This window comes from Phaseolus vulgaris, chromosome 1, assembly GCF_051622355.1.
Source record: "Phaseolus vulgaris cultivar YP4 chromosome 1, ASM5162235v1, whole genome shotgun sequence".
In the NCBI taxonomy this organism is placed as follows: Eukaryota; Viridiplantae; Streptophyta; class Magnoliopsida; order Fabales; family Fabaceae; genus Phaseolus; species Phaseolus vulgaris.
This window is the reverse complement of record NC_143498.1, coordinates 29,377,771-29,521,949: the sequence shown is the minus strand read 5'-3', so window position 1 is coordinate 29,521,949 and position 144,179 is coordinate 29,377,771. Positions and strand designations below refer to the sequence as shown.

The following is a 144,179-nucleotide window of genomic DNA, read 5'->3' as shown; positions in this document are numbered from 1 at the left end:
CAAAATTGAACTTCAACTAGATGAGTGATCTTATCACTATCATTTTTATTGAAAAATTTATAGTTAACTATTTTTATAAAACTTAATTTCTATATTCATTCCAATGTCAATTATTTTTTACTTGAGTTCAAAGCAAATATAAATAATTTGATGTATTAGTTTTTAAATGAGTAGTAAAAATTCTTAAAGTTGTGTTTTAATTGGTGGTATGTGGGGGTGGGGCTTAGTGAGAAGGAAAATGGCATGGGTGTCCCGGGATAAGATATGTGAGTCTAGAGAGAATGGTGGATTAGGAGTAATAGATATAAGATCATTTAATATTGTCCTATTAAGTAAATGGATATGGTGACTCAAAACAGATAATAGTGGTATGTGGAAAGAAATATTGGAATCCAAGTATGGACACAAGATATAAAGGAATCTCTTTGGTGGAGAAACTTGAAAAGGGTATGAAACTCAAAAGATTGGGGAAATGATTTTGAAGATAAAGTTGGGTGGGCGATATGAGATTGGAAGGAAATCAGATTCTAGGAAGATAAATGGATTGGTAGTGAATCACTAATGCATAAATACCCAAGATTGTACTTCATTGCTATAGATCGGAGTAGTAATCTAGCACAAGAAGGCAAGAAGAATAATAGTAGGTGGGAGTGAAACCTGGGTGGAGGAGAAATTTGTTTGTGTGAAAAGAGAATCAATTGATGCTACTCTTGGAAAACAAGAACATAGTTGAGGAGGGGGAGATTGTAGTGGATAAATAGGTTTGGAGGGATGATGAGCAGTTGAGCTTTACATTGAAATATGCATATAACTCTCTAAAGAAAGAGGTTTGAGGTGGAGACAAAACTCTTTTTGAGAGATTCTAGAAGGTAAAGACTCTCCCATTTAAGTTACAATCTGGAGGGTATTGCAAAATAGTATAGTAACAAAGGATAATCTGATGAAGCAAGAAGTAACTCTGGTAAGCAATAATTGTGGAATATTGATGACTTTTCTACGGCAAGTGCGCATTGTCAGAAGTAATAATTAGTCTCTAAGGAAGGGTATCAAACCCACAATGAACAATTGAATAATCAAGTAAAAGATTCACTAAATAGGAAACAGAATAATAAAGTTTGTGGAATTTTTTATGATTGCAATTATTAAAAAGAAAACATGTCCAAGAGTTTGTTGCTGCAATCGGAAAAATAGGGATTGGGGTTCATTTTTCTCTCTCTTTTATATTTTGATTAGAATGAAAATATTGTGTCATTTGATTGATATTGATACTCGTATAAAAATCATTTATATCGATTTCTCGCATATAAAATTATTAAGATGCTTCCTAAATATTGATTTCTCGCATGTTTTAAAAACTTCTTATCATTAGGATTAGATGTTGATAGAAATTTACATTTCAAATATATTCCTAACATTTAAATATGTTAAGCATTATCGTTTGGATCAGAAACATAGAAGTACTTTCTAGTCAAATCTAAATTTTGAGATCATGGTAAACCAAGCATTACAAACAAAAACAATAATATCAATCATCAATCAAGAACATAATATTATGTTTACATATCACCTCAATACATAAGAGTTTGAACAAATTACTCTCAATCCCCAATGGTAGAATTAACCACACATGATGGCTGTTACAAGCAGGGAGAGTAAGAAAAGAAGATTCAGGATGTTTCTCCTTGACGTTGCCTCCTCTAGGGTTTCTAACATCTCTTATTCTCCCAATTGGATTACAATTCACTCAATGATGTTTTCCTCTCAATCTTGCACGTCTAGGATTGTGCCTCAAGCCTCCTATTTAACCTAATTGACTAGGACTAAGTGACTTTTCGCTTGGACGTTATTGGGCTCGCTTGGGCGAGCTGCACAAAAGAAGGCCCAATGCTTCTGGAGCAATCTCGCTTGGACGAGATAGGGATTGCTTGGGCAAGATCCCATGGGGCGTCTAGCTTAGGCGAGTTTGGGCGAGCTTTAGTGAGTGCAAGTGCGTTTCAACTTTCCCTTTAGCTTTGTATATTCTTCTTTTGCCCAATCATCTCCATTTTTCCATAGAATCATGAAATTAACACAAATTTGGGAATAAAACATTCTTATTCAGATAAAAAATCACAAAATATGTAAAAAGGTATAAATTCATAAATTAGGGGTTATTTTATGTCTACTTTATCAATTAATACTCATAAGTGCCTTTATTTTAACATGAAATATTACTTAAATCTAGCACTTATCAAATATGTGGTGAGGAAAAGGAGATTGTAAGCCATATTTTCTTTAAGTATAAGGTAGCGTGGAGAATTTGGGGACTGTGTTTGTCATGGTTTAGTTGTTTATCGGTGAACCACTACGATGCTAAGAAACACTTCATGATATTTAGACCTTCAAATGTGAATGAACCATTTTCTAGAATTTAGGGGGGTGTGGATTGCAATTGTATGTGAGATTTGGAAACATAGGAATATGTGTGTTTTTAAGAATCGAAGAGTTGATCACATAGAGGTGTTTTTGGTGGCACAAAGAAAAGTTTGGGCATGGATTACTTCAAAGGAAAAATACGCTGAGTTCACCTATTCTGAATGGTGCAAGGAACCTATGATTTGTATGAAACATGTCAAAAAGTAGTACTTTATTGATGGTGATTATGTAAAGCTATTTTCTTTTGCCAAGTATTAAGTAGGAAGAAGTTGTGTTTTGTGCAAGAAAGGGATGGATGCAGAGTGACAAGAATACATGCATGGGTGTAGGCTGGTGGTGTAGGCTTTAGCAACGATTACACAGTAGATTGACTGATTGTTCTGGAGTACGTGATTAGAGATATTAGATTAGAGCACAGTGTCTTTCTGCACCAACAGTTGCATGTTTTTTCCACAAGACCAAAAAGCATCAAATGAGGAGTAACCTTCAAGGCTTGGCTTGGTTTTAACATTTGGTAAGGTTTAAGTGTTTAAAACCATGCTTAGATGTGTGTGTGGTGAATTCAAGTGTAGAGATGAGCCTAAAGGAGGCAAGCAAAATCCTTTTTTAAATCTGGTGTATTGCTTGTTTTTATTGGTGTTTTTTGCATACATCTCACCGATTTTATGTCAAGGGTGAGATAGATTTGCTACTCTGTTTTAGCTACTACTGTGGATTATAGCTCTTTAGGTGTTGTTTTAGAATTTATGGAATATAGCATGGCTTTGTTGTTTAGGTGATTTTTTTTTCTGTCATGTAAAAAGGTTAACTCACTTCGTGATTCATATTTTTTAATTATTTATTGTTGATAAAAAATGATAATAAAGAATGAAGATAGATGATGTGGAAACTTTTTTTGTTGTTGTAAAAATAAGAATAAATTAAATGGAAGATGATGAATTTGAATAAAATTTAGAAACAATATTTAAAATATTGTTCTTCCATCAGAATTACTATTGAAATAAGGTTTGCATTAAAAGATTTGCCCTTAGAATTACTGAGATTAGCCTTCAATTTGAATTAAATAAGAACAAGAAACAATAAAGCTTAGAAACAATATTTTTAGTGTTATTTGGATTGATTTACAAATTTGGGATAAACGTAATAGAACAAAACTTTTAAATTAAAAAATGACCATTTTATAATCACAAATTTTACTAATCATCAACGTACTAAAATCTATATCTAAAATAAAGACAATACGAGGATTAAAAAATACAACTAATTCTACATTGCTTTTTTTTTTTCAAATAAGGGAATGGCATTTGTATTCTTTCCATTTCAATCTATCTCATTTTATTATATTTTAATCCATTTTCTACAATTAATAAAAAAAAAGACTAAATAACTATATCAATATCATTTTAAAACTTTTCTTTACACACCACCCGTTACGTTTTAAATACATTACACTTATATCCGTGATAAAAAGGAAAATTGCAATAATGAAGAAAAAAAATACAAATATAATTTTCTTAAAAAATGGGAGTAATTACATGGAAAACAACTTTGATGGGAGTTTAATATTGAGGAATTTGTCCATAAGCTTCTTTTAAGAATGAATAGTAAGAATAAAAGGTAAAATTAGTTCTATTTATGAGTTAATTTATAGTAAAATTTCATATAATTATTTTTTTTGCATAAACTAACTTTAGCTTATAAAAAATTATTAGAATGTAATATTGAGTTTAAGAGGGAAAATGAATTAAACTTTTAATAAAGTTCATTATATTTCTTTAAGCATGAAAGAAAAGATTATCACAAAAACAATGTGTAAAGAATGATAAAAGAAAAAAAAATCAATTATATTAATTTATTCTCTCAAAAGAGTTACATTTAATAACTCTAATTAAACTAATAAAACTTTTAAATTTTACACAAAAAAAACACTACAAAATATTAAAATTACAATAGAAAGTTAATATCTTGAACTCTACATGATCCCAATAAAATACCTTATAACACTCTATCACATGAACATCTTCATTACTCTAATCAAGAGCAAACTACACAAAAGAATTTACAAAAGAAATAAGATCACTTGAAAATTTTGGAGTTAAAAATGAAAAAAAAAAAGATATATACAAAGGTGATTCTCAACATCAAATGGTTAAATTAATATCTTCAATCCATTGGTTTTTTAGTACTACTCCAAAAAGTGTTTTTTTTCCCTTATAGCATCTATCTAGTTTCTAAAACGATTTGAAATATTTACCAAATTGATTCATTGAAAACATAATGAGATAGCTCTTACATATAGCTTTCATATTTAGTATATGAAAAACTATTTTTGAATCCATTAAAACAATAACATGTGTGCTTGATTCAACTTTTTAACCAATTAAATATCTTTTTAATGGGTTAAAATTAATTAAGTAAGCACTTTAAGCAATTTTAATAAATTAAAAACTCGATTTAATAGATTAAATAATAAGACTTGTTGTTGAAGAAGGTTTTAAGTATTTATAATCAATTAGAAAACTTGTTTTAATTAATTAACACAATGAGGTAGGCATCATATGAAATGTTTAAGTATTTTTATCGGATTAAAATGAACTTTTTATAAGACCTGGATGACATGTTTAGAAGTATTGGAACATCTATTGGTGAAAAGTTTTGATGTTTACAAAATTAATTAAATAACTAAATTAATAATTTCAATCTCTATATTAGTTATGAACCTTCTAATGTATGTTTTATTTAGTAGAGTTATTATATTACTATTACATACATCACAATCATTATTATAATCATAATCATAAAACAATCTATATTTATTTATAAATGAATAAATGTAATTAACACACCAAATTGATTTTCATATTTAAAATCAATAATATTTGATAAGATGAAACTGCTCAAATTAATATAAATCCAGATAAAACAATGTCAATTTACAGTAAAAAACTTATAATAAATTTTGATCTTCCATGTAAAGACTATGATCACACGAGCAATATCGATCAAGGATATATTTATGCAAAGATTTAAAACAATGAATTATCAAGCTCACAAGATCATATCTCATAAAGATTACACATAGAGATCATATCTTTGAAAACCTATTAAATACAAAGTTGGTAAGTGCTCAAACATAAAAAAAAACTACAAATCATATACAATTTGATACAACTTTTTATTCTAAGCTTTGTGTGTAAACTTATTCTCTAGGCAAAACTTTTGTGTTCTTTCATTATGAATATTTAAAGCAAGGGCGTGAAAACCAAGTAACTCATGCTTTGTCAAGAGTGAAAGAGGTTGAATGTTAGGTTTTTGCTATCTATTCTTTCAAATATGATTTGGTGGCCTGAATAAAGCAATCTTGGGGATGAACATGGATTTTCAAAAGATAATCATGGAACTACATAATCATATTGGGTCTTATAGATACCGTACTTGAAAGAATGATGAATTACATAAGGAAAGGTTGGTCATTGGCAAAGATGTTCATCTTTGGGAGGATATCATGAAATAGTTTCATTCTTGGAATTTGATCAATAATGTTGAATTGGGCAACAATGTAAATATGATACAGTTGTTTCCTTGGTTTACTTTAACCTTTACTTATTCTAAATCATATTTGGCAGCATATAATTATGGCTTTTATCAAAAAGTTACTTACTTCTTATAACCTAGTTATCTTTGTTGTGGTGGATTGGTAAAACAAGGTTTCTCATTTCTTGACACTATCTCATCCTTACACAATAATCATGTGGCTCAATCTTTTCATGGATCATGTCTTCAAACTTCATGATTTTCCTACAACTTCTAGAAATATGGCATTTCGGAAAGTTTAGCTGCAACTTTCTTCAACTAATAACCCACAAACAATGAAAAATCATAAAGTGATTAATTATTGCTTAAAGACTTACCTCATATGCATGATTGCCGACGTTCCATAACAATGGTCTAAGTGGCTATTGTTAGCTTAATGGTAGTACAGCACCACCTACCATACTTCTATTCTTGTGACTTTCTATGAAATAGTTTATGGTCAACCAACCTTGTCCTACTTACCTTATCTTCCAAGAAATTTCAATATTAAATTGGTTGATAAAAGTTTAAGAAAACATGAAGACATGTAAAAACTACTAAAATTTCATATACAAAGTGTTGAAAATAGAATGGGCATGACATGACATAGAAGTAATAGACAATTTCATATACGAGATTTTATTTAGATTAAGCTTCATATGTACCATCAAGTTTTTGTTTTTCATCGAGTTAAAACTATAAATTTTGACACCTCAGTTTTAAGGGTCTTTCAAAGTCTTTGATCACCTAAGTGTTGTGGTTTATGGAATTGATCTTCCTCTCTAAAAAAATTGTATATTTTATGTCTCTCAGTTACATTATATGTGTTTATTGTTAGTCATATTTATATCAATATTAATGCAAGTTTTACTTTACATAAATCTGTAAGTCTATTTTAATTTTTTTATCAATAAAATAAGAAAAAATAAATTAAAAAAAGCCTAATTTAAATAGGATGACTATTAAGGGAGAGAATCACATTTTTAATAAAGTTTTGATTAGATGGAAACATCAACTTTGAAAGAAGGATATCTGATGGAAGTTTTAGTAGGATATTTGGTAGAGACTTCCTTCATTCTTAAGGAGAAACATGTTTTTCGGGAATGGGTAATAATAGAAAAAATAATAAATAACAAATTGTAATAATTTATGGTTCCATCCAATATTATTGTCACTATTTCTCTCTCCATTTCTTTAACTGTCACTTTTTTATTTGAGAAAAGAAAAACACCTCTTCTTATAATTTAACGTAAGACTTTCGTAAAGATGAATGCATAGCAAAACATAGAAAAAAAGTAGTGGACTTGAAACTATTACTCTCTATATGTCAAATGTGAATATTTAATGATTTTTACTTGGAATATTGCACATAAGATTTTTAAATTTGCTTACTTCAAAGATGGTTGGGTACGCTAAAATGACAACGTACCAAATGTTTCAAAGCTTTTTTAATTAATAATAATTTGATGGTAGGGCTCCTTGCAAACCCTGTTGTGCAATGATTAATTGGACCATACCTCAATATTAAAAAAAACAACTTCATTGAAAATAACCAGCAAAATCTTTCACTATTAACAAAATCCATAAATATGGTGTGATAAAACAATATAAATTACTAGATTTCTTTATCAATAACTATGACCAATTGAGCTAGAATTATATTATACTTTTTTTAAAACTTGAGCACATATATAATAAATATTCATTCTCTCAATATGTTTTATTGCATACTCAAAAACTAGATAAAAAAAGTAGGGCAATTACTTCTTGCACTGTATGACTGCACCTAATTTTACCATGATAAAATGAAAATGTCGAGGTATATGTACATTCCGGATTTTTTTGGAATATATTTTGGATTTTTTTTTTGGAACAAATTTTTTTAATTACAGATTTTTTATTTAAAATGAGATTTTGATTTTTGTTTTCAAATTTTTATTTTTGGAATACAATAATCTATTCTGATCTATTTTTTCGAAATGTATTATTTTTAATTTTTATTTTTAAAATAAAAAGTATTTTTAAAAATTTAAAATTATACAGTCTAAAATAATTGGGGGTAGGAAAATAATTGGGTGTAGGAAGAATTTGTCAAAAATAACTTCAAATTCTTAATCACTTTTGGTTAATGGCACAAATCGTTGCCATGTTCAGCATTGAATGATATATCAATTTAAATTTTTTATAACTATGAAATTTTTACGTTTTGAAACCTAGAGCATATGAAATAAATATTCATTTTCTAAATATGTTTTATTGCATAGCCAAAATTAGATAATAAAAAAAGCTTCAAAATCCTAATCACTAAAAGGCAGAAATGGTTACCAATTATGCCCATCATTGAATGATATCAATTTAAATGTGGGAGGAGAAGGAAATCAATAAAATAAAAGCCAATTCATAGAATCCTCTTTTTACTTGCTTTTACTTGCCACCAAAAAAAGATTTGATTCCCATTAAATAAAGCTTACGTTTCTTCTCTACTAAAAAAAGTTAGAATATAACTACCCAATTGTCCTTTCCTTTTGAAAGAGACAGATACATTAAAACTAAACATAAAGTATCCTTGTTCATTGAAAATATAAATAAAACTTAATTTTTTTTTCAACTAGAAACAGTACAAAGGTCAGTGATCAAATATTGATATCAATTCATTAACATATGTTAAACTTATTACATAGTAATTAATACACTTTTCTTTATCTAAACGGAATGATAATCTGTAAATTACTGAGGTTGTTGAGCATGGTGATCAACTTTACTTTGGGTTCTTAACACATTTTTTTGTAGTCATAAGTAATTTAAGAGTTTTTTTTAATAAAATTTGGTTTGAGTTTTTAAAACGGTTCCATGATATTTAACTCACCTCTCTCCAATGCAAAAATTAACTAAAAGCTATATTCTTATTTCAAGAACATCTTTTTTTTCAAGAAGATTTTTAGGCTCTAACATCTTTACATGACAACGAAAATTGGTAAAGTAAGGGCGATTTCCTGTTCAAGGAACTATTTCTTTATTATAAAATATTATTTCTAAAGAAAGGAAATAAAACTTGTGAGAAGAATGAACAATCTCAATATGTTGAATATATTGAGATTATGGAATCAAATCTTTAAAATATTTTATGGATGATTGTTCCTGCCGGTTGACTCCCTTCGCCGGTTGACTTTAACAGCAGCTTTGACCCTTCAAATCTTGCTTGAGAATCGTGTCTACTTGATCAAGAAACCTCTCTCCTACAAAGACAAAGGGGCGTCCTAGCGACCGTTTGCACTCCGACGCTCAAGTCAGTATTAGAGTAAAGAAACACCAAGAGTGTGTATTAGCTTCAGTCTTAGAAATTGCATACCTTATGATGGAAGAGGCCCCAACACCAATCCTTTGAGAGGTCACTAAAATGCTACATTGAGGCAACCACTAGAGTCATGATCAAAGAGGGGTAAAGAGGACACATTTTTACATGTCATAGACTCTAGTGTGTGATAGTTCTTTTTTACTTTTCTAGTCAAAGTAGCATAGTTTAAGTCATTTTGTAAATATGATGAAACATGCAAAGTGGTACTTAAAAGGTTAAACCTAAGTTTAATTAGAAATACCCATTTCTAAGTAAACTTAGGACCGACCCAATTAGCTAGACCTAATGGGCGTAAGTTCTAGACCAACCACACAAGGACGAATTCTAGAACCTACCTCCATTTAGGCGCCACTTCTCCCATGTGTTCATGTCTCCCATGTGCTTCCATGTGCTCACACTTACATGTAATTTAGCTAGCATTTCTCTTTCATTTACATGTGCATTTACGGTCCTCCTAGGCTATTTAAGGAGGAGCCTGCCTCATGTAATTCCAAGATTATTTTGAGTATTGAAATGCTGCCAAATTTGTGTCATTCATACTCCCTTGCCTAAATTTCTCTAGATTTAGGGCTTTAATCTTCAACCCTTTCACCAACCAAAGGGAGCTGGTCGAACCTCTCCTATTTTCCCTACTTATCATGAACCTCCAAGGCTACCACACCTTCTAGGAGAGCCTTGATCCACCTACAACCTATTAAGCTTCCGCAAACCACCCAAAAACCGTAAAAGAGAAGAGCTCAATGCCATCACCTTACTAGGGTTCTTGACACCCTTTATATAGGCTGAAACTAGGGTTTACCTTTGCGTCGTTGCCCTTGACTAGGGTTCCTTGGAGAATGTCCTTGCGCCGCTATTCATAGAATCTTAGCGTATCTGACACATGAACTTCCCTTAACTGGAGTGCAACGAATGACAAAGTGGCCGCTTGGGTACCATCTTGTGCACCTAGCCTCTAACGCCATCTGCTTCGTGGGTGCCCTAAGTATTCACGTGCCATGCATGCAGCTTTCCCCGGAAACCCTAATCCTGATGGGCCTTAATGCTTCCTAGGATTATCCACACGTGTTGCGCCTTCATGCGTCATGCACACCACGTGCATGGATCCCTCGTGACTTAGGCTTCCCACATATCTCTTGTATTTAACTGTTTATCTTAACAAAACTCTAGGGCCCACCTTACGTGGCCCTATGCAACGTTCTGACGACCGATGTTCGATCTCCTCCTTCTGTCGGTGAGGTTCGATATCGATCTCCAGCATCGTGCTTAGAATACCATTTTCCAAAGACTAACCAATCCCTTGGTGAGTACGTCTGGGGTTCACCTCGTGGCCCCCCTTCCATCACCAAGCATCGGTGTGCGATATCTGAGGTCAGTCTCTAGGTCAATGACCGAGGACTGGTCTGAACACAAGCCCCCAGTCTTGAACTGTAACTTGTTTCAGTGAAGAGACTAAGTGATTGCGCTGGGCGACCTACGTGGCACTGGGTAACAGGTGTGAACAGTACACCGAAGTGACATCTCATGATTCTTCATTAATCAAACGTACACGTGTCAAGATCGATGGCTAGGACTTGTTGGCGCTTGAACTTCTTCGTGCACTGTTCAAACACTTTAACCCTTACGCTCCCACCACTGTTTTATTACTTTCACTTACTCGAAGCTTCACTTGGCATTCTGCAAAAAACTGCTCTCTTCTCTATCTTCCCAGACTCAAACCCTCGAACCTCAATACTCTAAAGGTATGATTTTTATTCACCGACTGCTTTGCAATTCATGATTTTGTTGCTCGTAATATGCCTTTAACTGCCTGAGACTGCTTCTGATTGCTGCATTTCTCTACGCATTCATTTCTATTGTTCATGCTTTGAGTCTCAGTTTTCTGGGTTTCTCTGGTTCTTGTGAGTTAAGCCACTTTCTTCCTCTAAAGTTTCTCTTTTTCTTCTCCTTTTTAGCTTTCTTATCCAAGATGACCAAACAAGCCAAACGAGTTCCTGAACCGGCTTCTCCTTCAAACTCCAATTCTACCTCGACTTCATCCCCTGTTCCAACCTCTTCACCGGTTCCCCCTCCTCCAGCCTCATTCTACAAGTCCCTATATCACTGGGCACCGATGGACCTTCTAGAGGAAACGTCCACCTTCACATCCCTTGAAAGCATAGCAACCTATAGGAAAAAGCAAACCTGCCACCCTTCGTGCATTTTTGGCAAAGACCATGACAAGTTCGTGCGGATCGTGGCTTGTCGTGAGGGCGAACTGGTATGTTCCGATGAAGCTTCCGATCCTTAGGGCCCCTTATGCTTCATTTATTCCACCATTTTTCGAAGACTGGGGCTCCGTTTACCCCTTACTCCCTTCGAACGCACACTCCTGAGCGAGGTGAACGTAGCCCCTGCCCAACTACATCCCAATAGTTGGGACTTCGTAAGGGCTTTCGCCATCCTTTGCTACAGCCTCGACCTTACGCCGTCTGTAGACACCTTTCTTTTCTTCTTCGAAGTTAAGGACCCTGGGAAGAAATTGTGGGTCAACTTTAATGGGGTGGCTGGGAGGGTGCTCTTAACGCTCTTCCAACAATCATATAAGGGGTTCAAGAAGAACTTCTTCAAAATCAGGAGCAACCGGAGGGACCCCACTCTCCTCGATGGGTTTCCCTTGTATTGGACGGACAAACCCATCCTTCAGAGACCCGAAGTCTTGAGGACCTAGCCCCTCAAGAGCGGGGGGTATGCGAGTTAATCTCTGGACTCCCTACACCTTTCAGCACTTTGGAGCTGCTCAAACATGAGTTTAGCCAAAAAAGTCTTAAGACATATATTGGTATTTCCTAGTTCCCATACTTCTTGTTTCATTTCAATTTTCGCTGGGGCCTCATTTGTCTTCGTGATTCTCCGTGTTAACTAGTTGTTTATGTGTAGACATGGGCTTTAACGAAGATAAAAAGAAAAAGTTGGTCGACCTGCTGGCCATAGCCCCCTCAACCTCGGCTACACCTGCTCCCCAACCCATCAATCCAGCCCCTGTCACCGTCGAGCTAAGAGGGGTGGTGGCTATCGATTCTAATGACGAAGACACGTGCACCAGTCTCGTCTTTAAATGACCAAGGGTGGGTGAGACCGTGGCACCTTCTGCCTCTGCCTCCGGTGGGACCCCGGCCTTCATAGACCACCCTCCAAGCGCCTCTTCCCCCTCCACCCCGTTGTTCATGAGGGCGGAAGGGAGAGTGCTCCGGAGGGCCAAGAGATGCCCTCCACCTCCTAGCTTCCCATGCTGCTCCAACGATTATTCAATTGCGTTCAAGACAATGAGATGGTGGAAGGCTTGAGCAGCAACCTCTCCCACGATTGCATTGTTAATGGCCTTGGGTACTTCCTGATTGCCTCTGACTTGGCGCTGAATAGGGCCCAAGAGGTAGGGGAACTTAAGGCCAAGATGGCGAAGTTGGAGGAGGAAATGTCCCTTAACGGCAAGACCTTCGTCAACCACGATACCACGATGCTTGTGGAGATGGTAAGCCTTCGCAAAACTGAGAAGGACGCCAAGAAAGCTCTTCAAGATAAGGGCCAAGATGCAGTCCAAGTATAAGCGAGGATCTTGCCCCTTCGCACCAACGTGATCAAGCTGGAAGGGTTGGTCGAGGAAATAAAAGAGAAGATGGCCAGGGTGGAGGAAAGAGGGACTCAGCGCGAGGTCCTGCTGGGGTAGGTTGAGGGGGAGCTGGCTAAGAAGGTTGAATCCTTCTGGAAGAGAGAGGAAGAGCTCACAAACGACGCCGATGACGCCTACGATGAGGGGTTTCAAGATGCCATTGCTCAGTTTGCCTGCGTGCACCCTGAGGTGGATCTTACCCCCTTTGGTGAGGCAAAGTGCGTTGTTGATGTGCAACTTGTACTGAAAGAGTAATATCTATAACTTCGTCTTTCTGAGGAACAATCTGACTTTTATTCCTATATCTCTGCAAATATTTAACTTTTGTCTAACTGCTTGCCTTATTCGCTTTGCTCTGTCTAACTTTTGTCTAACAGCGCTTTCTACCTAGGTTCGCCCTTTAGGTAGCACGTTTAACTTTGTATGTTGTGTGCGTGAATCCCTTAACTGGCTCGGCCTTGGCTCGAGGATAACCCCCCTTTGATGTTCTTGATCTTCCTCTTGCGAAGTAGGGTGATTCGTTCGTCTCGCCCCTGCCCTCCTTGGATCGTCAGGGATAACCTGCTAGTAATACGAGCGGACAACATCGTTCTTGACTTTGGCTTACTAACATAGGAGAGGTGTGTCCTCCTGATCTCGACCTTGCATCATAAAGGCAATGGTGAACTTAATTGGTGAGCCATACTGTTCGACCCTATAGTAATTACGCATGAGGGGGGTCCCCTAAGGAGCCATACTTCTCCCCTCTTGGTGTGTATAACTCGAGTGAATGACCCTTTTTAACTGGTGAGCCATGTTGTTCGACCCTGGAGTTAATACGCAAGAGGGAGGTTCCCTACGGAATCACACTTCTCCCATCTTGGTGTTTCTAACTCGGCTGAACGACTCTTACCGACCTCATCCTTGCTGTATAAAGTCAAAGGGCAGGCCTGTATAACTGGTCGCGACCCTGCTGGCACAAAGTCAAGGGGAAAGCTTTCAACATTTGAACCACGCTATTCCTGGCCTTGGTAAACTTGCGTAAGAGGGAGGTTCACCATTGAATCGTACTATTCCCATCCTAGACGCATTACTTCAAGGGGAAGGTTCGTTTTGTTGGCGAACCATACCGTTCTTCGCCTTGGTGAACTTACACGAGAAGGGTTTATTAGGAGAACCAAACTTCCTCTACTCTCTGCGTATCACTTCAAGGGAGAGGTTCATTTAACTGCCAAACCAGACTATTCTCGGCCTTGGTGAAGTCACCCAAGAGGGAGGTTCACTAAGGAACCATACTACTTTCGCTCTTGACTTAATCACTGCAAGGGAGAGGTTCATTTAACTGCAATGCACATTTCTTAACTTTATAACTGGAATTTTATTCGGGTGACCTCGTTAAAAAACCTTTATGAGGGAAAAAGAATACCCCCTTAAACATGTACAATGCAAAAATTAACTAAAATAGAACTTCAGGTTGGTCGCGTTCCAAGTACGAGGGATCGCGCCACCCTCCAATGTTTCGAGCCTGTACGCTCCATTCCCAAGGGCCTTCGTTATTCTGAAAGGACTGGTCCACTTGGGAGATAGCTTGTTTTCTAACTAGTACGGGTGGACCTTCCGCATCATCAGGTCGGCGACCTGGAATTGCCGAGGTCTCAGCTTGGAATTGTACTTGTACTCCACCCTCCTTTTCAAGGCTTCCGCCTTAATTCTTGCTTCTTCCCTCACTTCATCCAGTAGGTCCAGGTTTACTTTCCTTTCTTCATTGGACTCTTCGACCACGAAATTCTGGAAACGAGGTGAATTCTCCCGAATTTCCACTGGAATCATTGCGTCTGAACCATACACCAAGCTGAAAGGTGTCTCCCTGGTTGTGGATTGGGGAGTAGTGTGGTAGGCCCACACGGTTCTAGGAACTTCTTTCGCCCAGGCCCCTTTGGCTTTGTCAAGCCTTCTCTTCAGACCTCTGAGCAGAACTCGGTTGGCCGACTTGACCTGTCTATTCGTCTGGGGGTGTTCTACTGATGCGAACACCTGTTTCACTCCCAATTTTGTACATAGTTTTCCCAATTGTTGGCTTGCAAACTGGGCACCATTATCAGATACCAACCTCTTCGGGATTCCGAAGCGGCACACTATGTTTTTCCACACGAAGTGTTGGATTTTATGGGTTGTGATCTGTGCCACTGGCTCAACCTCGATCCACTTCGTAAAATACTCTATGGCAACCACAAGGTACTTCGTCTGCCGTATTGCCAAAGGGAAAGGCCCCAGAATATCGATTCCCTAGGTATGAAATGGCCATGGGCTATAGATCGATCTCAACTCCTTTGGGGGCGCCTTGTGCCAACCAGCATGTTGTTGGCACTGCTTGCACCACTAGGTGTATCTCCTGCAATCTTCCCTCATGGTTGGCCAGTAGTACCCTGCACGAATGGCCTTTGACGAGATAGATCGGCCACCGATGTGGCTACCGCATATCCCTTCGTGTAGTTCTGCCATGATGCGCGTGCATTGTTCACCGTCTACGCATACCAGTATAGGATAGGTGAATCCGTGCCTGAACAGTTTTCCATCGATCAGGGTGTACTTGCTCGAATTTTTCTTGATTTTTCGAGCTTTTGCGGGTTCTAACAGGAGTACTTCATCGGCTAAGTAGCACTGGTAGGCCGTCATCTAGGTTTCTCCTTATTCAACCTGGTAAACTTGCAGCGCTATTTCCCCAACAACTGGGTACCTGCTTATTCTGGGTGTTTTCACCATATCTTGTGTTAGCGACTCCTCCTCGTCCTTCCGATGTGCTAACATGTTGATTTTCTGCCACATTGTCCGTGGTGGTTCGAGGTGTCTTCAGGGTCTCTCCTGAATCACCGTCCTCTGCCTGCCCCCCTTTCCCGAACTGGCGAGCTTTGCAAGCAAGTCAGCTCAAACATTTTGTTCTCTGGACACATGGACTAACTCGAGCACTTCGAACGACTCCTTCATGACCTGGACATATTCCAGGTATGCGGCCATCTGAGGGTCTTTAGCTTGGTACTCCCCCGTGACTTAGCCTTTAACTAGCAAAGAGTCACTTTTTGCCAACAACCCTTTCGCTCCCATCTCCTTAGCCAATAGCATTCCAACGATCAGGGCCTCATACTCTGCTTGGTTGTTGTTGGCCTTGAAAGCGAACCGTAGGGCCTGCTCAATCAGCAACCCATCTGGTCCCTCCAAGTTAACACCAATTCCACTACCTTGTTGGTTTGAGGAACCATCTACAGAGAGCACCCACCTGAAATCTGCCCCTTCTTGGTGTGTGGCTGTCGAGGAGAGTTCCACTACGAAGTCGGCATAGATCTGGCCCTTGATGGGGCCTCTAGGTTCGTAGTGTTGAACCAAGTGGTGTTCAAGCTTTGAAGGATCCAAACCCTTTGAAGGATGTTGAAGTCTTGGTTGTGCTTGTTGTTGTTGTGCTGTTTTAGTTTAGTTCTGGGGTAGTTTGAATGTTGTAATCCACCCCTTGATCGAATCTAAAGCATAGGCATTCTCAATCTTTGTGAAAGTAAAATGTTTTTCAAACTAAGTTAAAACAACCGATTGTTTTGTCGAAACAACCGATTGTTTATACTTAGATGTTTTGAGAAAAGATTGAAAACTATTTTTCAAATGGTTGAGTTGTTAAAACCAAAACAACCGATTGATTCGAGGAAACAACTGATTGATTCGAGGAAACAACCGATTGTTTGTTTTGGGACCATAACAAAAAAAACTATTTTATCTTTGACTGAGCTTTAAATGATTTAACTGCTTACGCTCCAGTCATTAAATGCTTTGACCAATCTTTAAATGCAATTTAAGAGTTTGTTAAGATTTGATAACAAACAACATCTTTGAATAAATTCGGAAAAACAGATTTGAGTAACAATCTTTTACAAGATTATGAATAAGAGTTTTTTAGTTTTTCAAAGAGCTGAGATTGCTAAGAGTTTGTGATTGATCAAAGTGTGTGGAATAGGATTTTGCTTGTATTGATTTCAGATTATCTTCTGTAACAAGTGTAATCCTTGTACGCTGCTGAACAAGTTTCGTTTCTGTGTTTGCTGAGATTGGCTGTGTGTTCTTAAGGGGATCAAGATCAGCAATCTTAGTGTTGGTGTGTTGGCCAAGAAGAGTGTGTGTCTTGAGGTGTTCAAGGTCACTTTCTTGGTTGTGGTGTAAGTGATCAAGGTGTGATTGCTTAGTGGATTTCCTCAGAGGTTTTCTGAGAAGACTGGATGTAGCTCTGGATTTGGAGTGAACCAGTATAAACATCTGTGTGCAATCTCTCTATCCCTAACTTTTTAAATTCAGTTTTGTTTGTTGTTTGCTGGTATAAACAACTGATTGTTTATGTGAAACAACCGATTGTTTCTGTGAAACAACCGATTGTTTTTCTGGTACTGCTGTTTTTTATTGTTGTTTTGGCAAACTGAATTTCTTATCAATTGTTTCTTGAGATAATTTCATTCTTGTTTTAAAAGTTTGCGAAAACCCTCTTTAAACAATTCAGCCCCCCTCTAGTTTAAAGTCATCCATTCTAACAATTGGCATCAAGAGCTTGGTTCTTGAAAGTTATTCAAGTTGATCCTAAAACTGTTTTTAAAATGGCTGATAGACTACCTTTTGGGGAAGGTGCTTCAATTAACAGACCACCTATGTTTTGTGGTTTGAACTACCAATTTTGGAAAGTGAGAATGAAAATATTTATGGAATCACTTGACAAAGGAATTTGGGATGCAATTGAAAATGGTCCTTTTGTCCCAAAGTTTGAAAAAGATGGATCTTTCATTGAGAAGCCATGGTCTCAATGGACTGATGCTGAAAGCAAAAAGGCCAAATTCGATTGCATTGCCAAAAATATTATAACCTCTGCGTTAAATTCTGATGAGTTTTGCAGGGTCTCTCAATACAAATCATCAAAAGAAATGTGGGACACCTTGGAAGTCACTTGATCTCGCAGGTGATTCGAACGCCGAAGGATTCGCCACGTCAAACTCTGTCTTCCGCAAGAACGCTCCAAGCACTCCACAAGAACTCCAAGCAAACCTGCGAAACATAACAAACGGCGCCTCTAGCGGCCGATAGCACTCCGACGCTCAAGTCAGCCTTGCAAAACCACCAAAGAACTAAGAACTAAGAATCTCAGCGAGACTCGTGTGCACTCTGTGATTCTCTCTCTCTCTGTGTAAACTAGTAACTTGCAAGAATGAATCTTACCTCCGTCTGCATGAGCGCGAAATGCCTTTATATACTCTGTTGCGCGCCTAAGTTATTCGTGTACGAAGTAACTTAGCGCGTTTCTTTTACTAGGTGTCTCGTGCAACCTCAGCGTGAATACCAAGTGTGGCTTGGCTAAGCGCACGTACTGGGCATCACCTACCGTGTGAACGATCACCTCTGCTTGGCACCATGCACGTTATGGGTTAAGAGAACATCAATCACCGATTGGCTTACTAGCTCTCTTGGGCCACTCTCGTGCATGATACTACTAAACACTTAACTTCTCCTTTCTCTGATACTCTGCCACATAGGGCTCGTATACAACGCTCTCGCTGGGAATCACCCCTTGTTTCCAGCTTATCTGCGCGTAACACGAAGGCCCGACGGTCATCACTCACCGAAGACGATCGATCGGTGCATAATAGCGCCACGCTTCTGCCTCATGGCGCTTATCTAGGCGCTGATCACGCATCCTCTCGGACCACCGATCACCCCCCTGATCACCGATCACCCCCTGGGTGGCCCTCCCAACGGCACATCTGCTTCCCTGGCCCACATGTCCCACTAAGAATGGTCCACGTGGCTATCTGTTGCTGACGTCACCGACTACCGACGACTGCCCGAATCACAAGCCCCCCAGTATCGAGCTGCATACTTGTTTTCAGTGAAGAGACTAAGTGATCGTCCTCAGTGGCCACGCGGTAAGTGATGCCACGTCACATGCCACATCACGTGCTGCATTTTTAAGTGACGTTACGCCTTCCTTCCTTAATCTTGCGACACGTGTACGCATCAACGGCTAGCATGAAACGTCGTTTGCGTTTCTCATATTCAAAACTTACGCGCCTCCACTGTTCCATCACCTTCTCCAACACTTCTTTTCTGAAACTCTCGAACTTCCTCTCTGCGATTCGTCTTACCCAACCTCAGGCTTCCAAAAACCGTTTGCGATCAACAAAAGGTACCCATTTTCTTTATCTATGGCATATTTCAATACCTTCTACCGATTGCATCATCCAGTAACTGCATTGTGCATACGTTGGGGGTTGTTTTTTCTTTCCCTGCACTGTACCAGGGTTTCTTCTGGTTTTTCCGCGTTTTCACTTCTTCTTCTTCTTCGTCGCTTTCGTTTCTCTACTCCCTTCAAACCGTATTATTTTCGCTTCCTTCGCCTTCCTCTTGTTTTTCATTGATCCCTCATTTCTTCTTTCTTTCTCCATTGTAGCTACTGAACAATGGCTCGCACCAAAACCACCGCACGTCTTGCTTCATCTTCTGGTGCACAGCCTTCCGCGAGTGCACCGCCATCGCCTTCGACGAGTGCGCACCCCCGAGCGACGCTTTCTCAACAGGACTACGCGCGGGTGTACCAGTGGGCTCCCCTCCACTTGCTCGCCGAGACATCTAGCCAACTCCCCGACGACCATCTCACCAACCTGTTGAGCAGCGACACCGACGAGCCCACGTGCGCCCTTGACAGGGAGGACGACTCACACCTGGGCGTGTGCATCCCCCCCGAGGCATGCCAATATGCGTGGATGATAGGGCCACCAACGGGGTGCCCTTCACCTTCATCTACTCAGCCATCTTCAAGAGGTTGCGCCTCCGACTTCCTTTCACCTTCTTCGAGAAGGACCTCCTCACCGAGCTGAACGTGGCTCCCTGTCAACTCCATCCGAACGCTTAGGCCTTCATCCGAGCGTTCGAAATTATTTGCAACCACTTTGGACACCCCCCTTCAACCGACGTCTTCCTCCACTTCTTCGAGGCCAAGAACCCAGGCGATCGATCGTGGATAAGTCTGAATGACGTGTCTGGGAGGGTGATCTTGGGCCTATACCAGCAATCCATCAAGGACTGGAAGGGTAGGTTTTACATGATCACCTCCAACGAGTACAGCCCGACCCTACTTGAGGGCTTCCCACTCTACTGGGTTCCCAAAGTAGGGTTCAAAAAACCCAGAGGCTTGGAGGCCATGGCACCCTACGAGCGCAAGCTGTGCGGCCTGCTCTCGAGCTTGGGCGCTAAGTTCGGCTCCTCCACCCTCATCAAGCATGAGTTCGACGCGGAGATGCTCAAGAAATACACTGGTTTGCATTCTCTTCTTTCCTTTAACTTGTTATTTCTCTGAGCATGCATCCTCACGCTTAACTGCCTGCGTTGTTTTTACTCTTTTTGCACCTTGTTTGCTTGTACTAACCCTTTGCTATGTTCAACTGGTGCAGATATGACTTCCAACAAGGAACGACGACAGAAGCTGATCGCGCTTGCCAAGAGCCGACGAGCTGTCGGGTCGTCCACTGGAACTGAGGCCATCTCGGCCTCCCCCATCTCGGTCACGCCAGCTGAAGGCCCCGAGACCAGGGGTGATAAGAAAAGAAAACGGCTGGTGAAAGCTCCCACCACCGTCATATCAATCGAAGAGGAGAGCTCGGGGTCTCCTTTAGTCCAACGGAGAAAAAGGGGAACCGAGGGCGCTGAGGGAGATGCTACTCTGATCCCTCAATCACATGTTTCTCCCGTACGCTCTCCTTCTCCAGCCCCCCTTCCCTCCCCGCCCCCAGCCAGGCCACCCCCTACCTTACCACCTCAAACAGCTGGGAGCGGGGCTACTCGTTCGGAGGGAACCTCTCGCCCCCCAACCTCACCATGCCCTCAGGACTCCACTACCACAACCGAAGGTGGTGGTGAGAGTTCCCTTCGAGCATCAGGCTCCAGCACTGAAGGGCTCACTAGGGACATCCACCTGACTAGACAACTGCTCCAGAACCGCGAGCTAGTCAAGTGGAGCGAGAGCGAGGTGGACCTTCATCTGACCCGCCAAATGGTGCTCTCTCTTGAGTTCTCCACCCAGTATCGCCGCCTCGAGAAGCTGGAAGGTAAGATGAGCGAACTGCTCAACCAAAAGGAGTCGCTTCAAAGCGACTATGAGGCCCTGCAGGGTACCAACGACATGCTGAAGGGCATGGTGGAGGAAGCCAAGAGAGGGCGCGCCCTGCAAGTCCAAGAAACCATCAAGACGGAGATGTTGATGGGGGATGCCAGAGCGTACGGGAGAAGCATGTGCTTGAGGGATCAGAGTAGCATCTCCCTCAGCGCCCTCGGTTCCCCTTTTTCTCCGTTGGACTAAAGGAGACCCCGAGCTCTCCTCTTCTATTGATATGACGGTGGTGGGAGCTTTCACCAGCTGTTTTCTTTTCTTATCACCCCTGGTCTCGGGGCCTTCAGCTAGCGCGACCGAGATGGGGGAGGTCATCGCCGCTCTTGACGCCGATCTGGTGGAGACCACGGGTAGGGCCATCCAACTTGAGGCTGGGAATGCCTTCTTGCGCCAATAGATCGCAAACCTGGCGGAGGCTCTCGCAGCGAACGAAAGGCGTGCCAATGATCAAGGGTCCAAGCTTAAAGAGGCCGAGTCCACCATCGCCACCCTTGTCACTGAGAAGGTCGTGCTCGAGACCGACAAGGCTAAGCTCGAGGCTGAGAAGACCAAGCTTTCGGAAGGAGCTGCTGACACCTTCGCTGAGGGTTTCGACTTGGCCCTTGAGCAGGTTAAGTGCGTCTTTCCGGAGGCTGACTATTCTCAATTCGCCATGGACTTCGAGGTGGTGGATGGCGAGATCGTTCACCCTTTATCATTGCTGTTTTGATTTTATCTCTTTGTACATAACTTGGAATGTAAAAACTTTTGCTGTATATATAAATGCCACTTTCTTCTTACTGTTTCTTCTGCTGTGTATCTTTTAGTTTTCATCTCTTGCCATGCGCGATTAACTGCTAACCTGCTCGAACTTGGCACAAATCTTTACTGTGTTTGGCTTCTCTTACTTCTGACTTTGATCACAACTAGCAACACTTGATAACTGATCTGGCGTGGCCTTGCTAGCTCATGCCCATCGCGTAAGAACTTGTCCAAAACTTCTTAAACAACGCTCTTAACCACCGATAACCGATCAGAATGCCACAACCACCCACTCATTAGTCATCGTGCCTCTGCTTCTACCTTATATCTCCCTATATTGCTTGTCGCTCCAGCGCTAAGTGCATAGAGGACTCCCACACCGATCGGTCAAGGGTGATGCCCTGTTTTGGGGAGAAAAGTGTTTCTCGATAACCCCTCTTGCCTGCCCCAAGGTCATCGACCCTTAACACATCGGGTCGTGCTTCCACCTTCTCACTCCTGGGGTGAGAAGGGTTTCGACTAAGAGTTCTGTTGTGCCAATATTGATGCTATGCCACTTGGGTAAAGGCGTTTCTCGAAATCCTTCCTTTCCCTACTTGGGCTTACTAGCACCCCTGGCTTTTTGAACCTTAGCTGCTTGCACTCACACCTGGGGTGAGGAGGACTTTAAACCGGTTGCCGTGCTCGCGCCTGGGGTGAGGAAGGCCTAACCGATTACCTGCACTCGCACCTGAGGCGAAGAGGATTTTAACTTTAAAACTTTGCAAACTTTTATACTGATAACTTCTTTTTTATTGGGTGGCCTCATTAAAACCCCTCTTCTAGGAAAAAGAGTGCCCCTGAACTGTTCAAACTGTTTATACTAGCGCGAAAGCGCGACTACTTTACATTTTCAACTAAAATAAAACTTCAAGCGCGTGGCGTTCCACGTTCTGGGGATCGCCGATCTCCTCCCAGCACAACGACCTCCGATCGCTTCTCGTCCACACCCAGCGGTGGTGTCGAGGTAACATGGCACACACTTCTTTGCTGCTTGAGGCTGTTCTCGTATAAGCGTCTAGCTTCCTTCTGGTCCGACTTGATGGTGATTACTGCCCCCTCCGTCGACGACAACTTCAACTTCATGTGCCTCGTCGACGGTACAGCTCCCAATCTGTTGAGCGTCGGCCTTCCCAACAGTATGTTGTAGGCGGATGACCATTAGGTACTTAATTTTTTCAGTGCGGGCCACGGTCCCATCCGTGAACGTGGTCCTCAGCTCTATGTAGCCTCGTACCTCCACCTGGTCCCTTGCGAAGTCATACAAGCACCCCGGGTATGGCCTAAGATGATCAAGGGACAGCTGCAGCTTGTTGAACGTCGGCCAGAACATCACGTCCTTCGAGCTTCCCTGGTCCACGAGGACCCTGTGTACCTTTCTCCCTGTCGTGACGAGGGAGATGACTATAGGATCGTTGTCGTGGAGCACAACGTCCCGGAGATCCGCCTTTGTAAACGTAATGTCAGCATCGGGGGAATGATCTTCCACCGAGTCGACAGTCATCACCGACCGAGCGTACCTCTTCCTGTGAGAGGCTGTACACCCTCCTCCGGAGAAGCCCCCGGCGATCGTGTGCACCTCCCCATGCACAGGTACCTCGTGCTGCGGATCTTCTGCTGGTGGCCCCGACGTCCGATCACCTTGCGTCTCCCGCAAGTAATCGCTCAAAAAGCCACTTTTTACCAACTCCGCGAGTTGGTGTCCCAACGCCAAACAAGTGTGGAGTGAGTGGCCATAAGCCTGGTGAAACTCACACCACACGTTCTTCTTCCTTCCGAGTACCTTGTCAGTCTTCTCTGGTGCTCGCAACCTTGCCGCTATGGCTGGAATGGCAATCAGCTCCGCCAATTCCACCACAAAGTCAAACCTGGGGGGCGCATTGCTCTCCCTCGCGCGCCCCCTGCCTTGGTCCTTCCTAGGCTCGTAAGGGCGAGGCTTCCCCTGAGCCTTCTTTCCTTCTTTGGCCTCATGCATCCCCATTGGCTGCTGAGACCTGCTCGGTCCTCCGCGCGACTTGGTCGGGGCCGCGCTTCCCCTCTTCTCAGAAACCTCTGTTTCTGCCACAATGTGCGCCACAACACGACGCCTAATCTCTGCGAAGGTGCTGGGGGGATTTCTGATCAAAGATTCACTGAAAGGGCCCGGCAGAACCCCTTTCTTGAACGCATGCACCAGCATATCTTCATCTTTACTGGGCAGCCTCACTACCTGAGCTCCAAAACGACTAAGGTAATCCCTGAGGGACTCACATTGGTTTTTTCGCACGTCGAACAAATCATACGACACCACTGGGGTGCCCTGTTCACGATACACTGCTCCATGAACAACTTGGAGAACTGCTGAAACGAAGTGATGTGGCCATCTGGTAGGCTCACGAACCACTCCAGAGTAATCCCGCTCAGGGTGCTCATGAACAGCTTGCAATACACAGCATCTGAGCCCCCTAGAGAGCATCATCTGGGTGTGAAACGCTGTCAGATGCGTCTCTGGGTCCTCCACCCCTGTAAACGTGGCTTTCACCCCCACCAAGCCTGGTGGCACCACTACACTCATAATCTCATATGAGAAAGGCATGGGGAAAGTCCTGGGGGGAGACGGTGGCGGTGCCACCCTTTCCTCTGCTGCACATTCCTTCTACGCTTGCAGCGCCTTGCGCAACTCTTCATTTACTCTGTCCAACTCCTCATTTTTGCCCTGTGATGCAGCCAAGTCCGCCTGCATCCTTTCTTGTTCCATTCTTGACGCTGCTACATCATCTTGTAGCGCTCGCATCATTTCCAAGACCTGCGCCATTGTCACAGCTCCTTCTTCAGCTGATGGCGCGGGTGAAGTTTGCCTTGTCTTCCTCATTTTCTCAGCAAAGAATCTCAAGAACAAGCGAAATCTAACAGCAAAGCATGGATGGGATCACAAATTCACACGGGCCCCACGATGGGCGCCAAATGATCTCACAGGTGATTCGAACGCCGAAGGATTCGCCACGTCAAACTCTGTCTTCCGCAAGAACGCTCCAAGCACTCCACAAGAACTCCAAGCAAACCTGCGAAACATAACAAACGGCGCCTCTAGCGGCCGATTGCACTCCGACGCTCAAGTCAGCCTTGCTAAACCACCAAAGAACTAAGAACTAAGAATCTCAGCGAGATCGTGTGCACTCTGTGATTCTCTCTCTCTCTGTGTAAACTAGTAACTTGCAAGAATGAATCTTACCTCCCTCTGCATGAGCGCGAAATGCCTTTATATACTCTGTTGCGCGCCTAAGTTATTCGTGTACGAAGTAACTTAGTGCGTTTCTTTTACTAGGTGTCTCGTGTAACCTCAGCGTGAATACCAAGTGTGGCTTGGCTAAGCGCACGTACTGGGCATCACCTACCGTGTGAACGATCACCTCTGCTTGGCACCATGCACGTTATGGGTTAAGAGAACATCAATCACTGACTGGCTTACTAGCTCTCTTGGGCCACTCTCGTGCACAATACTACTAAACACTTAACTTCTCCTTTCTCTGATACTCTGCCACACAAGGCTCGTATACAACGCTCTCGCTGGGAATCACCCCTTGTTTCCAGCTTATCTGCGCGTAACACGAAGGCCCGACGGTCATCACTCACTGAAGACGACCGATCGGTGCATAATAGCGCCACGCTTCTGCCTCATGGCGCTTATCTAGGCACTGATCGCGCATCCTCTCGGACCACCGATCACCCCCCTGATTACCGATCACCCCCTGGGTGACCCTCCCAACGGCACATCTGCTTCCCTGGCCCACATGTCCCACTAAGAACGGTCCACGTGGCTATCTGTTGCTGACGTCACCGACTACCAACGACCGACCGGATCATCACTCATGAAGGAACAAATGAGGTGAAGAGAGCTAGGAAGCATGCTCTAATCCAATAGTATGAGATGTTCAAAATGCTTAAAGGAGAAACAATTGTTGAGGTGCAGAAAAGTTTCACGCATATCATCAATCATCTCATGAGTCTTGACAAGACCTTTGATAAGGAAAAGCTGAACATCAAGATCTTGAAATGTCTTGATAGAGCATGACAACCCAAGGTAACTGCTATTTCCGAATCTAAAGATCTAACATCATTAAGTGTTGCTTCTTTGTTTGGAAAGCTTAGGGAACATGAGTTAGAGATGAATAGACTCAATGTTCAAGAGAGTGAAGACAAGCACACAAGGAGCATAGCCTTGAAAGCATCCAAACACAAGGGAAAGCAAGATTCCAGTAATGATAGTGATGAGGAAAACCTTAGCTTGCTATCAAGAAAATTCAGCAAATTCCTAAAGAGAAACCGCAACAAAGACAACAACAAGGATAGGTATGGAAACAAGAAACCCAATGAATTCAATTCAAATAACTATACTTGTTTTGGTTGTGGTGAGCAAGGTCATATAAAGGCAGATTGTCGAAACAAGAGCAAGGAGAAAAAGCCTAGCTACAAAGAAAAGAAAGGCAAGACAAAGAGAGCCTACATAGCTTGGGATGAAAATAAGGTGTCATCATCAAGTTCTTCAAGTGAAGATGAGAAAGCAAACATCTGCTTAATTGCTGAAGATGATGATGAATCTTGCAGCTCAAGTGAGGTAAGTTCATCTGCTTCCTAGAATGAACAAATTTACAGTGAATTACTTGAAGCTTTTCAAGAAACTCATGATGAAGCTTGTACCGCCCTGGTAGTCGGAAGTGATGACGTGGCATCAAGCTATGGTATAGGCGTGTTGATAAGACGCTAGGCTGGCAGAAGGGAAGGAAGTAGGGGGATTCGTGAAGTTGCCAGTTATTAAGTTGGCGTGCTCCGATCTCCAGCATACCAGAACCGGCGATCACCGGGTTAAAGATGAAGTCGCCAGATGTAAACTCAGGCGACCAAGTGATTGGAGATCGCCGGAGCAAGCACATCGCCGAAGATGAAGGTGGTGCAGATTATGAAGGCGGCCGGCGAGACCACAGGGAAGGTGTACGAAGGCACCCTAACTCGCCAATTCTAGTAGAGATCGCGCTCCCAAGTTAGCTATGCACTGGGCAGTACCATGCATAAGTAACTTAGCCAAAAGAGAGTCAGAAGCAGCGCCCAAGTCAAGGAGGCTCCAGATGATGGCACGTGTACGACTGGATGCGAGCCACGTGTCCAGGTGTGTAACTTCCAGGAGAGAGAAAGTGACCAGGTATAAAAGGGTTTCCCAACGAACTTCTGAGGTACGCACGTTCAGATTGTCTTCTTTACGCTTGCGAGTTTTTGAGCATACTGTGAGAGAGAACATTGCACGGTTCCTTGAGAGTTCTTGAGTGTTTGCTCTTGAAGTATTTGGTGGTTCAGTCACTGACTTGGACGTTGGAGTGCGATCGGCCGCAGCGGCGCCGCTCTGTTCTTTTGCAGGTTCTTGAGGTGGATCGTGACGAAGGACGGAGGTTGAAGCGGTGCGCACGTCGATCCAAGTTTGACGAGGCAAGTTCCAACGTTCTGGTCAACAGGAAGGATCATCAGGCGCCCACCGTGGGGCCGTGTAAAACCTGTTCCCATCCACAACGTGAGTTCTCGGAGGTTTTCGTAGTTTTCTGCGTGGTTGTGTGCTGGTGCAACCATTGTTCGCTGTTCGTTTGAGATTTGTTTGGTGATTTCGCATTTTCCACCGATCATTTGGGTTTTTGTTCGGTGAAGTGAAGTTTTCTGCTGTTTACGCGAGATATGTTCGGTGAAGTTTGAGTTCTTTGGCTCGTTTCGTTATTCGTGGGAGAAGCGGTGGTTTCTGGTGGAGTTGCAGGTTTCTGTGGAGGTTCGCTGTGTTCTTGAGTTTTCTTGCGGAGTTTCGCGCAGTTTTGACCGATTGATCGCTGAGTCGATCGTCGCTGAAGGAAGTGTTGTTCATTACTCTCTGTGATTTGCTGAGTTTTCATGAGAAAAATGAGAAGTAACCGTTCAAGTCCAGTTGCGCCCGTTGCTGCTGAAGGCGCCGCCGCCATGACCATGGCGCAGATGGTAGAGATTATGCGCTCGTTGCAGGCAACTGTGGAAGCCTCGCGCATAGAGCAGGCGAGAATGCATGAGGACTTGGCCGCCTCTCGGGCCAGGAATGATGAGCTTAGCAAAGTGACTGAAGAGCTGCGTCAAGCTCTTCAGGAGCAGCAAGGGCGTCCTATTGCTGAAGAGGTCGCGCCGTCAACGCCGCCTCGTGTTTTTCCTATGCCTTTTGCTCAGGCGATTACTGACACGCCTATTCCTGCGAGTGTGGTACCTGTTAAGGCTGTTTTTACCGGCGTGGAGGATCCTGAGGCTCATCTCACCACGTTCCATACGCAGATGATGCTGTCAGGAGGATCAGACGCCGTATACTGCAAGATGTTCGTGAGCACACTCCAAGGAACGGCGTTGGAATGGTTCGTGAGCCTGCCTAACGGTCACATAACCAACTTCCAACAGTTTTCAAAGATTTTCGTCGAGCAGTACATCGTGAATAAGGCACCGCCCAGGGTGTCTTATGATTTGTTTGATATAAGGCAATATCAGGGAGAGTCCCTCAGGGACTACCTGAATCGCTTTGGGGCGCAGATGGTCAGATCTCCGGCTAAAGATGAAGAAATGCTGGTCTATGCATTTAAGAAGGGCGTGCTGCCGGGACCATTCTGCGAGGCATTGATCAGGGCTCACCCCACCACGTTTGCTGAGGTTAGGCGACTTGCGGTGGCTCACATCGCCGATGAGAGTGAAGTCGCCGAGAAGAGGGGAAGCGTGGCTCCCGCTAGGCCACGCGCCCAGACCAGGATCCAGCCACAGAGGGTTCTGGAGACAGCGGCGGCCAGAAGGGATCAGAGGACTCGCCATCCTTATGATCCAAGGAAAAACAAGGGCAGGGGCCAAGGTCGCCAGCAACCAGCACGCCGGGAATATAATCGCCCGCCTAAGCACAAGTTTGTCATGGGATTGGCGGACCTGATCGCCATTCCCAACATATCCGCTAGGTTGAAAGCGCCAGAGAAGGTGGGCGACAAGGTGCTGGGACCAAAGTCAGACGCCTGGTGTGAGTTTCACCAGGGCTTTGGCCATACAGTGGATTCGTGCTTGGCTTTAGGATACCAGCTCGACGATCTGGTTAAGAGCGGGTTCCTAAATGACTATTTGCTGGATAGAAGGACGGGGGGCGCGTCGAGCTCCCAACCAGCAGGTGGAGAAGCTCAGCAGCATGAGATGCCTACGCACGGGGAAATCCACACCATTGCAGGGGGTTTCTCAGGGGGTGGATGCACCGCATCACAGAGAAAGAGGTACGCGAGGTCTGTGATGACGGTGGATATGTTTGAAGACCACTCGCCGGAAGTGGACATTACATTCACCAAGCAGGATCTTCGGGACGTTGTGCCTCATGACAACGATCCCATAGTAATCTCATTGATCACAGCAGGAAGAAAGGTCCACAGGGTTCTGGTGGACCAAGGAAGCTCGGCAGACGTGATGTTCTGGCCGACCTTCACGCAGTTGGAGCTGCCCCTTGACCAGCTGAGGCCCTATGGAGGGTGTTTGTATGGTTTCGCTGGTGACCAGGTGGAGGTCAGGGGGTACATAGAGTTGAGGACTACGTTTACAGATGAGGCGGGTTCGAGAACGGAGAAAATCAAATACCTTGTTGTAAACGCTCCTTCAGCATACAACATCCTGTTGGGAAGACCTACGCTCAACAGGATAGGCGCTATACCGTTGACCCGGCACATGAAGGTGAAGTTGCCGTCTATGGAGGGAGTGGTGATCACCATCAAATCCGATCAGAAAGAAGCGAAGAAGTGCTATGAGAATAGCCTGAAAAACAAAAGATCGGTGAGTTACGTAACAACCACCCCGCCTCCCGGTGTGAAGCCCAGGTCGACGGTGATAGAGGAGACCGCCGGAAGAGACGTGGAGATGGTGGATGCTGATCTGGGGGAGGGGAACGCCGGTCTGGAGGAAGAAGAGGCAAGGAATCGCCCTGAGGAAGCGAGAGAACTGGGAATCGCCAGGGCGGTGATCGCTAGAGAGACCAGACCAAAACCCGTCGAGCAGTGGCTCGAGAGAGAGATCGGGGGAAAAATCTTCAAGCTGGGAAGATCCCTGGAGGTCGAGCTTCAGGACCAGATTGCTAAGGTGATAGAACGGCATCTGGATGCCTTTGCATGGTCCGCTTCGGACATGCCCGGGATCGATTTCGACTTCTTGTGCCATCATCTGGCGATGGACAACTTGGTGAGACCAGTGCGACAAAGAAGAAGAAAGTTCAATGAAGAAAGGAGGCAGGCGATTAGGGACGAAACACAGAAACTCCTCGCTGCAAGCCACATCAGGGAAGTTCAGTACCCTGAATAGCTGGCAAATGTCGTGCTGGTGAAGAAGAGTAATGGGAAATGGCGCATGTGCGTCGATTTCACTGATCTGAACAAGGCTTGCCCAAAGGATTCATATCCTTTACCGAGCATAGACGCCCTGGTGGATAGTGCTGCAGGGTGTAAGTTGTTGAGCTTCCTGGATGCCTTCTCGGGATATAATCAGATCAAGATGCATCCCATGGATGAAGAGAAGACTGCCTTCATGACCGAGAGATCGTGCTACTGCTACAAGGTGATGCCATTTGGGCTGAAGAACGCGGGGGCCACGTACCAAAGGTTGATGGATCGAGTACTTGCACCGATGCTGGGAAGGAATGTGCAAGCGTACGTCGATGACATGGTCGTGACCTCGCCAGAAAAAAGCAAGCACGTTGCAGACTTGGAGGAATTGTTCACGACGATCGCCAAGTTCAAGTTGAAGCTGAATCCAGAGAAATGCATCTTTGGCGTGGAGGCTGGAAAGTTTTTGGGTTTCCTCTTGACTGAAAGAGGCATAGAGGCCAACCCGGATAAGTGTGCCGCCATCTTGGCGATGAGGAGCCCAGCTACCGTGAAGGAAGTACAACAACTAACAGGTCGGATGGCCGCCCTGTCTCGCTTCGTGTCAGCTAGTGGAGAGAAGGGACATCCCTACTTTCAGTGCTTAAGGCGCAATAACAAGTTTACTTGGACGAAGGAGTGCGAGGAAGCCTTCGTCAAGCTGAAGGAGTATCTGGCGAGCCCGCCGGTTTTGTGCAAACCGCTGGTGGGAACCCCTCTCAGGTTGTATTTTGCTGTAACTGAGAGGGCGGTAAGTGCGGTGCTCGCCCAGGACCAAGATCAGGCTCAGAAGCCTATTTATTTTGTTAGTAAGGTGTTGCAGGGCCCCGAAACGAGATATCAGGCTCTGGAGAAGGCTGCGCTGGCTGTGGTATTTTCGGTGAGGAGGTTGCGCCACTATTTCCATAGCTTCACAATACTGGTGATGACTGACCTGCCCATCCAGAAAGTTTTGAAGAAGCCCGATGTTGCGGGAAGGATGGTGAAGTGGGCAGTAGAGCTGTCGGAGTTTGACATTAAGTATGAGCCCCGAGGCCCAATCAAGGGGCAAATCTTCGCAGATTTCGTGGTCGAGCTCTCGTCTGAGGCAACACGAGTTGAAGGGGACGATTTCCGTTGGGTGCTTTCAGTGGATGGATCGTTGAACCAGCAGGGTAGCGGTGCTGGAGTCATTTTGGAAGGACCCAACGGCGTGCTGATCGAACAATCTTTGAGGTTTGCCTTCAAAGCCAGCAACAATCAAGCAGAATATGAGGCGCTGATCGCCGGGATCTTGCTGGCAAAAGAGATGGGAGCGAGGGTGTTGATGGCTAAGAGTGACTCGCTGCTAGTCACAGGGCAAGTAACAGGCGAGTTCCAGGCTAAAGATCCACAAATGGCGGCTTACTTGGAGTATGTGCAGGAATTGAAGAGTTCCTTTGCCTCCTTTGAAGTGGTGCATGTGCCCAGAGAGCAGAATGCCCGAGCTGACTTGCTAGCTAAGCTCGCCAGTTCAGGCAAGGGGGGTAGACAGAGGACAGTGATTCAAGAAACTCTAAAGACGTCGAGAGCATTTGTAGCAGATCACCTGGTTCTTCAGATAAGCAGGTCGACGGAAAAAGCGGCAAGAAGTCACAGGTCTTTGACGCAAGAAACATTGAGATCGCCGAGAATTAGAGCATGTCGAGGAGAGAAGGTGAACATGACGCAGGTCTGCGCTACCCATGAGCTAGACACCTGGATAACACAGTACAAGCGGTGCCTGACAGATGGCCTTCTCCCACTGGATCCGACAGAGGCTAGGAAGACAAAGAAGAATTCTAGCAAGTTCACATTGATTGATGGCGAGTTGTACAGGTTTGGGTTCACTCACCCACTCCTGGAATGTGTGCATGGCGAGAAGTGCACGAGAATCATGGCAGAGCTCCACGAAGGGATATGCGGAAGCCACGTCGGGGGTCGAGCTCTGGCCGCAAGGACTCTCCGAGCAGGATACTACTGGCCAACGATGAGAGAAGATTGCAAGAGGTATGCACAGTGTTGCAAACAATGCCAACAGCACGCCGATTGGCACAAGGCGCCTCCCGAGGAGTTGAAGTCGATTTACAGCCCTTGGCTGTTTCATACTTGGGGAATCGACATCCTGGGACCATTCCCGCTGGCGATCAGGCAGATGAAGTACTTGGTGGTGGCGATTGAGTATTTCACCAAGTGGATCGAAGCAGAACCAGTGGCCCAGATCACCGCACACAAGATCGAAGGTTTCGTGTGGAAGAACATTGTGTGCCGGTTTGGTGTGCTCAAGCGCCTGGTGTCGGACAATGGGACTCAGTTTGCAAGCCACCTGTTGAAGAAGCTGTGCGAAGGGGTGGGAATTCAGTAAGTGTTTGCATCCGTCGAGCACCCTCAGACAAATGGCCAAGTAGAGTCAGCTAATCGGGTGTTGCTGAGAGGTTTGAAGAGAAGGCTAGAGAAAGCCAGAGGAAGCTGGGCTGAGGAGGTACCCCGTATAGTCTGGGCGTACCACACCACCGAGCAGTCAGGAACCCATGAGACCCCATTCAGCTTGGTCTATGGGTGTGACGCGATGATTCCAGTAGAGATCCAGGAGAGCTCGCCGAGATTCCAGAACTTCGTAGAGGAAGACTCGAATGAGGAGAGAAGGTTGAACCTGGATCTACTGGACGAGGTCAGGGAAGAGGCGAGATTGAAAGCTGAGGCGGTGAAGAGAAGGATTGAACGAAGATATAACTCGAAGGTGATGCCGAGACAGTTTAGAGAAGGCGACCTGGTGATGAGAAAAGCCCACCAGTACGAGATGGAGAATAAACTGTCGCCCAAGTGGACGGGACCGTTCAGAATAACCGAGGCGCTCGGGAACGGCGCCTACCGCTTAGAGACATTGGAAGGAGGGGCGATTCCTCGCACTTGGAACGCCACGCACCTCAAGTTGTATTACAGTTAAGAAGCTTTGTAAGTAAAGACAAACACGAAGTTATATTACAATGTCTCTGTCAAACAGTTTGAAGGGGGCACTCTTTTTTCCCTAAGGAGGGTTTTTAATGAGGCCACCCAATAAAGAAGAGTTTTCGAAGCTCAAAGTTGTTTTAGATTGCATGCTTATTGTTTTCAGAAAGTTTTGAAGAAAGACCTTGTCGCTTATATGTGATTTAAGGCAAGTAAAGATATATTGCATGTTTTCTAAAAAGTTTTAAGTCCTCATCGTCTTTCGGCGATCGGAGGCATCAGTTAAAGTTTTAAGTCCTCATCATCTTTCGGCGATCGGAGGCACCAGCTAATGTTAAAGTCCTCATCGTCTTTCGGCGATCGGAGGCACCAGTTAAAATACCTCAACGCCCTCGCGCGTTCTGAGGCAAGATAAAGACCTCCTCGCCGTCGAGCGAGTGCAGGCGAGGAAGAGCGAAAAGTCCTCAGTGTTTCTGGGGGCGAGAAGATGTAACCCTTGGGGCAATGTGGAGGCACCAGTGAAAAGTCCTCAGTGTTTCTGGGGGCGAGAAGATGTAACCCCTGGGGCAATGTAGAGGCACCAGCGAAAGTCCTCAGTGTTTCTGGGGGGGGAGGAGATGCAACCCCTGGGGCAATGTAGAGGCACGATTTAAAGACCTTCTCGCCTATGAGCGAGTTCAGGCGAGTTAAAGACCTTCTCGCCTATGAGCGAGTTCAGGCGAGTTAAAGACCTTCTCGCCGATGAGCGAGTTCAGGCAAGATAAAATCCTTCTCGTCTCGAACGAGTTCAGGTATGGTGTAGAGGGCGGAAGAAGTTTGGAAGGTGGCTAAGGTAGGTTCGAAGAGAGCGCCTAGCCACCCGGTCTCTTGTTCTGAAGCTCAAGGAGGTAGAGAAGGATCCAAAAGGCGCCTCTACCCCCAGATAAAGGAACAATGGCCAAGGTATGAAGCCAGAAAGAAGCTGATATCGCCAAGAGTCTTTGGCGACTAGGAAAGGTTCAAGCAGTGGCAAGAAAGTTGAAGACCCGTTTTGATGAAGCAGATCGGGTGAAGCGAATTCTTAAGCCATTAGTTGAGTTAAAGTTCGTTGTTTGAAGAGTGATTTTACGCTAAGGTTCATTATCTTGAGATTACAAGTTGTTTGAGTGATTGTTATTCGAAATCGAAGTGGTTCGAAGCAGTTAAGTATAAGATCATGCCTACGAAATCGCTAAGTTAATTTCTTGAAGCAAATTGTGCAAGAAAAGTTAAAGCAGCCAAAGAAGTTATAAGAGGAAATACAAAGATTTTATCATTAAAGTAAGTATCAAATTCAAGGCACATGTACAGGAAAATATAAAGTTTATTACAATTATATGCAAAGAGAAAGCATAAAGGTAGTGGATGGAGGGAATTGATCAGTCTTCAGCGGGAACAACTTTCCCATCCACCGCCTCGTTGTTGAGGGACACCATGCTAAGATCCAGATCGGGGAATAAGCAGGCAAACTGTTCCCGTGCGGCCTCGAATCCAGCAGCAAGAATTTGGGCAGAACTCAGATTAAGTTCTTCAATCTGTTTCTTGAGTTCTTCAGTTTGTTTCTTCAGCCTCTCGTTCTGCTGCTCCAGCTCTTCAGCTTGCTTCTTAAGTTTTTCGATGGATTCCTGAGATTGAAGAAGGTCTTCAGCAACCTTCTTGGATTCTGCCTGCACCTGGCCCAATTCAGCGGCGATCTTCCCCTTTTCTTTGTTGGCTTCAGCAAGCTTCGCCATGGTGTCGTCCCTTTCTTTTTCCACCGTCCCCAGGAAGACCTCCCGATCGGCTGACCTTTGTTCGAGTTTCTTCACCTTGGCGGCACCAGTTTTGATCAAGGCCTCCAGGTCAGCCACTTTCACGCGATAAGGCACCAGCTTGCTCTCTAGCTCAATCTTCTCTTGAGCCAAGAGCTGTACCTTATGGCGGAGATCGGTGGCCTCCTTGCGCGCCACCCGGAGCTCGGTGCTCATTGCATCTTCTACTCGGGAGTGTTCAATCTCGGCGAGTGTCAGATTGCAGGATAACTTCTCCGCCTCGATCCTTATAGTGCTATTCTCAGTTCGGAGGGCGTAGAGGTCATCCTGGAGCTTCCTGGTGGAGCTCTCCACAGCTCTAGAGATAATGGTGGGGAAGTCCTCCGCCATCATCTTCAGTTTGGCCGAGAAAGGCTCCCACATCCTCGTGACCTCGAGAGAGAGGCTTGCTGGTGGAGGCACCGGGTGGGTTTGTTGTTGGTTTTCGCCGCCACCTTCTTGAGTTGGTTGCTCAGCAGGTGCTTCTTGGCGTGGTGGCGACGTCGGGGATTCAGTAATCAGAATCGGAGAGTTGTGGGCAACCTCATCCCCGATTGGAGCAACGTTTGCGGTTGAGGCATTTGAAGGAGGACCCCCTCCAGCTGATACATAAGGCGTGGAGGCGCTCGGGGGGTCCTCCAAGAAGTTTGGCTCGGGGGCCTCAACCACAGGTGGCGCAGACGCCAATGGAATTGCTTGGACTGGTGAGGCAGGAGCTGGTGGGGGTGGCAATGTTGGAGGCGGAGCAGGTGTAGATGGTGGTGTTGATGTTGGAAGAGGGGGTGGAGCAGATGGTGAAGAAGGTGCCACCCTCTTCCTCTTCGTGACGAGGCCATCTTCAGTTGCCTCGTCGTCTTCCTCTTCCTCCTCGTGGACTACTTGGGGGGCTTTCCTCTTGGGTTTCCTGAGGACAAGCTTTTTGCGTTGGTTGGCGGGTTGGACATCGGGAGGAGTTGGGCCTTTGGGTGGCGATCGGCCCTGTGCGGCGGCGATCTCCACCACTGAGTTTGGCACGGTTTGGGAACCCGATGCCAACCCGTGGGTTCGGGCGAGCGCCCTCAGTTCAGCGAGCTTGCCCTGGCCCAACATATGATCTGCATAGAGCAAAAATGCATGGGTTAGCTCAGAGAGAAAATAAATGCATAAGGCAGTATGCAGCAAAGCAGATAAATGGTGCAGAAAAATAAAACCAAAGTCTTGCGCACAACACACAAGACGCCCAGAAATAGTTAACAGAGGTAATGTTAGAATAAAGACTTAGACGTTCTAACCTATGCGAATTTCGAGTTGGTCCTCGAAGAACTCGAAGCAGATGAGCGTGGTGGTGAGGAAGGTGATGTTGGCATCTGCCACGCTCTTCCAGAAGAAGCAGAGGTCTCTGTCCAAGGCACCCATGCTATCAGGACTTCTTGGCCTCCTGAAGCTACTCTTGGACTCTTTGTTCCCCTTGTTTACCCAATACAAGGGGAAACCGTCGAGCAACAAAGCGTCCTTGTCATTAGGGCGCACCTGGACGAACTTGCCTTTCCAGTCTTTGTAGGATTGCTGGAAGATAGAGAGGATCGACCTCCCAGCAATCCCGTTCAAGCTTACCCACAGGCGATCTCCTAGGTGCTTGGCTTCAAAAAGAAATAAGAAAACGTCCACTGACGCTGGCAGCCCCAAGTGGTCGCACATTATTTGAAAAGCCCGTACGAACGCCCAGCTGTTGGGATGGAGCTGGGCGGCGGCGATATTGAGCTCGGTGAGAAGCTCCCTTTCAAAATGGGTGAAGGGAAACCTAAGTTTCACCTTCTTGAACAGGGTGGTGTATATGAGACAGAACAACCCGCCGGTGTTACCCTTATCGTCAACGCACACCGGCATGTCGGGAGGGCAAGGTAGCACCGTCATCTTTTCGTCGTGCTCCTTATGGAATGATTGGTGAGGCTCGTCCCCTTTTTTCAATCGCATAACTGCCCCAGCAGAGTTTACAGAAGACGTTTCCTTCAACAGAGTCGAGGTGGCCCAGGGGTACAGGTTTTTGAAGTCTGGGGAGGGAACAAAGGCTCCTCCGGTGACGGGTGGAGTGGCCTGAGCCAAGTTGGGGCGGGAAGGTGCAGGCCTCTCAGCCTGAGAAGAAGAAGCACCGCGTGCTCGCGGTGGGTTGTGTGCTTGTGAGGAGGGGTTTCGTGACGAAGGAGGAGGATTTGGGGTGATCTTTGAGCGAGTCATTGCGGAAGCTGCAAAGGAAGAAGAAAAGAAAAGGTGATCAGGACTCGCAGAGGCTGACTCGATCATAAACGAAGGGTGAAAAAACGAACGAACGAAGGTTCGTTGTAGCGAAGACGAAGCCCTAAGTTACGAAGAAGGAGAAATAGCAAAAACAACCCACAACGTATGCACCAAACAGTTAAAGGATGATGCGAATCGGTTAAAATGCAGGAAAAACCAGCAGAAGAAGGAAAGGAAGTACCTTTTTATGATCGGAAGAGTGATGAAGGAAGTTGGTGATTAGGAAGTTGAAGAACGTTGAGAGCTTTTTGCAGAAGAGAGTTGGAGCGTTTGAGAATACGAAGAAAGTGATGGAACAGTGGAGCGAAATGGGTTTAAGGGTTTTTCGAAATGGGTTTGGGAAGCGCAAACGTTAACTGAAGGTAACCGTTGATGAAGCCACGTGTCAAACGATGGGTGAGGTGTTTGGTGGAGCGTCAGAAAAGCAGAAAGTACAACCGCTTGGGATTCTGCACCAGTGCCAAGTAGATCGGTATTGACGTGACTCCTTTAGTCTTTTCGCTGGACAAGTCTTCGCTTAAGACTGGGGGGCTTGTGTACCGCCCTGGTAGTCGGAAGTGATGACGTGGCATCAAGCTATGGTATAGGCGTGTTGATAAGACGCCAGGCTGGCAGAAGGGAAGGAAGTCGGGGGATTCGTGAAGTCGCCAGTTATTAAGTTGGCGTGCTCCGATCTCCAGCATACCAGAACCGGCGATCACCGGGTTAAAGATGAAGTCGCCAGATGTAAACTCAGGCGACCAAGTGATTGGAGATCGCCGGAGCAAGCACATCGCTGAAGATGAAGGTGGTGCAGATTATGAAGGCGGCCGGCGAGACCACAGGGAAGGTGTACAAAGGCACCCTAACTCGCCAATTCTAGTAGAGATCGCGCTCCCAAGTTAGCTATGCACTGGGCAGTACCATGCATAAGTAACTTAGCCAAAGTAGAGTCAGAAGCAGCGCCCAAGTCAAGGAGGCTCCAGATGATGGCACGTGTACGACTGGATGCGAGCCACGTGTCCAGGTGTGTAACTGCCAGGAGAGAGAAAGTGACCAGGTATAAAAGGGTTTCCCAACGAACTTTTGAGGTACGCACGTTCAGATTGTCTTCTTTACGCTTGCGAGTTTTTGAGCATACTGTGAGAGAGAACATTGCACGGTTCCTTGAGAGTTCTTGAGTGTTTGCTCTTGAAGTATTTGGTGGTTCAGTCACTGACTTGGGCGTTGGAGTGCGATCGGCCGCAGCGGCGCCGCTCTGTTCTTTTGCAGGTTCTTGAGGTGGATCGTGACGAAGGACGGAGGTTGAAGCGGTGCGCACGTCGATCCAAGTTTGACGAGGCAAGTTCCAACGTTCTGGTCTACAGGCAGGATCAAAGCTAATCGATTGGTTCTTTCAAACAACCGATTGAAAGAACTTAACAGCTGGCTGGAAAAGAGAGTGAAATCACTTGAAGATGAGATTGAAAAATCTAAAAATGATTTCAAAAATTTGGAAAACCATTTAAAAAATGCTTCTTGCAAGGGTGACACTCTCATTTGCGAAAATTGTGAAAATCTTGAGAAAAAGGTTCACTATCTTGTTGAAACTGTGGACAAGCTTTTAAAAGGGAAATATAACTTTGAGAATGCCTTGGCATCTCAAAGCTGTGTTTTTGGAAAGGCTGGTTTGGGTTTCAATCCACAGAACCAACAAGATAAGTTTTCAAAAAAAAATTCAAGAAAGCCAGTGAAACAACCGATTGTTAAATCGAAACAACCGGTTGTTACATGCTTTTATTGCATGAAAAAGGGTCATTCGGTTAGATTCTGCAAAATAAGAAAATTCTTTGTTCCTAAAGGCTACATGAAATGGATTCCGAAAGGATGTGAAGTTCCAAATGAGAAAAAGAAATCTATTGGACCCACATTTGTGAAGGGACCAAATCTTGTTGCTTGAACTCATGCTTATGCATGATTTCTAAAAGAAGTGTGAAGAACTAAGTCATGTGAAGTTTTTTTGGAAGAAAAAGACAATCATTTAAGCTGAATCAATGTTCTGCATTTGTCCAAAGGTCCTCAACAATGAAAAGAGGTTTCTTGATCATAAAGCACATGGCTCATTGAAGAAATAACATAAAGGATAAGACCTTCCTTTTTCTGTTCTTAATTTCTATATTTAAAAGTTCTTTCACATGGTTAAAAATCTTTTTAAAATGATTAATGTCATTTGCTTTGATCTTTTTCTGCTCATGGTTAAATTTCAAAATTAGTTTTAACTGCTGCAGAAAAACAACCGATTGTTTCTTCAAAACAATCGATTGTTTTGAGTCTGACAACACTGTGAAGAAATCAATTTAATTGCTATTTTGAATTTCTATCCGTTGCAGATCAATTCAGAGAGAGAATTCAAAGAACTTGTGATTGAAAGTTGATCACGTTCAGAGAGAAGTTACAACTGTCATAAAGGAATATATTCCAAAATCTTGGAAATTCAAGAGCCTTAATGACTAGTCAAAGATCACATGTGAAAACCATGTGTTTTTCAGCTTTTTCTGAAGTTTTCTGTGTAGGGCAGAGTCAAGTCCTCTCTCTGAAAATCAGGTACCCACTCATAACATTGAATGCTATATGATTCTCTTACTGCTATAAAATCTGGTGCAGCTGATCTCTTCCACAAGAACAACCAATTGCAACATCTCTTGCAAAAATATGTGAAGTGAGCTCTTCTCTGTTTTCTTCTCTGCCATCATGGAATCAACTCCTCCCACCTCAAAGAGAGTCAAAACCAGGGTTGTAAGGTTTGGAGGAAGGTTAGAAGGTTGGTTTCTAGAGACAATGATCTTATTGAGAGGTATAGGTATGAAACAAGTATCAAAAAGATAAACAACCCCAAGGTTGTGTGCTTTGATTGGCTGAAAAGTCAAAAGCTTGATAATGTAATGAGGCTTCTCAAAGATCAATCTCTCAGAAAGTTCCTGGAGATGAAGGGAAACATTTACCCAGATTTGGTAAGGGTGTTCTACACAAACCTAAAGTTTGAGGGAAACAATCTAGTTTCTCATGTGAAAGGTGTAGAAATGGAGATAACTCATGAAGTATGGACTGTTGTTGCTGGTCTCAAGTTCTCTGGGCTTAGAATCAACAAGGGAAACCTTGGTGTAGTGGAGGATTTTAACAAAATCCAATACTACAAGAGTTGCTTGAAGAATCAACATGCTCAAGTGAGAACATGCTCGGTTGGAGGTCTAAAGCTTGATGAAAGGTTGCTTGCCCTCATTGTGACTTGGATTCTAACTCCAAGGGGGAGCAATCATTCAGTGCTTACTGAGGAAGATCTGGTATATATTTTCTGCATCATGAAGAAGATAAAAATCAATTGGATCCACATAATCAAAGAGTACATGCAAAAGGCTATGAGGTTAAGTGACTATCACTATCCATATGATGTTTTGGTATCTAAATTTCTACTCTATTTTGAAGTGAACCTTGAAGATGAAACATCTGAGTTGGTCAAGTCAACTCAAGAGTTGAACAATGGATCACTCAGCAAAATGGGTTTTACCAAAGTAGGTGGCAAATTGATTAGCAAGGATGGTGACCTTGGTGCCTCATCTAGTGGTGTTGCTGATCTTGAACAAGATGAGCCTGCTGATATGGATGTTCAACATGAAGATCCACCTGAAGATTATCAAAATGTTGGACCTAGTGTTGGTGCTAGAAATCAAGAAGAAAGGATGCAAACCATGTCTCCTTTTGAGAGACTCATGGTGAATAGGCTTGATAGCTTTGCTGAAAATCAAAGAAACCTCCATGATCTCTGTGTTAGTAATTTCCAAAGGATTGACAACAGGTTTGACAACATGAATGCACGCTTCATGACTCAAGATGAACATATTAAAGCTGTCCAGAACCAAATCTTTGATCTTCAGTTTGCTGATGATGATGAATGAAGAAAAACAACCGGTTGATGTATCGGAACAACCGATTGTTTTTAGTGGTTATATCTGGTTTTTAAAATTCTCTTTCTTTCTGCTGTTGCTGCTTTAATTCTGATGTAATCAAAACAATATCTTGTTTTATCTCTTCTCTTTGTCTATTTGTGAAGACAAATAGGGGGAGATATATATGCTGTGTTTAAATTTCTGTTTTTTAGTTGTTAAAACAGTTTGGATGAGTAAAACCTTATAGGTTTTTGCTCTTATATATGTTTCTGATATTTTGCTTTGAACTTTAATTCTTATATTTGTGCTAACCAAATATCAGAAGTTCTATGCTTTGTTCAATAATGTATCTTGCAGGAACTGCTTCAGATTCAATCAGGTACAACACAAGCATCAGGGATTTGTCTTCATCAAATAGGGGGAGATTGTTGAACCAAGTGGTCTTCAAGCTTTGAAGAATCCAAACCCTTTGAAGGATGTTGAAGCCTTGGTTGTGCTTGCTATTACTGTGCTGTTTTAGTTTAGTTCTGGGGTAGTTTGAGTGTTGTAATCCACCCCTTGATCGAATCTAAAGCATAGGCATTCTCAATCTTTGTGAAAGTAAAATGTTTTTCAAACTAAGTTAAAACAACCGATTGTTTTGTCGAAACAACCGATTGTTTATACTTAGATGTTTTGAGAAAAAGATTGAAAACTATTTTTCAAATGGTTGAGCTGTTAAAACCAAAACAACCGATTGATTCAAGGAAACAACCGATTGTTTGTTTTGGGACCATAACAGAAAAATTGTTTTATCTTTGACTGAGCTTTAAATGATTTAACTGCTTACGCTCCAGTCATTAAATGCTTTGACCAATCTTTAAATGCAATTTAAGAGTTTGTTAAGATTTGATAACAAACAACATCTTTGAATAAATTCAGAAAAACAGATTTGAGTAACAATCTTTTACAAGATTTTGAATAAGATTTTTTGAGTTTTTCAAAGAGCTGAGATTGCTAAGAGTTTGTGATTGATCAAAGTGTGTGGAATAGGATTTTGCTTGTATTAATTTTAGATTATCTTCTGTAACAAGTGTAATCCTTGTACGCTGCTGAACAAGTTTCATTTCTGTGTTTGCTGAGATTGGTTGTGTGTTCTTGAGGGGATCAAGATCAACAATCTTAGTGTTGGTGTGTTGGCCAAAAAGAGTGTGTGTCTTGAGGTGTTCAAGGTCACTTTCTTGGTTATGGTGTAAGTGATCAAGGTGTGATTGCTTAGTGGATTTCCTCAAAGGTTTTCTGAGAAGACTGGATGTAGCTCTGGATTTGGAATGAACCAGTATAAACATTTGTGTGCAATTTCTCTATCCCTAACTCTTTAAATTCAGTTTTTTTTGTTGTTTGCTGGTATAAACAACCGATTGTTTCTGTGAAACAACCGATTGTTTTTCTGGTACTGCTGTTTTTTATTGTTGTTTTGGCAAACTGAATTTCTTATCAATTGTTTCTTGAGATAATTTCATTCTTGTTTTAAAAGTTTGTGAAAACCCTCTTTAAACAATTCACCCCCCTCTAGTTTAAAGCCATCCATTCTAACACGTAGTGTATCTCAAATTCAGACAGTTCCACCGCCCATCGTGCCATTCTGCCCGCTGCATCTGGCTTTTGCAGGACCTTGCGGATTGGAAGGTCTCTCATTACTATCACAATAAAACTCCGGAAGTAGTGGCAGAGTCTTCTCTTTGAGAATACCACTGCTAAGGCTGCTTTCTCTAAGGCCTGGTATCTCATCTCTGGCCACTGCAATACCTTGCTGACGAAATAGATTGGCCTCTGCACCTGGTTTTGCTCTTGCAATAGGACCGAACTGATCGCCTTCTCTGTAACTGCGAAGTATAAGCGGAGTGGGGTACCTAACTCTGGCTTGCACAACACCGGTGGACTGGCAAGGTACTCCTTCAGTTTTACAAACGCCTCCTCGCACTCACGGGTCCAAACGAACTTGTTGTTCCTCTTCAGGCACTGGAAATAAGGGTGTCCCTTGTCTCCCCCTGCTGATACGAATCTGGACAGAGCGGCCATGCGCCCTGTCAACTGTTGTACTTCTTTAACTGAGATTGGGCTTCTCATAGCTATTATGGAAGCGCACTTCTTAGGATTTGCCTCTATTCCTCGTTCAGTGAGTAGGAAACCCAAGAACTTACCTGCCTCAACCCCGAACACGCACTTCTCTAGGTTCAGCTTTAGCATGTACTTCGCTATCATGGTGAATAGCTCTTCCAGGTCAGCTACGTGTTGCTCCTTCTGCTGGGAGGTGACCACCATGTCATCTACGTATGCTTGGACATTTCGCCCTAACATGGGCGCTAACACTCTGTCCATCAGTCGCTGGTAAGTGGCCTTGCGTTTTTTAGCCCAAAGGGCATGACCTTATAGCAATAGCAAGACAACTCCGTCATGAACGCGGTCTTGCATTCGTCCCTGGGTGCATCATGATCTGGTTGTAACCAGAAAAGGCATCTAGGAAGTTGAGTAACCTGCATCTGGAGGCACTGTCCATCAAAGCATCAATACTAGGCAGCGGGTAGGAATCCTTTGGACAAGCCTTGTTGAGGTCCGTGAAATCAACACACATCCTTCATTTTCCGCTGGCCTTCTTTACTAATACCACGTTGGCTAACCACTCGGGGTACTGGATTTCCCTGATGTGGCCAACCTTTAGTAGCTTCTCCGTCTCTTTTTGTATGACCTGATGCTTTTCTTCGTTGAATTTTCGCCTTCTCTGGCGGACAGGTCGGACCTTGGGGTCCATGGTGAGACGATGACACTGGAAATCAGGGTCTATACCGGGCATGTCAGTGGCGGTCCACGCGAATGCGTCAAGGTGGCGTGTTATGACCTCAGCAACCTGATCCTACAACTCCTTGCTCAAGGACCGCCCAAGTTTGAACGTCTTCCCACCGATCTCCCTCTCCACCACACCTCCTGCGAGCTCGGGTCGGTTTTCTCGGGCGATCTCTACACGGGTCACTCTGTCTTCTCTTGGTGGTCTGGTAGTAACAGAAAACACCCATCTCTTCGTCTTGAGGCTGTTTTCATAGCACCTCTTTGCCTCCTTCTGGTCAGATTTGATGGTGATCACTGCCCCCTCAAGGAAAAGCAATTTCATCTTCATATGCCTCGTGGAAGGAACTGCTCCCAACTTGTTTAAAGTTGGTCTTCCTAACAGTATATTATAGGTCGAGGGAGCATTAACAACGAGGTACCTGATGTTGGTAGTGCGCGAAGACGCGCCATCCGTTAACGTTGTCCTCAACTTAATGTGCCCACGAACCTCCACCTAGTCCCCTGCAAAGCCATACAAACATCCGATGTAGGGCCTTAACTGGTCTATGGACAGCTGTAACTGGTCGAAGGTCGTAAAAAACATCACGTCGGCTAAACTTCCTTGGTCTACGAGGACACGGTGCACCCTCCTTCCTGTTGTGACTAGCGAAATCACCACTGGGTCATTATCATGAGCACGACATCCCGGAGGTCAGCCTTTGTGAAGGCACATCGGGGATCTGGTCCACCTACTGTACCTCCACCGCCAGCACGTCTCGCGCGTACTTCTATCGGTGGGAGGCAGTGCACCCTCCCCTTGAGAACCCCCCAAAGATAGTGTTCACCTCCCTGTGAATAGGCACCTCGTGCCCCTGATCTGCCCCTCCAGTTACCAACGTCTAGTCGTCCTGCGGTTCTTGGAGATAATCCTTCAAGAAACCGCTTTTCACCAACTCGTCCAGTTGGTGTGCCAGGGCCAAGCAATTGCATATGTAGTGGTCATTTGCCTAGTGAAACTCACACCAAGCGTTCTTGTTGGGCCCCATCTTTTTGTCGGTTTTTGCTGGCACCTTCAGCCTTGCCGCTATGTTTAGGATAGCAATCAACTCCTCGAGCTCCACTCGGAAATTATGCTTTGGGGGCGAATCTCTTCGTGTGCGAGTCCCGACCTAGGTTCGTTCGTAGGGTTTTCCCGCCCCCTTCTTTTCCGTGGTCGCCTTGTGCACCCTCATAGGCTGAGGTCGTGCAGCTACTCAAGGTCGGATAAGACTGACAAGGCCTTGCTTTTGTGTCACCGATCGTCTGCGGCGATGTGTGCCAATGCCCGGCGTCTAATCTCTGTGAATGTCTTCGGGTAGAACCTTAGCAATGATTCACTGAAAGGTCCAGGTAGCATTCCCTTGACGAAGGCATGCACCGTCATGGCCTCATCGGTGGGTTTCAGCCTTACAACTTGGACCCCAAACCTGTTCAGGTAGTCCTTCACGGACTCCCCCTGATATTGTTTGACATAGAAAATGTCATAAGAAAGTCGAGGGGGGGGGGGGGCGGCCTTGTTGACAAGGTATTGCTCCCTGAACAGCGTTGCAAACTGGTCAAAGTTGGTGATGTGTCCGTCGGGGAGGCTAACAAACCATTCCAACGCCGCGCCTGACAACGTGCTCATGAGCATCTTGCAGTACACAGCGTCAGATCCTCCTGTGAGCATCATCTGGGTGTGGAACGCCGTGAGATGGGCCTTTGGGTCCTCTACTCATGTGAAGGAGACCTTCGGGCCTAGAGACGTTGTTGGTAACGCCGCATTCATGATTGCTCACGAGAACGACATGGGACGTGCCCTAAATGGTACGGGAGGGGCATGTTCGTCTGTTGCGTGTTCCCCTACATGTTGCAGATCCCTACACAGTTCTTCACTGGCTCTGCGCAGTTCTGCATTGTCCGCTTGTGATGCCGCTACTTCCGCTTGGAGGGCACGCATCGTATCCAAGATTTGCGGCGTGGTAACGTTGTCCCCTCCAGGGGGCATAGTTCCAGCAGATCCAGCGGTGCCTTGCCTCGTACTCCTCATACTATTGGTAAAAGACTCTCTAACATGTTTATGAGTGGGACCTTGATTTAACGTGCCCCACGGTGGGCGCCAAATGTTCCTGCTGGTTGACTCCCTTCGTAGGTTGACTTTAACAGCAGCTTTGGCCCTTCAATCTTGCCTGAGAATCGTGCCTTCTTGATCAAGAAACCTCTCTCCTGCAAAGACAAAGGGGCGCCCTAGCGGTCGTTTGCACTCCGACGCTCAAGTCAGTATTAAGGCAAAGAAACACCAAGAGTGTGTATTAGCTTTGCGTCGTTGCCTTTGACTAGGGTTCCTTGGAGAATGTCCTTGCCCCGCTATTCATAGAATCTTAGTGTATCTGACACATGAACTTCCCTTAACTAGAGTGCAACGAATGACAGAGTGCCCGCTTGGGTACCAACTTGTGCACCTAGCCTCTAGCGCCACCTGCTTCGTGGGTGCCCTAAGTATTCACGTGCCATGCATGCAACTTTCCCCAGAAACCCTAATCCTTATGGGCCTTAACGCCTCCTAGGATTATCCACACGTGTTGCACCTTCAAGCGTCATACACACCACGTGCATGAATCCCTGGGGATTTAGGTTTCCCACATATCTCTTGTATTTAACTGTTTATCTTAACAAACTCTAGGACCCACCTTACGTGGCCCTCTGCAACATTCTGACGACCGATATTCGATTTCCTCCCTCTGTCGGTGAGGTTTGATATCGATCTTCAACATCGTGCTTAGAATACCATTGTCCAAAGACTAACCAATCCCCTGGTGAGTACGTCTAGGGTTCACCTCGCGACCCCCCTTCCATCACCAAGCATCGGTGTGCGATGTCTGAGGTCAGTATCTGGGTCGATGACCGAGGACTGGTCGGGACAATGATACAAACAAGTAGTCCATAAAAAAATGGAACCTTAAAAAAAGGATGTTGAAGTTGAGCATTTAAAAGTAGAATACAAGTCAATTTGAAGTTGAGCATATTGGTTGTATGCAGAGTTTATGGATAACTCTGTTGAACCTAAATAGTCTAATATAAAAAATCCACTCATGATAGTCTAGATTTAACCATCTAGCCCAATTTTATAATTTGACCTATATGTTTTATTCATAGCAGAGGAAGGGACAACACTGTTAGATATAAGGGGGAGAGGGTGGCCTGATCAAGGCAAAACAACAACTCAATTGGAAATCATTGTTTCCTGCTAAACTAAATGCTCTAGTTGGGAGACATCCTTCCTAGCTAGAATATTTTGGCGCCCACTATGGGGGCAGGTAAATCAATCCGTGTCATTTTTAGAAATGCAAGTGATAGCAACGACGATGACACAAAAGAAAAAAGAGACAATGCATTAAATTTTGGATGTGAAATATTGCAAACCTTCGTGTTTCAGTTATGTACTCTTTTTCTTATATACTTTTTACATCATGTTTTTATAAGATTTTTAATGAGACATAATGAAAATAATTATCATGTGTTTCATATGTGCGGTTGATATTTTCAGTGAAAACATATCGCGTTTGTGAAGAAGTAGTAGGAAGGGAAGCACATTGTTTGGAATCATTGGGCGGTGGTCGTATACCTAGAACATGGAATATATCTAACCTTCATTTTAATTATAGTTGAAATTGTTAATTAGTTTCGAAACTTGTTACTTCAGTTCGTTTATAAGTTGTAAAGAGCGATTGTTTCCGACGAAATAAATAATGAATTACAATATATTTTTGTGCATCTTAACATATTGTGTTGGAATTATCAATTACAGATTTTAGAAGTAGAAAAACCATGTACAAGTCTTAACTTGATGTAGTTCTGAACTTGATCTTGGTTCAGTATATTGAAGGCCACGTATAGGTGATAAGTGTTATATTTCAATAATATTTCAAATTAAAAGACAATAATTTATGGATATTTATTGATCAAATAACTATAATTTAACCCTAATTTATGAATTTAATTTTTTTTTACATATTTTGTGATTATAATATGAATAAGAACGATTTATTCCCAAATTTGTGTTAATTTCAGGATTCTATGATAAAATGGAGATGGAAGGGCTAAAGGAGAATAGACAAGATGAAAAAGGGAAAGTTGAAATGCTCAAAACTTGCCCAAACTCGTCCAAGCTAGCTCAGTCCAGAGGAACTCGCCCAGGACTTGCCCAGGACTTGCCCAAGGCTCTCCCAGACGAGTTCACTCCATAGAAGTTGGGCTTTTTCTCGTCAAACATGCCTAAGCAAGCTATAACTCGACTAGGCGAGAAGTCACTTATCCCAAGCTCAATTAGGTTAAATATGAGTCGCAAGGCATAACCCTAAACATCATCGGGAGAATAGAAGGTGATAGAAAATCCTAGAGGCGGCAGTCGTCCAAGAGAAACATCTTGAATCTTTTTTTCTTTCTTTCCATGCTTGTAATGAACAACTTGAGTGGCTAATTGTACCATTTGGTATCGGGAGTAATCTATTCAAACTTTTATGTATTGAGGTAATATTTAAACATAATATTTTCTTCTTGATTGATGATTTGATATTGTCATTTTATTCTTAACGCTTGTTTTATCATGATTTTGATCCTTAGATTTGATTGAAAAGTACTTCTAAGCATCTGACCTAAATGATAATGCTTAACATATTTGAATGCTAGGAATAGATTTGAAATGTTAATTGCTATCAACATTTGTTCATAACGATAAGGAGTTTTTATAAATATGCGAGGAATCAATATTTAGGAGACTATCTTAATAATTTTATATGCGAGGAGTCAATATAAATTAATTTTATATGGGCATCAATATCAATCAAAGATAAAATATTACATGTTTTTCAAAATACAAAAGAGTGAGAAGGATGAACCCCCATCCCAATTTTCCCAATTGAATAAAATAAATCTTTACTTTGCTTTATTTACATTATTGCAATCTCATACACAACAAACTTCCAACAAACTTTTATATATTGTTTTCTATTTAGGGAATATTATACTTGAGAATTCAATTATTCCTTGTCGGTTCGATATCTGTCCTTAGGGACAAATTTATTACTTTTGACACAATACACTTGTTGTAAAATAGTCATCAAGTTTTTGTCTTAACTTGACGTTAAGAAAAACCATGTACAAGTCTTAACTTGATGTGGTGTCGAGCTTGATCTTGGTCCAGTATATTGAAGGTCACGTACAGGTTTTAACTGATGTGAAGAAAAACCATGTACGAGTCTTAAGTTAACATGGTGTTGAGCCCAAGCTCGATCCATTATTATAAGAAAAAAAAACATGTATGAGTCTTAACTTGACATGGTGTCGAGCCCAAGCTGATCCACTATCATTAGAAAAAACCATGTACGAGTCTTAACTTTGTGTACAAGTTAAAAAAAATTTGCTTTTCTTATCTTGCTTATTTTAGTTGGTGGGGAAAATTCTTTCAAAGCAATCCCATTAAAAACATTGTAATAGCTAAATTTGTTCCTTAGTAGTGAAAGTGTGTCAAGGGACTCCAAGTGTCACTTGCACTTTCATATAGGACACGTCTAGTTTACTTTTCCGTCGTTCCTTCTTTATTTTCTTTTTCTAAAACTTCTTTCTGTTTAATTTCTTGCTTTCCTTTATTTTTCTAAGTCTCCGTGATATCTAGGTGATTGCTCTCCGTTTGTAGTTGATCTTTCTTTGATCACTAGGACGCTTGCATACATCACATTTAGGGAAAATTTGTTTTAAAGTTTCTTTTGAGGAAAAACTTTGTTAAGGAAAGACTTTGTATTTAAGCAGTCCTAGTGACTCACCTCTCTTTCCTAGGAGTGAACTTGGAGACAAATTGACTTGTTTACTTTGATTGAAACTTCACCAACTCTAAAACCTATTTGTAAAAAAATTTTATCATTCATTTGAAATAAAAAAAATGTTAAAATCATTTATTTTTAATTTCAAAATGAGTGGTCATAATCATGCATCTAGCGTTCAAGGTACTAATAAGAAAACAAAAGATGACTATGGGTGGAAAGAAGAGGCAAGGTTATTGATAACAAAATTAGAAAACATAGAGAAAATATCGATAAAAAAAATGGCTGAGATGAGAGAAATGTTTGGAAAATTAGTTCTCAATCAAAACATGGGAAAAGGTCATGTGGAAGAAAGGCATAGGCGTAGAAGAAATCCTGACTTTGATGAGCAATCTAAGAGAGAGTTTTTGTATCAGCTGCACAAACTTCAATAAAGAGATAAAACTGTAGAAGAATACAGACAGAAAATGGAGTTACTTATGTTGAGGGTAGGAATGAGAGAAGAGCCTAGAAATACCATTGGTAGATTAAAAAGTGGTCTAAACCTTGAAATCCGAGATAGGGTTGAACTTTTTCCCTTTAATTACTTTAAAGATTTGAATGAAATAGTTCAACAATGTGTTAGGATAGAACAAGGAATTACAAGAATTACTACCACTAGGGAAGACTATCTTAACACGTCATATTCAAGAAGAGAGTTTAAAAGGGAGGATCACCCCTCCAAACCCAGGTATGAAAGGTTACACGAGGAAGAAAGAGAAAGAAAAATAGAAAAGTCTTTGTCTAAAGCTGAACCAGTGATGAGAATCAAACAGATGCTATTAATAGGAGGAATGGTCAATGACCAAAATACTTGAAGTTCTTCTTATTAGTGTTCTTAATATGGGGGCCCAAGCCCAAATCCCAAGCCCAAAGCTCAAGTCCAAGAAGGCTAAGCCCAAGAAGCCCAAGCCCAACCCATGAGGAGCAAGGTCAAGGCTTTAGGAGATGAGCATCATTGGATGTCTCTATTTGTAATTTCTTTTGTGGTTTTTAGTATAACTTTAAAAGGGAGGTGTAGATATTAAATAAGGGGTACTAATGTACAAAACGAGTCACACCTTCCATGTGAAATAAAGAGTAGATGTAGATATAGTTTTAGGAGGTGCCAAAGTAGGAAAGCAAGTCACACTTCTCATGTGACTTGTTTTGGCTCCAATTTTGAATAGTCTAGTTTTTGAATTGTGCCTTTTCATTTTCAGCCCTCTTCTACTATAAATAGAGAGGCCATGCTCTTGTAAATTCAGAATTTAGAAATTGAAGAAACGAAACTCTACTCAAATTGAGAGAGAATTGTGAGAGATTTGATCTCATTCACTAAGTCTTATATTGTGAGCTTTGGAGGGCTTCAAGTGGCGGCAACTAGCACTCATCTTGGATCATCATCTCCAACTGGCGTGTCCATCTTCTTCAAGTCTTCATCCAAATAAGTTCTTTCTTCATTCCATTTCCATTTCCATTTCGAATCATGTTTTTAGCAATTTCAATCGGTAGTTTTTCTTTTTAGGTGTTGTTTTTTAATTTCCACCGATTATTCTTGTTCATCTTGTGTTCTACTTTCTATTCTGCACTTGTAGCTTAATTTGATTCTGTATTTGTATCTCCAATTCCTTTTGTTGTTTCGGTTCAATGTGGAATGACACTCAATCTAGAGTTTGGTTCATCTATTATAAGGCTTTGTACTTCAATGATGATTCCTTAAGTTCCTCCACTTATTCCTAATTGTTTGTCCTTGTTTTCAACTCTTAATTGTTGTCTTTCTTCACATATATTGTTGTGTTCATATGCTGAAAAGTGTCTATGCTAGATTCAACTCACATCAACTAGATGTGGATAACATTTTACCTTCTATAAACAAACCTTGTGAGGATGTGCTTGAAGAAAAAATTGTGTATGGAGTTGAACCAGATATAGATATAAATTGTTCCTCAACAGAAAATACAGGTGAATGTTTGATTCAAAAGGAAGAAGTTGAGGAAACCCACAAAGAAGAGTCTCTTATGACACCCCCAGCAAGCATAGTTGAGAAATAATCCTTAAAGGGAGATTGCTATACTTTGAACTCTTCTTTTCAATTATATAATGCTCATTCTTCTTATCAAAAATCTCAAAAACCACACTTTGTGATGTTGTTGCCTAGCTTGGGCAATAAACAACATAAAGTGAACAAAAATATTTTTGAAAATGGCCCTGTAGTTTTCTTTCAAAAATTTTATAAAAATAAAAAGCCTTATTTCTGTTTAGTTTCTTTTGTTTTAATTTTCTTTTAAAAAAGAAATTTATCTCATGTTTGTTTGATGTTTATTGTAGATTGACATTTGACCCAGGAGGAAAGCATCAAATAAATAGAGGTTGTTTTCATTTAGCATCATTCAGATATGAGGAAAGATTCTTTTCAAGAGGGAGGGAATGATGAAAACCCTCCAGCCTCGAAACTTTCGGCTAAGAAGATAGACGAAGATCAAGACTTACTGAAGATATTGTAAAATCTTTTTCTTCTTCTTAGCCTTGTAAAAATTGTATAGAGTAGTTAGGAGGTTTTGAGCCTTGTATTTTGGGCCAAAGTAGAGAATGATGTAAATAGGAAAAAAAGTAGAGTGTAAAATAGTAAAAGATGGGTGCAAATAGAAATGTAGGCAAGGAAGGCATGATGCTCCACATGTCTTCTCCTCAATGAAGATGATTTGCACCAATAAGGTGGTGACACTTGTCACACTCTCATTTGAGAGGTTTTGAGAGACTTTCTCCTATAAATAGGAGTCTCTTGTACATGATTTTTAACTTTGATTTGAGTAATGAAATGTTGTCCAATTGAGACACTTTTACTTGTTCAAAGTTCTCTCCAGAGTTGTCTTCTTGCTAGACAAATTTTTAGAGTCCTTCTAGTAGTGTTGGCCTAACCTCACTCTAGAAACTAAGTGTTGGCCTAACCTCACTTAGATTCACAGTAATAATTTTCATCTCTTCCAAATTTCTACAATTCTTCATGCTTCCGCAATAGCCCTCATCATCAATTGAAGAAGATATTCAAATCAAAACAATGAAGAAGTTCTACAAATGAAGATGCAAGCTAGGATTGCATCAAAAGGGTATACCAATGTAGGCCTTGAGAGCACCAGGAAGGTATTCTTTGGTCAAAAGTGTTGGTGTGTCGAAGACAACCTTAAAGTTTTCTTGAAATTCACAAATACCTCGTTCCCTTGAGGAAAGGTCTTTCAGACGTCGAGCACTCTAGAATCGGGGATTGAGCAACCAATATAAAGAGAAGCCATATAGTAAAGATGGATCTCCGCCCGAAGCATGGACCTTGAAAAATCAACCTTTGAAGTTTTTGTAGGAAGACTGAAAAAGGGTAAGCAGACCCCTCCCAGCATCACCGTTTAAGGAAGCCCATAATTGATGACCAAAATGTTTGAGTTCAAAAAAGTAAAAGAAAACTTCCACAATCGACAAAATGTCGAGCTGAGAACACAAAATGATGAAACCTCAGATGAACGCCCAACTGTTCGGATGTAGTTGGGCGGGAGCCACATTTTACTCGGTTAAAAATTCTTTTTCAAAGATCGATAGGGGAAGATGCGATAAGACTATAGTAAAAAGAAAAACAACCCATCAAAGTTCGACGACTCGTCACTACATACAGGCTCACCCTCCCTACATGCTTCGACTTTTACTAAGTTTTCATCTTTCTTACATAAGGCCTCTGATTCCCTTAACTCTCTAATTCTCAAACAGGATGTGAAAAGAAAAGTTTCTTTAAGCAATTCCTTTTTGGCCCAAGGATAAGCAGAGCTATAATCCATCCTTGAATAATTTTGCACAGATGTGAGAGAACGAGAGTAGTGAGATTAAAGAGGGAAGGGCTTTTTGAACATAGCCTTTGATGTCTCCAAATCCATGAAGATTGCTTGAAGACTTTGTTGTTGCTTGTGTGTGTGGGTTTTGTGCAGTTTGAATTTGTAAATCCACTAATAGATTTGATCCAAGGTTGCTTGATTCAAGTTCTTTTGAAAAAAGGTGTTTTCTAAAGAAACTGGAAAATCAACATGTTGAATTGTCGTTTCAATCAGTTGTTTTACAATTGTTTTTAAAAAGAATTTGAAAAAACTTGAAAAAGGAAACAAAGTATATTTTTTATTATTTTGAGAAAAAGTGATTTTATTGGAAAACCCGTCATTAATAGTATTGTTTTCAAACTGCCAAGGACGTCCAAGAATAATGTGATCAATGTCCATAAGAATAATATCACATAAAATTTGATCTATTTATTTACCAATTTGAATAGGTACCAGCACGCGAGTGTTGACAATGATTTTGTTATTGTGATTAATCCAATCCAAACGGTATGGGAAAGGATGAGGTTGAGTGGGTAAAGACAGCTTATGAACCAGCCGCGTACTACAACAATTACAACAAAAACTGTTATCAATAATTAAAGAACAGATATTGCCAAGAACTTGGCAACGCGTATGAAAAAGATTCTCACGTTGAGAAGTACTGAGATCAACAAGATGAGATGTGGAAGAAGATGTACAATGAAAAGATCACTCGTATAAGGATGACATTCCTCATCCGAAGTGGGGTTATCCTCAGGATCAGAAGGAATGGGAGAAGGTGGTTGTGGAGGATTATCTGGCTGGTGAACAAACAAGGCTCTCTTCTGTGGGCAGTCGAAAGAGTAGTGCCCCTTTTCAAGACACGTAAAACATTGGATGTTTTTAGAGTTAAAATCCTTGGAAGAAGAAGAGAAGACAAATTTGTCAAAAGGCTTAATGAGATCATTGTCTTTGGGAAAACATCGAGTCGAACCAACAACATCTTTGGGCAACGATTTAGGTAAAGAAAAATACCTTCGAAAAGAAAGCTTACGCTGAAGTTGATCTTCCACCCGAATACAGATTTGTACAAGATCATTAAGATCATGATACGATAGCAGTTCAACACGATCCTGGATATCAAAATTGAGTCTGTTGAGAAATCAAGCAATGGTTAAGCGAGGTTCTTCCCGAATACCTGCTCGTAATAAAAGCAACTCCATCCGTTGGCGGTACTGATTAACAAATAACTCTTTCTGAGTTAACCGATGGAGCTGATTAATGAGGTCACGGTCATAAAAAGAAGGAATATACCGTTTTCACAAAGCAGAATGGAGTTCATTCCAATACTTGATAGAAGGATGATAATGTATGAGGAGATCACGAGAATAAGCAGTCCATCAATGCATAACACCCTCTTAAAAGCTAAGAGTAGCTAAGATTACCCGATGTTCATGGTCCACCTGATGGCACTCGAAGATTTGCTCAACTTTCATCTCCAAGTTGAGATAATCATTTGTGTTAGTTGTGCCATAAAAAGAAGGCAAGGAAATCTTGGGCTCTCGAAACATAAAGTGGTGGTAGTGTGTAGTAGGTTTGGGGGTGGTTGATAAAAATCATGATTGTGGTGACTATTACATGCCTCAAGACTAGACGGAGGGTTGGGGTGATGAACACTGGCCCGGTGAAGAGATGAATCCCTGGGGTGACTACGAGAGTGGTGCAACTTATAGTCTCGGGCAATAACAAGCTGATGAAGCACAATTTTAATTTCCTGTAATTCAACATCATGATTCTGAAGAGTAACCGTGATACCAATAGAAGAAAGAGACTATAAATGGTCATGCACACTAGAAGGATGCGATGGATCACTCGTAATGAAAGAAAAACAAAATCCAAAAGAAGAGTTAGAAAACAAAAATAAAATAGCGTAATAGAAAAAGGGTGAGCAATCAACAAACAAGTGAACGCCCAAGAAAGTAAAAATAGGACCAAAACCTACGTAGGTAAAGCTTACCACAGGAAGAAGGCACAAAAATGTCCAAAAAACTAAAAGGTAAACCAAAACGCAAGAAAACAAATATATGTATGCAAATGCTCTTAGAACCCAAAGAAAGGGTGAGGCTAAATGCGGTAAGGCAACACCTAATGTATCACGGAGACGTACAAAGGCAAGAAAATAAAACAAGAGTGAAAGAAGACAAATAGCAAAGAATGCATGAGCATGCTATATGACATCTAACAGTAATAATTGAAAAGAATGCTTTGAATGACCGTATCACACGACCATACGCAGGCAAGACAGTAGGGCAAAAATGCAAACTAGAAAATTCTTAAAACTATAGAGAAAAAGAAAAGACACAAAAGTTTATGATACAAAAAAGTCACACGGATATGAAATACAAAAAGAGGTGTTTGGGATTTAAGGCTTGTGATATGAAGGAAACTGAATTTTCTCTTGTTACCTCGTCGTCTCCACTTGAGATTAAGTCCAGAGAGCCATGTAAACCCCTAGAAGATGGCAACACTTCACTTTTTAAGGCACCTTCAAACACCACCAAAAACCAACACAATAGAGGATAACAAAGAATAAAACAAGAAAAGCTCAATGTCAACAAAACTAGCTAAACCAAAGAAAAATAAAGGTGACAAAACATAGTAGAAAGCCAACAAAGACAATAAAAAAATAAAAATTAAAGCAACCAATAAAAGGAAGCACAAGCAAAAGAACCTGAGAAGAGCTCTAGAAAAGATTTCAAAAACCAAAATCTAGAGTAATTGGCAGGATTTGTTCAAGAATTTATACAAAACGATTTGCAACACCTATAATTCTGAAATATTGTATGTTAAAAAGTACACTCAAAGACGAAGAAAATGGCACAAATTTGATGCCAAAAGGCACAGTAATACGGAGAAATAAAAGGTACAAAATGCGCACAATGTCAGCAACAATGACTGAAACTGGAAAATTAGGTGTAACACTAATCATCAAACGTGTAAGAATTATGGTAATTTGTAAACAGCGAATTTTAAGCTGAAATTTTTATGGTATATGTTGAACTCAATGATGTACAAAATGCCACAAATTTGAGGGAAAAAGGAGATGTAGAAACTGAGAAACAAATCAACCAAACTTGTAAAACACAAACAGTTTGATAGCAGAGGAAGAATTGGTTTCAGAACTGGCAAATTGGTTTGTACAATTTATGGTAGTTTTTCTATAGCTAATTGGAAGTTGAAAATTTAACCAGTTCAAGCTAACACATGAAACAACATATGGTAAAATTTTCAGACCAAAACACCAAGGGAATTAGGTGCAGAAAATTTGACATGAGAGCAAAATTGGCACTGACACAGGTTTTCACATAGAAAAACGTTATAGATTTTGAAATATATAACTTCTTTTGTAGTTGAAACTAGGACGTGCCTTTTATAATGAGGTTTGGTAACATGTAAATAGTGTTACACAAAAAAAATTAGAAACTTTGGATACGAACTTTGGTCAAAATAAATTTCACAAATCAGATAGCATGTATGAAATTTTGGAAAAAAACTGGCAGAAAACTCCTAAAGGAAGCAAAGGTTGACAAAACCACAACGAAACAATAAAAATGATGCACGAAACTCACCAAAGAACCAAGAGAAAGTGAGGATACTCATACTAGGTTACACAAAGAAAATCACACCAAAACTTTAATCAAACAGGTTGTGTTCATGTATAGAAAAATGCACAGAGTGATCATACAACAACAACACAGAATGAATGGTGACAAGATTAAGCGGAAATGTAACGTGACAAAAGATATGCAATGATTGGAAACCCTAAATAACACCTAAAAGAAGACAAATACAGGATTAAACACACAAAACAACAAGAAACACAAGCATAATCAAGAAAAAACAACAAGAACACCCCTGGTTTGGACAGGTTGAGGTGCGAACAGTTGTGAAAGATTTGACACAAAATAAAACCGAAAAAAACTCAAGATAAACCAAGAGAATCACATACAAGACATATTAAATGGTAAAAGTGGAAAGAAAATAGCAAAAGAACGGATTAAACACAAGACAACAGTAAGAACTTACAGCAGCAGTGAAAAGCAGAGAGGTTTGGCAGTGGAAAGTGTTTGATGAATGTTCCAAAGCAAATTAACCATTTAAATTATATAGAAATGATATTAAACGGTGAAATATCCAAGAAAACACATAATTCACCAATTAAAATAAAGAAAACAGCAAAAACTAGTAAAAATAGTAAAGAATATAGAGGTTGTGCAGCGAAACGGAATGAAAAACTGAATGTGTGAACGAAAATAACTAGTGAAAACTGAATTTAATCGGTGGAAAACAAGAAATAAACTGTGGAAACAAGATTTAATCGGTGGAAACATAAGAATTATGGAAAAACAACCAAGAACAAGTATGAACCGTGAAGAATAACACTAGACAGAAAAATAAATTAAGAGAAATTACTTAGCTTGGCCAAAGGATCTTAGATGCTCTGATCCACCTGATGTGAATCATGGTTCATACTTGTGGAAGTGAGGGATGAAAGGCAGTAGAAGACATGGTTGAAGTGTGAAGGAAACCGAATAGATGAACATGTGTTGGCAATGGTGTATGCGTGAAAAGGAAGTTGGTGAGGCCAACTTTCCAAGAGTTTACTAGGCCTTCTAGGCTTGCAAACAATAAGAGATTTGAGAGAGAATGATTTCTAAATTCAGAAAGCTTCATTCACAATTATATCAAATCTAAGTACAAAGTGTTTAGGCCAGGTATTTATAGGAAAGGAGGTAGCTTGCTCCTCAAGCTACTCTAACCCTAGGTAAACTAGCTTAACCATGGTAAGGTTGGTGGCTTAAGGAGTGGCTAGTATCCTTTTAAGATGCTCTAGAGATCCTTGCTTGTGTGACAAGTGAGGATCTTCTAGAGTGTCTTTTAATATCTCTTACAACATGCCTTTTCAAAAGTCTATCTACAAATACATCTTCTATTACAATTGTATTCTACTTTATTTATACAAATAGTATTTCAGACCCTTATTTAGTATGTATGGTGGCTTTGGATGTTACTCCGTCAATTATACATTACATCTTGTTTGAAAAAAGAAATGTTCAAGATTCATCAAAATGGTGATCATGCTATAGGTTTTTTATTGTATATCTATCACATTTCATGTGATATTTTTTTCTTTTGTAAATTGTATTGATAACTTTGCATGAGTTTTTGGTGTGTGATATACCTTTGGAAACCCTAAACCCTAAACTTTGCATATGTTATCATTACCTTTGTAAATCTTCTTGAATGATGTTCAATGAGTAGTTTGTATTTCTTGTTCTGTTTATATAGGAGTTTTTGTAATTGGATAATTCAAAATTATTAGTGAGAAATTATTAGTGAGAAATCTAGTTAAGGTTGTCTAGATTAAGTGGATGTAGATTAAGAAAGAATGGAACTAGTATAAAATTTATGTCTTTGTATTTTTTCTTTCTCTTATCATCTTGAATTCTTTGTTATTCATTGAGAATTTCACTTAATTCCTCTTATAAGCAACAATCTATGAAAATGTTTCTTTAAAATTTTCAAAAGTCATTTTTCAACCAATTCACCACCCATTGGTTGTGTTTTTAGTCATTATTGTTTTACAACACCTGCTTATTTAGTCCATTTATTGTGGAACACATTTGACAACTTACAACACCAAATGAGGCAATTAATCACCCCTAAAATTACATTTATTTTTTCAAACACACATGTTCTTTATTACTTATGCCTACTAAATATTTTTTTTCCAGTTTTTATGGATTCTTTATAGCAAAAATAATGTTAGACAGTTAATAAATGTTCATGTTTCTCATTAAAGTAGAACAATTGTTCCTTTGACATATTTTTTCACCCTAAAGTTTCATCAAGTGATGCCACAATTTGACCTTCAGCAATCCATTTCTATTGATTCGTTGAATTTAGATCCGTTCCACAAAAGATAACATGTGCGGGTGAACAAATAGGTATTGTTCAAAATTGATTATTACTTTATTAAACTTCTTTTTATTTAGAAATTAAACATTTTCATTTTACAATATTTTTATTTTTAGTTTTACAAATTAAATTAAATACAAATACTAATTTGAAATTAAAATCAATATATTAATTTTAAACTTTTCCCAAAAAAAACATTTAAATTAAAAAGAAAACAGATATTCAGTAAAATAAATTAGAAAAAAAGTATAAAATGATTGCAAAATTTGCTAAAATACTAAAAAAAGCGGACTTGATAAATCAATTTAAAAAAAAAAAGTTTAAAAAACTTTACATTAAAATCACACATGATTTAGAAAACAAAATAAACAGAAAAAACAAAATCATACCAATTTTAAAAAATAAATAAATAAACTTGTCCTTCTAAACTTCCCTAAAAATATTTTTTTTAAAAGTAAAAGCGTGTATTAGAGTAGGAGAAGATTGATTATAGGTAAAATGAGACTTAAAGTTGTGCTTTCAATTATGATTTATCTTTTTAGTAAAAAAAATAAAATTAATTATACATTTTCCTAAATTAACCCTAAAAAGACGATAACAAGTATGCTATACATTTTTTATACTTATGAAAAGAATAAACCGAACAACCAAAACTATGGTCTAATATAATATGTGCCCATAGCGTAAGTTAGCACAAGAGTATTAACACGTGATGAACAGAGATTTGGAAGAGATAACGGAGAAGTAGATCTTGCTCTCTCTTTCACTCACATTGTAGAACCCGTAGCAGTTTAAACATAGAAAAGTACATACGATAAATTTAGACATTTTTTTTTTATCAATAAAGAATTAATTAAATTAATGGGACACTTCAGGGGTGTCTCAACCCTTATACAAGAACCACCACTCCTTCCCTCATGCTTACAATCCAGAATTAATAATTAGCATGGTAAAAAGGAGATTGCATTTAACTCAGTGGTCAGTCAACGTCCAGGGACTGGTCGGTACACAAAACAAAGTTTTTGTTTCCCTATTCCTAGTTAGGCATGAGCAAGCCTCACAAAGATAGTAACAAAACTACACCTTTAAGTCAGGCTCAAAATCTGTTCTTCTAAAATATGATATACCAGCAAACCATCAAACCTGCACATACAAAAAATTTCACACCTACCAGCGTCTCAACCTCCCAATTGGCGTAGACCCCTCACCAGCAATGCCTCCTACCATAGGAAACACAGGCTTCCTGCACTTGACTGACTCATACTGGAACACCCACCAACACCCATTTCCCGTTCTAGCTTTGGCATCACTACAAATGCACCATTTTGTATGCCATACATAGACCATTTGTCCTCTACATTTCCTTAAATTTGCCCTGTATCTAGCATACCATAGACCATTGAGTTTCCCTTGCACCTGGCCAGCATCTCCACCACACGAACTACACAGCACACCACCACACGAACTACACAGCACACCACCAAACCAGCCAGCATCTTCAACATACACCAACAAACCAGTGTTGGTAGCCCAGCTAAAGTGGAATGTGAGGCTCCATTCACTCCCTTTACTACCCCAGGACTGGCCTAAATCAGAGAAACTGGCACCCTCATTCCAGCTAAGCCTATTGGTTTCCATCATCTTGAGAGTTTTGGTCACAACTTTGACATTCTCATCTTCACTGCACCTTCCTTAGATAGCATCATCACCCTCAGTTTTAGCTCCTATATCATACCAACAACCTGCAATCACTCCTGGCCTTGCACCAAATTTTCTCCAGCACCCCTGAATTACTTACTCACACATTCCAGATCAGGCATTGTACAACATGAAAAAGGCAACACCTACCTCCACCTTTGTCGTGCTTTATCTTGCCTTTCTTCAAAAAGAGGTTTGTAGAACTTCAAATCTGATTTTACTAGCAGCACCTCTTTCTCTGACCATTCCTTTCAACCCTTAGCAACTCTTCTAGATTACCACTGCTTATACGTCTGGTGCTTTCATTTAATCTACTCAGCTCACCTCAAACCTTTGTGAAAGAGTAGTATTAGCCCCCACTCCGAACGCATAAGAGGAACACCCAGAATGTAGCTGTTGGCTGCAACTTTGATAGCTTCCAGTACACTAGCTGGTCTTTCCAACCATAGGAATTTATGAATGCACCAGTCAACATCCAACTACTTAAAGAAACTAATACAAATTATGTAGTAAAATAGGCTTCAAAACGAACAAAATTGGTTTCCCATGGCGTGAGTAATCACTGTCCGTAAGGACTTATCCGCGGTGTATTGCGCAAGTCCCCCAAGATACAACAGAAACTTCCCGGTAACTTCCGAGGATCAGAACTAGCAAGTTTCTCTTTAAAAGAGTAATACTCAAATAGAACCCAAAATTATTATAATAATAAAATATTGAAGAGAGAGAAAGAAAAAGAAAAGGTGAAGAATGGAGAAGAAGGAGAAGAAGCACGGCAGAGGGTTTCAAGAGGATGAAGAACCGTGAGTGAGAGTAGTGTGAAACAAAAGGATGGAATGCAGTATTTATAGATGAAGAAACCCAAAACTACCGCATCTTCAAACCCTAATGGAGTCGTGACCGTCGCCGGAGTTGGAGGAAGACCCACGGGAAAGGAGGAGCCAACCACCCACGAATCTCGCTACGTTCTCCAACGTTCTCAAGATTCCACACGATCAGCAGAGCGAAGGCGTGAGCGTTCCCAGTCGTGCGGCTACGATTCAGGGTGGAAGGGGCAACGTCATGCGAAAACCTCATAGCAGATCCGGTCTTCGCTGAACCTCCGCGATCTCCTCCAACGGTCACTGAAGAAAACTAGGGTTTTACCACTTACTCTATTTTTCGTTTCACACACTCTGTTTTTCGTTTATATTTTGCTATATTAGGTTCTTGTTTTACAACAATTCCCCACATATTGCAAAAGATAAAACATAGAAATATTGAAAGAAAATAATACCGGGTTTATCTAAGATGTAATGCATCAGAACTGGTATAGCAAGCTATATGAACCAGTCTTAGATTGATGAACTTAACACATAGTGTAGTTGGTATAGCAAGCTATATGAACCAAGACATTTAGTATGTGTTAGAGGTTTATCAATCACAATACACCCCCACATTACTTGTTGTTATCGTTGTGTTGCGCTACTAGGCCATGCGCCTGCCCGGTATTCATGAGTGCTATAGAGATCTTGCCAAGATCTCATGCAAGCGGCCCCACTTGACACTCATATAGGTGATTTCATCAAGTGTATGCTGCAAATCATACACCACCCATAAGGGATATGAAAATCATTAAAACTTTGTAGATCGTTAAAACTCTTTTACCTCTGAATTTTAACCACAAAGTTTATCCTCTCGATAATGCAGTAACTAGCACTTTCACACACACCATAGGAATGGACAAAATTGATTTTAAATCAATATCAGTGCTAGCAGAACTAACAAGTGACTTGTTTTTACCCATATGAACCTTATTCATGGGATCTCCAATCACAAAGGTTGGGTTTCCATCACTTGTTTGTTTGCAAGTGGCTTAAGTACCATTCCCCTCAATGTTTCTAAAATCATTTTTCTCCCTAAGGGTTTAGTCAGAGGATCTGCCAGATTCCGTTCTGACTTGACATAGTCAATAGAAATCGTTCCACTCTTTAACAACTGTTTCACCAAATTATGTCTCAATTGTATATGTTTATTCTTTCAATTGTAGCTTTTATTTTTAGCTATAGCTATTACCGATTGGCAATCACAATGCATTGATACAGATGAGGTTGGTTTCATTCCTAAAGGAATGTTTGCTAAGAAGTTTTTCTACCACTCAGCTTCACTACCAGCCATTTCTAGAGCAACAAACTCATATTCCATTGTTGATCTTGCAATAATAGTTTGCCTGGTTGACCTCCATGTAACTGCACCACCCCCAAGTGTAAATACATAACCACTAGTGGACTTTGTCTCATCTGAATCAGATATCCAGTTAGCATCACTGTACCCTTCTAGCATAGCGGGAAATCCACTATATTCAATGGCATAATCCATTGTACCTCTCAGGTATTTCATGAGTCTCTCAAGTGCATCCCAATGATCCTGACTAGGACATTGAGTGTATCTACTCAATCTACCTACTTCATAAGCAATATCTGGTCTAGAAAAGCTCATTAAATGCAATAAGCTTCCAATTATCTAGGCATACTAAGTTTGAGAAATAGATTCTCCTATGTTCTTCTTTAATTTAGAGTTAGCATCATAAGGGGTACTCACTGACTTAAAGTCGTAGTAACCAAATTTCTTAAGAAGTTTCTCAGTGTATTTTTCTTGGGATAGTAATATACTATCTCCCTTCCTTATGATTTTAACTCCTAGAATAACACTTGCTTCACCCATGTCTTTCATCTCAAACTTAGATCCAAGAAACAATTTTGTTTGAAAAACTATATCATTGCATGTACCAAAAATTAGCATGTCATCCACATACAAACATATAATGACATATTCACCATTTTCAGATCTAGAATACACACATTTATCAGCATCATTGGTAGAAAAACCTTCACAAAGTAAAACATTATCAAGTTTTTCATGTCATTGTTTTGGTGCTTGTTTCAAACCATACAAAGATTTTAAAAGTTTGCATACTTTTTCCTTTTGACCTGGAACTACACATCCTTCAGGTTGAGTCATATAAATTTCCTCTTCTAATTCACCATTCAGAAAAGTTGTTTTAACATCCATTTGGTGAATTACTAACTTATGGATAGATGCTAAGGCTAGCAATACACGGATAGAGGAAATCCTAGTAACAGGTGCAAAAGTATCAAAGTAATCTATGTTATGTTTTTTAGTAAAACCTTTAGCAACTAATCTTGTCTTATATTTCTCTATGGATCCATCAGGATGGTACTTCTTCTTAAAGATCCACTTACAACCAATGGGTTTTGCTCCTTTAGGCAAATCTACTAAGGTCCACGTATTATTTTTCTTAATTGAATCAAGCTCAGTTTTAATGGCCTTATCCCAATGTTTAGCATCAGGAGCACTAGTAGCTTCTACAAAACTTATTGGATCATTCTCAACTAGATAAGTATAAAAGTCATCTCCAAAAGATGTTTCCTTTCTCTGTCTTTTACTTCTTCTAACATCCTCACTCAAGGTATCACTAGCACTATCTATAGGTTGTTCAGATGTACCACTACTCTTTAGAGGAAAGATGTGTTCAAAGAACTCAGCGTTTTTCGTCTCTACTATAGTGTTACGTTCAATTATATCACTATTAAGAACTAAAAACCTATAGGCAACACTATGTTCTGCATATCCTAAGAACATACAATTAGATGTTTTAGAGCCTATTTTCCTTTTCTTAGGATCAGGTAACATCACTTTAGCTAAACACCTCCACACTCTTAGGTATTTCAGATTTGGTTGATAACCTTTCCACAACTCATAAGGTGTTTTACCAGTTTTCCTATGTGGTATCCTATTTTTTTAAAAACACGCAGTAAGCAGAGATTCACCCCATAAATTATCAAGAGCATTAGAACTAATAAGCATAGCATTCATCATTTCTTTAAGAGTCCTATTTTTCCTTTCAACTACTCCATTAGACTCAGGTGAATACGGTGGGGTTACTTCATGAATAATACCTTCTTTTAAACAATAATCATTAAATAAAACATATTCACCACCTCTATCTGATCTAATTCTCTTAATTTTCTTATTCAGTTGATTTTGTACTTCCGCTTTATAAGTTAAAAACATGTCAAAAGCTTCATCCTTATGTTTAATTAAATACACTTTGGTGTATCTAGAAAAATCATCTATAAAAGTTACAAAATAATTTTTACCACCTCTAGACATGGTTTGTTTTAAAATCAGCAAGGTCAGTATGAATTAAACCAAGAATTTCAGTTTGACGTTCTATAGAGTGACATGTTTTCTTCGTTATTTTAGATTCTACGCATACATCACGTTTACTATTTTGTTTGTCATGTAGTCGTTGCAATTTTATAACATACGAAGAATTCACATGTCCTAATCTAGCATGCCATATATCATACGAGTCAACAATATAAACAAAAGATTTAGATTCATTCATAATTTCAGAAATATTTAATACAAAAAGGCCTTGATCACAATATCCCTTTTCCACAAAAACATTGTTTTTTGTCATAACAATCTTGTCAGATTCAAATGACACTTTAACCCTAACTTTGCTTAGTAATGCCACAGAGACCAAATTAACTCTAATTGATGGCACATGTAGCACATCATTCAAAGCTAGAGTTTTACCATATGTGAGCTTCAGAAGAACTTTTCCTTTTCCTAGGACAGAAGTTGTCCTAGAGTCACCGAGATATAATTGTTCTTCTCCATCCCCCACACTTGTGTAGGAGGTAAACACATTTCTATTTGCACAGATGTGTCTGGTAGCCCCAGAGTCTACCACCCATTTGCTCACATTTGTCACAAGATTTACTTGTGAAACGACTGCCACAATAGTATCTTCCCCTTCGGCTAGATTTGCCTTAGGAGGATAATCCTTTTTGGCCCTATGTTTGCACTGAGGTGCATGATGGCCTGGCTTTCCACAGAAAAAGCAATTACCTTTTTTTTCTTGAAAGTGGGGTTAGTTCCACTGGGACGAGAGAATTTGTTATTAGGTTTCTTTTTGTGATCAAATTTTTTCTCGTACCTTTTTGGAGCTGGTTTGTCTTCTATCACGTTTGCTTTGGCAGACAAAGCTTTGGCTTTTGCAGCAGCGCACTCCTTCCTGTTTGTGTCTTCGATGATGATGTGGGTGATCAGATCTGATAGAGACATTTATTTCTGTCTGTGCTTTAGTTGTTGTTTGTAATCCGTCCAAGACTGCAGAAGCTTTTCGATCAAGAGTTTGGACACGAATTCATCCGGCAAGGTTATGCTTTCAATTTTGATATCTTCAATCATCTTGTGATATTCGTTTATTTGGATTTTGATGTCTTTGCCTTCGATCATCTCCCAGCGGTAGTAGTTTGCAATTACGAACCTTTGTCTGACGATGTCTTCGGCAGTATATTTGAAGATAAGAGAATCCTAAATATCTTTCGCATTCTTATAAGAAGCATAAACATCGAACAGATCGTTAGATAACACACTAAGTAAAGTGTGACGACATACCTTATTCGCATGGATCCAGTCGTTAACTTGTTTCGCAGTCGTGGTTGAGTCGGGTTTGGCAGTTGTAAGTGCAAGAGCAACTTCGTAAATGTCCAATAGGGTGGACACGCGTTCTTGCCAACGTCAGAAGTTCTGACCGGTGAAGACTTCAATTTTGAAGACATCCGGAAATGGTTTCGCAAAAATGGTTTGCGTTGCGGAAACAACATTTGACGGTCCCGGAGCAGTGTTGTCGTTGTTGTTCGTATTTTCAGCCATAAGTCCTTACGATTGTAGTAAAATAGGCTTCAAAACGAACAAAATTGGTTTCCCAAGGCGTGAGTAATCACTGTCCGTAAGGACTTATCCGCGGTGTATTGCGCAAGTCCCCCAAGATACAACAGGAACTTCCCGGTAATATCCGAGGATCAGAACTAGCAAGTTTCTCTTTAAAAGAGTAATACTCAAATAGAACCCAGAATTATTATAATAATAAAATATTGAAGAGAGAGAAATAAAAAGAAAAGGTGAAGAATGGAGAAGAAGCACGGTAGAGGGTTTCAAGAGGATGACGAACCGTGAGTGAGAGTAGTGTGAAGCAAAAGGATGGAATGTGGTATTTATAGATGAAGAAACCCAAAACTACTGCATCTTCAAACCCTAACGGAGCCGTGACCGTCACCGGAGTTGGAGGAAGACCCACGGGAAAGGAGGAGCCAACCACCCATGAATCTCGCTACGTTCTCCAACGTTCTCAAGATTCCACACGATCAGCAGAGCGAAGGCGTGAGCGTTCCCAGTCGTGCGGCTACAATTCAGGGTGGAAGGGGCAACATCGTGCGAAAACCTCGGAGCAGATCCGGTCTTCGCTGAACCTCCGTGATCTCCTCCAACGGTCACTGAAGAAAACTAGGGTTTTACCACTTACTCTGTTTTTGTTTCACACACTCTATTTTTCGTTTATATTTTGCTATATTAGGTTCTTGTTTTACAACAAATCAATGGGTTGAGAACCCAATTAGCAAGGGAGTAGATAAAAGGTTGTCCCTTGTATTTTAACCATTGCCATGACTTGAGTTGGGCCATCAGGAAAACCTCTTCCAGATCTGCTACACTTTGATTAAGCATAATGGAGTTCCTATTCTCCCAAATACACCTCACTATAGTTGCCCATACTCCTTTCCACAAGAGATTTTGATTATTGCTCACTTGTGGCAAGCAAAAGTTTTCATAATGCATCGATAGAACATTGTGTTGAACAAACAAGACACCTAACCATTTAAAGCATAATGTCCACACACTCTGAGCAAAAGGACATTCTAAGAAAATATGTTGACATGTTTCCTCCATTATTTGGCATAAAGCACATAAGATTGAGTTTAGCATCACCCCTCTCCTCCTCAAGCTCACTCTAGTTGGGATTTTGCCTAGTAAGACCTTCCAAGTTGTGGTTATGACATTAGGGAACGCTTTAATTTCCACAGGGACTTAAACACTTCCTGTTGCGGACTACTGGCCTGCTTAGATAAGAAATGGTATGCTGCATTGACAGAGAAGGTCCCCGAATCTTCACTCCCCCACGTCTGAACATCTTTCTGCTCACTTGTTAAGCTTATCCGAGATATGTGTTGGATAAGATTGGCTTCCAGCATAGATCCCCACTCAAATCTAACCCTGCTCCACCTCAAATTCCACCTCCATACTGCATCTACCCACTCCCCAACCTCACTCACCTTTAGATCTTGGTTCAAGGATAGAGAAAATAGCCTCGGGTAAAGGGTTTTGAGACTACTATTACCAATCCACACATCCTCCCAGAATTTCACTTTGTCTCCACTTCCTAATCTCCACGCTAATTGACTTTGGAACCAACCTACTCCTTCTCCTTCTGTACATACTTTCTGCAGATGTCTCCACCACCATGATTGCATTTTCACTGGGGTTTGTGGGCAGTCCAAATCCATTCCATACTTTGATACCAACAAGTCCTTCCACCTCCCTTTCTCTTCCGAAACAAACCTCCATCTCCATTTTGCCAAGAGTGCATAATTGAACTTCCGAATGTCTCTGATCCCCCAACCTCCCTCCTCTTTTGGTTTACATACGTCTTCCCAGTTAACCCATGATATCGGTCTCTTTTCCTTCCCCCACCCCCACAGAAACCTTCGTTGAATACCGATTATACTTTGGTAGATAGAGCCTAGCGCTTTGAAGATAGAGAGGTAGAACAATGAAACCATTGTGATCACTGATTTAATTAGGCAAACTCTCCCTGCCATAGACAAAAATCTTCCTTTCCATACATTGAGTTTAGCTTTTAATTTTGTTAGAACTGGGTCCCAAAACTTATCCTTCCTTGGGTTCCCTCCCACTTCTAAGCCCAAATATTTAAACGAGACTCCCATCTCTGCACAATTCAAAATCTTAGCATAGCTTGCCAAGGCATTTCCCTCAACATTTATTCCTACAATCTTAGACTTATGAAAGTTTATCTTTAAGCCTGAGGCTAGTTCGAACCCCCTTAGTATCGCCTTCATGGTTACCACATTACTACGGGACTCTTCACATAAGAAAAGAGTATCATCTGCGAATTGCAAGATACTAAGCTCTACCTATTCTCTACCAACCTTAACACCTGACAGCATGTTGGCCTTATTAGCTTGCCTTACTAACCCAGCTAAGCCTTCAGCTACCATAATGAAAAGGAAAGGGGCAAGCGGATCACCTTGCCTCAAACCTCTTGTTGGTTTGAATTCCTCCGTTGGGCTCCCATTGACTAACATAGAAACAGTAGCCGATTCCATACACCCTCGCATCCACTTAACCCACTTACTGTGGAAACCCATCTTCTGGAGCATATCGTATAGAAACTGTCATCTAACCGAGTCGTAGGCTTTTTCGAAGTCCACCTTCAAGCATAAGTCACTCCTCTCGGTCCTTCTAAGATCCTCTATGACCTCATTAGCCATGAGTACACTATCCAATAACCCTCTACCCTTTAGAAACGCAGATTGGCTTTCGTCAACAACAGAGTTTAACACTTTCTTGATTCTCCTGGCCAGCACCTTTGCAATAACTTTATAAATAGCCCCCACAAGAGAGATAGGTCGATATTGCTCCAACTTAGAGGGATCCTTGACTTTTGATACCAGAGTTATAAAGGATGCATTACACCTTTTTGGTATAGCACCTATATCATGAAACAAGTTCAAGGCACTTACGAACTCATCTTTCATATACTCCCAACTTTTCCTAATAAAATTGAAATTAAACCTGTCAGGTCCAGGACTCTTTGATCCATCACATTGCCACACCGCTTCCTTGATTTCCTCTTCTTTAAAAGTCGAAATAAGATTCATACTATCTTTTGGGGTGAGCATTTTAAAATCTACTACATCGAGCCTTACCCCAAGAACTCTTGTTGCTTTGAACCTATTCTCAAACACCTTCTTCGCTTCTATCCAAACCGTACACGGTTCCTCACACCACTAACCTCCAACCTCTACACCCTTCACTTAATTTCTAAGTCTTCTCCATCTCAAAGACGAGTGATAGAATTTGGTGCACGAATCCCCACACTTGAACCAACTTACTCTTGCTTTTTGGCTCATAAGAGAGTCAATCTTTCTATCCACTTCCCTTAACCGATTCATTAATTCCATTCTTTCCAACCTCCCACTTCCCACTGAACCTCCATTCGAATCAAGACTATCAAACAATTCGATTTGGCTCAGAATACTCATCCTGGTGGTTTGGAGATTACCGTACACATCTTTGTTCCATATTTTTAGATCCCCCTTAAGCAACTTCAATTTCCCCTTGAGTTTCAAGAATTCATTCCCTTGTACTGTATAGGACTGCCACGTTTCCTTCACCATCCCGTTGAAACCTCTCTCCAAAAGCCAGGCATCAATGGTCCGAAACGGTTTGGGACCCCAGTCCTTATCCATGGTCTTCACCACCAAAGCACAATGATCAAACACTTCCTTCCGCTGGACATACTGTTTGCACATTGGCCATATATTCATCCACTCTTCAGAGACAAGAACTCTATCAATCCTACTCTTAGCTGTCCCATTTGCTTTAAACCACATGATTTTTTACCAATTATAGGTAGATCCAATAACAGATTGGATTCAATAAACCTATTGAACCCATTAATCTCACTTGAGTGGCCACTTGGTGTATCTCCCCTTACACTAGCACCTTTCCTTTCCCTTCTACTTCTTATGGCATTGAAATCCCCACATAGACACCACACCAACTCCTGAGATGCCACTTTAATGTTCGTGAGCTCTTCCCAAAGAAGCTTCTTATCTCTTAATACGCAAGCAGAGTATATGTTTACTATAACACACCTTCGTGCTGAACTTAGGTGTATACTTGAAACAGCAATAAAACCCTTCCCTATGACATGACTTTCATAAGCATCCTTGTGCCACATGGTCAGCAAGCTTCCTCCTCCGTTATCGCCTTCATTATGGATCCATCCGATTTTATTGTCCCCACACAAAGCAAAACATTTGGCATATGTGATCACCGTTGTTTTCGTTTCTTGCAGACACACTAATTTTGCTCCCTCACTAGCGATTATTCGTCTCAAATATCTGGTCTTGGTCCCTCCCCCCAATCCTCTTATGTTCAAGCTAACAATCAACATAAATAACTTTTCTTGATACCCTCCTCAAACCTTTGCATAAACTCCACGTCTCTTACTTCCATACACTGATATTCCTGGATAACCTCTTCTTCGACCCCTCGACAAGAAATACCCATGTGTTTCCCCAGCTCCCACAGATTAACTGGTTCCACCATAATTTCTGGGTCCTGAAACCGTGAATGCAATTATTTGTATCCCCATTCGAAATGGTTGTTATAAGGGTTCCAACTTTGGAGGAAGAAGAATTCCTAACCTGGGAGGATCTTGTTTTTATTCTCACAGACCTCCATGGGTGGGTACTTGGTTCTCCCACTTCCCATAGCCCTTTCGTCCTGCGTCTCTGAGGGGACAACCTCTGTACGTTTCCCCCTTCTGTGACCTTGGTTCTTGGCTTTTCCTGCAAGCTTTCCTTGTCGTGGTCATGATCCAGCTCCCGCATCTCCCTTATCTCTACAAGGTTTCCAGTTCCGACTGCGGATTTTCCCCCCGTACTTCTCGACCCCCCATCCGCCCATATGGGCACACCATGATCTTCTTCTTCTTGGGCTAACGAAGAATTCTACCCTTTACCCAAGTGGGCCATCATAATTCCTTCTTGGCCCAAATTCGTATGGGGCTCACGCTGGAAATTACTCAACTCCACACCCACTACAAGCATGGCCAGGTCATCCTGCTGGTAGGGGCTAAAACACTGGCCTGTTGACCCGTGGGTAGCAGTATTCAGAATGACAGCTTCGTCAGACACCTCCTGGCCGCCCATTTCCTCAATTGTCAAACCTTTAGCACCTTTTCTTTGACCTTCTCCTACCTTTGGTTTAGCTTCCTTAAATGTCAAGCTTTTTGTCGTATGTTCTTTATTCACAACTTCTTCCACCGCCTCACTTCCGATCTGCTCACTTCCGTCCACCGCCTCTCCTCCGAACACTTCACCCCTAGACCACCGACCCTCCAGGTCCCTTTTCATAACCTCCTCCTCACAACTATTCACTGAACAAACCGTTTCCTCTACATAGGTCTCCGAAGATGAGACACTGTCTGAAGAACCAAAGCCATCGTAACTGCATCTGCATGGACCTATACTATAACCTGGGCTTTCTTCTTCTATGAGGATACTAAAATTCTGGTCATTGATCCTCATGACTTTCGCCAACCTTGCACTTTGATTTTTCAGAAGACGGACTTGAATTCTAGCATACTCAAGATTCTCCCAAAGAAGTGTAGATTTGTCGATGGATACTACCGAAGCCTTTTCACCCACCACTTTAGAGAAGCACTCCTTATTCCAGAGAGTGATTGGCAAATCATAGCACCTTACCCACACAATTTTATGGTCAGCCACATAGTTTTCTGACCACGGATCAATACTATCAAAGACACTATCGAACCATGCCTTGTTAAGCTTGATAAGATCCTCCAGACTCTCCCCTACCCTTGGCGTAAGCATGGCTAGCTTGTCACCCAAATAGCACACTTTAATCATGCTCATACCACCTTTAAGAAACTTTTCTCCTAGCTGGTTGAAATCCAACTTTGTGTTGAACTGGCCGATAGCACTATTCTCCATCCACGGAAGGACCTGTTTTTGGGTTGTGATAACTGGTCCCTCCCACTCTTGCCAAGAGCCTCCTTTCACTACATCAGCATAAGAATTATTCCCTTTTTTTTTCACCCATACCTCCTTCCTCCTCACCCTCTCTCTGGCCGTTGGACCTTCAACATCCCACCTCCTGGACCCTGCATACGACATCGTCGATGGGTTCTTAGTAACCATTGACAACCTCTTACCAGGGTCAGAATCATGTCTCTGGTATCTTGGTATGTTTACATAGAGCTTCTTATTCCTTATATATATTTGATCTAACTCCTTCTCTAAACTGGTCACGTTTCCCACTTCAAAGAAGCGGACAAACCCAAATCTCCTGCCCCACTTGTTTAGTCTTCTGGTGATGAACACTTCTTTCACTCTTGCCCATTTTTTGAAAACTTTGTGCATGTCCAACTCTCCATAACCATTTGAGAAGTTTGAGCATAAGAAGGTTGTGTGTTCAAATTTTGGTTTGGTTGGATTCTGGCCGGTGCCGTGACCACCGTGTCTCAGGGTGGTGCGGACTTCCCTCCCTCTCATACCTTTAAAAGCATTCGATAAATTTAGACAATATATTAAACAATGTTGTTAAGCACAGCATTTCACTACAGAATGTATTTTTCGTTTTTGTTAAGCCATCACAAAGGGCTTAGCGATGTGGATTAGGCAATCATCGCATTATAACTCTGGTTTATTATTAGCTATGCACCAATTTTTTCCGGAACCCTTTTTGGAAATTAATTTCCTCAATAGTACCTTTGAAATTTATTTCTCCAAATAACACTAATTTATGTTTACGGTGCGAATCCGATTGCTAAGAAATGGAATTCTCACCTTTGTTCTTATTTTCGTAAAAAAAAAAATTAGAATTTAGTTTTTGGATAATCAAATTTTAAGAGTATTTTTTTATAATGAATTGCAGTAGAAGAAGGTCATTTTGTCGATCATCGAAATTTGATTTCTAAATAATATAATTTCAACTTTCAATATTTTCGATTATATTTATTAATTTGATTTTTCGGAAAAATTGAAAGTTGAAATTATTATTTTTTAAAAATTTTGAGTTTATTATCATTCAAAAATTATTTCTAAAATTCAATTTTTCAAAAACTAAATTCTTAAAAGAAAAAATTAAAAATAAGAAACAAAATAAATCAATGCTACTTGAGGAAATAAATCTCAAATATTCAGATAATTAATTTCCAATAACGATCCACTTTTGAGAAATAAAAAATGTACACCTCTCTCCCATCAACACATCATCCAAAATGATATGTGTATCTTTTACCTTAAGAGTGATACACTGTAAAGTGTTGCATAGAAAATGTTTGGTTTGTGTTATGTTCTTTTCAACCCTTCAAAAGCATGTCATCATTTTGAATAACATTTTACTTTTTTCTTGCAGTTCTTACATAGCTTTTCTCAAAGGGTGCATTGGAGGGCTAATATAAATTCTCACAAACTGTGTATTAATAAATATCATGCTCGCTTCTACAACTTTACTACAACTACACCAAAGTGGAGTAAAGAAAATTGTGCTTCGTCCAGGAATATTTCTCCACTTTACACATGAAATAGCACAGAATACGAGTTGTACTCTTTTTTTGACATGGCAGTAATAATAGTGAGGCTAAGTATAAAGTGATACCCCACTCGAATCCACTTTTTCTAATCTCAATCGACAGTTCACAGGCAAATGGTGTCCTTCAGTTCAAAGAAAGGAACCCGAATATGTGATGTAAACCACACTATTCCAAGTTTCACGAATTCCACCCACATCATGATGTCTTCATACTTCACCACAGGTCCAACAACATTAACCATTGAACAACCTCTTTCCCTCTTATGTACCTAGCTTCTCCTCCCACCTTATCTTCTCACTTTCTCACTTTGCACTCTTCTCCCAAATGGGGCTCAAAATCTTCATGGCTTCCTTCATGGTAACCTCAATCTTGTTCTTTCTCATCTTCATTCCCACAAGATTGACCATACAAATCTCCAGCCTCAGGCCTGCTGTGAACTACATGAGTGTCCCAAACAACAGCAAGGCCTATCCAGTGACTTTTGCTTACTTGATCTCTGCATCAAAAGGAGATGTTGGGAGGCTCAAAAGGTTGATGAGGGTGCTGTATCATCCAGGGAACTACTATTTGATTCATGTGGATTATGGGGCTCCAGAGGCTGAACACAGGGAAGTGGCAGAATATGTGGCTACTGATCCTGTTTTTGGTCAAGTGGAGAATGTTTGGGTTGTGGGAAAGCCTAATTTGGTCACATATAGAGGACCAACCATGCTTGCTACCACTCTCCATGCCATGTCAATGCTTCTTAGGACCTGCCAATGGGACTGGTTTATTAATCTTAGTGCATCTGATTATCCCTTAGTTACACAAGATGGTATGGTGAGTGGCCTTATGCTATACCATTAGGATTATCCAATTGGATTGCTGCTTTTTTTTTTTTTTTGGCATTGGTTCTACTCTCAACAAAATAGGAGATTAACCTCGTTAATCTATGTTAATCTTAAAACAAAACTTTACTGTATATATTATCAAAAAGCAACACCAAAAACATATAAGAAACAACATTTAAGTTTAGTCTGTTTGCCACTCACACTTTCTTTAAATATGTGTTGATTGCATATGTTAATGATTGGTGTGTGTGAACCATTTTAATCTTCCAGATCTGATCCAAGTGTTTTCTGAGTTGCCAAGGGATATCAATTTCATACAGCATAGCAGTCAACTGGGTTGGAAACTGTAAGTGGCATTGCTCCTTTATTTGATTTTCCTATTTTAAGCCTTATGATTTGTTCAAAGTCATGATCTTAATGTTCTAAACACCCAATTTTAGGAATAAGAGAGGGAAGCCAATAATCATAGATCCGGGGCTTTATAGCCTCAATAAATCAGAAATTTGGTGGGTCATTAAGCAGAGGAGTCTCCCAACATCTTTTAAGCTCTACACAGGTATTCTTTCCCCCCTAATCTCTTTCTTCTAGATTGTGCTGTTATGTTACTTGTGTGTACACAAGTGTATCCTCTCTGGTTCCCTTGATCACACGCATGTGTATGTATTATTGGACCTTTTTCTCTTGATAATCAAATGGCATATATGGGGACCATGTGATACTCTGAAATATGTGTACAGTAAACCATGAGTTGTCCCATAAAATATGGTGCATACATCAATGCCATAATTTATTGTTGTCGGTCAGTGCCAAAATTTCAACTTTATATCAGATCTTATCACAGTTTTATATTTCCCCTACTGTAATAATTTACTGATTAGTATAGATTAGTTTAAGTGTTTAATGTGTACTGCTCAGGTAATAGAATTCTTGGATTAGAACATTTGTAGAGAAAGCACTTTTTTCATATGGTAGAAGGTCAAGCTTATGAAGTAACCCAAACCAAACATCTGAACCTATAAAGCAATCTGAACTATATTTTATGGTTGGATCTAGTTAGGATAAAACCATTATCAATGTTCTGGTGCTAGCAAAATGTCCTTTTCAAATTATTGCTCATGAGTCACGGAAGGTAATTGAATGGTTGGTGGTGGATTGGCATTGATGTTAATGTGGCTTCAGGAACTTTACCTACCAATGTCAGATGAGTGAAACTCCACAACCTCCTCTTTAGTCATTAGCCTAGTATGATTAATTCTCACATGGCTCTGAATTAGGTGAACATGATAAAGAAAAGAAAAAAGTACCTGAGTTTATGCATAACAGAACAACTTCTAAATTATCAAATTGAATAATATATTAAAAATTATGAGATTAGAAGGGTATTTTAGATTAAAAAAATTGAATAAGAGTGGAAATATACCCGGGAGTGACTACAATAAATATTCCCCAGGAAAAAATATAACTGGACCTAATCATATAAAATATGTCACATTTTATGTAGAGGGTTATATTAAACTATGTAGTTACAGTAATGCAAGGACTATAGCAGGTAGACTTTGTCATTTTATGCAGAGAGATGGGTGAAATTTTGGAAACTAGAGAAGGAATATATAAATGGCAGTGATGAGCTATGCATTGTATTTGGAAAATACAAATGTGACTTGGTGGTGGCGGTGTGCAGTGTCCACTTCTTGTAGATGCACAGTATGCAGGATGCCTTTCTTTTAGATAAGTTGTCGGTTCTAATAATGCATGTGAGTGAGTTCTTAGACGGTGGATGTATGTCTTCATTGATAACATCTATTCCACTTTTTTTTGTGCATTGTTTATCTTTTCAAGAGTGTGTCAATCTCAATTTTAGACACATCCACCAGGGACAGTTTCTTCTAGTCCTTTTCATTTTTTGTTCGTAAACCAGGGAAGGATTTGTTCTACATTGTTAACTTTCTATCTTTTTTTATTAATGGTGTGCTTTTCCCTGTCTGAAATTTAGACCCAGAATCAATTTCTCAACATAGAATAAAACAAGTGAGCATTTTGCATGAGCTAACATTATATGATGAATGTCCCAAAAATTGAGCAGGTTCAGCTTGGACAATACTATCAAGATCTTTTGCAGAATATTGCATAGTGGGATGGGAAAATTTGCCAAGGACCCTCCTCCTCTACTACACCAACTTTGTGTCATCCCCAGAAGGATATTTCCAAACAGTTATATGCAACTCTGGAGAGTACAAGAACACCACTGTTAACCATGATCTTCACTACATTACTTGGGACAACCCTCCAAAACAACACCCTAGGTCTCTGGGACTCAAGGATTACAGGAAAATGGTTCTTAGTGGCCGTCCATTTGCCAGAAAATTCAAGAGAAATGATCCAGTCCTTGATAAAATTGATAGAGAGCTTCTGAAGAGGTACCATGGGCAATTTTCCTCTGGAGGGTGGTGCTCTCAGGGTGGAAAGCATAGAGCATGCTCAGATTTGAGAACTGAGAATTATGGTGTGCTTAACCCTGGTCCTGCTTCAAGAAGACTCAAAAATCTGCTAACAAAACTTCTCTCTGATAAACTTTTTCATAAACAACAGTGCAGGTAATAACCATGCCATTTCCTTTTATCTTTATCACTTGTAAAGACTACTGAAATTTTGGTTACAATATAATGGATCACTTTCTTTTTGCCATTTCAACTTGGAGTTTCATGTGGTTAAATTAATTTATTTTACCCAAAGCATGAATACATAATAATCATCAAAATAATCATGACATAAAGTTTAATAAGAATGGACATTTTCAGCATTGAGACAATATGTGTAGCATGTGGTAAACGCATCATTTCATTAAATATTTTGATTCAATGTCACTTTTTGTCACTTTATTACAGTTACAACGGTAATGACTTGGTAGATGAGAATTAACACGTCTCATCTGAGCTAAACATTAAATAAATAAACATGATGATATTTTATTCTAAAAATCAGTTGTAAAATAATTATTTTTAATATTTTTTATTGTTAAATCAACTTTATTCATCAAACTCAGAACCATGATAAAGTAAAGCACTACCAAACCATTACACCATTCTCTATCATACTATCATTAGTATTATTCTTATTACTATTTATTAAACTATTACAATAGATGCACTTTGAATAATACTACCATGATTAGTATTTTTCTTTTTATTATTATTATAATTTTTATTATTATAATAATTATTATTGTTATAATCATAATAATAATAATTAAGAATAATTATTATTATTATAATTATGATTATAATTATGATTATGATTATGATTATGATTATAATTATAATTATAATTATGATTATGATTATGATTATGATTATGATTATAATTAATAATTATGATTATGATTATGATTATGATTAATAATTATGATTATGATTATGATTATGATTATGATTATTATTACGATTATAATTTATTTTTTTTTATATAAGTTTGGGAAAGAGTGGGTTAGAATGCCAATAATCATCTCCTTTTGATGATATCACCATACCAAGGTAACTCTCATCAACGATCATTTATATCACTAAAGAAAGTAAATAGAGTCATTTTAAAAGAAAAATGGGACCACGTTCACTAAAATAAAAAAAAGGGAAGGTTTAAATTGATTTATTTGGTACAAAAAGTAGTACTAAGTCATTTTTTATAATCATTTTTAAAAATAATAATAAACTAAAATTTTATATGAGTTAAATTATGTCCTTTAAAATTTAATTTATAAAAAGATTTTATATTAGTTTTTTCAAAACTTTAATTTATGTAAAGTATTTTTAACGTAAGAAAAAATATTTTATTTTATTTTTCTTTTACAAATATTTAAAAAGTTTATCAACTCAAATCCCTTAAAGTTTAACGATGATATATTTATTACACTTTGAGTTTTACCCTAATTTTTTAATTACAAACTGCACTTTAAATTTTTTCTTTGAGATGAATAAGAACTATTTCTTCTCAAATTTGTGTTATTTTCAAGAATTTAAGGTGAGATGAAGCATATGAGTATATATGAGTATATTATGAATAAATATCTCACTTACCCCAATCCCAATTAGGTTACGTAGAAAGTGTGGGACATAATCCTATAAATCATTGGGATTATTGGGGGAACCAAAGGAAGAAATCCTTAAAGATCTTCTTTTCTTATTGTTCATGTTTGTAATAGCTATTGTACCGCCCTGGTAGTCGGAAGTGATGACGTGGCGTCAAGCTACAGTATAGGTGTGTTGACAAGGCGCCAAGTTGGCAAAAAGGAAGGAAGTCGGGGGCTTGTGAAGTCGCCAGTTATTAAGTTGGCGTGTTCCGATCTCCAGCATACCAGAATCGGCGATCACCGGGTTAAAGATGAAGTCGCCAGATGTAAACTCAGGCGACCTTGAGATTGGAGATCGCCAGAGAAAGCACATCGCCAGAGATGAAGGTGGTGCAGATTATGAAGGCGGCCGGCGAGACCACAGGGAAGGTGTATGAAGGCACCCTAGCTCGCCAGTTCCAGTAGAGATCGCACTCCCAAGTTAGCTATGTACTGGGCAGCACCATGCATAAATAACTTAGCCAAAGAGAGTCCCAAGTCAAGGAGGCTCCAGATGATGGCACGTGTACAGTTGGATGCGAGCCACGTGTCCAAGTCTGTAACTGCCAAGAGAGAAAGTAACCAGGTATATAAGAGTTCTCAACAAACTTTCTGAGGTACGCACGTCGATTATACTTTTTACGCTTGCGAGTTATAGAGCTTACTGGGATTTGCACGGTTCTTGTTCTCTTAGTATTTGGTGATTCGGTCACTGACTTGGGCGTTGGAGTGCGATCGGCCGCAGCGGCGCCGCTCTGTTTCTTTGCAGGTTCTTGAGGTGGATCTCGAAGAGGAACGGAGGTGTGAAGCGGTGCACACGTCGATCCTTTGACGAGGCAGTTTCCAGCGTTCTGGTCAACAGGCAGGATCAGCTATCATGAGTGGTTAATTCTTTTCTTTGGGTTTGAGAGTAATATGTTCAAACTCTTATGTATTGAGGTGATATTTATATATAATATTTAGTTCTTGATTGATGATTGATGATTGGTATTGTCATTTTATTCTCAAAGCTTAGTAAAGTACTTATGAGCATCTGACATAAATGATAATACTTAATATATTTGAATGCTAGGAATATGATTGAAATGTTAATTGTTTTATAACATCTAATTGTAAAGATAAGAAGATTTTATAAATATACAAGGAAATGATATTTAGGATAATTGTTTTAATATGCAAGGAATCAATATGAATGGTTTTTACATGTGCATTTCAATCAAGATGAAATGTTTATTGTTTTAACCTCATTCCCAAATTTTTTAATTGAATTATTTTTACTCATTTATTTTAGTTTCCCTAAATCCTAAATCCAAACTTATGTTAATATCTTTAAAATCAAAATTATTGTATATATTCTTATATTTAATGAATGTTACTATTAAGATTTTAAATAATTGTTCGTTGTTGATTTGATATCTATCCTCAAAGAAAAATTATTATTTCTGACTTGTTACACTTGCTTAAAAGAGTCATCAAGTTTTTAGTATTGTTGCTTGATAACAATTTTTTTTTAATTTTAAAGTATAATTTGTTAAATATTTTTAAAGTTTTTTTTAGATGTGAATATATTTTAAATAAATTTACGTGAATATTTTTTAAAACTTTTTATTTTTTATTTATTTAATTTAATTTTACATTGATTTTTATTTAATTTTATTAAGTTTTTGTTTAGTGTATTTATTTTATTTTGTTTTTAGTGTATTTATTATTATTTTTATTTAGTTTTTGTTTAGTGTATTGATTTTATTTAGTTTCTGTTTTGTGTATTTATTTTATTTAGCTTTTGTTTTTATTTTTATTTTGTTTTGTTTTTTTATTATATTATATTATATTTTTATTTTATTTTTAGTTTATGTAGTCGTTTTTTTTATTTTAGTTAGTTATTTATAATTATAAGTTGCTGTTTAACTTTTTTATTTTGGTTTCATTTTTATTTATTTATTTTATTCTTATTATTTATTTACTTTTTATTTTAAGTAATTTTTATTTTTATTGTGTATTTTTTTAGTTTATTTTTTGAATATTTTACTAATTTTTTGTTTTTCTTATTTTATTTTAAAAAATATTTTATTATTTTGTTTTACTTTATTTTTAGTTTTTATTTTAAGTAAACTTTTTTTTACGTATTTCTTATTCGTCTATTGTCTTTGTTTTAAATGGTCTGTTTTCGTTTGTTTTTTAAATAGTTATTTTTTCTTTTATTTATTTATTTAAAAATAGTTATTTTTTTTTATTTTAAATTTTTGGTTTTCGTATTTGCAAATTGGTTCATCAGTTTGCAAGCATAAATGCCACATCTTTCTCATGGATTTTGCCCACATCTTTAGACACTAATAAAATGTATCGTCCTTTAGCAACAATAAGAACATGTCATCACTGAGACGATATCCTAATCATATTCAACACTGAAAATATGAGAAACGTTCCTATAAATATTACGACTTCCAAAAGGAGAGAATATTCTTGTTACAAATCACTAACTTTTTAAACAAAAAATATTGGTATTATTTGGAGAGAAAAATAAAAGATAATAATTAATGATGCATAGTAAAATTTAGAGTAAATAATTTTTGTTACCTTAATGGAAATCTTATTGGAATAATCTTTTAAATACTGATTAGTATGAAAAAAACTTTTTATTATTTTTATTTTATTTTTTTAGATAATATTTTAAGATTGTTTTTCAAATCTTATTTTTTTTAAAGTCTTTGTTATACTAAAAATTGGTAAATACCCTTATTTTTAGTATTTTCAAACTGATAGATATTTGACATAAAATTGATTTATTGGATGATTGGTTATCATTTCTACATAAAATAATTATAAACAATAAAAAAAGATATACATCAAATCTGATTTTTTTAGGCTTCGGTTAGAGTTTCAAAATAATTTTTATCGCCCCAAATTTAATTAATACCACAAACTATCAGTTAATTCTATTATATATATATATATATACTTACTATTAAAAAAACTAGTACATACTTATTTTATTTTCAATATTTCATGTTCTAAATTGATTGTTTATTACATTATCTATGATTAAGAATAACATTTATGGTTTATCATAAAATCAAAATATAATTTATATGAATTATATTTTTTAGTGATACATATAATTATTTATTCTGTACATATAATATGTTTAAATACCAGTTCTAATTATGTTAGACTAACCAACTTTAGAAGATTTATTAGTCTCATCAAATATTGGACGTAAACTTGTACCCTTTCACCCTCAATATTGTGATACATATTTTCAAAATTTAATAAATTTAGGATATCACGATATTTCTGAGAATAATTGTTATCAAATATCAATATTCTTCAAATAATAAATTTAATTTGATGTGATATGCTATTATCTGTATCTTTATATAAAAGATACTGTATCTGAGGTTATTTTTTCAATAAAACTATTTTACTTTTTTTTATCTTACTTTTGTATAAAAATATATAAATGCATAATTATACCATTTATAATTAAAAATATTATGTAACTCCTCAACTTAAAAATAATTAAATAATTATTGATTTTTCATACTTTTGTATTACTATATTTTTATTTTTTATATTGTTTTACACTAGTATTCATAGACGTTAAAAGAAGATCCCCATCGTTTTATGTTATAAGATTTTTTTTTTAACTCATTTATTCAAATTTGATGCAATTTGTGAATATGAAAATTTTACATCTGAACAAATTTGAATATCAAATGTATTTTTTGAATGTAATTTGCATGTGAATTAAAACAAAATCGCAATTTATTTTAGAATAATATGGTTTATTTAGTCGCTAAATTTTGACAGTGGTAACTTACATTTTAACTTTTATAATAAAACGTGTGCGCGCCCTTCTCCCCCTCACTTTTGATCGTGTGTTGGTTTTAACCTTCACAATCCTTTCTTTCTCTCTATCTATTCACTCCCTTCACTCTTCTTTTCTCTTCTGTTCCCTGTTCCCTGTCACGTCTTTTGTTTTCTTATTATTGGATTCCTTTACCTCATCTATCTCCGTCACGCCACCGGGGACCGCCACCGCCACCTAGGCCGCCACCGGAGTAGCCGCCGTCGCCTGCTTCCACCAGGTCCGTTTTCCCTCTCTTCTCGTTGTTTGTTTGTTTATTGAACGAAATTCCTCGGGGATAATGAAATTCGATAAGTTTTGTAATTCCAAAGTTTTTGAAACCAGTGTGCGCTGCGATTTTTGCTGCAATTTCTAAGTTTTGCAGTGTTCGCGGCCACAACGTAATCGCAATTGTGGTTGCGTCTGTTGGATTTGTCTATAATTTGTGACAATTTAAGGAGAGACTGTGACCATACTTTAATCCTTACTAGCGTGATGAACCCTCACTCACTATGTCACTCACTCAATTTTCCTCCCGAATTTTGAACTACTCAAATTTGAGGTGAAGGAAGTTCTGTTTTGTTGCGAGTCTTTCTCCTTGATTATGATCAAATTGGCGGTTTTACTTTTTATTATGATTTGTTTTGTGTGCTCTGCTGAGTCTTGCATCTTGCGTCGGAAGCAAAATACTACATTATAATGATGCATTCGGTCCACAAAGTTTGAGCTGTTTCTTTATATTATTCACATCAGGCGAGCATAGTGTTGTTTTTTTTTGTTTTTGATTGGGTTCATCAGCATATGCACTTATGACGAAGTTAAACTTTGTAAGTGGGATTGAAATTAACACGTGAGAGAAAAAAAGTGAAGTTGTTTGTTATGTTCTGATCAAAGTTGCATCAGTTATTATATCCTGATGATTTAATCTTAGATTGACACTGGAGGTTGTTAAAGAAATAAATAAAAATCCTTCAAAATTTATTAGTAGCTGGGTTCAGTCAAATAAATATACCCTTCCCATTCTTGAATTTGTGATTCTCTCAACTTTTTGATTTGCTGCAGCCAACCAAAGAAATATCAGTGAACTGTGGCAAACCAGAACATGAATTAGACACCTACAATGCTGTGGCAATTTCAAGTTTTTATAAGACTGTCTAAATAGAAGCAGAAACCTGAAAATAATAGTGGCAACTTTTGTTCCTCTAGAAGATATATACTTCAATCGGAAGACATATAAAAACGAGACTGGTAAGGGTGCTATATAATGGACTACAGTAGCTGGCACCATAGTTGTTAAGCTCAATTAGGAATACCTTAGTTATCTATATTGGAAGCCTAATGTCAAAGAAAATAGCACAGATGAAAAGTGAGACATGAACATTCCTAGGCTTTGGTTTTAAATTCAATTGCCATTTCGATCACTGGGAATTGTAGATAGAATCTCAATAGCGTTATCATATTTAGTCTTTGATTTGTTTCCATCATTTAATTCCAACATTTTTTTGGTTGAATTTGTCCTGTTAGCAGCTTCTAGTATATGTTTAGGGCTACTATATTTACGTAGTAGTTTGTTTGCATAAAAGAAAAGGAAAAAGTTGAAGATGGAATACTGTGTCTGATGGACATCAAGTGTTACTTTTCTTCTGATGGTGTAGCTATTATTGTTAAAGATTGTGTATTTGAGACTCATGTCAGTGCTTCTACTTATGATTAGTCTCAAAGGCTCATGCGGTTTGGCTTTTGTTGTGGTCTATATGAAGATAAAGGTGCTGATGTTAAATTCAGTTATCCAAGGGAGCTTTTGTTTATTGATGAACAGTTGTAAACATGTCCCATTAAGAGTTACCTTCAGTTTGTATATTGATGCACCAGTCACCATAGCAATGCAATTTGTCATATAAATAAAATTGGCCCTGAAACACAATCATTGCATGCTTAGGTAATGTTTGGTTTGAAATGAAGTTGGGCTGGTGAAAAATGACCATGTTTTAGGGCATAAGAAAACCTAAACCTCTTTACTTCTTCCTTTTGTTGCATTAATGAAGTAATCATACTGCATGCTATACTCTCCAGGATTAGGACTCAATTAAATTAAAACAGTTTACACTAGTTGATTAAAATCTCTGATTTAGATAAAATAGTTTCTATCAACTGATTTAGAGTGAGGTAATTATAATTTTGATTATTTTAATTCTTTAAATTTTAATCACTAATTTATTTATGTGGCAGATTTAGCTCCCTCTCCCCCTAAATGAATAACCCTAATTGAATTCAAATTTTATTCCAATTCTCTAAAACTTTCAACTCCCTCTTATTTCACTTGAGTTCTGGTATCAATTTCAATGCCTTCATCTCACTGACTTTGCAGATTTGTTTCGACCATAATGGTGTACTGCAGTCACTGTGCCAAAAATGTAGCTGGGGAGCGACTAGATGACGGTTTCTTGTGAGTATCTTTAGTGCTTTCACAGTAATTCACGGAATGACACTTTTCTAATAACATTTGTGCATTATGCTATACAAATTGAATTTTGAACTGTTTTTTTTTATTTAGTTATGGATCTAGGAATGTGTAGAGGAAGCCTCCAATGTTGTTAAATATTTGTATTTTATTAATTTTGCTTCTCAGATGTTGTGGAAGCTGTGGGAGGGTGTTGGAAGATTACTTTTTTGCTGAGGAGCCTACATTTGTCAAGAATGCGGCAGGGCAGGTAATTGAAGCTTGACATGCTATGGTGGTCTTTTGGGCAGATAATTTTAAGATTGATCCCCTTAAATTACAACATCATGTTACAGGGAAAGAGGCTGACCTATTTCAATTTAGAACTGATAGGGATTTAGATTGCTTGATTTTTATGTTTGATTTGATTGCAAGTATGGTTTTTGAAAGGAAAAATAGGTGGATCCCACCATGCAGTCCTATATTGGAAACCTGCAAGTATCTTCTTTTCTATTGCAGAGTGTGTGACCCTGTCCTTATCTTAAGAAAAAGTAGAGGCTAAAAATATTGTTGTGGTGCATTCATTATTTGCTTCTTCTATCAATGGAGAGCATTATAAAAGACATTAATAGGACTGGGAGTAGAGCTGAAGTTTCTGGGATGTTCAAGTTTAATTATTTTATCCACGACCATTTTGTTTTACATGTCATTCTACCCTTGTTTTTGTTTACATAATTTTTTGTTTCTCATGGTTTCCTGACTTGTGTCTTGTAGAGTAAATTATCAGGTAATTATGTAAGAACAGTTCAAAGCGAGTTCTCTGAGTCACGTCAAAGGACTTTAGATAGAGGTATGCCTTTATTAAATCTCAATCTCTCATGCTAATTTCACTCTTGGGATTAATTGAAATGATGGTTTCCTAAGTATTTTTTGATTAAAATTCTCTTATATGCATAAAATACCACACTCAAATTGGTGAATTATCAAACATGGTACTGTGTTAGTCTGAAATCTGTCAAGTTCTGCTATTTTCTTCTGGTTGTTCCTCAATCCTTCCAAAGTTGCAGTCCGAGAATAAATTTTAATTTAATGTTTAATATTTATTCAACGATAAGAAAATCTAGTATTTTTATGTTCCCAACAGCCTGTGCAATCAATTGATAGTGTGCAGGAGGATGACCTTGCCGTTATAGGGAAGACATGACCTTACCGTTTGGATAGTTGTTTTCAGTGTTTATTTGTTATATAATGACCAGTTTGATTACTGTTAATAATTTCATGCTTGTACTTCTTTGTATTCTTATGTGCCACTTTTCTTTGAGTTCACAGCTTATGATGAAATTAAATATCTAAGTATGGGCCTTGGAGTTCATGATGAACATATGGCTGACCAAGCATTGACCTTTTATAAAGTAGGTCACGCTCTCAACTGAACTCATTTTAAACTTGCTTTTATTTTATTTATACACTTTTGAAAATAATTTTTTCATTTAACTAATCCTTGAATTTCCCTATTGAAGATAGCACTCGAGCGAAATTTCACCCGTGGACGTAAATCAGAGCAAGTACAGGCTGCTTGTCTCTATATTGCATTTCGGTATGAGTTCTTTTGGGCATAAGTTTCGAATGATTCTTCATACAGTTATCATTTTATAGCTCCACACCCATGAGTAACTATGTGATGTGGAGATTTTAAAGTTCCCCTGTTTAAAGCTGTTCAAATAATTTTAATATAAACCTCAAAGCATTCATTTTTGTACTTCTTGTTGAGCTCTAAAGCGGTCAAGTTGTGCCTTGGTGATTGGTTGGCCATGAGTCTGAATAAAAAAAGTCTCTTAGAACATGCAAATGTAAAACTGCGCCCATGAGATTTACCCATACTTTTGAAAAGCCAGGGGCCTCCCTAACAAAATCCATGTTTTATCATTCTGTTACTTTTATGGGATGTTTATACCACATAATTTTTTCGGTAGGAATCATAATTCATGAGAATCTTGAATCCTGGGAATCATGATTTCTAGGAATGATTATATTTTGTTTGGTTGATAAAAGAATGTCGTTGATAATATTTATACAGATTTTCTAAAAGTTAAAGAGTAACATGTTACTTTTATTTAAAATATGTTTGTTAAAGATAAAGATATGATTTAATTAAATTAAATCGAGAGATATGATATGATTTAATAGGGAAATATCTTGTCAAATATTTCCCATTATTCGATATTGATTTAGTTCTTTATTATTGTATCTCTTCTTCATTATAAATAAGAACACTCTGTGTACACGAGAAATATATTCATTATATTCTACCTCGATTTATCTCTTCTCAAACATTGTTTCCTGGAACTGTTATTTTTAAAAATGTAAAACCAAACATGGGATACATTGTGGAATTGTACGTAAGTCATTTTGATGTCTTCTTCAGGGTGGACAATCTATTATATTGGGTTTACATATTTTATTTTTCTTAACTCATTAGATTAGATATAAAATTAAGCTGTGTGCACATATAGTATGTGTTGAAGTTGATATATGAAGAAACACTGACATAGCTTAGTTCTTAAGTTGATCTGGAATTTATGCTCGAGATTTTTATTCCAATTTGTGAATGAATTTCCAGTTGATGTAGGGAAGTTGTTTCAAATTTTTGAAACCATTACTTTGTTTTGATGGGAGGAGATATAGACAAAGTTAGGGGAGATTTTATTGATTTAGGGATATATGGAAGAGTGTTTATAGGCTTATCTAAATATCTCACATCTCAAATGAGATTTTAGCATTACCCAGTAATTCCAAATTTCCTTCATCTTTTGTAAATGTTATAACAAGTGCACTTGTGTATGAGAATGTAATGATATTGTTTTTGTGGCTACTACTGTGTTAAGGATGTTTGTTGAATATTTAATTGTCAGAGAATAGTGCTCTATGACTGTGGTTGAAGAGCAATGAGTTCAATGGATTGCACTTTTCACCTTTGATTTATCATAATGAGTCTGGTAGACTGGTGGTATTGCAACATTTTATTTTTTGTGCTGAAATTGTTTTTTTTTCCTTGCAGGCACAACAATAAGCCGTACCTTCTTATTGATTTTTCAATTTTTTTAAGAATAGATGTGTGAGTATGCTTTTCTTTTGTTACTGGAGTCTACCGGTTATATTTCCCCCATATTTTAGTTATATTTTTTGTCAATGTATCCCTGTTTTTTGTGTTTCTGATTGTTGCTTCGCTCCTGTTCATGAATTCAATGTGCAGTTATGTGCTAGGATCAGTTTTCTTGCAGCTTTGTGAAGTGTTGAGGCTTGGAGAGCACCCAATTGTTCAAAAGCCTGTTGATCCTAGTCTTTTTATTCATAGATATACTAAAAGTGAGTGTTTGCTTTTCAGCTCAGTTTGTATAAGCAGATAACTAAAACATTTTGTTGGTTGTATGCGGTGAATTTAAAGAGTGAGAGAGAGAACAAATCATTTAGAGAGAATTTAGACAACAAGAACCCTTTATAGACCTAGTGGCGACTATTTCTCTGATTTTAATGAGTGGTGCAGCTTTTTAGATAATTAATAGGCATGAAGATTAAATGCAATTTTGGCCTATGATACACGGATCCACACACCCTGTAATACCGTCCTTCCCACTAAAGCTTTCTAAGATTTACGATTGTTAGCAAATAAATACTCCCCTTGTATTTGAGAGTTTTCACTTGCAAGACTTTATTTCACCTACAAAGATTCCCCTGGACCTACGATACTGCAATAAATAAATCGAGAATATAGAAGGGAATTATTAATTGGTTTATGTTTATTTGAATATGAATCTAAATTACTGTGATTTGAGATGAGAATTTCCTTTCATATTTTATGTTTTATTTTTCTGTTGATAAAAGAATAAATAATTCAGATGATCAAACTTGTATCTTTTAGTGTAAAAAGATGTTCATCTTACTTTTGTGCAGATTTTAAACCTGGTTTTGTTTTAATATATTTTAATTTTAATTTTTATCCAGTTATTTTTCTTTGAGCTAGGAGAAGTAATAGATTAATGTCATGTCATGTAGATTTGATTAAGCGAGGGAGTAAGGCAGTATCTGATACTGCACTGACCATTGTTGCAAGCATGAAACGGGACTGGATGCAGGTATCTTAACATTGTTCTTAGTTGTGTTTTTAGTTTGGACAAAGAAAGCCTTAATTTGGGATGTGAAGTAGAAACTTTTTTTTATTGTGAGTTGAATTACTAATGCTAGAAAACAGACAGGTAGGAAACCTAGTGGTCTATGTGGTGCGGCAATATACATATCTGCTCTTGCACATGGAATTAAATGCTCTAAACCCGATATTGTAAGTAATGATTAAGTTTTCTACCTTGTGATTTATTTTATTGTTATTGTCTTATGTTGTTAGCAGGGTATATTTTACAACATGTACAGTTCCTCATAAGTGTAGAAGATACTAAGGAAATACTCAATGCTTTATTCATAATTTATTGAATTCCTTTTTGAGATTCATTGTATGCTTGATTGCAGATGCTCTCTGGTCTCCCTTCTGATATATGTTCCATTGTTATTATTTACTCACTTTTCCTACACATTTAAATTTTTGGCATTAGTTCTGTCCTGGTCTGAGACGTAATTAATAAAATACGTGAACTAGAATTTTTGGATTAATACAGCCTGTTTCAGGCACTTGTTAAAAGTAACTTTAACTTACACTTCTTCCTTGAATAGTGGATATAGACATATGGACTTCGTTGCAAGTCATACAATTGCCACAATTTCATATTAAATCTATTAACACAATAGATTTTTTTGCCACATTATGGGATATATTAGACTTGGATTTTGGAATTTATATTCGTTGAATATCTAGAACATGATTCTAAATTCAGAATACTGTGCTTGGTTGCTGATTATCAGAAGATTTGTCCCAAAAATGCAAAGTCAAGTTTTAAGCTTGTTCAGCTGGTTATTGCAGAAGTATACATGAATTCCTAGTTGATGGTGTTATCAGTGCGAGTTATTTAGAATTTGATGATCTCTCAAGTCACATGGAACACAACTATTTTTGCTATGTTGAGATTGTTAGGTGGAATGGGATGTTTTACTGTCTATTACCAACACACACATACACACTTGACTACTTATCTTGATTTCTTCTGGTGTTGTTGTTATTCTTGGGTAATTTCAAAAGGCATATATTTGCTGCCACCCAAGGATGTGGAAGATGCTTTTGTGGAGGTCAAGTTCAGAAACAGCAAAATGCCGTAACAGAATCCTGTATTGGTTGGGTGTAGAACATTGAACTCCCATTTAAACTAGCATCACCTGAAAGTCAACTGTTGTTTTTTGGGAGAAAAGAGAGTGGGTGGGGGTCATTATAACTAAAATATGTCCAAAGATAGAAAAAGAGAAAAAAAAAATCTAAACCAGTCATTTAAAAACTAATATCCAATGATTCGCAATTTGTTTCCCCTTGTAAGAGACATTATATGCTCATTCACCATAGCCTCCATCAAGACTCTTCTATAATGGTAATTTGTGTACTCCCTATTGAAACCATTGTTTTGGGGTCCTAGTGCACAATGATTGTCTCTATGCTTTGAAAGAGAGAAAACAGACCTGATTAGGCTGAAACTGCATGTTTGGTTACACAAAGGATGCAAGTATAGACTTATTATTACATTGACTGTACATAAATAATGGTATTTTGTTTCCTCTAAATCAGAGATTTGATGCTTATAAACTACTATTATTACAATAAATACAAAATATATTATTTTGATTTTCAACACTCCCCTTCAAGCTAAAGCATACAAATCCTATACACCTAGTTTGTTACATATGTAGTCAATTCTTGATCACCTCAAGGACTTGGTGAAGACATATGCCAACTACTAACTGGAGTTTATGAAGCTTGTGGCAATACCTCACGAGTCAATCTATTTCTTTATTCTGCTTTAGCAAATCATCTTACTACAACAATCCAGCCCAAACAATGTCTGAGACGCCAACTATTTCGGCATGATAAAGGAGGTCTTTTCCTGGCGTGTATATGTTAAATATGAGACAAAGTTACGAACAAAAAGAATAGAATAATCAAGGGTGCATGTTAGCTTGCTAATGGATGCTAAAATTAAATGACAGCCAGTAACATTATGCATTAAATCTAAGTAAAGGTTAGTGTTGCATAATCAGGAGAATTATGTTATAATTAAGTGCAGATTCCATTTTATATTTATTAGGACAGATTTGGTAGTGATTTGATTTTATTTGATTTGTACAGCTTTAAACACTCATTATTTCTGGCTTTCATTGTCTATTATTTCTTTCTTTAATTAGGTTGTAAAACAGTCTATAAATAGAGACTGTAATCACATTTGTAAGAAATCTCAGAAATATATTTCATCTATTTCATTCCACTTGGTATCAGAGCTCCTGATCTAGGAGACTCTGCTTCCGCAATTTTTTTTTTTAGCCTTCATTGCTGTAATCATTTTCCTTGACAGCCTTCATTGCTGTAATCATTTTTCTTGACAGCCTTCATTGCTGCAATTATTTTTTTTGTTGGACAGCCTTCATTGCTGCAACTTTTTATTTTCCTTATCCTTTCTCCATTGATCACCACCACCACCTTGCACCATTGACCGTTACTGCCACCGCCATTGACCACCACCGACCACCACTTCCGTCGCTCGCCAGAACTGCCACTGCTCGCCGGAAACCGCCACCGGAAAATTTTTCCAGCGGATTTTTTTTTTTGTGCGTGAACAGGATCAAATTTTGCCAATCTGAACAAAGTTGGTTTTGAACTCTCATGGACTCCCTTAGTAAGCCATCTAGCTATTGTTCCTTTACTATGAGTGGTAAGAGTTCTAGTTTTTTATCCTTTAATGCTTCTAGTACTGAAAATATCTGGATTATAGACTCTGGTGCTACTGATCATATGACACCTCATTCCTCTTTTTTTTTCATCCTACACTACTTTATCCGGTAAGCCATATATTACTGTTGCTAATGGTTCCACTACCCCCATTAATGGTTGTGGTAACATTCACCTTCAACCTTCATTTCCTTTAAAAAATGTGCTTCATGTTCCCAAACTATCCAATAACCTCTTGTCTATTCAAAAGATTACCCAAGATTTAAATTGTGCAGTGGTATTTTTCCCTTCCCATTGTGTTTTTCAAGATCTTGCCACGGGGAAGACTATTGGAATTGCTAAAGAGCAGGGCGGGTTATATTATTTACAACATGAAGAAAGTAAAAAGGGTGCTAGACTTCAGGCACACACTTCTAATTTTCAGCAAGGTCGTGAATCTTGGTCATCCTCTCAAATATGGCTTCAACACAGACGTCTTGGTCATCTTCCATTTAGTACCTTAAAGTCCTTATTTCCTGTTTTATTTACAAAAGTGTCTGCTGAGTCATTTCATTGTGATGTTTGTCAGTTTGCTAAACACCATCGGACAACTTTTCCTCCCAATGGTAATAAAAGTTCTAACCTTTTGATCTTATTCATTCAGATGTATGGGGACCTTCACCTATTCCTAATATCTCGGGTGCAAAATGGTTTGTTTCATTTATTGATGATTGTACTCGGGTTACTTGGATATTCCTCATGAAAGATAAGTCTGAAGTTTTTCACTTGTTTGTAAAGTTTTACAGAATGATTCAAACACAATTTGAAAGTCCAATTAAGAGATTGCGTTCTGATAATGGAAGAGAATATGTGAACCAAAACCTTTCCAAGTTCCTTGAGGAAAATGGAGTTGTTCATGAATTAACCTGTGTGGACACTCCTCAACAAAATGGGGTTGCTGAAAGGAAAAATCGTCATCTCCTTGAGGTTACTCGAGCTTTACTTTTCCAAACATCTGTTCCTAGATCTTACTGGGGGGAAGCAGTCCTGACTGCCACTTATTTGATTAATAGATTACCCTCTCGGGTTTTAGAGGGTGTTACTCCTATTCAGGTTATGACCACATTCTATCCTTCTATTCCCATGTTGAATAGTCTTCAGAATCGTGTCTTTGGTTGTCCTGCTTTTGTCCATGTTCATAGTCCTTATCGGGGTAAGTTAGATCCTCGTGCCATCAAATGTGTCTTCATCGGTTATGCCCCCAACAAAAAGGGGTACAAATGTTATCATCCTCAAAGTCGTAAAGTGTATATTTCCAAAGATGTCACCTTCCATGAAACAGAGTCTTTCTTTCCTAGTTCTCAGCTTCAGGGGGAGAGTATTCAAGAAGCTGAGGACCTTGAGTTGCCACCTTTTCCTTTGTTGCAGGATTTCGTTCTTAGGGAGGATGACAAAGACCCTGCACCAACATCATTACCAGAGAAGAATAATGAAGACAAATATTTTGGAAAACAATATCAGCGAAGGCAACAAGAACCCGTCCTGGTCGAACAGCAACTTCAATTGTCTGAACCGGAGGTAAGAACTCATACCAGTGAGACTCTTGAGGACACCTTAAATACTGCTTTTGAACCTAACCTAAATGATTTACCTATTGCCTTGAGAAAAGAAAAAAGATCTTGTGCCAAATATCCTATATCCCAATTTGTGTCTACAGAAAAACTTTCTATGCAGCACCAGAGTTTTCTTTCAGCTATTGATTCTATCAAAATCCCTTCATCGGTACAAGAAGCCTTAAAAGATGAGAACTGGATTCGAGCCATGAATGAAGAAATGAGCGCGTTAGAAAGGAATGAGACTTGGGAGATTGTAGAGAGACCAAAAGATAAGAAAGCAGTGGGTTGTAGGTGGATATACACAGTTAAGTATAAGTCTGATGGCACACTCGATCGGTATAAAGCAAGGTTGGTTGCAAAAGGGTACACTCAAACCTATGGGATCGATTATGAGGAGACTTTTGCTCCAGTGGCAAAAATGAATACCGTCAGGATTATTCTCTCCCTGGCAGCACACTTTGGTTGGGCAATGCATCAATTTGATGTTAAAAATGCCTTCTTGCATGGAAGCTTGGAGGAAGAAGTATACATGGAGATTCCACCTGGTTATGGTATTGTTAATGAAGGGAATAAGGCGTGCAGACTTAAGAAGGCCCTATATGGTCTTAAACAATCACCTCGTGCTTGGTTTGGAAGGTTTACTCAAGCTATGGTATCTTTGGGGTACCGACAAAGCCAAGGTGACCATACTCTGTTTATAAAACATTCTCAGAATGGTAAACTCACTCTACTTTTGGTCTATGTAGATGATATGATTATTACAGGTGATGATGAGATTGAAAAACAAAATTTGAGGGAGAGACTAGCTGCTCAATTTGAAATGAAGGATCTTGGGAAGCTGAAGTACTTCCTTGGGATAGAGGTTGCTTACTCGAGACAGGGCATCTTTATTTCTCAAAGGAAATACATCCTTGATCTTCTCAAAGAGATTGGTAAGTTGGGTTGTAAGCCCACTGGAGTGCCAATAGAGCAAAATCATAGGATTGGGAATGATGAGGAAAACCCAAAAGTGGAGAAGACACAATATCAAAGACTTGTGGGAAAACTCATTTATCTTTCACACACTAGGCCAGATATAGCCTATGCAGTTAGTGTGGTTAGTCAATTTATGCATGATCCAAGAGAAAGACACTTGCAGGCAGTAGATAAAATTATTCAGTACTTAAAAGCCTCTCCAGGAAAAGGATTGCTATTCAAAAAGGGGGAAAACTTATCCATGAAAGTATATACTGATGCTGACTATGCAGGATCGATTGTTGATAGGAGATCCACCACAGGCTACTGCATGTTCTTGGGTGGAAATCTGGTGACATGGAGGAGCAAGAAGCAAAATGTAGTTGCAAGATCAAGTGCAGAGGCAGAATTTAGAGCCATGGCTCAAGGGGTGTGTGAACTCTTATGGATGAAGATTATACTTGATGACCTAAAAATAAAATATGAAGCTCCTATGGGTTTGGCATGTGATAATAAGTCCGCTATCAGTATTGCACACAATCCGGTTCAACATGATCGAACAAAGCTCGTAGAGATAGACCGACACTTTATTAAAGAGAAGTTGGATGATGGTCTTATAGCCACTGAGTACATCCCTTCAAGACTCCAATTGGCAGATATGTTTACTAAGGGACTTTCCACAAAACAATTCGAAGATCTTACTTGCAAGTTGGGAATGATAGATATACATTCACCAACTTGAGGGGGAGTGTTGCATAATCAGGAGAATTATGTTATAATTAAGTGCAGATTCCATTTTATATTTATTAGGACAGATTTGGTAGTGATTTGATTTTATTTGATTTGTACAGCTTTAAACACTCATTATTTCTGGCTTTCATTGTCTATTATTTCTTTCTTTAATTAGGTTGTAAAACAGTCTATAAATAGAGACTGTAATCACATTTGTAAGAAATCTCAGAAATATATTTCATCTATTTCTTTCCACTGTTAGGAATGGGATGACTTTGCCAATGCCTTCAACTTTCATTTAAGAGTCATCTACCAAGCTAACAAAAGGCAAAGGGTCCAAATACGACCAAAAACATCCGAGTCATGTATCCAAGGTTTAAGAGGCAAGGATTAAGGAGCATAAGTGATAGGGTGACGCAATGGTCATCTAAAAAGGGCTCATGCTGTGATATGTTGCTGTCACATGGGACATGCACCAAAGAGAAGCTGCATGAGGGAGTATGTGTGACAATTGGTGGGGGGAGGGGCATTTGACACTTGTTAGAAGATGTTGGGTCAGGTTTCGGAGGCATACTAGAGAGTAGTGGCAGTGACATGGAAAAAGAGGCTCGTGTGATCACTGGTACAATCCACCCAAGAATGAGCATTGACTCAGACAAAGGATAAAGAGAAAGAACCTCAACTATCGATATCATATTGAAGGAATATGTGTGAATGTTGTGTTGTATGTTTAGTTGTTTTGTTTACAAGGGTCTTATTGATAATCACATTTAATGGGTGTCATAGAGTCAGTCATAAATACACAAGAATAAATCAAATCTAAATTTTGGTAATTGCTTCCCTAATTTCTAGTAACAGCTAGTTACATATTTAACACGTTTTAAGTATGATATCTAACATGATTATATTTTTGGGTCATAATAAGTGTATGTTTGGTCTTGAAAATATATTATTTTTGGGTGTGGTCCATAAAAGTTATTTTTTTATTTTGTTTCTTTGTAATAGATTACAAGGACTAAAATTATATTTTTTTCTTGTTATTTTATTTATAATTAATAATCATCATAACAATAGGGTCGCTTCATTTTGGTGTACACATTTGTTTTGGCTATTTTACCCTTTAACTGTTATAAATGTGATGGCACATTCGCTTATTGTCTATTCTGTATGTCATATTCACTATAGCGATGGTTACACATTTGCTTACCCCATTTTACCCTTTTACTAGATAAATATAACTATATACTCTCATTTTCTATTCAACCTCTTCCCTCTCTCCATCATCTTCTGTTTTGTCTTTTTCAGAAAAATAAAAAATCTTGACAAGCAGTTACAACAATTCCTATTATCTGTACCAAGGTTGATTTATGCTTGTGTATCGTGTGCTGAAATAATTGTAGATGTCATACAAAATCCTTTGTATTTTAGTATTACGTTTTTCATCCTGTTTGTGTTTAAGAATTTCTATTCTTGAAGCGAATGGCCATATTAGTAGTAACGTATGACACAATCTTCTGCATATACACATTTGCTATTGTAATTGTTTCTGTATAGATTAGTTGACCTTAATATTTTTTCTTATATTAGATGTCCCTTGATTTACTAATTTTCAATGCAGCTTAGAATCGTCCATGTGTGTGAAGCAACATTGACCAAACGATTGGTTGAATTTGAAAATACGGAATGTTCTAGCTTGACAGTATGTTTCTACTTCCTTTTAATGCTATTGTCTATTTTGATTTTTAGTGTGTTTTAAGGCCTGTAGTTAAATTCACTATCTTAGATCTGACAGTGAGTAAACATTTTTCATGAACCTTTTAGGTTGAGGAGTTGGATACCATGGCAAAGGAACATGAAAAAAATCCAACGGTAATGGCAGAAGGTGAACTCAGAGGGTGTATTTCAAAAGATCTACTATGTGAGCACAAGGATAGTGGGGCGTCCCATTTTGCTCTTGGATTGTGCGAAGAATGCTATAAGGAAGTGAGTACTTTCCTTCTTCTCAAGATGGTTTCGTTTTGAAGCCAGATTGCCATTTGGCATTGACTGTTGAACTTATTGATATACTCACAGTTCGATAAGCTCTCTGGTGGACTTGGTGGTGGTTTGGATCCTCCTGCATTTCAGCGTGCTGAGCGGGAAAGAATGAAAAGAGCACTTCTTGAAGAGAGTGTTGATGAAGCATGTGATGTAAGTATTCCTTGACTTGGTATTGTGTGGTATTTTGCATTTCGTTTTCAAGTATCCTTTTTAATTTTTCCTTTTCTCTGTTTTAACATTTTGCATTAAAAGATTCACAATATTCACTAGGGCTTGCTTGTACAGAAAGAAGCAAAATTAATTGTATTGTCGTATAGTTAAATCGCTAAAAGAATTGATATAATTGGAGTAGTCTAACAATTCAAGAACTAAATAGGGTCTATATTCATAATACTTTTTTAAATTGAGTTTCATCTTGAAAGAGAAAAGATAATCTATGTCCACAAACTCACTCCAGAGCAAACATACTGGTGCCGAATTGTAACAGAACATCAAACCCATACTTTAGTTCCTTACATTGTACCGATCAGATCCCATTAATATTGTACTTATAACTGAATGCATCCATCAAAAGAGTACGAGAGGCCTTAGAAATTAGCCATTTCAGGTGAATAAATTCTCTTATTGTGCACATGTTCACACATTGTCTAGTTGATATCATGATATTGTAACCCCTCTTTAGCAAGAATAGTCCTGAGAAATGCAGCATTTACAAAAATGTGACCAAGTACAAACTTTAACTTTCATTTAGTTCTTTATCCTATATGAAACCATTCTTCAAGCAATGGTCCATATTTATGGGCATCTTAAATAAATTCCAATTTCCAGACAGCTGTATGTTTTTGCGAACAATTTGGCTTATAAATTTTAGAAGAGTCATAAGCATTTACAACTTATAAATATTTATATTTTTTCTGGTTCTTTTGGTTAGTTAGCAAATGCATCAAATGACCAGTTTAAGAACCACGCAGAAGATTTTCCTGCCTGTGTGCCAGAAGGTATGGTGGGTGCTCTTATTTCATTCACTCTTGCTATCATGTTAAATTTTCTCTGTATTCTTTACTAATTGCTCCAAAATGCTTTTAGGGGCTAATGTTGCCCATGAGGCCACTAAAGATGGTAAATATGAATATGATGATTCATTTAGAGAAGATGAATCAGAAACTTTATCTGATATTGATGATCAAGACGTTGATTTATACATTCATGATGAGGAGGGGAGACATATCAAGAAGATACTATGGGAAGCAGCAAATCGGGAGTATCTTGAGGTAAAGAAATGGTATCATCTATTTTTTTCTAGTTGTGCTAGATAATTTTCTTTCAGTTTCTTTTTTCATTTTGTATCATGGTTTGAAGTTGAAATTCGGAAATGGGTGCTTGTTACTTGTACTTCTGCTTGTCCTTGGTTTTCTGTTTGGCTTTATTTGGAAGGTTAATCTGCATTGTATCTCACTCAAGCTTCATCTTTTCTTTCAGGAGCAGGCAGCCAAGGAAGCAATTGCAGCAGCTAATAAGAAAGCTTTTGAGGCAAATTTTGAGAACTGTTCAGAGGATTTACTTGCAGCAAGAGAGCTTGCTGCATCTGCTTCTGAGGCAGTTGCAAAATCCAGAAAGGTTCTTTCTGAATATTTTTTTTTTGAGACATTCTTAGTGTGAAATTATACCACAAGTAACTTGAGATAAAAATTTCATGAAATGCAGTTAGATTTTTATCTTTCATTACATAAACCATGTCAAAAAGTGTCACATCAGTTTGATTTTAATCTATGCTTTGTTACTTCGTTCGATGTTTAATTAGCATAAAATATGATATCCATTAAAACTATTGTATTTTAGATTTTGGCTTATCAGTAGCGAATATAGTTGAAATTTAATGTTCCTAAACAATGTCTTATCACAATTGAATGGTTAGCAATGTTGCAAGTGTTACAATTGTTTATGTTGGTAGGGTGGATCCTTATCAATTTATAATTGTTGGAGATCCTATATCAACTGGAGATACGTAATCCTTACCTCACAAGTTGTTTGTGAGGATGAGTTAGACTTAAACTCACTTTTTAATATGATATCAGAGTCCATCCTAGCAAGGTTTGATGGGTCTATCATGTCACTCGTTATTGGGCTACTACCGGACCACTCACGAATATCTAGACCCAAGCACAAGATGTACATACCTCGGTGTGAGGGTGTGTATTGGAGATCAAACATTGATTAAAAATAAGACTAATTTATAGTATATAAGTGGGGACAGTTCTCACCTCACTAGCCAAGTTTTGTGAGGATGAGTTAGGCTTAAACTCACTACTTAATAATAACTATTACTAGTATGTTGCTCATGTTTTGGCCTTAGTTGGGAATGTATAAGCTATAATATAAAATTTTGGGAAAGTGGTCAGTACAACTGAAAACTCAGTTTGTCTAAACTTGAATCCAGGGAAGTATGGACGCTGCTAAGAATATTAGAAAAGACACTGTATATTGATTTTACATGTAAAACTTTCTCCAGAGAATTCCATGACCTGGAAGGTTTAATTCCCCCCGGGGAAGGCAACAAATTTATCCTCAGCCATGTTTTGAAGGTCCCAGGTTTATATGCATATAATGTGTTGTGGTTTGGAAGGGACTCTCTATTTTGAGTCTCTGAGGAGCTACAAGATCTGGAATTGTTTTTTTTAAAGCTTAAGCACTTTTTCCCCCATGATTGTTGATAAAACTGAACCATTAATTGGGTGTTCTATTAGCTTCCCAATGTTGGTGTGCATTTATTTGATGTTTGCTGTTTCTGTTCTTGTTAAGTGATAGATTGTCATTGCTGCAGTGCTAATGTCAGGAATGAGGTGCTATTAGTTGTTTAGAGATCCAAGGTTTGATGAAGGGAGAACTTGATTTCTAGCACCTGAAGACCCCCTTCCCCTGCCGTATATTAGTCAATGTAATAATAAAGTGTACTTTGTTGAGTTGTAACCGATTTGAATATCAAAAGGGATTAGATCATTGAGATACGAAGAATTTCTGGCCTAGGAATTGTATAGTGTGACCTTGTTTGGACAAACTTCTCTCCATATAGAAAAAGTAAATAAGAAGGTTATGACAATGCATAAGTTAAATCTCACCTATTTACTTTTTACTTGTATATAAACTAGAGACTAATGAAATGGAAGCCTGAGATGCATGGGAAAATTTGAAGCAGCCACTCTAGGAAGTTAGTGAGTTTGGCAAATGCATTGAATTCAATTTGTGATTTACAACGTTTTTGTAATTGTTTTACTTTCAAATCGAGTATACTATACATTTTAATGGCTGTAGAGTGGATCCAATAGTTATACCTTGTTTTTTGTTGTTTACATTGTACGATTCATGCTGCAAGACTTCAAGCTTATAATCTTTTTTGGTTTGTTAAATACTCTATTTCAGGAAATGAAACAGAGACGAGCCAATGAGGCAAAAAATATGGGGCCAGCTCAATCTGCTGCAGAGGCTTTCGGCCAAATGTCTAATAAAAAAAGGGTATTTATCTATTCAATAACAGACATGCATTTTCTCTATACTGTTACAGTCCAATTACCATTGTATATTTGTATAAAAATAACAGGAATCTATACACATATCTGATACAAAAATGTGATTATTTTAAAAATAAGACGATGTGATGCGTGTAAGATAAATATTTACAAATGTATAAAATTCATAAAACATAATAAATAAATCCAAATTAGAAACATATTTCTTAGACATTGCAGAAATGTTCTGTATATATTTCTCGGCTGTATGAATTATTTAAATTCCTAGTTTCCTTATTCAGGAGATTTTAACATTGGTGTAGTTTAGTCTATATATTAAGATATATGCAGTCTTTTTGAATTGAGGAATACGATTATTTTTCCTCTGCCTTGAAGTTGATTAAGAGTTCTCAATACAAGAGACTCTACTTTCACATTATTGGGTAAAGCCCAAATCCCACTTCTCAGAAGCTTGTTGGTGGGATTGAGTTAAACCTAAACCCATATTATATGACAGCTTCAGAACCTGTCGTATGTTTGTTATTAGATCACCTGTCATATTAGGGTGTTTCTTCCTGTATCCCTACATTTTTCTTCCTACTCCCTTACATTCATGTGTAATTACTAAATTATCCTTGGAGATTTTAAAAACCCTAAAGGCAGCATACCACCACCGTCACAACGTTTCTTTCTCCCTTCTCTACAATTTTCTGTCCACATAGCTATTGGAAGTGTGTCAACGAGCGACGGTGCCTTGGGTTGGATTTTTCTCGTTGTTTTGTGCAACAGGTAGGTTTCCAGCGGCTTGGTGGTTGTTATTTGGCATTCGCGATGGGTTTTCACTGGGAGAGGTGTGTAGTTTTTTTTGTTTCAGGAATATGTATTCCATTTTTTTGGCGGATCAATGAATCCGTAAGCCAATATTATGGCACTACTAGATTGAGCAGTCTATATATATAAGCTAAACGAAGAGGAGGATCCGGAATGATACCGAAATTACTGTTCCATACTGTTCCCGGATTTGGCAATTCGGTATTGGTTATTGTGTTGTTTTTTTCCTATTTTGTGTTGTTTTTGTTGGATGAGGTTCTGTGCAATTTTTTGGTCGGATGAGCTTGTGTTTTTGGGTGATTACTTGCAGATTGCTTAGTCTGTAATACAGTCACGAAACCGGATTTCTGGGAACCTCTAAACCCCATAACCACCCAACCCTCTTGAAAAAACCTCAGTTCTCACCTCAAAAGGCCAACCAACACTTCAAAACGGCAGCCACAACTCCACAAGTACCAATTATCAACCAAGAAAAACAAGCGAAGCCATCAATGGTGCCATTTCAAATAAAAATGGCAAGGGTAATGTTGGTATTTTTAAAAATGTAGGGGTGCAAGAAGAAACACCCATCCTATTATCCTTGCACCAAGCGCAACAGTGTTGGGTGTATTGGAAAAATTCCAAATTCTGTATTGAGTAATATAAGGACAAATTAGTGTAAGTGGAGTAACCCCTTTCTTGCAATTGGAGGGTTGAATTGGGTCAAAACCCATATTCTGAGATATTACTAAATTTGTTATTAGGTAAACTTGAACTAAGCAACCTCTATTCCAAGAAAGTCCTTGAGTAATATAGAGAACCTTGTTTCGTATTGAACACACACTACTCTAAACAAAATTTGGAACAAAGGGAAGTCATTGCCCCATAGGATGGACTCATGGGGTCTTTGTGAAGCTGTTTGTGCCAGCGGTGGTGAGCAGGTCTTGCTAGGACTTGGTGTATGAACTACACATGCTTATATTGGCAGTGGCGAGTCAGAAGGCAGGTGGATCTTTTGATGACGACCTCTATGGTCCAGAACTATTAAGCTTGATACATACATCAACAATATGGTAAGTGAATTATTTCAAATAGCGGTTTTTTGAGATGAACAAAGCTTCGAGATCTCTATATTGATTAAGATAAAATATCTATATAATCTTATTTATTCATGCATATATTGTTTCCTTATTATAGAGATTGATTGTTACAAAATAGAAAAGCTAAGAATGTAATTTGGGATTGTTATCAATAAAATTATATCTGGTTTCCCTGCCTAGTTCAAGTTGGTAGCAGAGTTCTTGACCTTTGAAGCTCAATTTCCATTGTCATGCAAACAACAAAACAAGGATGTACTGTCACTGGCCACCCCATCGCAGCCATTGAGGCCAAGGGTGGGCTTGAGAGGCGCACCCCTTGTTGGCAATCAGAACGTTGTTAGAAGAGTTGCCATTGCCACCAGTACCGACATGTGTAGCCTAAGCAACATATTCAAGCGAGACCCACTCATCATTGTTACCACAGACAACCTCAGTCCGAAACTTTAGTCCATTCCGAGGGGGTGGTTTTGTTTTGAGTAGATTTGAGATTTTTTTTTTGGCCAACGGGTTCCATTTTATTTGGTATTATTTTGCATTGTCTAAGCTGAAAATCATCCCTATGTCCTAATGATCTTCCAAATGTGATGGATACGATTGATATTATTTGCACTGGACTCAGTACATTCAGAGGACTCTCAAGGGACAATCAAGATTAGACCACATCAAGGGTAGAGGACTACGTTGCTATTTGGAATAATGAAGATTCACTAATAATGACTTAGAGATGACATTTTATGGTTCTTGAGATAAGTTGATACAATATGTTCTATTCCTGCAATAAATAGATATAGGATGACTTAGATAACACCTTTTCATTGAAGGATTTTGTTGCCTGTTATGGGTGAGAGTATAATGTTTTAAGATGAAACAAAGTTCTCTCTGTGTAGTGATATCACATAATCATGAATGGGTTATTATTTATTCATGCATATTTTGTTTGTTTTTTATAGAGATTAATTGTTTTTGTTAGTGATACATACATATATACATAATATATATATACATATATACATAATATATATATACATATATACATAATATATATATACATATATACATAATATATATACATATATACATAATATATATACATATATACATAATATATATACATATATATATATATATATATAAACGGGGTGAAATCCTCATCTTACAAAACCACTTCCTAAGATGGTATAGAAGTCATTCAGAACCTATTCTAATCAAGTTCTTTGGAGCTATTATGCTAGCAGTATCAGATTTTTGTTAGACCATTTATAAATATCCAATCTCATGCTTGAGACATTCATTCCTTAGCGTGAGGGAGTGCATTGAAGATCCCATAAGTGAGGTGTAATTCTTACCTTACACGTTGGTTTTATGAGAATGAGTTAGGTATAAAACCACTTACTACAATATGATTGAGGAATCCAAAATGTAGTTCATATGATTGTTATCAATAAAATTATTTCTTGTTTCCATCTGTAGTCAAGTAACTATAACAACTTTAGAGGTAAAAACTTAAAAAAGGGAAAATATGATAGGAAAGTCTTTCGAAGCATTGAGTGGTGTTGAAGTAATCACAGTTGCTTTGACCTTGTATTCTCGTGCTCATTGAGCATTTGGATTTAAGGCTTCGTTGTTGTATCTTCTGAGATGAGGTAATGTGTCAATTCTCAACGGTTGAGTTTGTTTTATTATGTGCGTTCAGCTTTATTGATCAAATCCTTGAGCAATATATATATGACTCATTTTAGTTTTTTTAATTATCAACATAAGATCTTCCGAAATTGTTTATATATTACTAAAACTACTTGTTTGCTTGTGCAGCAATTGCAGAGTCTGAAATCTAAAGTCAATTTTGATCGCCTGGGTGAATTATTTAATGAACTGGTAATTCTCTCTAGAACTGATTTGCTTTATATCACATGTAATACTGATACACTTTGAGTTCCACTAACACCAGAAAATATTCCTAATTAAAACATGATTTTGATCAACTTCTCAATAGACATTCACAAAAAAAGAAAATACAAAAGTAAAGTGAATTATGTTTAAAATTAGCTTATGCATACTCTAAAATCATCTTTTTAGAGAAGCTAATGATGGTAGCTTCTATAAAAACTAATTTTAACTTGTTCATAAGTTAATTTTAGTTTGTTAGAGAAGGTACTTCAACATTTTTCTCCTATGGAAAAACCTGTCCAATCAGGCCTACATGCTTTTGCTTTATCTGCATGATTTCATTCTTGATTTACTGCTTTATTTCAACATGTTCAAAAGACAAATTTGGAAAGATGTCATCTGACAATTAACCTATACTATTCTTTAAATCAAGACAATGGACTTTTCTCAATTTAACTTTTTTTCTGATATTTTCAAACAGGAAAAAACCGATGATCCCAAGAAAGAGAAGAAAGCACGGTTGGATCCGCCCCTAGATAATCATGACAACTTACAGTCATTTGAGGACAAGAATGACGATGAGATGGGATCAGTGGATGAATTCGAAGATGATATGGGGGAGATGTATCAAAATGGGTTGTCCACTGATAATAATATTGCAGATGCATATTACCCTGAGGATGATGGATACGGCTATAACGATGATGATTATTACTGAAAAGATGTCAGATGATCTTTCTGATTTTTTAGCAATTGGTATTTAACATGTCTGGTAGCAGTGGAACCAAAATTGTCAGACTCAACTTTTTGAAAGCTAAGTTGCCATCTGATTAGCAAGTATCTACATGAGCTTTACCTCTCCTTTTAATCATCCCAGATGCTTTTAAAGAAAGCTTGGGACTTATAGAACCAGGAAATTCAGGTAGGTATTACTAGCATCTCTCTCGTCAACACAAAATAGGGGTTAGATTGTGTTTTATATTAAAATGTACTTATTTCCAACCATTTTTTTTAAAAAATTTGACAAAAAAGTTAAATTGATTATATATGTTTTGAATATAAAATTCTGCTATGATTCTTTCTAGTATTGCTTTCTGTTTTTTCTCCCTGACGAATCCCTGAGGCGTAGACCATAAACCTTTACATTCAGACTACACTCGACATGTTTTAATAAGATATGAATGTCAAAGTATTTATTATTTTACCAAACACTTGCTCCCAGATTATTTTTCCTTTATACATTTATTACTTTTATGGAAAGTGTAAAATACAATAAATTATTAGCTTAGGATAGAATGTGGATGAAGCATAAGAGGATAGTTCCTCACTACGAGGCAAACTATAGTTTGAATTTTCACACATATATTTAGTGTTTTACAATGTCGAATAATTTGAAAGAATATATTTCTGAGAGAAAAATTGGATAAAGCTTTTTAGTGTATTTGTAGTTCTACAAATGTGACTCAGATGATGTCATTCGTTTGGTATAAAACCGTACTTAACTGGCAAACCCCGTTGTTGTTTTGTATTTTTATTCTTCCAGTTTAAAGACAGCACAATGTTCCCAATTACGATGCACACTATCCCAGTGCAACGGTGGGTTCTAAAACTTAATTCCTCTGAATATTTAAAACAACAAAATTCCATTTAATGAAGTCGTTAAACTAGTGACAATCCAATTGACGTGATTCAATGAGTAACCATCATAGTATTGGGTTATCCATCACTTACACAACAATATAAGAATCACAACAATTTATTCTAATAAGATAATTGATTAACATAAACTTTTAATCACCATAATTAATGTGACTCTTCTATCGTGAAAATTTTAGAATAAAGGACATTTAAAATTGGGAAGTTTCTTCCTGCACCTCCACGTTTTTTTTCCTGCACCCCACAGTCTTATACAAAGACTAAATTGCCCTTATTAGTTTTTAAAATTCCAAAAATATCTTTAACCTAAAAAAATCGTAAAGAACGCAGGCAAAGTTAAGTAAATTTTTTCGTTTTCGGATCTGGACATCTGTTTTTTCTATGGATTTTTATTTTTGTAAATGCTTTTTCACATTCCAAATTATAGAATTCGGTAGAATTTTGGATCACAAAATATAGTAAAATTCCAAATTTATGATTCCGGGAATGTTATGGATTTCTGGATCTGGGAGTGTATAAATTTATTATCAAAAAATTACACTTACAAATATATATATATATATAGTATTTTACACGGTGTTTAGTAAAAATAGAGTATGATCGAATCTATCACGTAGATTTGCATACTGTTGCAAGTATATTTCCTTGCTCCATTTGAACCTCTATGATTATGTATCCCATGGTTTGGATCTGCGCCGGATAGGGTGGTAAAATGTCAAAAATATTCTCATTCGGATTTATAAAACAATCATACTTTTTCTTTTCTTCCTCGCTTCATTCTCTGTGTACATACTCAATTACGACACCTATATTTATACCGATAACCGCTCATATAATATAATATTTAAAGTACATAAATAAGATAATATCTGTCCATTTAATATTATAGTTAAGACACATAAATCAAACTATAAATAAGTTATAGGTTACTAGCGGTTATAGTTACTATTATAAAATCTATTTATATCACATGATAATCATTCAATATATTTTTCTTAATGGTCTGAGTCCAACAAGACCTATAAATAGGTGATGACTCTCTCAGTAAAAGAACACACTAAACTCTATTATATATTCTTACTCTTAGCTCTTTGTTAAAAATTTATCACCATCTTTCTTAATGACTTAAGCATCGGAGAGTCTTTTGCAGGTGAACCTCCCTCTCTCGTCGGAGACCAACTGAAAGCTCGTTCTCTGAGGAATACGCAATCCTCACCGATGTACCTCCGAGTCCATTTTTTGTAGGAACACTTTCTTAGTCGTGCATCCCCCATTTGTTGTGTTGTTTGTGTGTGAAAGACTCTATCGGAATAATGTTTCTCTTCGAAGGATCGCCATGGACATTGTTTGAATCTTTTAAAGAGGTTGGTTTTTTAAATTTCTCTTTGTTATCATTGGTGTTGGGTTATTCTAGATTGGTTGATTTGGGAAGTTTTGAGATAGTACAATCTATAAGGGAAGTTTTATGTACTATTAAAGGAAAAGAAAGAATATGGTAAATCCCTTGTGTATATTGAACACATAGGGTTATGTTTATATAGGAAAAGAAACATATGGGATAAGTCCATTACATAAATATGAAATATCTAACAATATCTATAATATATCATAATGTCTAATAATATCCAATTATATCTAATAATATTTAACACCCCTCAAACTTTGTGCATATAGGTCATATATACCCAGCTTGTTACAAATGTAATAAATCCTAGGCCCTCGTAAGGGTTTAGTAAAAATATCTGCTAATTGATTATTTGAATTAAAAAACTCAGTATTGATATCTCCCGATATAATATTTTCTCAAATGAAATGACAATCAATCTCAATATGTTTGGTCATTTCATGAAAAACTGGATTTGAGTTAATATGAAGAGTAGCTTGATTATCACATATAGGTATCATTTGAGTGACCTCTCCAAATTGCAATTCTTTAAGTAACTGTTTAAGCCAAATAAGCTCACAGGTAGTTAAGGTCATAACTTTATATTATGCTTTTGCACTAGATCTCGCCACAACAATTTTTTTCTTACTCTTCCAAGAGATCAAGTAATCACCAATGGAGACACAATAACCGGAAGTTGATCTTCTCCTGCCCAATCAGCATCTGAATAACAAATGACTTTAGTATGGTTATTATTACCATATAACAAACCTTTTCCAAGAGATCCTTTAATGAACTTCAGTATACGAATGACTGCATTCCAATGATCTTCACATGGAGAATTAAGAAATTGACTCACCACACTGACTGCAAAGGAAATATCAGAACGAGTAATAGTGAGATAGTTCAATTTTCCAATTAATCTCCTGTACTTCTCAAGATCTGAAAGAGGCTCCCTCTGATTGGGTAGAAGCTTGACATTGGGATCCATGGGAGTATCAAAAGATTTCGACTTCATCAACCCAATTTTCTTCAAAATATCCAATGCATATTTTCTTTGAGAGATAACAATATCAGTATTGGATTGTGCTACCTCAATTCCCAAGAAATATATGAGTTTGCTAAGATCTTTGGTTTGAAAGTGTTGACAAATGTGTTGTTTTACTTGTGAGATGTCGTGGTGATCACTGCCTGTAAGAACAATTTCATCAATATATACTACAAGATAGATACACCCAGCACTCGAGTGACGATAAAAAACTGAATGATCCGCTTCATTGCGAGTCATACCAAACTGTTGAACAACATTGCTAAATTTTCCAAACCAAACCCTAGGAGACTGCTTGAGGCCATATAAAAAATTGCGAAGACGACATACCAATCCAGAAAACTCCCCCTGAGCAACAAAATCGAGAGGTTGCTCCATATAAATTTTTTTCTGAAAATCTAATACAATTCAAGTAGCCAAGAAGATGACCAAGGACTCAAGAGATAATTTATCATAAAATTACTCTTTATTATCTTAATTACTATTAGTGAGACGACTCACATCGTATCATTATATATACAACTTTATTTTATACTCCGATGATTATTTAAAGAGAATTAGACGAACACATGAACACAGTTTATTTCATACTACTACTTTATTTTTTAATATATACTTTTAGATAATTTTTCTATTGATCCAATTGAATTGGAAATGATAAAAGTTTGTTATTGTTATATTTTATTCCACATTTCTCTACTTTATATAATATTTAACAAATTAAAATATAGAACTAGTTCTTATCTTTTATGTTTTATTAAAATTTGGTTTCTATCTTTTTAAAAGAAAAAATCAATTTAGTTCTATATATTTTAAATTATTAAAAAGGGTCTATATTTTCAAAAGAAAAAGTGTATTTTTCTATATTTTTTACTATTTTAAAAATATTTTTTTTTGTGATATTTTTAAATTAAACTATTAATATTTATAAAAAGAGAAGATAACTTTTTGTAACCTTTTAATATTAATTTTTAATAAAATTAATTTACTTTATATTAAATTAAAATAGTTTTAGCACGTAATAAAATAAAAATATACCCTCAACTAAAAAATAATCATTTAATTTTAATGCTTTTTATAAATAAATATTTTTTGTTTTTAAAAATTATATTATTTTAATAGAAAGACGAAACATACATTAGTGAGTGTATATGAATATTAACATATACCCAACAATCATTTTAAAATCATAAAAAAAAATACTGAATAAGGGTGAATTATATAATTTAGCCTATTTAATAAATTAATCTAAAAGGGCTTGTGAGAAAATGTATATAAACAACATTCACGTAACTGTCCATTACTCTGTTTTCCAAACATTTAGGGTCAGTCTCCACTTCTTTAAAATCATTCATACTCTGTTTCTCCATTCTCTGCTTGTTCTAATCATACGCATTCTCTTCCTCTGTTTTATCATTTGCAAAATGAATGATTTTGACTCTTAACAAATTCTGTTCTTTCTTTTAATCTCTTTAACCCAAAACTTTAGGCACTGATCCTTTAAAATAATTGAGTAAAATTTTTAGACTAACTAATTTGTGAGTTCAGTGATTTTTACAGTTTTACTAATTTGTTTTGTTTATTATATGTTTAGAGCTTTCAATGTACTTTTTGTATTATATGTTTAGAGCTTTCAATGTACTTTTTGTATTATTTCTTATTTTCTTCTACTCCGAAGTTTACACAACTAGGGTTCCTAAAATTTTATTTCGAAGTTGAATATTGAATTCTGTTTGCGTTTACACATTTTTGTTCTTGAAGAGAGAGATGGTTTTATTAGCAGGAATGTATGGCATTGATGTTCTGCATAGACTAGTTACAATTTGTTTATTGATTTGCTTCTTCAGTCAGAAAGATCTAAATTCGGATTGCTGTTTTAGTTGGGCCTTAATTTTTTTTCTTATAGTAGGTTCCCCTTCCTTGATCATTTTCTAATTTGCTTTGCAGCTTTTTTATAAAAAATGCTTTCGGGGGCTAGTGTTGAGAATGAGGCCACTGAAGATGGTAAATATGATGATTCACATGGAGAAGATGAATCAGAAACTTTGTCTGATATTGATGATTCTGATGTTGATGTGTATCTTCACAATGAGGAGGAAAAGCAGATCAAGAAGATGCTGTGGGAAAGAGTTAACCGAGTGTATGTTACGGTACATAAAATTTTATCTGCTTATTTCTAGTTTTTGTAGTGCTGTAAAGTTGTTTGTATCTATGAGTTTTTTCACTTTCTAAGATGATCTGAAGTTCAAATTAGAGTAGAGTGCTTGTTCCTTGTACTTTAGCTTGATTTTTAATTTCAGGAACAGGAAGCCAAGGAAGCAGTTGCAGCAGCTAATAAGAAAGCTTTTGAGGGAAATTTTGGAAACTGTTCAGAGGATTTACTAGCTGCAAGAGAGCTTGCTGCATCTTCTGCTGAAGCCGTGGCAAAATCTAGAAAGGTACTTTCTGAAAAGTTTTTTGAGGATCTTCTTTCGAAATTATACCTGAAGTAACTTAAGAATTGCGAAAAAAAATCTCATGAAATCCACTGCTAATAGTTTTAGCCCTCATTATATTAATCATATCAAGAAGTGTCAATCAATTTGATTTTAATCTAGGCTTTATCATACAGCATTTTTCATTAACATAAAATATGATTTCCGTGATATATAAGACTATCGTATGGTTTTAGCTTATGAATAACCAATTTATTTGAAATTTGATTAGCATGAACAATTATTTTCTCTTGATTCAATGATTAGATCGATGAAGATCATATAATAAGTTACTCAATGGTTGAAGTGTTTCAGTTTCTTATATTGGTATTGATGGACCCTTGCCATTATTGGGTAATCTATCAGCTCTCCATTGTCGCTGTGCATTTACAGTTGAAGTTGGCAATGCTGTTGTTAAGTGAGAGGTTATTGTTGCTGCAGCTTGCAGTGCAAATGCCAGGAATGAGTTATTAGTTAAATAGAGGATCCAAGGTTTGATGAATGGGTAACATGATTTCTATGTCCCCCATATTTTGACAAAGTTAGCTAAAATATAACAAGAGTGTAGTTTGTTGAGTTGAAACTAATTTGAATATAAAAAAAGATAAAACTACCAAGATAGGAAGAATTTCTAGCCTGTCTATTTACTAGTATCTAAACTAGAGGACAATGAAATGGAAGCTTGAGATGCATGGGAAATTTTGTAGGAGTAACTCTAGGATGGTGAGTCTGTAAATGAACCGAAGATTGTTTTTTGTCTGCATAGTATAATTAGTACTTCAAGCCTTACATTATTTTAGTTTGTTAAATTGACTATTGTAGGGAATGAAACATAGACGGGCCCGTGAAGCAAAAAATATTGCGCCAACTCAATATGCTGCAGAGGCCATTGGCCAAATGTCAAATGAAAGAAAGGTAATTTATTCAACAACAAATGTGCATTTTCTTTAGTTGTTTGTTCTACATCTCTGGTTGAATTGAGGGAAACAAAAGAGAAAACGATTTTCAGTGCTAGTACCTGGTGGCTGTGATGTCTCTTTCTTGTTGTCATGATGATGGTAGAGTAAGTGGTGGTGAGGGTGTTTTTGTTCAAAAGCTTTGGCACCTGAGCAAGTTTTTGGCTGAGTAGAAGTTTGTGTTGTTTTTGGTAGTATTTTGGCCATGAGAGGGTTTTAGGTGTGTTCTCTGGGCTGCAATACTGTTAATTGTAATTTTTCTGCACATTCCTTCATTTTTTTTTTCTAAAATATATTATGTGATGAAATAACCTTAGAGGTAAAAACTGAAAAGGAAAGATATGCTTGTGAAAAGCATTGGATAACAAAAGACAATGTCTATCTAAGCATTGAATTGTGTGGGGAGTGCCTATATAGTTGTTTTGACATTGGATTCCTGTGTTCATTGAGCATTCGAATTTAACTTTTAAGACTTCTTTTTTGGCATCTTTTGGAGATAGAGATGGGGTACCATCTGCAGTTCTCTACGATTTAGTTTGTTTTACTATGTGCGTGCACTTTTCTTGATCAAATCCTTGAGCAGTATATGATTAATTTTGGTTATTTAAGTTATTTTAGTTATCAATCTTCAGAAATTGTTTATATATTACTAACAATACTTGTTTCCTTGTGTCATTTGCAGAGTCTCAAATCTAAAGTCAATTTGGATCGCCTGGAAGAATTATTTAATGATATGGTAATTCTCTTTAGAACTCTTTTACTTTTTGACACATGTAATATTGATACACTTTTAGTTCCACCAACAAGAAAAAATATTTGATATTAAGGTCTTAATAAGCTTTTTTATAAGAGGAAAAATATAAAAAAGAGTAAAAGGATCAAATTTCTCAAATTAAAATTAGTTTATTCATATGTTAGTTTATGTAAGTTCTTGCGTTTAGCTTGTCCAACTCCAAAAGTTGATTAACTTGTGTGTATGTTAATTTTAATTCATGAGGGGACTCTAATCTTTTTTCTTTGTTGTAAGTGTTTCTTAAGAAGTATATTCAGCCTGTCTGTTTCTTTTGTCATTTTCCTACTGTCATTATTCAAGTTACGAATATCATTTCTTAAAGATACTTAGAGCATAGTGTTAGAATATGTATTAAATATAGGTAGTTAGTAGTTGTATTGGAAAACTATTATTTGGTGTATCATCAGCTGTTTACTTATTAGCATTACTTACCTAAATATTCTTGATGTAATTTTCTCTATAAAAAACAAAGATCAGCTCAGAGATAATCAATCTCTTAACTCTTTTTCTCATGTTTTCAGTCTTAAGTTGGTATCAAAGCAGGTCCATCCTGCTATGCTAGTTTTGCGGTTATCCACCGCTGTCCACCATTATCCTTTGCTGTTGCTATTATCCTTATGAAGGATATCAAGAATATCTTAGTTTGAAGTCTTGCGGCCAAGCCCAACCTTTCACTAGTTTGTCAATGCTTGCATCTCTCAAACCTTGGAATGTCAAAGTCCATGGATAATTGACTCAGGTGCTTTTGATCACATTTCTAGTAATGCTTCATTATTTTCTTCCATTTCTCATCCTAAAATTCCTTATGTTATTATTTTAGCCAATGGATCCAAAGTTAGTTCTCAAGGAGTTGGTCAAATCTTCCTTTCTCCATCTTTGAACCTAGAACACGTTCTTTTTGTCCCTAATTGTCCTTTTAGCCTAATTTCCTTAAGTCAATTAACTAAATCTTTAAATTGTTCTATAACTTTTGATGCAACTTCTTTTGTTATATAAGTGTGCTGTACTTGTTGATTGATTGGTGAAGGACATGAATCTAGGAGACTCTACTATCTAGGCACTAGACCGTCAATGTCTTGTTTAGCATCCTCATTTCTTAAGCTTCTACATGATCACTTGGGTCATCTACATTTATCAAAATTAAAAAGGATGATTCCCGAACTTAGCAAAGTCCAAATCTTAGAATGTGACTCATGGCAATTAGGAAAACATATTCGTTCTTGTTTTTCAAAAAGAACCGAGTTAAGGTGCAAGTCTGTCTTTTCTATAATTCATTCTGATATTTCAAGTCGAGTCTCATCCTTTGGGTTTCGTTATTTTCGTCACTTTTATTGATGAATATTCTCGTTAAACTCGGGTTTACTCAATGAAAGATCGGTGAACTTTTAAATTCTCAGTGAGCTTAATGGCTCTACAAGCAAGGAAAAGAAACAGAGTCCAATATGCCTTGCGTCAAGCTGTACAATGATGTTTATTTTGCTATTTGCTTCTTCTCCTTTTTGTTGCAGCCCCTTGGTCTCTGACCTTGTAGTTCCACTTGTTCCCCATTGCAACAAAAATTGATTGTCATATCTTTCCAATCAAAGGTTACTTTACCAGACTTCTGTAACCAAACCAATTCCAGAATCATATCCAAGTTCCCTAATTCCAACATACGCATGCACCTCAGTGTGAAACTCTCCTAATTGAACTTCCATGCCCCTGCACTTGCCTTCAGTAGCCACACGATGCTCCCCATTGGCTTACCTTGTTCCACTGCAATTTCAAGAATTGACACCACCAGTGGAGAAATGAAATTGTGGTTTGCGCCACTGTCAATTGCGACCAACACTGAGTAATGTTGACGGGAAAATCTTACAAACTTAATTAGAGTTCATGAATCCAAATAAACTCATAAATCCACAATCTAAAGTATAACTGTTCTCTTCCTCCTTAACTTCAATCGCAATAATTTCCCCTTCGTTCACTATTTCATCATCTCCAATCACCAACAAGTGTAGTTGCTTTTCCTCACAGTGATGTAAGGGATGATAGTGCTCTCCACACTTGAAGCACATACCCCTTGCTTTCTTATTCATTAGCTTCGAGTAGGGGAGGTGCTTAGTGTCACTGTTTCGGTCAGAAAGATCGACGTTCTCCATCGTTGTTGTTGCGATTCGCCTAAGTGGTGAGAGTTTGAGACTTGGACTAAAGAGAGCTCTCTTCGGGCTGGGTTCCCATGTAGGACCTAGGCCCATAAATAAACACCTTTAAGTAAATTCGGGTTTTGACTCGACTCAGATTCAAATCCACCTTTGTCTACGTAAGAGCTTCACTCCCTACTTCCTTTCCACGTCTTGGTTCCACTCATTCCACTGCCCCGAAGCACCATCGAGCCTCTAACTCCATTTACACATTGCGAGCTATGCACATGGCTAGAATTGGGTTAAACATGCAAGCACGTAGCCTAATCTCAGGTTCCAGCCCTTGATAAAGTATCCCAAATACTGATCCTTAGGCAATTGTGCTACCTGAGAAGAGATGAACTCAAATTCATTCATATAATCCTCCACACTCCTTGTTTGCATCAAATCCTTGAGTTCCTAAAAAGGATTATCACTCCTGCAACCTCCGTAGTGATCAATCAAAGCCTTTTTTAGCTTTTCCTAGGTCAAATCTTCCTCGGTTTTGTGAAGTAGATTAAACTAGTGAATGGTTGCTCCTTCCATATGTTTTTGCTCGCGTGATCCATTCGACTAGATTGTTGCTTTCAAATGCTGGCAAATTGACCTTCTTTAGTCCTCGGGCCTCCAGTAAAGGTTTTTTTTCCTCCTTGTGGTGTAATTTGACGAACTCCTCTATTAGAGCTTGTCAAAACTCCACCAAAGATTTTCGTAGGGAATTCTCTAGTGTTGCCTAGCATTCCACCAATGTGTCAACTCTTTCTCCCATCTTCAATGGCATGAACAATGTCATGCTTCGCTAGCTCCTCGTCTCGAACTGGCAACGAAATGATAGAAAAAAGGAATATCAGAGGCTACAAATTATTATTAATTTAAGAACTCAGTGAGCTCAATGGCTCTACAAGCAAGGAAAAGAAACAATGTCAAAGACTCTTCCCAGAGAGAAGAATACTCTCCTAACAGATTTCTAACAATAATTCCGCCCCCTTCTCCACATCCTCCTCTCTCTCTCTCTCTCTCTCTCTCTCCAAATACTGGCTCCTCACTACACATTCCTCATGCCACCTCACCCTTTAACTAACGAATTGTCCTTCTCTTCACTATTGGGCCCCACTCTCTTTCTCCTCGTGTAGACCTGTCATATTTCGATCCTTTTAAATTATTAGGCCGATAAGCATCTACCACTAGGCCCTATTCTCTTTTTCCTAGTGTAGACCTGCATATTCTGGGCCTTTCAGTATATTAGGCCCATAAGCATCTTGTTGATGCCTAGGAGTCCTATTAACTTTTCTTCTAGTTTTTCCACTCTTTTAATCTCACATGGCATTTTACACCAATCCACTTGCCCTCATACACCTCAACAAGGCCTTTCAGTATATTAGGCCCATAAGCATCTTGTTGATGCCTAGGAGTCCTATTAACTTTTCTTCTAGTTTTTCCACTCTTTTTAATCTCACATGGCATTTTACACCAATCCACTTGCCCTCATACACCTCAACAAAATGGTGTAGTAGAGAGAAAGAGTAGACACTTAGTTGAAACTGCCCGTACCTTGCTGCTTGGAACCAATGTTCTGATCCATCACTTGGGTGATGCCATTCTTACCGCTTGTTATCTAGTTAGTAGAATGCCCTCTTTTTCTTTCTTTTTCTTTGGACAATAAAAGTTCCATATTCAACTAGTTTCCAAATGAACCTTTGTTTCTCATTTCTTCTTGAGTATTTGGTTGTGTGTGTTTTGTACATGTGTCTCCAAGTTTGGATAAACTTTCAGCCCCAGCTATCAAATGTGTCTTTTTATGATATTCTTGTCTTCAAAAAGGATATCAATGTTATTTACCTGACACTAAAAGATATTACATGTCTGCAAGTGTCACCTTTGTTGAAGAAACTTCTTTTTTTTCTTCCTCCTCACAAGATGTTAACTCTATCCAATAGGTTTTGCCTATGCCTTTAGTTGGGCCCTTTGTGTATCCTACTCCTAACACTGTTCCAACATCTCCGAATAATTCAAATTCTAGATGTTAACTCTGTCCAATAGGTTTTGCCTATGCCTTTAGTTGGGCCCTTTGTGTATCCTACTCCTAACACTGTTGTTCCAACATCTCCGAATAATTCAAATTCTTCTTTAATCGTCCAATTCACCTGAACCATTGATCAACTTGCAGATGTATTAACAAAATCCTTAAGGGGACCTTAGATTGAATTTATTTGTTCCAAGCTTGGTTCATACAATTTGTATGCTCCAGCTTGAGGGAGAGTGTTAGAATAGGTATTAAACATAGTTAGTTAGTAGTTATATTGGAAAACTGCAATTTATCGTACCTATGAGCTGTTTACTTATTAGCATTAGTTACCCAGCATTAGTATTCTTCTCTTTGCAAGGAGTCTTTTGGGAGGAGTCTTGGACTCACATTATTTTCTTTGCTTGTAGAGACACTGAATTCTCGAATTAATAATATTATAGCCTTTGATATTCCTTTTTCTATCACATTATAACACTAAATGGAAGCTCCTTGCAAAGTTGGCACTTGGTTAATCTTAAATACCCCGGGGTCTTGTATGTTTGATAAAATAATTTCTTCTCTTTTATTTAGTTTTGAAAGTTCAGTCGAAACTTGTTTTGATTATATACGTTTTAGTAGTATAGGTTAGGTTGACAGGTTTTATGAGAGTTCTAATTTTCTTTACATCTATAAGACGATTTTGCTTTATATGCCTGACATTTCATTCTTAATTTTACTGGATAGATGTCTTCTGACAATTAACCTATGTTATCTTTTAATCAAGGCATTGGAATTTCTTCAATTTAAATGTTTTTTCAATATTATTATAACACAGGAGGAGGATGAGGCGTAATCAGCACTGAAAAGTTACTAAATGCTCTTTATGCTTTTACTATCTGTTGTTTGCAAGTGGTGTTCAACATGGCTACCAGCTGTGGAGCAGAAGATTGCGAGACTAAAATCTTTTGAATTCTAGTTTTTCCTCCTTTTTTCTAATCACTCATCACATGCATTAGCCAAAATTTGTAAGTTTTTTTTACCAGGAAGTTGTTAGGTAAGTTTATCAGCATCACTCCGTTTTGAAACAAAAATAAGGTTTTGGTTGTTGTTTCATATCAAAAGTCTGCACATTTTTTAAAACGTGACAAACAGTTTTTTTGGTAGATTGTGTAAAAGTTTATGCTATGATTCTTCCTAGCATTGTTTTTAGTATTTCTTTCTTCCAAAGGCATAGACAAGAAAACATAACACACAATCGTGAATCGGAAATCCTATTATTTTAATTCCAAATCGAATATGAGAATCATAAGATTTATGATTAATAATAAAACATAACACACATGTATATATAAAATAAAATCAACAACTTCAAAATAACAGACACACATTTATGGTATGACTGGTTCTGAATCCCCATCCAAAAGCATTAGCACTTTTACAGGTAGAAATTTCCAAAATCTACGACAACTCAACACTAGTATTTATCATCACTTGCTTAGCCAAACTTCTTGTAGCATGGGACAAATGGATTATTCTTCCCATGTGAATATAAAATTAAGCATTCTTTTAATTGTTTAGATAGGAAAGTACAAACCTCGTCACAACTGGTCTGGTTTATTTCCTTTCTATAGAATATTTTCCTAACAAATTAAGGATCCGTGCAGGCCTATGCTAGTGATCTTCTTTGCATTGGTAATGAATTTTATATAATACCAGAGCTCTTGAATGTCCTCAAGGAGACTACATCAGGCAACGTGCTGCATGAGGGACCAAAGTAATTTGGTTCAATTTTCCATTAACATTTTATGGCTTCCACATTATTAGAAGCCTTGTCCAACAAGTCCGATAACTCGAATGTTTGGTTCTCATCTTTTAGACTTAAAAGAAAACACTCATTTCAAGAAAACCCTCCCCTCATTATAAATAGGAGGCTTCAAACCCCTAACATATTATCCAACAACCTTCAATATTCTGATAAAAAGATAACTTCTTGTACCAAATTAAATGATCATAATATATTGCTATACATACAATTGTAAATTTCTAAATATAAGAGTGGTTCGACAACAATTTAACAGTGGATGACATAATAAATTCAACAAACATTAGGATTAGGGGTGGCAATGCGGGCTAGTCTGCCCTATAGGCCCGTCCCACGTTTGGCTCGCCCTGTGCTAGGAGTGCAGACTCATTTCACTGGCCCGCCTTGCATAAGAAGTAACCCGCAGGCTAGTTCGCATAAGAATTTTTTTTTTCAAAAATTAAAATTTCATTAATTATAAAAAAACTTATTCTTATTATTGAAAAATTAAAATATTATCCGTATTTCAATTTATTTAATTAAGATAAAAATATAAATTCAAGTATGAGAATTGTTAGAAGGCTTGATTAAAAATAATTAAAGTTTTGCTTTGCATATATTTTTTTCCTATATATGTATGTAAATGTATAAGAGTATCTTATCAAAGTTTTGGTACAAAATATTGTAATGAAGATGACTAATCTTTTAACTATCCTATTGAAATTTCTTCTTTATATTATATTTTTATTGACAAATTTTAAATATAAGACATTACTTAAAACTAAATTCACTATCACTCTTAATACTAACTCCTTTAAATGATTAAAATAAAATATTTCATTTTTTAGTACATTAAATTCAATATTTTAAAAATAAAATAAAATAAAGATTACACTGTAATAATGGATGAATGGAGAATGCTTTTTTTTTTTACAAAAAAAAATTAAATAATTATTATTTTTATTTACGCGGGCTAGCAGGCCAACCCACTCTGTGCTGCTGTTGACCCACGTGGGTTAGATTAGTGAGCCCGTCTCACTTTTTGGTAGCGGACCGCGGGCCCGCCCGCATTGTCCGCCCTGTATTTCCACTCCTAATTAGGATATGATTTAGAAAGTTGACTTTCAGTTTAACTCAACTTCAAAAAATTGGTTTGTAAAGTGAGACTTGTAACCATTTCAACATGGTGAAAGTAGTAGTAGAATAGAAGTTTTCATAAGCTTCTCCTCCATCTAATTACCAAAAGCAAGAGCTTTTCCTCTTTATTAATCACCCTTCACATGATTAATCAAAACTTAGGAGTTATTATGTTACGAATTTGTTAGGTAGGTATTCCTAATAAAACTTTGAAATAGAGTTGAATGAAGCATTTGTCCCCACACCAATTCGAAGGAAATCCCATTTTGTTTTTAAATTTGCGTAGGTCACGTGAAAACACAATAAAGGTGTAGCTGAAATAGTTGGATTTTTTTTTTCAATAATAGGTTATATGTATAATTAATTATTATTACTATTATTTTAGAAAGTGTATTATAAGATAATGTTTGCATTAATTTATGTCTACGTATTATAATTTAGTCATGTACTTGATGTAAAATCTTTAATATATCTTTTCATACTAAATATTTATATATCATTTCATGCTAAAGATTTCACATCTCAAATCTAAAATTATATATTTATGAATGGTTTATAATAAATAAAGAAAATCTGATTAGAATAGATATTATCTTAGAAAATGTATTTTCACTTTTAAACTAATTGCGGATGATCATTGTTCCTGTCGGTTGACCAAAAACAACTTCGTGCGTCTATGAGAGTCTCACGCTCAAGAATCCTTGTTTCTAGACGTGCTATCCTTTCGACTGAACACTTGAAAACACAAAGACAAAGGACGCCCTAGAGGCCATTTGCACACTGACGCTCAAGTCAATCTTAGGGCTAGGAAATACCAAAACTGTTTAACGTAAGACTGTAACTGTGTGTGTTAAGCGGCGCAAAAATAGTGTACCTTGCTAAGTATGTTACTTCCCTTTATATAGGCTGAAACTAGGGTTTCCACTGTTTCCATTACCCAAAATAGGCTTCCTGAGGGGGTGGGCCCAGCGTCGCAGTTACCCACTCTTAGGATAACCTAGCGCGTGGGGTTCCCTAACTGGAGTGCAACCTCTGACGGGGTGACCTCCTGGATGCCTCCTCGTGCACCTGATCTCTAGGGTCACCCGCCTTGGGAGCGCCCTAGATGTTCACGTGTCATGCATGCAACTCACCCCTGGAACGTGACCCTCACAGGTCGTATCTCTTCCAGTGGCTCTTTACTTGTGTTACGCCTGAACGCATCATCCACACCACACGCATGGACTCTCGTGACCTAGACTTCTCCCTAACTGACAACTGGTACGTGATATGGGATCCACCTCTCGTGGCTCAGCTCTACTGTTTGAGTCCCGATGTCCGACCTCTCCACACTGCTCAGTGGTACATCGGTACATCCTAATGATCGATGTCTGACCACACTTCAGTTCCTTAGCGCACGTGCCTCGCGAGACACTGGTCCACGCTGCTCGTGGGACCCCGCTTACATGGCCCCTACATTACTAGTGGTCAACGACGCCCGAGGACTAGTCGGTACACAAGCCCCCCGTCTCGAGCTGTAACTTGTTCAACAAAGAGATTAAGTTCTCACCCTTGGTGATCTATATGGCCATGTGTGACAAGACGTGGATAGTGCGCCAAAGTGACGTCTCTCTGAGCCTGCCTTAACTGCGCACACGTGTTTTGATCAAGGGCCAGGGCTTAACGTCGCTTACGCTTCTTTGTTTACGTTAAGTATTCAAAAACGCGCGCTTCCAATCACTGTTCCATCATTATTTGAAACACCCTTGATTGCTTCGTCTTCTTCCTCTATCGCTCTCGCATTTCCCTCTACAAATTCCAGAACCTTCATCTTACCTGATCAAAAGGTACGAACTTTAACTATTGATCGCACTTATCAATCGATTCCGATACTTGATAACTGTCTGAGACTGTTTAAACTTCTTGTATTTAAACTCTCTCTATTGTTCGCCGTTCCTTTGTTCCTCCGGGTCTTCTTCGAGTGTGGGGTTTTCCTGGGTTTTCACTGAGTTACGCCACAACCCCCTTTCTGAACCTTCATTTCCTTCCTTTTCTTGTAATCTAGCTTTCTCAGACATGGCTTGAACGAAAACAACATCCATCGCTCCACCCCCAGTAGATTACAAAGCCTTGTACCCTTGGGCTTCCGCGGAGCTTCTCGCTGAGACCTCCACCCTCACCTCTAGCGAGGATGTGAAGAAACACAGGGACATAGAGTCTGACTGTGTAGGGCGTGTCTTCGAGCGGGAGAGCGACGCTCATGTTTCCATTCAACGTTGCGCTAAGAGAGAACCCGTGTGCTCCGACGAACGGGCTAACAAGGGAGAGCCCTACTTTTTCCTGTACCAAACCGTCTTCAAACAGACTAAGTTGTGTCTCCCCCTTACTGGCTTCAAGAGGGCATTGTTGACAGAAATCAACGTGGCCCTCGCCTAGCTGCATCCCAACAGCTGGGCCTTCGTGAGAGCCTTCTCAATTCTGTGCAACCACTTTAGGCATCCTCCCTCCGTGGATGCCTTCCTCCATTTTTTCGAGGCTAAAAGTCTGGGGAAGAACTTCTGGGTGAGTTTCAATGGTGTGGCAGGGAGAGTTCTCCTCACGCTGTTCCAACAATCTTATAAAGGCTTCAAGGGAAAGTTCCTTAGAGTGTGTTGCGCTGACCACGACCGCACTCTCCTGGACGACTTTCCACTCTACTGGGTGAGGAAGTTAGGGTTCAAGAAACCCAGGACTCTCAAGGAACTAACTCCTCATGATCGCAGGTTCTGTCAGGCTCTTGCTAGCCTGAGAGCGGTGTTCAACACTGTTCAATTGATCTAGCATGAGTATGATGCTGAGGCCCTCAAGGGCTATATTGGTATTCACCCTTTCTTGCATGGTTTTGCCTGTTATCGTACTATTACGCCTGCCAACTCTACCTCTTTATATTCTTATGTTTACCCTCGTGTTCTGGATTTCTAACCTCTTGTATTCTGAAATTTGTACGTAGGGATGGTGCTGAATGAGGAGAAACGGGCCAAGCTGGCTGGCGCCCTTATTCGCCGTCAAGGGGTGTCTGGGGGTGTGGGCACCTCTGCTCCTCACGCCCTTATCTCTGCCACTGTTGCGCCCTCCCCTACTCCTTCCGCTCCTGCTGTCGCGGTCCCTCTTACCGCCGCCCAAGCATCACCCACTCCATTTCCCTATGAGAGAAAGGTAGTGGAGATCGAATCTGATGAGGACTCCGCTGAGGGGCCGGTCTTCAAGAGGCTTAGGCCCACGACGGCGACGACCTCCTACTCCTTCACTGCTGGCCACCCGGCGTCGCTCCAAGACCAAACGCCAAGCGCTTCCTCGCCCCTGACCTCTTCGCGCTTGAAGCTGATGGGGAGAGCACCTCTGCCGTCCCATCCGCCCCCGAACTGCTCGCTGTCCCGCAACATGCTCTCAAAGGCTTTCAATTAGGGGTGATAGACGACTCGGATGAAACCGCGGCAAGGGAAAGGCTGGGTCTCAACTTTGAGGCTCTTCTTGCTCAATCCAACGCCCTCATAACTAGGACTGACGCTGGTAGAGGCCAGAGCTAAGGAAAAAATGGCCCTGCTGGCTCGTGCGTTCACTACCCGCGAGACCGCACTGAAGCAGGAGTTGACTAGCCTCCGCCAAGCTGAAAAAGACCTCTCCAAACGACTTCATGACAAGAGCCAAGAGGCTGTCGAGCTGGAGGCCAAAATCCTGCCCCTGCGAACCCGGGCCATCGAGTTGGAAGAGGCGGCTGAGGCATCCAAAGCCAAGATGGTGAGGCTTGAAGATAGGTCCACCAATCAAGAAGTGCAACTGGGTCGTGTTGAGGCCGAGCTCCTCCAACAAGCCGAGAGGTTCAAAGAAGCTGAGGCTGAACTGACCGAGGATGATGTTGATGCTTATGCTGCGGGGTTTGAAGACGCCTTTGCTCAGGTTGCCTGTGCGCACCCTAAAATGGATGCTTCACCCTTCGTAGCATCAATTCGTGTTGTAGATGGGCAGATCGTTCCAAGGACTCTTCCCTTTTAGCTTGTACTTGGTTGCCAAACGAACAGTTTTTATTGTCCGCTTGTAACTTACTTGCTCGGATGCTTTGCTGCTTTAACTCCCTTAATCTTGATTTGATTAAAAATTGCTCTTTATCTTATTCAACTGTTAACTTGTGGTGCCTGGCACCGCGATGCTTCTACTGACGCCTTTTGGTACCCTGCCCTTACTGTATAAAGCAAAAATGGGGGTTTAACTGTGAACTAGGCCGTTCAGCCTTGGCGTTCTCACTTGAGGGGGGAGGCGTTCTCTCCGAACCTTCCACTCACGAGACTTCGAATGCAAGAGAAACAATTCCTTGACTGACCTCAGCTTCACTCAAGGGTGAGGAGGATTTATCTGGGGAACTATTTTGTTCAACCTTGGCGTTCTCACTCGAGGGGGGAGGTGTTCTCTACGAACCTGCCTTTCCACTCACGAGACCTCTAACGCAAGGAAAACAAGTTCTTATCTGACCTCAGCTTCGGTCGAGGGCGAGGAGGATTTATTTGGTAAATTATTTCGTTCAACCCCAGCGTTCTCACTCGAAGGGGGAGGCGTTCTCTACGAACTTGTCTTTCCACTCACGAGACCTCTAACGCAAGGAAAACAAGTTCTTATTTGACCTCAGCTTCGCTGAAGGGTGAGGAGGATTTATCTGGTGAACTATTTCATTCAACCCCGGCGTTCTCCCTCGAAGGGGGAGGCGTTCTCTACGAACTTGCCTTTCCACTCACGAGACCTCTAACGTAAGGAAAACAAGTTCTTATCTGACCTCAGTTTCGCACAAGGGCGAGGAGGATTTATCTAGTGAACTATTTCGTTCAACCCCGACGTTCTCACTCGAAGGGGGAGGCATTCTCTACGAACCTGCCTTTCCACTCACGATACCTCTAACGCAAGGAAAACAAGTTCTTAACTACATTTTACAAAACTCGAGAAAACATTTCAATAGAAATTTATTGGGTGACCTCATTAAAAAACCCTTATAAGGGAAAAAAAGTGTCTTCTAATACAATGTACAACGTTTTTGCTTAACTGAAATAAAACTTGAGGTTGACCGCATTCCATGTGTGAGGAACCGCGCCCCCTTCCAGTGTCCCAAGTCTGTATGCTTTGTCCCCAAGGACCTCTGTCACTCTGAAAGGACCAGCCCACCTGAGGGATAGCTGACGTGGGACCACCAGGGCCGCCCTCTCTGGTACCTGGTATCTTTCCTCAAGCCCTTGGCATACTTTGCTCACAAAGCATATGAGTTTATGAAACTGGTCCTGTTCTTGAACAAGGACTGAACTGATCACCTGATCGATCACCGCTAAATACAAGCTAAGTGGCATGCTTGGCTGCGGTTTGCACAGGATTGGAGGGCTGGCTAAGTACTCCTTCAGCCTGATGAACGCCTCTTTACACTCTTGGTAAGGGAGGCCGCCCTCTCCACCGGCTTACGCAAATCCAGACATGACAGTCATGCGCCTCGTCAGTGTGCCCCTTTTTGGGTTCACTTCCATACCACGCTCGGTGAGCGAGAGACCCAAAAACTTCCTTACTTCTATTCTGAACACACGCTTCTCGGGGTCCGGTTTCAACCTGTACTTAGCTATCGTCGCAAATAGCTCTTATAAGTCAGCTAGGTGCCGTTCCGTTGCCCTCTGGTGGATAGGTTGAACCTCGACACTATGATCCTGCACCGTTTGGTCGAGGGTGCTGCCATGCTTGGAGACCTTTCCTCCAATCTCTCTTTCCCCTGCATCGCCAACCGGCTCAGATCGGCTCTCCCTTGCAATCTTTGCGCGGGCGATCTCTGCTTCGGCCTGGGCGATTTTGACGTTATTGATCTCGGGCTGGGCGACCTCCTCTGAGTGCGATGGGCGTGTAGTGACCATGAATACCCCTATCTTCGTTTTGAGGTTGTTCTCATAACACCTCTTGGCCTCCTTCTGGTCTGACTTGATGGTAATCACATTTCCTGCTATGTCAGAAAGCTTCATCTTCATGTGCCTCGTCGACGGCACCGCCCCCAACCTATTCAGCGTAGGTCTACCCACCAACATGTTATAAGCGGGGAAGGCATTGGCGACGAGATACCTGATATTCTCCGTACGGGACGCGGTACCATCCGTGAAGGTGGCCCTCAGCTCTAAGTGTCCACGCACCTCCACCTGGTCTCCCGCGAAACCGTACAGGCATCTAGTATAGGGCCTTAGCATGTCGGGAGACAATTGCAGCTTGTTGAGGTCGTCCAAAACATTACGTCTGCCGAGCTTCCTTGATCCACTAGTACACGGTGCACCTTCCTTCCCATGGTTACTACTGAGATTACCATCGGGTCAATGTTAGAATATACGGCCTTAAACGAGAGGGGGGATGAATTGTTTAAGAGGGATTTTCGCAAACTTTGAAGGTATAATGAAAATCAATGCTGAATTACAGAGAAAAGAATCAAGGAAACAAATACCCAAAATTGTTTTAAGATGATATCAGAAAAACAATCGGTTGTTTTGTCGAAACAATCGGTTGTTTTTATTAGCAGTTTATAAAAACAACTTAAAAACAGAATTGAAAGAGTTAAGGGTAAGAGATAAGCACACAAGCAATTTATACTGGTTCACTCTTACACCAAGAGCTACATCCAGTCCCCAGAAACCACTGGGTATTCCACTATGCAATCAAAACCAGATCACAAACACCACACACCAAAGTAGTGACCTTGAACCCCTCAAGAAACTCACTACCTTTGGCAAACCACACCAAGAATGTTGATCTTGAGCCCCTCAAGAACACACAACACTCCTTGGCAACACAAATACAGAAATACAGTAATCAAGGAAGAAAGGAATAGAATACACCTGGGTATTACAAAGCTTAAAGTTCAGAATTACAACCCAATCCTATTCCACACACTTAAGAATGATCCAAAGCTCTTTCAAATCTTGGAAAAACTGTTTTGATAAAATCTTTCTGTTACTCCAAGATAAGGAGCGTAAAACCACCTTTATATAGACCAACCAAGTGGTAAAAAACATTTAATAAAGGAGCCAAGTTAGTTAGGATCATTTAAAATATATTAAAACCGCTTAATAGAATTCTGTTAAGGTTTGTAGGAAAATAATCGGTTGTTTTGTCGAAACAATCGATTGTTTTGGTTTGACAGCAAAGTCAATCAAGTTTTTCAAAAACAGCTAAGGTAAAACAACCTGTTGTTTTGAAAACAACCTGTTGAATTTTGGACAGCTTTTTAGAAAACACATCTTTTCAAAAGGTTAAAGATTCAAATGAACTTGGATCAACTTAAGGAGTGAATTAACAAGTTTCAAACAACTAGACAACACACACACACCCAGCAGCAAGGTCTTCAAGCTTTCCTCTTGGATTTGGAGACATCAAAACATCTTGTTCAACAATCTCCCCCTATTTGATGAAGACAAATCCCTGGTTTGTTTGTGTTGTTGTTTTTGAACTTGAAAGGTCTTGCAAAACAGAATTTGTGCATATACAAAGCAAGCATACCAACAGGATACCAAGGCACACAAAACCAGTTTTCTGCAAAAGCTTTTAAGCAGAAAAACTAGTCAAATAACCATAAAAACCAATGCCAAAAAGAGACTTGTGTGCATCAGAACTATGGTGAATAAGAGCATGGCAACAACAGAATTTAAACCATGATAAAACCAGATAACACCATAGTGTAGCAGCAACATTACAACACATAAAACCACACAATTCTCCCCCTATTTGTCTTCTCAAATAGAATGAAAGAAGGGATACAGACAGCAGAATTTCCAGCATATAATAACAACATAATAAACCAGAAAACCTATGTGTTGTAGCAACACCATTGCAACAACAAATCTTTGATACCATATCAGAATTGCAGCAAAATCTATGGTGTATCAGAGCTATGACAGCAGCAGAATCAAAGTACCATAAACCCCAGAAATTTCAGCAAGGAGACCACAATTTCTCCCCCTATCTTATAGATGTTGCAAAGATACATTCACAAATATTCATCAATCCCATGAACACCAATGTGGTTGCCATTCATAAAAAGCTTCGAATTTCAAGGAAAACAAAGAATACATTTCTTTATGATCTAATTCAGAGGCACAAAGAATGCATATTTGACTCATAATGGGTTATGAAAGAAAATAAACAGTTGTAATCATGCATAAGAAATCATAACAACTTTATTCAAATGTGCCAGAGGTAAAACAATCGGTTGTTTCATGAAAACAATCGGTTGTTTTTCTGAGACAGCAAGAAAAAGTTATTTTTCAAAGCAAATCATCTTTCAAAGTGATGGGAAATTCATAATGAAATACATTCATACCTTTGCATTACCTCAAGCATGTTTAGAATCTCATTTGGTCTTATGAAGCCAAAAACATAGGATGAACATATACAACTTACTTTACAAAGGTCATGAATTTTGACTTGTCAAGAATTTGAGTAAGGTGTATGCTCTTGAACCATAAGCATTACTTTGATCATTCTTCATCATAGCACCTGTACTTGAAAGGTCCTGTAACACAGAGTTGATGCATATACAAAGCAAGTATAGCAGCAAGATAACAAGACACACACAAACCAGTTTTCTACATATACAACATTAGCAGAAAAATCAGAAAAATTAAAGTAATCAAGTGCTTTCAAGTGCAGAGAAGCAACAACATAATGCACAGATTTAAAGCTAACTATACAACCAAATCAAGCATAAACTTCTTTCCCTATTTGATCTACAAATAGACAATGAGAAGGGTTGTACAAAGCAGAAATCAGAATGATAATAGAGTAGTCCAGCAATACAAACAATTTTGACATTTCAAGAATAGAACATGTCATAGAGCTTTCAAGAAAACAAGTGGATATAATATTTTATTATCATATTCTGAGGCACACTCAATGTATATTTCTCCAATAGCAAGATTTGAAAAAGAGGAATGGTTTAATCATGCATAAGCAAACTTGGCAGCATTATACAAAGGTGTTAGAGGAAAAACAATCGGTTGTTTTGAAAAAACAATCGATTGTTTTACTGTGACAGCAAAAAGACCATTTTTCATAACCAGAAATTACCTTTTAAATTGATGAAAATGCAGTATGCAATTTGTTCACACCTTTGCACAGAGAACCCCAATAGATTCACTCAAAAAGAAGACTTTGAGATGTTCATATGGTCACAAGGCACATTTACATAAATTGAGAAATGAAAACACACATACTCTCTTTGAAGTTTCTCTTTTGATTAACACTATGCATGTGCCAAGGATGTCTCTTGACATTCAAACAACCTTGCAAGACATATACAATTGAAAGTACAGGCACAGAGATAGACTTTGCTTTTGATGGTTTTCCCTTTAGCAGTCACTCTTCAAGTCCAAAAGTGATTCTTGGCTGCCAAGTATACCTACAAGAAAAGATTAAGAAGCAAGATTTGGTCCCCTTATGAATTTAGGTCCAATGATGTTAGTAGGAACCTTAGAAACCTTAGAAACCTTAGGAACCCATTTCAAAATACCTTTAGGAACAAAAAACCTTCTTACTCTACAGAATCTAATAGTGTGGCCCATTTTCATGCAGTAATGACAAATTTCAACCGGTTGTTTCGATAAAACAACAGGTTGTTTTTCAAAGAAACTTGAAAAGGGTTTTGAAACAGATTTGTTATTGCTGTTTGGATTAAACCCCAACCTAGCCTTGCCAAAAACACATTTTTGAGAAGCAAGAACAGTTTCAAGATTGGATTGGCCTTTGGAAAGCTTGTCCATGGTTTTTAAAAGATAGTGAACCTTCTTTTGAAGAGATTCACAATTTTCACAAGAGCTAGAATCACACTTGCAAGAAGAGTTTTTGTAAATCATTTCCAAACTTTCAAAATCTGTTTTTGAATGGTTCAACTCTTCTTCCAAAGTCTTGACTCGATTTTCCAACCAGTTGTTTAAACCTTTCAACTGATTGTTCAAAAGGGCCAACCTATTAGCTTCTTCATGAGTCTCATTGAAGGCCTCAAGAAGTTGGCTATAGTTTTCAACATTAATGGAAGAGCTTGAACTTACACTGCTTGTGTCACTTTCTTGTCTTGTCATTTGGCATAAATTTGCTTCTTCTTCATCACTTGAAGAGGAGCTTGATGAGTCATCATTATAAGCTCTTCTTGATTTTCCTTTCTTCTCATGCTTCTTGAAGTTTTTCCTCTTTTTGTTGGGACATTCAGTTTTAATATGACCCTGTTCACCACATCCAAAGCATGTATATTTGTTAGTGTTAAACTCAGTAGGTTTCTTGTTATCTTACCTGTTGAATGAGTCACTTTTGTTGTTTCTCTTCTTTAGGGACTTGCTGAATTTCTTAAATAGAAACCTAAATGTTTCCTCTTCACTCTCGTCACTTGACTATTGACAGTTTTTGTTCCCAGCAGCTTGACTTGATCCAAATTCTTCTTTTGTAATAAGACAAACCTCTTTTCTGGATTCTGAAGAGAAAGATTCAACAAAAGATTCTTCTTTGTCCATGAAGGCACTCCTTGGATTCTTGTGATACTCTTCAAGGGTATTCCACATTTCTTTGGCAGAACTACATTCTGAAACCTTGAGCAATTCATTAGAATCAAGTGCAGATACAATGATGTTCATAGCTACACAATCAAGATGTTCTTTTTCAGAAGAAACATTTTCAGTTATAGGCATGAGATAGCTATTTGTAATAACATTCCAAATTTTTCTATCTATAGATTCAACAAAGAATTTCATTCTTATGCACCACAATTCATATTTCATACCACATAACAAAGGTGGTTTGCTTAAACAGGCACCTTCCCCAAAAGAAAACTTTTCAGCCATTTAAAAAGATTTTTAGGATCAAACTTGAATATCTTTCAAGAACCAAGCTCTTGATGCCAATTGTTAGAATATATGGCCTTAAACGAGAGGGGGGATGAATTGTTTAAGAGGGATTTTCGCAAACTTTGAAGGTATAATGAAAATCAATGCTGAATTACAGAGAAAAGAATTAAGGAAACAAATACCCAAAATTGTTTTAAGATGATATCAGAAAAACAATCGGTTGTTTTGTCGAAACAATCGGTTGTTTTTATTAGCAGTTTATAAAAACAACTTAAAAACAAAATTGAAAGAGTTAAGGGTAAGAGATAAGCACACAAGCAATTTATACTGGTTCACTCTTACACCAAGAGCTACATCCAGTCCCCAGAAACCACTGGGTATTCCACTATGCAATCAAAACCAGATCACAAACACCACACACCAAAGTAGTGACCTTGAACCCCTCAAGAAACTCACTACCTTTGGCAAACCACACCAAGAATGTTGATCTTGAACCCCTCAAGAACACACAACACTCCTTGGCAACACAAATACAGAAATACAGTAATCAAGGAAGAAAGGAATAGAATACACCTGGGTATTACAAAGCTTAAAGTTCAGAATTACAACCCAATCCTATTCCACACACTTAAGAATGATCCAAAGCTCTTTCAAATCTTGGAAAAACTGTTTTGATAAAGTCTTTATGTTACTCCAAGATAAGGAGCGTAAAAACACCTTTATATAGACCAACCAAGTGGTAAAAAGCATTTAATAAAGGAGCCAAGTTAGTTAGGATCATTTAAAACATATTAAAACCGCTTAACAGAATTCTGTTAAGGTTTGTAGGAAAATAATCGGTTGTTTTGTCGAAACAATCGATTGTTTTGGTTTGACAGCAAAGTCAATCAAGTTTTTCAAAAACAGCTAAGGTAAAACAACCTGTTGTTTTGAAAACAACCTGTTGTTTTGAAAACAACCTGTTGAATTTTTGACAGCTTTTTAGAAAACACACCTTTTCAAAAGGTTAAAGATTCAAATGAACTTGGATCAACTTAAGGAGTGAATTAACAAGTTTCAAACAACTAGACAACACACACACCCAACAGCAAGGTCTTCAAGCTTTCCTCTTGGATTTGGAGACATCAAAACATCTTGTTCAACAGTTGTCATGGGGAACAACGTCTTGGAGGTCGGCCTTGGTGAAGACAAGGTTGACATCAAAAGCATCGTCGGCCCTTTGTGCTTCTACCGACATCACCGTCCGTGCATACCTCTTTCGCTGAGAAGTGGTGCAACCTCCTCCCAAGAAACCTCCCGCGATGGTGTGAATATCTCCATGCACGGGGACTTCATGCCCCTGGCTACCCTCTGTCACCACCACGTCCTCGACACCCTGCTTTTCCTGCAAGTAATCCCTCAGGAAACCGTTTTTACCAACTCATCTAGCTGGTGCCCTAGTGCCAAACAGCTGCATATGGGGTGGCAGAATGCTTGGTGGAACTCACACCAGGCGTTCTTGTTGGGCCCGAGCTTCTTGTCGGTCTTGGGAGGTACCTTCAGCCTCTTCGCTATGTGGGGGATAGCGATGAGGTCCTTCAACTCTACCACGAAGTCGTGCCTTGGTGGCATGTTCTCCCTCTCACGCCCCCTGGTTTGAGGCTTCCTTGGTTGATAGGGCTGCTGCTTCGCAAGGGTCTTCTTCTCTGTCTTTGCCTCATGCACCCTTAGGGGTTGAGGTTGACCTGATGCACGCGGGCGCGTGGGAACCACACACGTGCACTTCTCATTAACTTCCCCTTCCGTCGCAATATGAGCCACCGCGTGGCGCCTTATCTCGGCGAAGGTCTTAGGGTGGTTTTTGATAAGCAATTCACTGAAGGGGCCTAACACAATGCCATTTCTAAACGCGTGCACCATCATCGTTTCTTCCTTGAGGTTCAACCTCACCACCTGTGCTCCAAAACGGTGAAGGAACTCCTTCAGGGACTCCCCCTAATACTGCCTTATGTAAAAAAGATCATAAGAGACGGGTGGGGGGAGGGGCCGATTTGCGATGTACTGCGCTCTGAATAGCTTGGTGAGTTGTGGGAACGACGTTACGTGGCCATCAGGGAGGCTGCTGAACCAATCCATCACTGTTCCCACCAGAGTGCTCATGAACAATTTGCATCTCACCGCGTCGGAGCCCCCAACCAACATCATTTGTGTATGAAAAATCGTAAGATGGGCCTCCGGGTCCTCTGTACCAGTGAAGGTAACTTTGGGCCCTACGAACATGGCCGGTATCACGGCATCCATGATTTCTTGTGAGAACGACATTGAAAACTCCCTGGGTGGCGTCACAAGTTCTCGATCGCCTTCCTCATGTCCGCCTGCCTGGTTTTGCAGATCCATGCGCAATTCCTCATTCGAAAGGTGCAGTTCTTTGTTCGTTGCCCGCGACGCCGCCAAATCAGCTTGGATGCGTTCTTGGTTTGCTCTTGACGCAACCACTTATTCTTGAAGGGTCTGCATCGTTTCCATAACCTGTTGCAGGGTGAGGCTTTCACCTCGTTTGGTGCAACGAGTCCTTGCCTCGTACTTCTCATCTTTCTGGTTCTTGCTGGTGGGACAATGTTTTGTACTGTGCCCCACGGTGGGCGCCAAATGTTCCTACCGGTTGACCAAAAACACCTTCGTGCGTCTACGAGAGTCTCACGCCCAAGAATCCCTGCGTCCAGATGTGCTATTCTTTCGACTGAACACCTGAAAACACAAAGACAAAGGGCGCCCTAGAGGCCGTTTGTACTCCGACGCTCAAGTCAATCTTAGGGCTAGGAAACACCAAAATTGTTTAACGTAAGACTGTAACTGTTTGCGTGTTAAGCGGCGCAAAGTTTGTTACTTTCCTTTATATAGGCTAAAACTAGGGTTTCCACTGTTTCCATTACCCAAAATAGGCTTCCTGAGGGGATGGGCCCCAGCGCTGTAGTTACCCACTCTTAGGATAACCTAATGCGTGGAGTTCCCTAACTGGAGTGCAACCTCTGACGGGGTGACCACCTGGATGCCTCCTCGTGCACCTGATCTCTAGGGTCTCCCGCCTTGGGAGCGCCCTAGCTGTTCACGTGTCATGCATGCAGCTCACTCCTGGAACGTGACCCTCACAGGTCGTATCTCTTCCAGTGGCTCTTTACTTGTGTTACGCCTGAACGCGTCATCCACACCACACGCATGGACTCTCGTGACCTAGGCTTCTCCCTAACTGACAACTGGTACGTGATCTGGGATCCACCTCTCGTGGCCCAGCTCTGCTGTTCGAGTCCCGATGTCCGACCTCTCCACATTGCTCAGTGGTACATCGGTACATCATGGTGACCGATGTCTGACCACACTTCAGTTTCTTAGCGCACGTGCCTCGCGAGACACTGGCTCACGTTACTCGTGGGACCCCGCTTACATGACCCCTACATTACTAGTGGTCAACAACGCCCGAGTACTGGTCGATACAATCATCAAGTGAAATGATTTCCTATCTTTAATGTGGCCTTTCACTTGATCATATGTTTAATAAATTTAGGATTTCCAATATACTTTAATGTTTGGATATTTAAGATTTAAGAATATATATATATATATATATATATATGTTTTTTTTTTATAAGAGATAACTCAAAAAAAAATCTTTATAAGATAGACCCTGATATTATTGTATAAGTCAACTTCACAAAATTTACTTACTTGCAAGATGAAATTTAGAAATATTTATACCTACTTTTATACACATTTATAGACAAGAAACATTTATAGACAAGAAACTGAAAGCGAAGGAAGTTGTTGAAAAATAAACAAAAGTTATAAATTTTCAAATTATTTGTCCAGAAAATAGCATTCTGTGAATTTAAGCTATTTTCTTAAATATACCACTAGAATTACAAATAATTCTTTTATAACAGTATTTTCCAAATATGTTCTGTTTTATAACTTTTGGCAGGTTTTGTTTTGAAATCTTTTAATCATAACACTATACTTGAAACTTTTATAAATACTAATGAAAATATAAGCGTGGTCACGGTTAAATGTTTACAATTCTTTATAATAATAAAAAATAACAAAAATAATATTTTTTTGATATTATTACAATAAAAAAAAATTATCAGATAAAATTATAATGAAATATGTATATAAAAAAATAATTTTTTTTATTAATTGTCACAACTATACAATGTAAAAACTTACAATTTTTTATTATGAAGTTTTTTCATAAATTATAGAAACTAAAAAATTTGTTAATAAAAATAAGAATACAAAAGATAAAAAAGTTAAAAATATGTATAGAAAAAATTAATTAACAAATTGATTTGCATTATTAATTGTTATAGATAAATTTGAAATAAAGATTTTATTATAATCTTTTAAAATTTGAAAAAATTTCATAAAATAGACGGTATACAACTTTAAATGGGTGTAAGAGATAAGAATGGAGATAATCATTGTAAGTTTACGTGAAGTTCTTCTTAACACTAGACTACATTCAGATTTAGGTATTCTACTGAAATTTTAACTAAATCAAACGTGGACACTAGCCATTAATTTTACAATGTCACAGATGATCAACAAAGTCATGATCCATGACATACGAAAGCAGGTGAGTGAATCCTAATTGATATTATCCCACATTTAAGTTAATATTAACACCTAAAAACAACTAATTGAGTAACTGAGATAATCCACAAACGTGTTCAATAGAGGGGATAAAGAATCTTGCCAATTAGAAGTAGCTTCTGCCGCCCCCCTTCCCCCACAAATCACTCTAGACACCGATGATGATCACCTTTTATTGTGGAAATCATGGTCGTCAACCTTCCCTTCAAATGGAAGTGTTTGAGTACCAAGGGTACAATGATCATTCAATCTAGAAGAACACACAAAAACTTATAGAATTTTGTTGGAGATTCCACATTGATTAAAGATAATAACATTTCATAGTATATAAGTGAGTGCATGCCTTACTTTATAAGTTAGTTTTATAAAATTGAGTTAGACTTAGTCAATTTCTTAATATGATATAAAAGCTCTGATCAGGAAGCTCTCTGCTTGTTACATTTACCTATGAGCGAAGTTGTTAATCCCTTACAAGATCTTCATTTCTCATTATCCTTATTATTCTAAATTATCATCATTGGTCTCGTTTATTTCAAATGAGACCCATTTCAAAGAAACTCCCACTCATACTAGCTTATTGTTTCCAGAGAGCCAATATGATGGTTTTTTAACCTAAATACTCAAGGTTGTTTCTCCATCCATTATACAAAGCATCATTTGTATGGATAATGCCTTTGACATATGAAATTATTTAAAGGAGTTCTCACAAGGAGACATGATTTGTATTTCTGATCGTCAATAGATGATTTCTATTTTGAAACAAGATTTTAATAATGATTAACAAAATCATAAAGGTTCAAAGTCAAAAGTGCAGTCTTAGCAAATTGATTTTTACTCTTGAGCACTATCAAACATTATTAGCTCTTTTAAATAGTCCAAATCTAGTGGAATGTTTCTAATCAAGTCTCTATTATTCCTTCCAACATGACAACACAAAATGATAATAAATTTCTCTTTTCCTTCAATTTTTGGATTATTGATATTGACGCTACTAAATGATGGCATTGAGCTCTTCTCTTTTGTGGTTTTTGGGTGGTTTGCGGAAGCTTAGTGGTTTGTTGATGGATCAAGGCCCTCCTAGGAGGTGTGGCTGCCTTAGAGGTGCATGAGAGTAAGGAAATTGAGGGAGGTTCGACCAGCCCCCTTTGGTAGGTGAAAGGATTGAAGATTAAGACCTAAATCTTAGGCAAGGGAGTAAAGTATGACTCAAGTTTGGCAGCATAACAATACTCAATTTAATCTTGCAATTACATGAGGTAGGCTCCTCCTTTTATAGCCTAAGGAGGACCGTAAATGGTAAGCTAAATGAGGAGCAAATGTAAGCTAAATGAGATGCAAATGAGAAGCACATGGAGGCACATGGAGCACATGGCACATAGGAGCACATGGCCTCCTAACCTTCACATGGCCGGTCCTAGATTAGTGGTAGGTTATAGAAAACTGTAACTAATCTAGGTTAACCATTTCTTAATCCTAATTTGTAGAATTTAAACAAAGGTTCACAAGGCTATGCTATTTGCACCACAATTAAAACTAAGCTACACTTGTTGGGCCTTCTTGGACATCAACTCTCTTGGTCCTAGATGCTTCTTGTGGGTCCTAGACGCTTCTTGTGGGTGCCCTCCATGCAAGGTTGGTCCTAGACGCTCTCTTGGTTGCCTTTCATGCAAGGTTGGTCCTAGACGCTCTTTTGGGTGCTGGGGCCTCTTCCATCACTAACCATATTTGTTCGTCCTCAAATCATTTCACTTCATATCATCAAATTAATCCTATTTGTGTCAAATTACCAAATGGAAATAAAGTCATTGCTAATTATTCTAGAAGTGTTTTTCCCTATCAAAATAATGTTATAGACATTGTTTCACTTTTAATGTTCTTTTAGTAGCAAAATTGATTGATAATTTATCTTGTGTTCTTATAATTGACTTTAATGATTGTCACATTCAGGACAAAAACTCTTTGAAAATAATTGGTTCAACTAAGATGCAAGATAAACTTTATATACTCAAGATCCCATCCTATAAAAAACTTCCAATCAAACCCACCAAATATGCACATACCATAAATACTGTTAATGTCAATGGTAGTGATCTAGAAACCGTTTGAAATTTTTGATTAGGGCATGTTTCAAACAAATATATTGATGTTATCAAGACTAAATTTTCTTTTCTTAAATATAACAAATATTTTGTTTGTGATGTTTGTCATTTTGCAAAACAAAAAAGACTTTTCTTTCCTATTAGTACATCTAAATCTAAAAAATGTTTTGACTTGATTTATGTTATTTATGGGGACCATACTCAATACCATTAATTCATGGTCATAAATATTTCTTGACCATAATTGATGACTATTCGAGGTACACATGAATTTTTCTTTTAAAACAATAATATAAACTTGTCAAGACTTTGGAAAATTTTGTTCAAACACAATTTGAGACAACAATAAAAATAATAAGAAGTGATAATGTGACTGAATTGTTCTTGACTAATTTCTTTGTCAACAAAGGAACATCAAACATCATGTGTCAATACTCCACAACAAAATAACATAGTTGAAAGGAAACATGATCATATATTAAATGTAGCAAGAGCTCTCAAGATACAATCTCATTTACCAAAAATTTATTGGTCATATTTTGTGATACATGTTGCACATTATAAACATGCTTATAACACCTATTTTAAACCATTATTCTCTTCATAAAATGCTTTACAAAAAAACAACACATTTTAATGGATTAAAGGTGTTTTGAATCTTTATGTTATGCTCACACTTTGTCAACAGATAGAAAAAAATTTGATCTAAGGACATCAAAATATGTTTTTATTGGTTTTAAAAGGGGGACACAAGAATATGTTCTTTTGAATATTCAATCCAGAGAAATTTTGTGTCTAGGGATGTTGGCTTCTAAGATCATTTTTTCCATATCAAAGGGTTCAAGATACTAGCAATGAAACTAACAGTTCTAACATTCATGATCATTTTTTTTACTATAAATCAACATGTTTTAAGTCAGCCATCACAAGTCATTCTTGCACCCCGTGATAATACTAAAAATAATAGTAATAATAATTGTGGATCAGACATTGATGTTTCAGAAGAGGTTTATTTCTTCATAGACTAAAACCTCAATGAAGATCATGACACAAAACAAAATTATGAATCAGATCAGTCTGTCCGAATGATTACCATGATAAAAAAAACCTGAGTATCTAAAGGATTATCGCTGTAATCTTAACGTTTCCAATACATTTTCAAGATTTAAATATCCTTTTAATTTTGTTTTGTCTTATAACAATTTATCACCTTCTTACACATCTTTTGTTATGTCTCTTTCTTCACATGTTGAGCCAAACACTTATTCTGAAGTTGTGAAAATGAATGTTGGAGAAAAGTTGTACAATGTGACATATATGCTTTTTGTGAGTTGATTTTATGATTGCACATTTTTAGATGTTTTCACTTGGATTATGATTTTTTATTAACAAAATATGCTGAAACTCAGTGAATATTGCCACTAGACACAACTTAGCAAAGTGGTTAAGTAAGTGTGAAGTTTCTCTTCAAAAGAGCAAAGGAAAAACACAATATACTAGGTGATGGATGATGAACATGGAATTATAGAGAAGAAAATTTTAATGGTGGAATATAAAAGAGATATAACCAAAGGATGGAAGAACATAGGCGATAATGAAAGGAAAAATAAAGGAAAAAGTAAAGAGGAGGGAAGTTTATGGAGATGAAGAAGTGGGATTGAATCATGCCACTTGAGGGAGGAGTCACCACTTGAAGCAATCTATGCTCAAGATAAGACTCAAAGATAATTTGGAAAAACACTCGGGAAATCACTCTAACATAATTTCTTTACTTCAAAATTCAATGTGATTTACGAAAGGGGACTCAACCTATTTATAGATATGAGTGCCTTGGAGAGGAAAAGGGGAAGGGTAGGGGCGTAAGTGACTACAAGCTTCTAGAAACTAGGTCAAATGTGAGCATATGGGGGAGTCTTCTAGAATCTAGGTCAAAGGTGAGCATATCGATGGCACATGGGTGATCTTCAAGAAACTAGGGTTTCTAGAAGCCTAAGCTAGCTTATTCTTATTCTAATTGGGCCAATATGAGCCCAATTGATTACAATTTAATCTTGTCTTAAAAATACTAAAAGGAAAAACAATTGATATTTTGGCCCATGTTCGGGTCTTCTTCTAATGTGGCTTCTTTGAGAGCTGGTAGGGCCTTGTCTTGTATTATGAGATGACTGACCTAGGTGTGAAGTGTCTTTTGTGTCCTTGGTCATCTGCAAGAAAGATAGAAACATTTCGAGAGATGTGAAGTGAAACAAACTTATGTTCGTTGAGTTTTGGAAGTTCAGCTAGATTAGTTCTATATACAGGCCATGTTTGTAGAGGAGTTTGAAAATCACCCCTAAATTTATTTAACAAATATGTCAAGTATTTAGAATAATTAGTAGATGAAAAAGATATGGAAGGAGGATACCTAGTAGGATAAGTAGTATTTATTTTTGGACGAGTCAACATTACCGTTTTTACTGCGTGAGGGAGATGATGAGACCCGTTTTGACTTTGTTTTTCTCACCTTTTTCATTTTCTCTTTTTGTTTTCATTTTTATTTGATCCTCATTAACCTCTTTTGAAGAAAGATGCTTCAATATAATCTTGTGCCTTTGGAAGTTGAAAGAAATTTTATTGGTATGATCATTATGTAAAATCTTTCTATCATATTGCCAAGGCCTTCCTAAAATCACATGTGGGGCTTCCATTGGCACGACATTACATAAAACTTCATCTTTATATTTTCCAATGGCAGATGTTATGAAAACTTGTTTATTAACGATTATTTCACCCTCTTCATTAAGCCATTGTAATTTATAGGGATTTTTATGAGAGATAATGGGTAATCCAAGCATCTCCACTACTCTTGTACTTGCCACATTAGCAAAACTACCCCCATTTATGATCATGAAACATAATTTGTTGTTGATAAGGCAACGGGTGTGAAAAATATTTTCTCTTTGGGTTTCATCAATTTTTTTTTGAATGGTTCCCAACATTCACCTTACCACCAATAAGTCACCTTCACAAGGGATTTCACATTCATCTTCCCTAGGGTTTTTTTGAAGGGGTAGGAGAGTTAGCTCTAGAATATTGATCACTATGGTCACTTACTGTTATCCCTCCTTTTACCATCATGGTTCTTTTATTAGGGCAATTTGCAGTGATATGACCAAAACCTAGACATTCAAAACATTTTTTATTTGAAGTTTTTGTTGGCGATTTAGGATTAGAGAAAGAAAAGTTGTCTTTAGACTTTTGATGTTGTGAGGTGGATTCTATAGAGAAATTGGAAGGAAAATCTTGATTTTGAAATCTATCTTTGTCCTTCCATTTGATTTGTAGAAGCCATCATTATGAGTACTTTTAAAAGATTTTTTCTTTAAAACTTGTGATTCAACCTTGATGGCTAGGTGAATCAATTTTCCCAAATTTTATGACATTTTGAATTTCTCGCCTTAATCCACTCACGAATCTAGCTATCTTTGACTCTTCACTTTCATGCATATGAATTTTAGTCAAAGTAACTTCTATATCCTTAAAATACTCATCTAGCGTCTTAGATCCTTGTCGTTGGAGCTTCAACAAGATTTCCTTCCTATAATGAAGAGGAACAAACCGCGCACACATACAAACTTTTAGATCATTCCAAGAAACCACGAATGGCCTCTTGTTTAGCCTAATGTCCTTTACAAGTTGATGCCACCATTGCATGACATAATCCTCAAACTCTAGGGAAGATAACTTAATACACTGGTCTTCATCTACGTCGTATATATGAAAGATTTGTTCTACGTTAGCTTCCCATCCTAGATACAAATTTGGGTCACTATCCCCATTAAAACTAGGTAACTTTACAAAAGGAATTGTTTTCTTGTATTGTTGATGATGGTGGTGCCTATCTTCATAATTATGCTCTCTCCATTCTTCATCATCTTCCTCTTGACTTTCATAATGCCTTTGATACCTTGTGGCTCTTCTAGGCTCCCATCTTCTTTGTCGGGTTTGCCTCTCTTGTGATTCCTCTAGCATTTGAAAGCCTCCCCCTCGTTTGCCGCATATCCTCCTCTCTTTGAAACAAGCTACTCTTGGTCTCTTCAAGTTCCAACATAAGGTTTGCCCTTTTAGGAGAAGGTGGCTTGGAAGATTCCCCCGATGAGAAGTGAGCCATAATTGTGTACAAACAAATTAAAACAATTAGTTTAAAAAAATAATTAATTCACTCACTCACATGTCTCACTCGAATTTTAAGAAAAAGAATGAAAAAGGGTTAAGTTCACTCAAAAGAAAGGATCCAAATTCCAAGAGCCCACACTTGCGAGAAAAGCTTCAAGTGAAAGAGGTCAAAACTCTTATCACTCACTTAAAAAGGACTCCACAAAACTTAAAAAAAATTTAAAGTCAAGCAAGAAAAGTTTAAAGAAAGAAAGCTAAACCAAAGTTGAAACAATGATGAAGAAAAAACTATAAACAAATTAAACAATAAAAGCACATTTTAAGACTCAAACAAGCTTACTTAAACTTTAATTATGAAGTTTATGTTTTAGAAATTGTCAAAGCAAGAAGGATAAAATTCCACCGTTATAAAAGCCATTTGCCACACAAATAGAATAATATTTTTTAGCAATGTGAATTTTGAAAAGTGAATGCACTTAACTTTTCTTTGTTTTTATGGATTAAAAATTCCATATTTTTTTCATGCATATTTCTAATTCACTTTTCAATTTCCGAAAATGATCTTAGATTTAGATTCAATTCATATGAACACTTGCATTCTATGTTTGGAATTAAATTAACCACCACTCAAACAACTTCTAATTTGTTTTTAGTTCTTTACAATTAAAATCAAAATAAGCCGAATGGAATAAAACTCCTAAAACACTAAGAACATTATAACTCAAGCAAAAGGCAAAAGTAAATTTTAAATAACACAAGGAATTTAAAAGTATAATTTAAATTACTTAATGAATAAAAAATGGTATTGTAAATGACAAGGAATTTAAAGTGTTGGAAAATAAAGACATAATTGAAATGTATTGAAATTTAAAGCAGAAATCAACTTGAAAAATTATATAACAAATAACCATGCTCCGAATACCACATGACAAAATAACCATCCTTTTGAATTCACCTTTACTTCAAAATTCAATGTGATTTACAATAGGGAAATCACCCTATTTATAGATATGAGTGCCTTAGAGAGGAAAAGATGAAGGGTAGGGGCGTAAGTGACTACAAGCTTCTAGAAACTAGGTCAAATAGTGAGCACATGGGAAAGTCTTTTAGAATCTAGGTCAAAGGTGAGCACATGGGTGATCTTCTAAAAACTAGGTGATACAACCCAATTAGAAAAGGAGATAACCAAGGACACAACAAATACTTCACAATTACTTCACAATTATTTTTTTCCTTTCCATTTATGCTCTTTAACTCTCGCACCTCATCATCATCATCACCCTATATTGTGTTTTTCTCTTTGCCCTCTAGAAGTGAACCTTCACACTTACTTAACCACTTGGTTATGTTCATGTCCAATGAGAATCTTCTTTATGTTTCTCACCATATTTGCTAATCTCAAAATGCTTAAACAAAATTGAAACCTCTAAATTGTGCCAATCTAAAATAAACTCACATCACTAGGGTTTCTAGAAGCCTAAGGTAGGTTATTCTTGTTCTAATTTGGTTGGATCAAATATATTATTTGGAGTCAAATCAAACATGGAGGACCGCTTTTTTTCCTAAGGACAAAAACACCATAGGCTGAAAATGGGTATTCAAAATAAAATATAA

General features: G+C 38.5%; 4 protein-coding genes across 12 annotated transcripts; 3 read left to right on the top strand and 1 right to left on the bottom strand.

Annotated features, from left to right (window-relative positions):
• Nucleotides 1-22,948: 22,948 nt before the first annotated feature.
• LOC137815775 (uncharacterized) lies at nt 22,949-24,505 on the bottom strand. Its single transcript, XM_068618888.2, has one exon. It carries the CDS (start codon nt 24,503-24,505, stop codon nt 22,949-22,951), a length of 1,557 nt encoding a protein of 518 aa, XP_068474989.2.
• Nucleotides 24,506-72,387: 47,882 nt separating this feature from the next.
• On the top strand, nt 72,388-78,229 carry LOC137813817 (beta-glucuronosyltransferase GlcAT14A). Its single transcript, XM_068616255.2, has 5 exons — nt 72,388-73,355; nt 74,531-75,522; nt 75,809-75,884; nt 75,979-76,094; nt 77,622-78,229. The coding sequence occupies exons 2-5, from the start codon at nt 75,033-75,035 to the stop codon at nt 78,134-78,136; spliced, it is 1,197 nt and encodes a 398-aa protein (XP_068472356.1). The 5' UTR covers nt 72,388-73,355; nt 74,531-75,032; the 3' UTR covers nt 78,137-78,229.
• Nucleotides 78,230-83,505: 5,276 nt separating this feature from the next.
• LOC137813815 (uncharacterized) lies at nt 83,506-106,506 on the top strand. 4 transcript variants are annotated; one of them, XR_016520467.1, is made up of 20 exons: nt 83,507-83,728; nt 84,550-84,735; nt 85,856-85,933; nt 86,117-86,198; nt 86,702-86,777; nt 87,257-87,339; nt 87,448-87,524; nt 88,986-89,042; nt 89,181-89,293; nt 89,981-90,060; nt 90,177-90,263; nt 97,701-97,781; nt 97,904-98,065; nt 98,156-98,272; nt 99,054-99,125; nt 99,209-99,393; nt 99,602-99,739; nt 101,540-101,632; nt 105,348-105,410; nt 105,904-106,506. XR_016520467.1 is itself a non-coding variant. In XM_068616252.1 (20 exons), exons 3-20 carry the CDS (start codon nt 85,872-85,874, stop codon nt 106,138-106,140), a joined length of 1,860 nt encoding a protein of 619 aa, XP_068472353.1. In that variant the 5' UTR covers nt 83,507-83,728; nt 84,550-84,735; nt 85,856-85,871; the 3' UTR covers nt 106,141-106,506. The 4 variants fall into 4 exon arrangements, 2 of the variants coding, with proteins under 2 accessions (XP_068472352.1, XP_068472353.1); XM_068616252.1 differs by having other exon boundaries at nt 99,054-99,120; XR_016520466.1 differs by lacking the exon at nt 84,550-84,735 and having other exon boundaries at nt 83,506-83,728.
• A 4,617-nt stretch (nt 106,507-111,123) lies between these two features.
• Nucleotides 111,124-119,063, top strand: LOC137813814 (uncharacterized). 6 transcript variants are annotated; one of them, XR_016520469.1, is made up of 6 exons: nt 111,124-111,660; nt 111,811-111,948; nt 112,807-112,899; nt 113,623-113,676; nt 114,255-114,472; nt 118,736-119,063. XR_016520469.1 is itself a non-coding variant. In XM_090301441.1 (6 exons), exons 2-6 carry the CDS (start codon nt 111,472-111,474, stop codon nt 114,258-114,260), a joined length of 480 nt encoding a protein of 159 aa, XP_090157567.1. In that variant the 5' UTR covers nt 111,158-111,297; nt 111,458-111,471; the 3' UTR covers nt 114,261-114,472. The 6 variants fall into 6 exon arrangements, 4 of the variants coding, with proteins under 4 accessions (XP_090157567.1, XP_068472351.1, XP_068472350.1 ...); XM_090301441.1 differs by lacking the exon at nt 118,736-119,063 and having other exon boundaries at nt 111,158-111,297; nt 111,458-111,660; XM_068616249.2 differs by lacking the exon at nt 114,255-114,472 and having other exon boundaries at nt 111,165-111,297; nt 111,458-111,660.
• The last annotated feature ends 25,116 nt before the right edge of the window (nt 119,064-144,179 follow it).

Excerpts from the sequence above, each read along its gene's own strand:
- LOC137815775 (XM_068618888.2), bottom strand. The coding sequence starts at position 24,505 with ATGCCTTTCTCATATGAGATTATGAGTGTAGTGGTGCCACCAGGCTTG.
- LOC137813817 (XM_068616255.2), top strand. The coding sequence starts at position 75,033 with ATGGGGCTCAAAATCTTCATGGCTTCCTTCATGGTAACCTCAATCTTG. Across the intron at positions 75,885-75,978 it reads AGTCAACTGGGTTGGAAACT|GAATAAGAGAGGGAAGCCAA; the intron begins GTAAGTGGCATT and ends ACCCAATTTTAG. Across the intron at positions 76,095-77,621 it reads ATCTTTTAAGCTCTACACAG|GTTCAGCTTGGACAATACTA; the intron begins GTATTCTTTCCC and ends AAAATTGAGCAG.
- LOC137813815 (XM_068616251.2), top strand. The coding sequence starts at position 85,872 with ATGGTGTACTGCAGTCACTGTGCCAAAAATGTAGCTGGGGAGCGACTA. Across the intron at positions 98,273-99,053 it reads GTGTTGATGAAGCATGTGAT|TTAGCAAATGCATCAAATGA; the intron begins GTAAGTATTCCT and ends TCTTTTGGTTAG. Across the intron at positions 99,394-99,601 it reads CAAATCGGGAGTATCTTGAG|GAGCAGGCAGCCAAGGAAGC; the intron begins GTAAAGAAATGG and ends CTTTTCTTTCAG.
- LOC137813814 (XM_068616249.2), top strand. The coding sequence starts at position 111,472 with ATGCTTTCGGGGGCTAGTGTTGAGAATGAGGCCACTGAAGATGGTAAA. Across the intron at positions 111,949-112,806 it reads CCGTGGCAAAATCTAGAAAG|GGAATGAAACATAGACGGGC; the intron begins GTACTTTCTGAA and ends TGACTATTGTAG. Across the intron at positions 112,900-113,622 it reads AAATGTCAAATGAAAGAAAG|AGTCTCAAATCTAAAGTCAA; the intron begins GTAATTTATTCA and ends TGTCATTTGCAG.